At 44.9% G+C, this 144,179-nt stretch overlaps 1 protein-coding gene across 1 annotated transcript; it reads right to left on the bottom strand.

The window, feature by feature from the left end:
* Positions 1-25,592: 25,592 nt before the first annotated feature.
* LOC147109264 (exocyst complex component 3-like) lies at positions 25,593-101,225 on the bottom strand. Its single transcript, XM_086003032.1, has 12 exons — positions 100,809-101,225; positions 82,101-82,555; positions 80,567-81,221; positions 79,166-79,283; positions 74,173-74,301; positions 67,467-67,567; positions 63,060-63,149; positions 49,409-49,532; positions 49,211-49,333; positions 48,957-49,112; positions 34,902-35,020; positions 25,593-29,147 (listed from the first exon to the last, which is right to left on the bottom strand). The coding sequence occupies exons 2-12, from the start codon at positions 82,495-82,497 to the stop codon at positions 28,967-28,969; spliced, it is 2,193 nt and encodes a 730-aa protein (XP_085859158.1). The 5' UTR covers positions 82,498-82,555; positions 100,809-101,225; the 3' UTR covers positions 25,593-28,966.
* Positions 101,226-144,179: the final 42,954 nt, after the last annotated feature.

The following is a 144,179-nucleotide window of genomic DNA, read 5'->3' as shown; positions in this document are numbered from 1 at the left end:
TGGCAGCAGCAGAACCCGGAACAAAGCTGCTGCTCACCCACCTGAAGCTGCACAGGCCAGAAGGCGCCAGTGCATGGAAGCACGTCAGCGCAGGCGATACCCCCAAAACAGGGTCTTTCGATTGGGCACTTTGCAGCCTGCCGGACTCAACATTGAGTTCAACAATTTCAGATAATTATCCCTGCCCCCATTTTTCATGCATTATGATTTTTGCCATTCCCATTTGCAACATTTTATCTTTCCTGCCTCTTACAAAAGTACAGGGTGTTCCTCCTATTCCTTCCTCCCCTCCTAAACCCCCCGCCCCCTGTGGTGTATGTAACCTGTTCCACCTTAAGAGAACTACCTTAAGAGATGTACTACTTTCTCTTGGCTGCTGTATACTGTAATACCGGTGGTGACCACACCGGTATATAAACGTTGTGTAGGGATTTGCTGGGCAGTTTAGCCCTGACCTCCGAATAGTAAAGACCTGTTAAAAGTTATTCTTGTGGTCTGTGTCCAGTGATTTATAATAAGCATAACTGGGACACACAGACTTAACAGTGGCGACGAGTCCGATCTTACCCTGCGGCAGTTTTACATCCAATGCAGCTTCGTCCTCAGAACGGGCGTCGAGAAGAGGCATCCGCCCTCATCATCCTGCTGAGCACCATCGCACGGGAGGCATCGAGAACCCGGGTTAAAAAGAAAAATTCTGACCACGAAGCCCTCCATCAGCGACAGGCAGTGATCATCCCTTCTACCACGGTGGTGGGTAAGCCGATCAGCGACACGAGCAGAAAGTCGGCCGCGTTGACTGTGGAGTGGGGGAGGGAAAACGGAGGAAAAAGGGCGGAGAACTCGACCACGGCCGGTGAAAAGGGCCGGGCTGCAATCGAGGCCGAGAGGAGCAGCGACTGGGGCAGCTTAAGGCACGAGAGCCGCGGAGAATTCAAACGCAGCCGGTGTAAAGGACCGGCCTGCATGCGGGGCTGAGAGGCGCAACAGCAGGGGAAGCGTGAATGCCCACGGGAACCGCGGGGGAGTAAAAGCAGCGTCGGGGAATTGAGAACCGCTGGGGAGGCGAGAACGGCAGCAGCATGGCAATCGCCATTGCAGCCAGCGGGGGAAGAAGACAAGCGCGGGAAGCCGCCATTTTGAGAAAAAGGAAAATTTAAAAACTTGCAAGGATGCCTAAACATGGGAACATTAATACCTTTGATAGCGATATCGAAGATTGGACCACGTATGTAGAACGCATGGAAGTTTATTGTAAAGCAAATAAGGTACCAGATGATGAGAAAGCACTAACCTTATTAAGCTCAATGGGTGCGAAGACATACGGGCTATTGAAGCACCTTCTATCAGCAGATAAACTGGCGGATCAGACTTTCGCGAATATTGTTACTGTCCTGAAAAATCATTTAAACCCCACGCCGCTGATGATAGCGGAACGATTTAAATTTTACAGAAGAACGCAGCTGAAAGACGAAAGCAACGCTGAATTTTTAATGGAACTGCGTAAGCTATCAAAGTACTGTCAGTTTGGAACAGGACTAGCAGATGCGCTGAGAGATAAATTTGTGTGTGGATTGTTAAAAGAAGGAACACAAAAGTGACTGCTTGAGGAGAATGATCTTACGCTTGATAAAGCTGTCACTATTGCAGCATCGCACGAAGCCGCAGCGAGAGGCACTGCGGAAATGCAGCTACGGTCACCGGAACTCAGCACCAATCAAATGGTCTTGGGTACAAGAAAATGTTATTGTTGTGGAAAGACAACGCACGATCAGAACCAGTGCTGGTTCAAAAATCAGGAATGCAGAAAATGTGGCAGGCTTGGTCACATAGCTAAAGTATGCCGGTCAGGAAAGAAGACCAGCAACAAAAAGTCACCGCAGGAAAAGTACAGAAAGGTACACAAGGTGACAGAGAACAGTTCAAACGAACAGAAGTCAAATTCAGACTCCAGCAGTAATGAACTGGGTAGTCTAAGAGTACACAATGTTGGTAATGAAGCAGACCTCCAAACAATCTGGGTCACACTTCAGATAGCAGGAGTCCAAGTGAAGATGGAATTGGACACTGGATCGGCATTGACGGTCATGAATAAGCAAGATTACAAAAGGTTATTCCCACATATTCCCCTACGGGATACGGAGATTGTATTGAAAACATACACGGGGCAAAGAGTATACCCCATCGGGAAGATAGAGGTAAAGGTGGTCCACAAGGGCAAAGAAAGCCGAGGAATGGACTTATATGTGCTACCTGAGGGAGGTCCACCACTACTGGGACGGGAGTGGATTAGGAAAATAAATATGGACTGGCATTCCTTAAAAGCACTAACGGTAGATTCCGGTAAAAAAGATGTCAAACCTAAACGATTGTCCAGAATATTGGACGATGCTAAAGAGGTGTTCCAACAGGGACTGGGAACACTGAGAGGAATTACGGCAAACATCAAGGTTGAAGAACATGCAAACCCGAAATTTTTCAAAGCCAGACCGGTACCTTATGCGATACGACCTGCTGTGGAAGCTGAGCTGGAAGGGCTAGAACGTTCAGGAGTACTGTCTAAGGTAGACTGGAGTGAGTGGGCCACGCCCATTGTTCCCGTCATGAAGCGTTCATCGAGCAACAAGCCGGGGGAACCGGGGAAGGTTCGCATCTGTGGAGATTTCAAGATCACTGTTAATCCGGTGCTTCACACGGTGCAGTATCCGCTTCCACGGATTGAGGATATCTTCGCTTCGTTGTCTGGCGGGAAACACTTCACCAAGATAAACCTGGTGCAGGCGTACTTACAGATGGAAGTTGAGGAAGAGTCACGCCAGTATCTCACGATCAACACGCATAGAGGCTTGTACCGGTATAATAGACTGGTTTTTGGAGTGGCATCGGCTCCAGCAATTTGGCAGAGGGCCATGGAGCAGGTATTACAGGGAATTCCAGGCACACAATGTTACCTGGACGATATTCTGATTACAGGAGATGATGACGAGGAACACCTTGCAAATTTTGAACTGGTGCTCACCAGTTTGAAAGAATATGGACTTCGAGTTAATCGCCAGAAATGTGAGTTCTTTCAGAAGCGGATCTCGTACTGTGGTCATGTCATTGACCAGGAGGGGCTTCATAAGTCTCCTGACAAGATCGAAGCTGTTGTGAAGGCTCCCGCTCCGGATAATGTATCCCAGTTGAGGTCGTTCCTAGGGTTAATTAACTATTACCATAAGTTTCTGCCAAATTTATCCACGGTGCTGCACCCGCTGAACGCTCTTTTGCAGAAGGGAGTACCATGGAAGTGGAGCGAGGACTGTAAGAGGGCCTTTCGCAAAAGCAAGGCATTGATCACCTCAGAGGAAGTGTTGGCTCACTTCAACCCAATGCTGCCTATTCGTTTGGCTTGTGATGCTTCTCCATATGGTATTGGGGCAGTACTCTCACACAAGTTGCCAAATGGCCTGGAGAGGCCAGTTGCGTTCACATCCAGATCATTGACCTCCGCTGAGCGCAACTATGCTCAGATAGATAGGGAGGCTCTCAGCCTTGTGTGGGGAGTAAAGAAGTTCAATCATTACCTGCAGGGCCAAAAGTTTACGCTTCTGACAGAACACCAGCCGTTGGTATCCATTTTTAACCGTAAGAAGGGTGTTTCGGTGATGACAGCACAGAGACTCCAGAGATGGTCCCTTTTCCTAGGGGCACATCAATATCAGATCGAATTCAAAGGTACAAAGCAGCATGGTAATGCTGATGGGCTGTCGCGCCTGCCACTACCTACAGAGGAGGAGGCACCGACGGTTGACCCTGTTGAGTTATTTCACTCGACCATCATCGAATGTTTACCAGTCACCAATGCAAGTATTGAAAGAGAAACCAGGAACGACCCGACACTGTCCCGGGTCTACGAAGTGACAGTGAAGGGATGGCCAGCACATGGTGATCCACTGTTACCGGCATTCTCAGCAAGACGAGACCAGCTGTCCGTCTGTCAAGGAACATTGATGTATGGAACAAGGGTGATTATTCCTCCTAAGTTAAGAGAGAGAGTTCTAAAGGAACTGCATGAAGGTCATCTGGGGGTAGTCAAGATGAAAAGCCTTGCTAGGGCTTATGTGTGGTGGCCGGGTATCGACCAACAGATAGAGGAGCTGACGAAAAGCTGCTCAGGGTGCCAAAAAGTGCAAAATGCACCTCCGATTGCACCGCTGCATCCATGGGAATGGCCTTCAACCCCATGGCAACGTGTACATATTGACTTTGCTGGTCCATTCATGGACTCCATGTTTTTAATTGCAGTGGACGCACATTCTAAATGGCCAGAAGTGATTAAGATGACTACCACTACCTCGGAAAAGACGATCGCGGTGCTAAGAACGATATTTGCAAGAAATGGATTGCCAGAACAAATATGTTCAGACAACGGACCGCAGTTCGTGTCAGAAGAATTCCAGAAATTCATGAAGAAGAATGGGGTGAAACATTATACCTCTGCCCCATATCATCCGGCTACAAACGGGTTGGCCGAGAGATTTGTACAAACGTTCAAAAAAGCAATAAAGGCCATGAGCGAAGATCAGATTCCACTACAACACAAGGTGGACAAATTCCTACTGGCATATCGAAACGCCACTCATGCAGTGACAAACCAAAGTCCTGCCATGATGTTCTATAACAGAAGGTTGCGGTCCAGGTTGGACTTGTTAAAACCAAATGTGCGGAGGGAAGTTGAAAACAAACAGTTCCAGCATATAAATAACAAGACCACTCGGAGTTTCGAAATAGGACAACCAGTGTTAGCCCGGGACTATAAAAACGAGAAATGGCAATCTGGAACAATTCGGGCCAGACAAGGACCCCTGATGTACACGGTAGATATTGGTGAAAATGTAATACGGCGTCATGCTGGCCAACTGGTAGAATCGAGAACAAGGGTCGAACCCAGGGTTACGGCAGAGACAACCGTGGAAGAAGTTAGTGAACCTGAAGCATCTACCTCAGAAGTGAATGTACCTGAGGATGATGTCCAATCCATAAGAGATCAACTAGATGAGTCACCCCAGCAACGAGAATCAGAGACCCCTGAAAGGCGTTATCCAACTCGAATCAGGAGGCCTCCTCAGAGACTGAATCTTTGAACTGTTTTGCATGAAGTTGTATATATATATATCTATATGTTATTATGTTATGTTAAATGGGGATATAACTGTTAAGCTAAAAAGGGAGGATTGTGGTGTATGTGACCTGTTCCACCTTAAGAGAACTACCTTAAGAGATGTACTACTTTCTCTTGGCTGCTGTATACTGTAATACCGGTGGTGACCACACCGGCATATAAACGTTGTGTAGGGACTTGCTGGGCAGTTCAGCCCTGACCTCCGAATAGTAAAGACCTGTTAAAAGTTATTCTTGTGGTCTGTGTCCAGTGATTTATAATAAGCATAACTGGGACACACAGACTTAACACCCCCCATCTCTGCACCTGCTTAATATCTGTTACATCTCCAGCTTTTTCCAGTTCTGATGAAGGGTCCCAGACTTGAAACGTTAACTCTGTTTCTCTCTCCACGGATGCTGCCTGGCCTGCTGAGTATTTCCAGCATTTTCTGTTGTTATTTCTACAGACAGAGGATCAGCTACCTCAACATGACTGAGTGGGAGTGCCAAAGGAGGCTCAGACTTTCACGAGAAGTAGTCACTGACATCTGCGCAATGCTGCACCAACACCTGGAACCCAGAGGATCCAGTGGAAACCCTTTACCAGTGGCCGTTAAAGTCACCACTGCACTCAACCTTTTTTGTTTCAGGCTCATTCCAGGGATCAGCAGCAGACATCAGCGGTGTCTCCCAGGCAGCCGCACACACTTGCATCACGCAGGTAGCCGATGCTCTCTTTGCCATTGCGCACAATTACATCAACTTCTCCGAGGATCAAGCAAGTGTAACCACGCGTGCGGTTGGGTTTGCCAATCTGGCAGACTTTCCAAGGGTGCAGGGCGTCGTTGACTGCACACATGTGGCCCTTAAGGCAACCCATCACAATCCAGGTATTTTTGTCAACCACAAGGGCTTCCGCTCCCTCAACGTACAGCTGGTGTGTGACCACAATAAGGAAATTTTGCATGTCTGCACCAAGTACCCTGGCAGTTCCCATGACTCCTTCATCCTGTGGCAGTCTAGTGTGCCTCCGCTCTTCAGTCCACCAGACCAACTTTTCTGATGGCTACTTGGAGACGAGGGCTATCCCCTGAAGACGTGGCTAATGACGCCATTGAGGAGCCCATCCAACGAAGCTGAGGAGCGCTATAACTCCAGCCACATTTCCACCAGATCCATAATCGAGCAAACCATTGGCTTGCTGAAGATGCGATTCAAATGCCTTGATAGATCAGGTGGAGCCCTGCAGTACTCAGCAGCCAGGGTCTCCAGAATCATCATGGTCTGCTGTGCACTTCACAATATGGCACAGCATCGTTACTTGGAGCTGTCTGAGGTACAAGTGGCTGATCGCATAGCCTCCTCAGATGAGGAGGAGGAGGAGGAGGACACCAACAACGAACAGGTTGCGGATGCGCACCAACCAGCGGCACCAGCACACGAGCACATTGCTGCCCGAGATGCAAGGGACGCACTCATCTTGGCCGATTTGCTTAGCCTGCACAATCAAACATGTTTGCATCGCACCTTCTTACCAGAGCATCGACAATGGACAAGAACCTACGGATTCCTATCACTCTGACCTCCATACTGACATTTGCAAGTCATCCTAAGGCCTCTTAGGGTGTTAACGGGAGGTGCAAAACAACTGAATTTTTCACCCTTGGCCCCTGTGCCTTCCTGAACTGATTTTCAAAATCTGTCATTTCTGGTTAAATCAATGAAGTATATTTTCCATTTTATGGAAAAGACTAAAAGTAGACGTAACAATTAGTTATTTAGAAATTTTTTAGAACATTTTAGGAAATAGTTCTTCTGCTTATATATATTCAGTAACATTACAGTCAGCTGGATGAAATTTATTTCACTGTATATGGAAAAAGAGAAAAAAAACTCATACCAGCCATTCAACTCATTTCTTCAAATTCCTATGTGGGGTTTGCACTAGCACACACTTCCCCTAACATGTTTATTTTACTAAGGGAAATTACCACTGCTAAAATTTTGAAGAGAAGAAACTCTATAAATTTCTCCCCAAGCATCCTGCTGCCCCCCAAATCTTAAATGTCAGTCTGCTGTTACAACCACAGCCCATGCTATCAATCTAATACTACAATTTATATTATTGCATTTCACAAATAAAATTGCTATTGGCCCCAGAATTGAAATGGCTCTTCTCAAAGCCACAAATAACATCCTATTTGACTGTGACCATGGTAAAGTATCCCTCCTCCTCCTTCTCGACCTGCCTGCAGCCTTTGACACGGTTGACTACACCATCCTCCTCCAGCATCTCTCCACCATCGTCCAGCTGGGTACAATGGGGACAATATAATTTAAGTGCAAAATTTAAGATATGTTTTGCTCAGAGCCCATACGAACTGAGCATGTGCAGTGTGCACAATTTCCCAGGAGGCATCAGCAGAATTTAGTCAAGGCAATTACTGGAATGTTTTTCTTCAGCTTCCAACAGTATTGCTTGTTTTTTTTCTCAATTATTTGAAGAAATTATAGAGGACAAATTTTAAAAGCTTTGTTCAAATCAAGCTTATATTGAGTGTTTGTTTTAAACAGGGAGGTTTTGTATGTGTGTGCGAGAGAGAAAAGGAGACTGTGCTGATTACACGTCTGTTAGAACTTTAGTTTATGTTTACATTTTAAACATTATATTATTAAATTTCACAATTGAAAATTCAGCTTGTGGTTTTGTAAATGATCTGTGTATAAACCATATGACAAATTTGACAAAGTATTTAAATAAAAATTAAGCAAATTTATTGTTTCTTTCAGAAAGCAGGCCAAACTGGGAGGGAGAAAGAGAGAGAGAGACTGCAGAGCTGCTTTGTGTATTATAAGTAAAACTTACTGTGCCTCAAGGGAATGTACAGTAAATTTTGTCTTAAAAGAATGTAAATATGTCATCCTAATATATTTACACACGTTTGCAGAAACACACATAGAAAGTGGAACTTGTTTAATTCCACACTGTACTAAGAAGTGACTATTCTGTCAAAGATTATTTTAACATAAGGGAAAATGTTCTGCTGCTATGCACCAATTCTGCTTGCACATGACCTGTGTAGTAGGAGGGCAGTTAGAGAATTCAGGGGAAAACTAATACTGCAACATTATAGGCCGGATTTTGCAACCCCTACGGGTGCGTACGAGGTGCGTACGTGCCCATAGGGGCCGCGCAAGTGCCGGTTTCAGGCATGCGAAGCGCGTACACTGAAAACCGGCACTTGTGATCTGTCAAGAAGATCATCCGCATGCCCAAGAAAAGTGCCTTTGCGGGTGGAGAGTTGCATTTTTCGCACAACTTCCGCCCGCTGAATGACTCAAATTCTTACGCCAGGTAAAAGCCTGCTTTTACCAGATTAAGTGTTTTAAAAAATAGAAAAATGAAATTTGATAACTCATTTATAATTTTAAAATATTCTTCAAAAAGGTAAGTTTATAATTAGCCCTGTAAAAGCATTTAATATCTTTTTCTAAAAAATTAATTAAATTTTTTTTTTTTAATTAAATGTCATTTTAATTGATTTTAAATATGTAATTAAAAAAAATATATATTTAATGTTTTCATGTGTTTTTAAATGTGATCCCCATTCATACTTTTGACAGTTCTGTGTGAACAGAAATGTCAGAAGTATGAAGGGGGATTCCCTTCTTTCATTGGTTCGCCTGGCCCACGTGATCCCAGGGGTACGTGGGCCTCTGCGCATTTCGAAGAGGAGAGGCCCAGGATCGCAAGCCTTGGCATCCACAGAACCAACAAGTAAGTTCGTATATTTTTTCCGATCGGAAATTTATGGCCCATGCAATGAGTCAACTGCCTGGTACCTTCCAGGCCAGGCTGCTCTGGTCCAGGCTCAGAAGCATCTGTAGCTCTTTCAAAGAGCCGGCACAGGCACAACGGGCTGAATGGGCCCCCTTCTGTGCTGTAAGATTCTATGATTCTAAGTAAAATGCAGTTAGTAATTGGTAAGTCAGGCAAGGTGACTCACTGATGTGGGCAAGCATAGCATATTAATTATTCTGTATTGTTACACAAAGAAAAGTTGTACTGATGAAATTTAAGTGACTCTGATCATAACCGTTGCTTTGTTTCTTCAGTTGATCAGGGAGAGCCAGCATGGATTTGTGAAAGGTAGGTCATGCCTGATAAACCTGATTGAATTTTTTGAAGAGGTGACTGAAGTAGTGGATAAAGGAATGTCTATGGATGTTATTTATATGGACTTCCAGAAGGCATTTGATAGAGTTCCACATATGAGACTGTTATCTAAGGTAGAAGCCCACGGAATTGAGGGCAAATTATTGATCTGGCTAAGAAATTGGCTGTGCGGCAGGAAATAGGCAGTAGGGATAATGGGTAGGTATTCAAATTGGCAGGATGTGACTAATGGTGTCCCGCAGGGATCTGTGTTGGGGCCTCATCTATTCACAATATTTATTAATGACTTAGAATATGGCATAGAAAGTCATATATCCAAATTTGCCGATGACACAAAGATAGGCAGCATTGTAGGTAGTATAGATGAAAGCATAAAATTACAAAGGGATATTGGCAGATTAAGTGAATGGGCAAAACTGTGGCAAATGGATTTCAATGTAGAGAAATGCGAAGTCATCCACTTTGGACCTAAAAAGGATAGAACAGGGTACTTTCTAAATGGTAAAAAGCTAAAAACAGTGGATGTCCAAAGAGACTTGGGGGTTCAGGTACATAGTTCATTAACATGTCATGAACAGGTACAGAAAATAATCATAAAGGCTAATGGAATGCTGTCCTTTATATCTAGAGGACTAGAGTACAAAGGCGTAGAAGTTATGCTGCAGCTGTACAAACCCCTGGTTAGACCACACCTGGAGTACTGTGAGCAGTTCTGGGCATCATGATCTTTCAAATGAATATCCAGTTCAGAGCACAAGAAAGTATTATTGTCATACTTTGGATATGTTATCATATAGATCTTGGACAGTATGGGACATCTTTAAAATGTGAGACACTCAGACCACTTGCAGGAGTGACTAGCATTAATGTACGTGAGAGAATACCCAAGGCAAAATCCCCAAATGGTGTCAAGCTGCATTGGAACTGAGTGCGAAGTGTTACTTTTTGTTTCTGCTTTTTGGTTTTACCTGTATTACATTTAGTTTGGTAGATTAATTTTTTCCCTTTTGCACTTAATTTTTGTATTTTTGCGTTGTATTTTCTTTTTTCACCTCCTTCCAGTGAAGAGTTCTAAAATTCATTCAAACATCCAACTCTCGATTGTGCTTTCCTCTGCAAATCCCTCTTGCCCTCTGGAGAATGAGGATGAGTTGCAGGAGAATGGTCAGAGGAATATTCGCTGCACTGGACAAGGATTGCAAAGACTTGCTGTTATTTAAGTAGGTGCGATTCCTCGACACCTGCAGAGCTACTTTGGCATGTTAGAGGTGATGTCCCTTCACTGCCTACACTTCACTAGGATGGCCTTTCTGCAGGTTGTGATTGTGCCCTCTGTGTCATCTTGTACAGGCAAAAGGTAATTGTGAGATGCTGGAAGTTAAAGAAGTGCAGACATAATAAAAGACATGCATAAAAATAAAAGCAAGACTTGCATTTATATGGCGCCTTTCACGAATTCAGGACATCCCAAAGCGGTTTATAGCTAATAAAGTGCAGTCACTGCTGTAATGTAGGAAATGCGGCCGCCAATTTACGCACAGCAAGGTCCCACAAATACCAATGAGATAAATGACCTGAGAGGGCTGATGGGGCCTCAATTTAATGTCTCATCTGAAAGATAGCATCTTTGACAGTGCAGCGCTCCCTCGGTACTGCACTGAAATGCCAGCCTAGAATATGTGCTCAAGTCTCTGGACTGGGACGAGAACCCACAACCTTTATGACCCAGTGTAGAGAGTGTTATCACTGAGTCACGGCAGGCACTCCCGCACAACAACATGCAGCAAGCAGCTCGGTTGTTTTACAATGAATTGAACTGTGATGCCCAAGGCTTTCGATTGCACATTGCATCTAGGAGGTGTGCCTACCTAAGTCTGGGTGTGCATGAGATGCATGTGATCTGTAGGTTTCTGTGGCAGTATGGCATGGGTGAGCAGTAAATACGGAACTGTTTGATGTGCAGCATTTTGTGCCGTGCAGACTTGGGAAAATAAGTTGTGAGGAGGTCACAAAAAGTCTGCAAGGGGATGTAGAGAGGTTAGGTGAGTGGGCAACATAAGAAATAGAAACAGGAGCAGGCTATACAGCCCCTCGAGCCTGCTCCGCCATTCAATAAGGTCACGGCTGATCTTCGACCTCAACTCCACTTTCCCGCCTGAACCCCATATTCCCCATGAGTCCAAAAATCTATCTCAGGCTTGAATAGACTCAACAATTCAGCATCCACAGCCCTTTGGGGTAGATAATTCCAAAGATTCACAACCCTTTGAATGAAGAACTCAATGAGGAAAGATTGAGTAGAATGGGCCAGTACTCTCTGGAGTTTAGAAGAATGAGAGATGATCTCATTGAAACATATAAGATTCTGAGAGGGCTTGACAGGGTAGATGCTGAGAGGCTGTTTTCCCCGGCTGGAGAGTCTAGAACTAGGGGGCACAGTCTCAGGATAAGGGGTCGGCCATTTAGGACTGAGATGAGAAGAAATTTCTTCATTCAGAGGGATGTGAATCTTTGGAATTCTCTACCCGAGCGGGCTGTGGATGCTCAGTCATTGAGTATTTTCAAGGCTGAGATCGATAGATTTTTGGATATTAAGGGAATCAAAGGATAGGGGGATTGAGCGGGAAAGTGGAGTTGATATGGAAGTTTAGCCATGATCGTATTGAATGGCATACTCCTGCTCCTATTTCTTATGTTCCTATGTTCATGGGTTATCTACCCCACATATGGTACTGTTGAATAGCCTTAGCTGGAAAGGTTCCTTAAAATCCGCAGTCTTGTGCGTCTATTCCTAGTTCCCGAGGGTAGTGTACACAGTATTGAATCTGTGATAGCAGGAATAGTGTACTGTTGTCCTTTGGGGATGGTGCACTGAAGTGCCAAACAGGCCATCCACCTCATACAGCTGCACATCCATTTTGCCAGCCATTAAACAGTGGGCTGGGTAGTATACAATTTCATCATTGCCCACAGAATCCATTTTGTGTCTCTACCTTAGGTTTGGTTTTGCTTTATTTTTGTCTGGCATGTCATCCCTCCTACCTCCCTTCCCCTCAAGTTTATCAAATTCTTACCCACAACAGTGCATACCCCTTTAAATTTGTCATGCTGGCCAGATTTTCCACAGCTTCCATCAGGCTGTCTCTCTGTGCAATATCAACGCTGCATAGGCAGCTATAAATAGTTAGTATGAGATGAGCAAGGAAAATTGAGGACAGTCAGCTCATTGTTGATTATCTTTGTGCCAGGAACTAGACAGAAAAGCCTAAACTTAGCATGAAGTAGAAAAACAGCATATAATTCCTTAAGCTGATGCATTTAAAGGTCATAAACACTATCCAATAATTTCAAATTTGAATAAAAATAATTCATGCATCATTATTAAGGATTGAACCACACCTTTCCCTAAATTGATCAAGGAATTCATAATGCTAAAATAGTATTTTTGCATTCAAGCATAAAATAGATTAATAATAATTTGTAAACATTTAAAAATATACTTTTGAATGTATCATGAAGTTATACAACTAACTATATTGTCTTGAAATGTTTAAATGCAAATGGATTTTAACTTTAAAATAACAAAGTCTAGGGGGAGTATTCTTTGTTGAGGTTGTCGCAATACCATTGGTGTAAAAAGGGGCCTCGCATATGTCTGAGTAAACCCACTACCCTCTTATCCGCTAATGGTAGATGACCCACCCCCTTCCTTTACTACCTATGGCTCAAGTCGAGTGAGTTTTGCAGGCTCAATAAACTCAGGCATGTACTTTTTCCAGGGGTGAAGGGTTTTCTCACAGTAATGGTCACTACCAGTTCCTGCCTGCACTTTTGTATTGTTTGCCACACTGGCCTATAACAGCACAATAATTCACATTATAGCACACAGGCTACACTTTGCATAGGTGGAACTTTCCAAGCCCTGCTCTGCTGGTGAGGCCTTGCATGCAGTGATGGACTTATTGGACAATCACAAATGCTTTTCTATCTATTGACTTTAATGGATGGAAAAATCGAGGACAATAAACTCAGGACTTTCCGATAAGCCACCCACTGTGTGTGTGAGGCCTTGTGGGTGGAAAGTTCTGCCCCATATATTTAGTTAAATGTCTGTTATTTTGTGCAAGAAGCTGTCCATTGCCTGTAGTTTATATTGCTCTTTAAAAACCCCCCCCCGATATTTCACAATATAAACTGCATAAAATAGATTAATTGATATAATTAATGGCAAAGACTAATCTAAACAATATTACATTTAACTGGAGCAGGAATTCTCCTGGTCTTTGTAAATGCATTTGTAAATATTTCCTCTGGTATTTGTAGCAAAATAAGTATATTGTGTTTTGCTGAAACACTGAACAAGGAAAATCTTTACGACTGCATTTGATGTTGCTACACAAAGCAACCAGAGGAGTTCTTACCCTTATGTTGTACTTAGCTTGCATATAACTGTTAGATCCGTGATTCTGAGGGTATGCTGTTTTTCAATAACCACGCGGATGCTGTAACTTAACAACAACAGGTATTTACTGGAGGAGGGTAGTCTCAAGACTGGGGGTACAGAGGCATGCGCAAAGCTTATATACAGGTGTGGTCACTGCCGATACTACAGTATACAGGAGCTGTAAAAGTAGTTCTGTCTTAAAGGCACATACACTACAATTCCTCCCCTTTTAGATTAGTAGTACCCCTAATATTCAAATAACAATTAACACTTTAACATGTACATTAAACAACAATAGTCCATTTATAGATTCAGTCTTTGGGGCGGCTTCCTGACCCTTTCGGGATAGCGCCTTTCTGGAGGTTCTTGTTCTTGGTGCAGAGGCGATTCTGACCCCTTTTCATCGGGTAGTTCATCGGGTTCCACTGCTACTGGTTCTGAGGTAGATGCTACCGGTATGTCGGGTTCGTCCCCAGGTACTCGAGACATGGGGTTGACGCGTTCCTGTGACGCTAAGATCTGATCGACGTGGCGTCTCACAATGTTCTCCCCGACATCCACTGTGTACTTTAATGGCCCCTGCCTTGTGCATATCGTTCCGGGTTGCCATTTCTCTGTTCGATAGTCACGGGCCAAGACTGGTTGCCCTACATTGAAGCTCCTTGTCGGCTTCTCATTGATGTGCCGGAATTGTATGTCCTCAACATTTCTTCGCACATTTGGTCTGAGCAAGTCCAGATGAGATCTCAACCTTCGGTTAAAGAACATCATGGCCGGGGTCTGGTTGGTAACTGCATGTGTCGCGTTTCGGTAGGCTAATAAGAAATTGTCCATCTTATGCTGTAGTGGAATTTCATTGTCGCACATGGCCTTTATCGCCTTCTTAAAGGTTTGTACGAACCTCTCAGCCAATCCATTTGTGGCTGGATGATACGGGGCGGATGTGTAATGCCTTACCCCATTCCTTCTCATAAATTTTTGAAACTCTTCGGACACAAACTGTGGTCCATTATCAGAGCAAATCTGCTCTGGTAAACCGTTTCTGGCAAATATGGTCCGTAGGACTGCAATCGTTTTCTCTGTAGTGGTTGAAGACATTTTTATCACCTCAGGCCACTTTGAATGAGCATCCACTGCTATTAAGAACATTGAGTCCATGAATGGACCAGCGAAATCAATATGCACCCGTTGCCATGGAGAGGAGGGCCACTCCCATGGGTGTAGAGGGGCATGTGGTGGTGCATTTTGGACCTTCTGGCACCCTAAGCAGCTCTTAGTTAGGTCTTTGATTTGTTGATCGATTCCCGGCCACCACACATAAGCCCTAGCAAGGCTTTTCATTTTCACTCCCCCCAGATGACCTTCATGTAGCTCATTTAGCACTCTCTCCCTTAACTTGGGTGGAATCACCACTCTGGATCCACACATCACTGTCCCCTGACATACTGATAGCTGTTCTCTTCTGGATGAGAATGCTGGCAACAGTGAGTCACCATGTTTTGGCCATCCCCTCACCGTCAAATCATATACCCGAGACAGCGTCGGATCATTGCGGGTCTCCGTCTCTATATCTGCGTTCGTTACTGGCAATCGTTCAATTATTGACGAATAAAATATCTCGATAGGGTCCACTGCTGGTGCTTCCTCCACAGTAGGCAGTGGCAGGCGCGATAGCCCATCAGCGTTCCCATGCTGTTTCGTGCCTTTATATTCTATTTCATATTGATTCACCCCTAGAAACAGGGGCCATCTTTGTAACCGTTGTGCAGTCATCACTGGAACGCCCTTCTTAGGATTAAAGATGGAGACAAATGGTTGGTGGTCAGTCAGCAAGGTGAACTTCTGCCCATGCAGATAGTGGTTGAATTTTTTTACGCCCCATACTAGGCTGAGGGCCTCCCTGTCAATCTGGGCGTAGTTGCGCTCGGCTGAGGTTAGTGACCGAGACGCAAAGGCTACTGGCCTCTCCAACCCGTCTGGGAATTTGTGCGACAGCACCGCTCCAATACCATAGGGTGATGCATCACATGCCAAACGAATTGGTAGTGCTGGGTTGAAATGGGCCAACACCTCTTTTGATGTGATCAATTCTTTACACTTCTGGAAAGCTCATCTACGTTCGTCATCCCACTTCCATGGTACCCCTGTTTGCAGTAGGGTGTTCAGTGGGTGTAATACCGTGGACAAATTTGGTAAGAACTTGTGGTAGTAGTTTACCAGCCCGAGGAACGACCTCAGTTGTGACACATTTTCCGGTGCTGGAGCCTTGACTACTGCCTCAATCTTGTCAGGGGACTTATGTAACCCCTCTTCATCGATGACGTGGCCACAATACGAGATCTGTTTCTGGAAAAACTCACACTTGTGGCGATTAGCTCGTAGCCCATACTCCTTTAATCTGGTGAGCACCTTCTCCAAGTTGGCGAGGTGATCACCGTCATTTTCGCCCGTGACCAAGATGTCGTCCAAATAACACTGGGTCCCTGGAATCCCTTGCAGGACCTGATCCATCGCCCTTTGCCAGATAGCCAGAGCCGAGGCTACTCCGAACACCAGCCGGTTGTATTGATAGAGACCTTTATGAGTGTTAATCGTAAGGTATTGTTTCGAAGCTTCTTCTACCTCCATTTGCAAGTACGCCTGGGCTAGATCAATTTTGGTGAAGCGTTTACCTCCAGATAGCGAGGCGAAAATATCCTCAATTCATGGAAGCGGATATTGTACCGTGTGAAGGACTGGGTTCACTGGCACCTTAAAATCCCCACAGATGCGGACCTTCTTTGGTTCCCCAGGCGTATTACTCAATGACCTCTTCATTACAGGAACGATGGGTGTAGCCCACTCGCTCCAGTCCACTTTGGACAGTACTCCTGAATGTTCCAACCCTTCCAGCTCTGCTTCAACAGCTGGTCTGATCGCATAAGGCACTGGTCTGGCCTTAAGAAACTTTGGGCTTGCATTTTCCTCTATTTTAATCATTGCTGTTATGCCTTTTAGTGTTCCTAGTCCCTCCTGGAACACTTCTTTTGCGTCAGTTAGCATTTTTGACAGTCGTCCAGGTGTGACGTTGTCATCCTTTTTGGCCTCAACCTTCAGTGCCTGTATGGAATGCCAATCTAATTGTATCTTCCGGATCCATTCACGTCCTAGCAGTGGTGGTCCTCCATCTGGCAATACATATATATATCCATTTTAGGTATTTCCTGGCCTTTATATATCACTTTCACCCTTATTTTTCCTTTGGAGTAGACTTTTTGCCCCGTATACATCATCAAGACAATCTCTGTAGCTTTCAAGGGTATATGTGAAAATAGCCGCTTGTAGTCCCTTTGATTTATGACTGTTAGGGCTGATCCTGTGTCCAATTCCATTTTCACTTGGACTCCGTCTATCTTGAGTGTAACCCAGATAGTCTGGTGATCCTCCATTTCTGTTACCTTATGTAGTTTCAGACAACCCAGCTCCTTGCTTCCGGAGTCCGTGTCACTTTTCTGTTCGTCTGAACCACTGTCCATCACCTGGTGTACCTTTTTGTACTTCTCCTGTGGAGATTTCTTACTGTTGGTTTTCTTCCCAGACCTGCAGACTCTTGCTATGTGTCCTGCTTTCCCACACTGTCTGCATACTTGGTCCTTGAACCAACAGTCCTTCTGGTCATGTGTTGTTCTGCCGCAGCGATAGCACTCCCCTGTTCCATAGGACATTTCATTGGTGCCATATTCTTGCGGTCTCCATTGCATCTCTGCAGTGCCCCTTGCGGCTGCTTCGTGTGATACTGCCATACTGAAAGCTTTGTCCAGCGTAAGATCCTTTTCTGATAGAAGCCGTTTCTGGGTTTCTTCACTTTGTAGCACACACACAAACTTGTCCCTTAACGTATCTGCTAGTCCCGCTCCAAACTGGCAGTGTTTCGATAGCTTGCGCAGTTCCGTTAGGTACTCAGCATTGCTTTCATCTTTGTGTTGGTTCCTTTTATGGAACTTAAATCGTTCTGCTATCAGCAGCGGTGTGGGGTTTAAGTGGTCCTGTAGGATTTCTACTATGCTTTCGAAATTCTTGTTCACCAGCTTCTCTGGGGTTATTAGATTTCGCAGTAACCCATAAGTTTTTGCACCCATGGAATTTAACAAAACCAGTGCTTTATTAGCATCTGGCACTTAATTCGCCCTGCAGTACATCTCAATACGTTCCACATATGTCGCCCAATCTTCGACTTCATTGTCGAACGTAGAGATACTGCCACTCTTCGGCATCCCTGGGTGTGAGTTAACTGTCAAAAATGGCGTCTCCTGCGCTTCCCCTTCTTCTCCGCTGGCACAAAATGGCGTCTCCCGCGCTTCCCTTCCTTCCCGCACTCGCCCTTCTTCTCCGCTGCGGCTTCTAAAAATGGCGTCTCCCGCGCTCTTCCTTCTTCTCCGCGGCTCAATGGCGTCTCCCGCGCTCTCCCTTCTTCTCCCCGCGGACCCTGTTCAGCCCGTGAGCCCTGGCTGTGCTCTGCGCGTTCTTGTTTTTATTATTATTTAAAAAAAAAAAATTTATTCGACTCCGCTCGGTCTTGAACCCGGCTGTTTCTTTACCCTCTCTCTCTCCGGTTTGTTTTCTTTTTCTCGACGCTGCTCGGTGTTCAACCCCCGGCTGCACCCTGCGCGCTTCACCCTCTGTCTTACCCCGTCGATGCTGCTCGGCTTTCTCTCCGCCATCGGTCGGCTCCAGCCACCGCTGCTCGGGAAGGGTCTGCGCTGGACCTGTCGTCAGTCTCTTGCTGATCGTCATGGCTGGGGAACCAAGCCCGGCTCTCCACAGCCTCCCCTGCGATGTTCACTCTCTGCCTGATGACTGGGCGGTTGCTCGTGGTCGACGCCCGTGTTCCTGGCCTCGACTTTTTTTTTTTTTTTCTTTTTCTTTTAGTTGCAGGTAGATTCGAATCGACACTCGTCGTCACTGTTAGATCCGTGATTCTGAGGGTATGCTGTTTTTCAATAACCACACGGATGCTGTAACTTAACAACAACAGGTATTTACTGGAGGAGGGTAGTCTCAAGACTGGGGGTACAGAGGCATGCGCAAAGCTTATATACAGGTGTGGTCACTGCCGATACTACAGTATACAGGAGCTGTAAAAGTAGTTCTGTCTTAAAGGCACATACACTACAATAACAAACAAGATATTCTCTCTACTCCTCACCAAAAGAATGGATTCTCTTCTAAAAAAAATCAAACCCATCATTCTCGACCATCTGCATGCATCACCCAGCAGCCAGTTATGAACTGCACTGTTAGGATCCTAATGGTGAATCAGTTGTCTTTTTGGCCACAGAATAGTGTAGAAATTTGAAGAGGGAATGATTATTAAACAGAGGTTTCCACATCACTTAGCCTGGTCAGAGTTGTCTAAATATTTATTATGTAAGACAGCTGTTATGTTTTTGGATTCTTTGGCTAGATATTTTCCTTGAGTTCAGCATCACCAGCCACTCCCATAATTGGACCTTGCATTCTCCATGAACCAGGGTTTTTTTATTTGTTCCTGGGATGTGGGCGTCATGGCAAGGCCAGCATTTATTGGCCATCCCTAGTTGCCCTCGAGAAGGTGGTGGTGAGCCGCCACCTTGAGCCGCTGCAGTCCGTGTGGTGAAGGTACTCCCACAGTGCTGTTAGGGAGGGAGTTCCAGGATTTTGACCCAGCAACGATGAAGGAACGGCAATATACTTCCAAGTCAGGAAGGTGTGTGACTTGGAGGGGAACTTGCAGGAGGTGGTGTTCCCATGCATCTGCTGCCCTTGTCCTTTTGGGTCGCAGAGGTCGCAGGTTTGGGAGGTGCTGCCGAAGAAGCCTTCACCTGCTCAATATTTGGGTAAATGTCAAATGATCCCGGGATCAAAAAAGAGAATACTGGTCACATGATCTTGCTTTTGTAGCCAAAAGAATGCTAGGCTATAAATTGAGAAATGTATTTAACGTTAAACAGGCAAATGAACAGTATTCCACAAAAACAGTAGATTTACAGTAATTACAAACTTTACCATTTCCTTCAATGTCTAAATAACAGACATTTATACTGGCTAATTCTCACCATAAAATTGATCCATGAAACATGACTGCTCACTTTTTGTGTTAAAATACTACCACTGAGCTACTGATTTTGGCTAGTCTCTCTGCAGGCTTCGGACTGACTGCTGTTTGGGATGGACTCGGCAGCAGATGAACAGAGACCGAGGCAGGGATGGAAGCATTTTTGTTACACAAAGGGTAGTAGAAGTTTGGAACTCTCTCCCCCAAAAGGCTTTAAATGCTGAGTTATTTGAAATTTTCAAGATTGAGATTGTTAGATTTTTATTAGATAATGGTGATATGGAGAAAAGGCAGTTAAATAGATCAGCCATGATTTAATAGAATAATGGAACAGGTTCGAGGGGCTGAATGGCCTACTCCTGTTTTTATGTTTCTATGTTCCTATCTCTAACCTCCACCACAGCTCTACAACTTCCCATTGAATGCTCCATTCCTCTGATTCTGCCCTTTTGTGCATCCTCCCTCTTTTTGCCCCACCTACTCTCTCCCACTTTAAGGCTCTTCTTAAAGCCCATCTCCTGACCAACCATTTATCACCCTGCCTAATATCTCCTTTGTTTCAGCATTCATTCTTGTTTGAGCACACCTCTGTGAAGTGCCTTGGGATATTTTTCTATGTTAAAGAAACTATACAAAGCAAGTTGTTGCTGGTGCATACAGCCACCAGTGTGTCATTCCTTCAGTTGCCATTACAGAAATAAAGAAGTCAGTAATACTGAAGGGATATTTACTAGTCCTAGCCGCTTTAGGGCTACCCCGGATCAGGCGTCTCAGACGTTCACTTACACCTAAAGTTTGAGGTAGTCGAATCCTAAAGACGCTTAATTGGGTCTAAAGGTCCGGGCTATCTCTCCCTAAAGGAAAAGAACAACCCGAGAATGTTACCATCCTCCAGATAGCACTTTTAATAAGCTTAGCTAGACTGTAATGTTCCGGATATTATGAGGGTCCGGAAAACTGGGTCCACAGGCTGGTGTCGGGAGCAGTGAGACCGGAGACCCAGTGAGTATTTAAACTCACTTTCGTAGGCTTTCTTACCAATCTCAGACCGGCGGCGGTGTTCCAGAGCCACGTCATGATTCAAAACTGGGTCCACAGGCTGGTGTCGGGAGCAGTGAGACCAGAGGCCCAGTGAGTATTTAAACTCACTTTCGCGGGCTTTCTTTGCAGAGGCTGGTGTCGGGAGCAGTGAGACCGGAGACCCAGTGAGTATTTAAACTCACTTTCGCGGGCTTTCTTTGCACAGGCTGGTGTCGGGAGCAGTGAGACCGGAGACCCAATGAGTATTTAAACTCACTTTCGCGGGCTTTCTTTGCAGAGGCTGCTGTCGGGTGCAGTGAGCCCGGAGACTCTTGAGTATTTAAACTCACTTTTGCGGGCTTTCTTACCAATCTCAGACCAGCGACGGCGTTCCAGAGCCACGTCATGATTCAAAACGTGACGTGGGCAGGAGGGAGCAGCTGATTGGGTGAGTACGACCAGGGAGTATTTATACTACTCTATAGTTTGACAGTTAAGGTTCATAGTTTATAAAGTTTAGAAAGTCTTAATTTTTTGGTGGTTATAGTTTCTAGTGCTAGTAACCAAGGGCCCTTGAGTATATCATTTAATTGTAGTGTAATTGGTGGTATTGATTTGATTTAAGTTAATTTAAATTAATTGAAGGGTAAGTCATGGCAGGACAGATCGGTGCCGTGGTATGCTCCTCCTGCACTATGTGGGAAATCAGGGACACTTCCAGTGTCTCTGATGACTGTGTGTGCGGGAAGTGTACCCAGCTGCAGCTACTGGCAGACTGCATTGCGGCGCTGGAGCTGCGAATGGATACATACTGGAGCATTCGCGATGCTGAAGACATCGTGGATATCACGTTTAATCAGTTGGTCACACCGCAGGTAAAGGCTGCACAGGCAGGAAGGGAATGGATGACCGCCAGGCAGAGTAGTAGGCGCAGGCAGGTAGTGCAGGGGTCCCCTGTGGCCACGCCCCTCTCAAACAGATATACCGCTTTGGATATTGTTGGGGGGGATGGCTTATCGGGGAAGGCAGCAGCAGCCAACTTCCTGGCACCATGGCTGGTTCTGCTGCACAGGACAGGAGGAAAAAGAGTGGGAGAGCTATAGTAATAGGGGATTCTATTGTAAGGGGAATAGCTAGGCGTTTCTGCGGCTGCAAACGAGACTCCAGGATGGTATGTTGCCTCCCTGGCGCAAGGGTCAAGGATGTCTCGGAGCGGCTGAAGAGCATTCTGGAGGGGGAGGGGGAGCAGCCAGTTGTCGTGGTGTATATAGGTAGCAATGGTATAGGTAAAAACCGGGGTGAGGTCCTAAAAGCTGAATATAGGGAGTTAGGAGGTAAATTAAAAACTAGGATCTCAAAGGTAGTAATCTCAGGATTGCTACCAGTGCCACGTGCTAGTCAGAGTAGAAATAGAAGGATATTTCAGATGAATGCGTGGCTAGAGGAATGGTGCAAGGGGGAGGGATTCAAATTCCTGGGACATTGGCACCAGTTCTGGGGGAGGTGGGTCCAGTACAAACTGGATGGTTTGCACCTGGGCAGGACCGGGACCGATGTCCTAGGGAGCAGTGTTTGCTAGTGCTGTTGGGGAGGGTTTAAACTAAAATGGCAGGGGGTTGGGAAACTGTGCAGGGAGACAGAGGAATGGGGAACAAGGATAGAAGCAAAAGACAGGAAGGAGAAAAGCAAAAGTGGCAGTCAGAGAAATCAAGGGTTTAAATCAAACATGGCCACAGTAAATAATAGTTCTAAAAGGTCTAAGAGTCTTAAAAAAACAAGCCTCAAGGCTTTATGTCTTAATGCGAGGAGCATTCATAATAAGGTGGATGAATTAGCTGCGCAAATAGATGTAAATGGATATGATATGATTGGGATTATGGAAACATGGCTCCAGAGAGACCAAGGCTGGGAACGCAACATCCAGGTGTATTCAATATTTAGGAAAGACAGGCAAAAAGGAAAAGGAGGTGGGGTAGCATTGTTGGTTAAAGAGATTAACACAATAAAAAGGAAGGATATTAGCTCTGATAATGTGGAATCTGTATGGGTAGAGCTGAGAAATACCAAGAGGCAGAAAACGTTAGTGGGAGTTGTATACAGACCCCCAACCAGTAATGCGGAGGTTGGGGATGGCATTAAATGGGAAATTAGAGATGCATGCAATAAGGGCACAGCAGTTATCATGGGTGACTTTAATCTACATATAGATTGGGCTAACCAAATTAGTAACAATACTGTGGAGGATGAATTCCTGGAGTGTATACGGGATGGTTTCCTGGACCAATATGTCGAGGAACCAACTAGGGATCAGGCCATCTTAGACTAGGTATTATGTAATGAGAAAGGATTAATTAGCAATTTTGTTGTGCGAGGCCCCTTGGGGCTGAGTGATCATAATATGATAGAATTCTTCATTAAGATGGAGAGTGAAGTATTTGACTCAGAGACTAGGGTCATGAATTTAAATAAAGGAAACTACGATGGTATAAGGCACGAATTGGGTAGGATGGATTGGGGAATGTTACTTAAAGGGTTGACGGTGGATAGGCAATGGCAAACATTTAAAGATCGCATGGATGAACTACAGAATTTGTTCATCCCGGGTTGGCATAAAAATAAAACAAAAAAGGTGACTCAGCCGTGGCTAACAAGGGAAATTAGGGATAGCATAAGATCAAAGGAGATGACATATAAATTGGCCAGAAAAAGCAGCAAAGCTGAGGATTGGGAGCAGTTTAGGATTCAGCAAAGGAGGACAAAGGGATTAATTAAGAGGGGGAAAATAGGGTATGAGAGTAAGCTTGCAAGGAACATAAAAACTGACTGTAAAAGCTTCTATAGATATGTGAAGAGAAAAAGATTGGTGAAGTCAAGCGTAGGTCCCTTGCAGTCAGGATCAGGGGAATTTATAATGGGGAACAAAAAATGGCAGACCAATTAAATACATACTTTGGTTGTCTTCACAAAGGAGGACACAAACATAGGTTCTAATGAGAGGGAGGAACGGAATGAAATCAGTATTTGTAGGGAAATGGTGTTAAGGAAATTGATGGGATTGAAGGCCGATAAATCCCCAGGGCCTGATAATCTACATCCTAGGGTACTTAAGGAAGTGGCCCTAGAAATAGTAGATGCATTGCTGGTCATCTTCCAGAATCTATAGAATTTTGGAACAGTTCCCATGGATTGGAGGGTAGCTAATGTTACTCCACTATTCAAAAAAGGTGGTAGAGAGAAAACGGGGAATTATAGACCGGTAAGCCTGACATCGGTAGTGGGAAAAATGCTAGAGTCCATTATAGAAGCTGTAATAGCAGAACACTTGGAAAACAGTGACAGGATCGGACAAAGTCAACATGAATTTACAAAAGGTAAATCGTGCTTGACTAATCTGGAATTTTTTGAGAATGTAACTGGTATAATAGATAAGGGAGAACCAGTGGATGTGGTGTATTTGGACTTTCAGAAGGCTTTCGATAAGGTCCCGCATAAGAGATTAGCGTGTAAAGATAAAGCACATGGGATTGGGGGCAAGGTACTGACTTGGATAGAGAACTGGCTGGCAGACAGGAAGCAAAGAGTTGGAATAAATGGCTCTTTTTCCGATTGGCAGGCAGTGACCAGTGGGGTACCGCAGGGATCGGTCCTAGGACCCCAGCTATTCACAATATATATTAATGATCTAGATGAGGGAACTAGATGTAATATCTCCAAGTTTGCAGACGACACAAAGCTGGGTGGGTGTGTGTGCTGTGAGGAGGATGCCGAGAAACTCCAGTATGATTTGGACAGGTTGGGTGATTAGGCAGATGTATGGCAGATGCAGTATAATGTGGATAAATGCGAGGTTATCCACTTTGGTGGCAAAAACAGGAAGGCAGATTATTATCTGAACGGCAATAGATTGGGAGAAGGGGAAGTGCAACGAGACTTGGGTGTCCTTGTGCACTAGTCGCTGAAGGTAAGCATGCAGCTGCAGCAGGCAGTTAAGAAGGCCAATGGTATGTTGGCCTTCGTAGCGAGAGGATTCGAGTACAGGAACAAGGATGTCTTGCTGCAGTTGTACAGGGCCTTGGTGAGACCACACCTTGAGTATTGTGTGCCGTTTTGGTCGCCTTATCTGAGGAAAGATGTTCTTGCCATGGAGGGAGTGCAGCAAAGATTCACTAGACTGATACCTGGGATGGCAGGAATGACGTATGAGGAGAGATTGGGTCGATTGGGCTTATACTCGCTGGAGTTCAGAAGAATGAGAGGGGATCTCATTGAAACTTATAAAATTCTAACAGGACTAGACAGACTAGATGCAGGAAGGATGTTCCCGATGGTGGGGGAGTCCAGAACCAGGGGTCACAGTCTAAAGGTAAGGGGTAAGCCATTTAGGACAGAGATGAGGAGGAATTTCTTCACCCAGAGAGTGGTGAACCTGGGAAATTCACTACCACAGAAGGCAGTTGAGGCCAATTCATTAAATATATTCAAGAAGGAGTTCGATATGTTTCTTAAGGCTAAAGGGATCAAGGGATATTGGGAGAAGGCAGGGACAGGGTACTGAGTTTGGATGATCAGCCATGATCTCATTGAATGGCAGAGCAGGTTCGAGGGGCCGAATGGCCTACTCCTACTCCTATCTTCTATGTTTCTATGTAACTCCCTCAGAATTCTGCAACTCCTCACCAAAGAGTGTACAGAGATTGAGTTCACGAGTTTTTGATACAGAAGTTTTGAGACAATTCTAAAAATATATAGCTTTATTGAAGAACCAACATGCAATTTACAGTTGGTGAATCAGTCAATCGCAACATTGACAATTCTAAAGTGAAAAAATGCTAACTTATTATTAACAGAGAATTTTACGTTTAAATCTTAACTTCACTACAGTATTACAGTTCTTATACAGGATATCCACCAATATCAAATACCTTTGATCCCTGAGGTACAAAGAGTTGGAGACTACAGAGCCGCCTCTGAAGCTGAAAATTGCTTTGCCTGATTAAAGCAAGTCTGTTATCCCATTTGAGAGTTCAATATTTATACCCTTTTCCAGTGGTATTTCCTTTAAGGTTTTCTGCTGATGCAAACTAATTATCTCTAGTAATTTTTCTGCCGACCTCTGCAATTCTTACTGCCACCTCAGCTGGTAGCATTACAGAATCTTGTCTCATCTCTAGGTGTTCTAAGTTTACCATATAAAAATGGTGTGACAGCAGGTGTTCCTTACTTTGTCATCTTTACGAGGGCAGATGTTACTCATCTTATGTACTTCTTTATGAAGTGTAAATTAAAACACCTTATCCAGGGTGAACCACTGTTTCGTTCCCAAAAGTTCAGCCTGTCGGAGCCCTTCACCTTCTGTTTCAATAAGATTATTTATTCAGGGTCAACAACTATCTTAGCTCAATAGCCAGAATGCTTTTATATCTATTTCATAGTTCGGTTTCTAAATTTCCAAACCCAGTTTGTCATGTTTTAGTAAGGCCAGAATTCTTTCATAAGATGGTGTATTTTTCTGAATAGGTTATACGGCTTATTCCTTCACAATAGAATATTTCAGCCAAAAGTGCTTCATTTTTGTCACAACTTCCATTTCAAGTTGGGTGAAAGCAAACTGTAATCTTCAAAAGAAAAGGTCAAACACACTTCTACCTGTTCACTCCTACTGCTTCTCATCAAGTTTGTGCTCCCAATCATAAATGCAAAGTTATGCTTCAGGTGAATTATCCAAGGTCAATCAATCCAATTACAATGTTGTCTTGGATTCTGTTTTGCCACAGATGTACCTGTTTTGCCACAGATGTACCTGTTTTGCCACAGATGTACCTGTTTTGCCACAGATGTACCTGTTTCTCGGCTAGCCCCTTATTTCTCTCAGTAAATGGCTTGATGATATACAATATTGGATCAGATATGGTCCATGACTCCTCTTAAAGGAGGAGGCACCCATTTATTTTCAGCATCCAGAAGGGAAAGCCTGATTAATATAGATTTGAAATGGGGATATGTAGTTACTCCACCTCAAAATAAAACATCTGAAAAAGATTTGAGGCAACTGAATTTTGGGAAGAGGAGTTTCAAGAACCCTTAGAGAACTTGTACAATAACAGAACTTAACCAGTGCATGGCTTTAATTTTGTTTGATTCTTTCTCTGCAGACACTGGAACAGCTTTGCATTTCACTAGGATACTTTCTAATTTGTCTGCTACCTGTCTGAATTCCTTAATCAATATTGATGGAATCTCATGGTCTCAAATATTTAAATCCTGCTTTTTGCCAAAAATGACACCGTCATCAGTATATAGAGATACTCTCAATGCAATAATTAGATACATTGATGAAATCAGGGGTTTAGAAGTGTGCAATGGGCATTACATAGGATATACAGCACAGAAACAGTCCATTTGGTCCAACCAGTCCATGCTGGCGTTTATGCTCCACTCGAGCCTCCTTCGCTCTTTCCTCATCTAAATCTATCAGCATAACTCTCTATTCCCTTCTCCCTCATATGCTTATCTAGCCTCCCCTTAAATGCATCTATACTATTAACTTCAACCACTCCCTGTGGTAGTGAGCTCCACATTCTCACCACTCTTGGGTAAAGAAGTTTCTTCTGAATTCCCTATTGGATTTCTTGGTGACTATCTTATATTGATGACCTCTAGTTTTGCTCTTCCCCACAAGTGGAAACATTCTCTCTCTATCCTCTCTATCAAAACCTTTCATTCGGTCACCTCTAGAGGAAAGAGACCCAGCCTATTCATCCTTTCCAGATACCCTCGCATTTCTGGTATCATCCTTGTAAATCTTCTCTGCACCCTCTCCAGTGCCTCTATATCCTTTTTATAATATGGCAATCAGAACTGCACACAGTACTCTAAGTGTGGTCTAACCAAGATTCAATACAGGTTTAGCATAACTTCCCTACTTTTCAATTCTATCCCTCTAGAAATAAACCCTAGTGCTTGGTTTGCTTTTTTTTTATGGCCTTGCTAACCTGTGTCACAACTTTTAGTGATTTGTGTATTTGTACTCTGAGATCCCTTTGTTCCTCTACCCCACCTAGACTCGCACCCTCCAAGTAATAAGTGACCTCCCTATTCTTCCTACCAAAATGTAATACCTCACATTTATCTGTGTTGAACTTCATTTGCCAATTATTTGCCCATTCTGCAAGTTTCCTCCTGTAATCTGTAGAGATGCCATTATTTTTCCTACCACCAATGTTAAGCTGACTGGTCTATAATTCCTTGGACCTGTTCTATCCCCCTTCTTAAATATAGGTATTACGATAGCTATCCACCAATCTTCTGGCACTACACATTTTTCTAACAAATTATTAAATATGTGTAGTAATGCCTCTGCTATCTCTTCCCTAGATTATTTTAAAATGCATGGATGCAATCCATCCAGACCAGGGGTTTTATCCTCTTTGAGTTTGATTAGTTTATTTAATATATCCCCTTTTTTAATTTTAAATGCACTTATCTCATTACTCTTCATCATCCAATGTCATGTCCACTGCTCTATCTCACTGGTAAATACCGAAGCGAAATAATGATTTAATATTTCTGCCATCTCCTGCTCATTACCTGTGGTATTATCCTGTCTATCCCTTAATGGCCTTATTCCCATCCCAACCTTCATTTTTTTTTTATTGATGTGCTGGTAAAATATTTTACTATTTTGTTTTATATTCACAGAATCACAGAATCACAGAAACCCCACAGTGCAGATAGAGGCCATTTCGGCCCATCGAGCCTGCACCGACACATATCCCACCCGATTTGATAATTTAATTTCATAGTTCTTCTTTGCCTTCCTAATTGTTTTTTGACTCCTCTCCTAATCCCTTCATATTCTCTTTTATCATACACTCCTCTGCTGTCTATGTACTTAGTGTACTTTCCTTACCCTCAATATGAAGAGATTTTCTAAGTTTTAAAAATGAGTCAATTTAAGAATTGTATTACTTTACAATTGTTACAAGTAATTTTTTCATAGCCATTATACATTGAAGATATCTTCTAACAATACTACATTATGCACAAGGATGCTTGAATATTTAAGATACAGCCATTATGTTTGTGGATTATAATTTTGACTTTAAGATCAAGTAAGTGAAGGAATGCAGTTCACTGGTCCAGTGATAATTTCTGCAAAAAGAAAAGGGTGGGCTGTTATTGGGTCTTCTGAATCTTTCGCCAGTTGGTTGAAATGCTTAATTAAGCGGCTTTTCTTTCTCCCTCTTGAGATCCCACGGAAATAAAGAAGGGCTGAAACATGTTCTTCACTGTAAATTAAAGGGAACAGCAAATATTAGAAGAATCTGTACATAAACTATGGCAAACAAGCAAAATTAATTTTAAGAGTTTGGCTAAAGATACATTTAGCGAAGTACAAAGGGTAACTGTTCAATGGGGATTCAAGCCTAGTACAGCAGCAGGAGATAATGAAGCTAAAGCGTAGTGATCAGCTGGGGTAGGGATTGGGTAGAGCGAATACCTGAGATGGGGAGAGCTGAAAGGGGACATAGACGAGTAAGGATAAGGGAGAGCGAGAGGAGACAAAGTCAAAAGAGGCGCTTAAAATAAAGAGAGAGATAGAAGTACTGGGCTCGGGTTCAGAGCAGCCGCCAAAACGCATGTGTGAATAGACACAAAGGAAGTTCGGGCTACATGGCAGAGATTAAGTGATCTGTGTAGTGGTCATAAACAGAGGATAGGGAGGAGACAATATGAATCATTACTGTTATGTATATACCTTTAAGGGGGGAAACTATTTTTTACAGCTCATGTATACTGCAGTACCGGCAGTGACCACACCTGTATATAACACTGAGTAGTAATCTGTACAGATCAGCTCCAGTGTGAGCCACGTTTAGTAAACATCTGTTGCACCGTTTCTCCTGCAGTCTGTGTCTTATTATACACGGACACAACATTGGCGACAAGACAAGTTCGAACCTACCTGCAACTCTGCATCACTTCCCGGGGATTCGTTCCTGGAGATCAGTGGATTGGAGGTCAAGGCCAGAGACTCGAGCGTCGACCACGGGCAACCGTCCAGTCATCCAGCAGAGACTCGAGAATTGCGGGGGAGGCTGTCGAGAGCCAGGCTTGGCTTTCCAGTCGAGGTGGTCCAGCGAAACGGGCTGGCAACAGGTAGTGCGCAGACCTTTCCCGGACAGCGGCGGGCTAGAGCCCGACCGAGCGGCACAGCAAAGGGCCGAGCAGCGTCGAAGGGGGAGAGAGAGAGAGAGGGCAGAGCGCACAGGGCGCAGCCGGTGTTCAGGGGCCGAGCAGCGTCGGAGAGAGGGAGAGAGAGACGCGCAGAAACCCGCGAGGCGCCGCCATTGCCACGAGGACCACCGAGAGCGGCGTTGGCAGCAGCGCAGGAGAAGCGCGCGAAACCTACAGGGTGCCGCCATTGCCACGAGAACCGCCGGGAGCGGCGTTACCAGCAGCGGGGGAGGAAGGAAAGCGCGGGAGACGCCATTTTAAGTCATTGGGCGACGCCATTTTAAACCACACCCAAAATGCCGAAGAGTGGCAGTATCACCGCATTTGACAATGAAGTCGAAGATTGGACTACATATGTGAAACGAATAGAGGTGCACTGCAAGGCAAATGATGTGTCAGATGACAAGAAAGCGTCGGTATTGTTAAATTTAATGGGTGCAAAGACGTATGGTTTATTACGAAATCTAGTAACCTCAATGAAGCCAATGGAAGAGAGTTTTGAAGACATAGTAACGATACTACAGGAACATTTAAACCCCACACCACTGCTGATAGCAGAAAGATTCAAGTTTCACAAATGGAACCAGCATAAGGATGAAAGCAATGCTGATTATTTAACAGAACTGCGCAAACTATCGAAACACTACCAGTTTGGAGCGGGACTGGCAGATACCTTAAGGGACAAGTTTGTGTGTGGGCTTCAAAGTGAAGGAACCCAGAAACGGCTTTTATCTGAAAAGGACCTTACGCTGGAAAAGGCTTTCAGCATTGCGGTATCATATGAAGCAGCAGCACGGGGCGCTGCAGAGATACAACAGAGACCGCAAGAATATGGCACAAACAAAATGTCATATGGAACAGAGAAGTGCTATCGCTGCGGCAGAACAACACATGACCAGAATGATTGCTGGTTCAAAGACAAAGTGTGCAGACAGTGTGGAAAAGTAGGACACATAGCACGAGTCTGCAGGTCGGGAAAGAAAACCAGCAATAAGAAACCTACCAAAGGAAAGTACAAGAAGGTACATAAGATGACGGAGAATAGTTCAGACGAACAAAAGAGAACGACTCCGAAAGCAGGGAACTGAGTTGTCTGAAACTACATAACGTGATCACAACGGAGGATCACCGAACCATTTGGGTCACTCTCAAGATAGCAGGAGTCCAGGTAAAGATGGAATTGGACACAGGATCAGCCCTAACAGTCATAAACCGACAGGACTACGAGTGGCTATTCTCACACATACCCTTGAGAGACACAAAAATTATTTTGAAGACGTACACGGGGCAAAAAGTCTACCACAAAGGAAAAATAAGGGTGACCGTTATATATAACGGTAAGGAAACACCAAAACTAGACCTGTATGTATTGCAAGATGGAGGACCACCATTACTGGGACGTGAATGGATCCGGAAAATACAACTGGATTGGCATTCCATACAGGCACTGACTGTGGCTGACAAAAAGGATGACGACGTCACACCTGGGCGACTGTCAAAGATCCTAACTGACGCGAAAGAAGTGTTCCAGCAAGGACTCAGAACACTAAAAGGCATGACAGCGATGATTAAAATTGAAGAAAATGCAAGCCCAAACTTTTTAAAGGCCAGACCGGTACCTTATGCGATCCGCCCAGCCGTCGAAGCAGAGCTGGAGAGTCTGGAACGTTCAGGTGTACTGTCCAAGGTAGACTGGAGCGAGTGGGCTACACCTATCGTCCCTGTGATGAAAAAGTCGTTGAGCAGCACGCCTGGGGAACCAAGGAAGGTTCGCATCTGTGGGGACTTTAAGGTAACAGTGAACCCGGTCCTTCACACCGTACAATATCCACTTCCGCGGATTGAAGATATTTTCGCCTCGCTATCTGGAGGGAAACGCTTCACTAAGATTGATCTGGCCCAGGCGTATCTGCAAATGGAGGTAGAAGAAGCATCAAAAAAATACCTCACAATCAACACCCATAAAGGTCTCTACCAATACAACCGGCTGGTATTCGGGGTAGCATCAGCTCCGGCTATTTGGCAGAGGGCAATGGAACAAGTCCTGCAAGGGATCCCAGGGACCCAGTGTTATTTGGACGACATCCTGGTCACGGGCGAAAATGACAGTGATCACCTTGCCAACCTGGAACAGGTGCTCACTAGATTGCAGGAATATGGGCTCCGATCTAACCGCCCCAAATGCGAATTGTTTAGAAAACAGATCTCGTATTGTGGCCACGTTATCGATAAAGAGGGGTTACATAAGTTCCCAGAGAAGATTGAGGCAGTAGTCAAGGCTCCAGCACCGGAAAATGTGTCACAACTGAGGTCGTTCCTCGGGCTGGTAAACTACTACCATAAGTTCTTGCCAAATTTGTCTACAATACTACACCCACTGAACACCCTACTGCAAACTGGGGTGCCATGGAAGTGGAGTGACGAATGTAGACGAGCTTTCCAGAAGAGCAAAACACTAATCACATCGAAAGAGGTATTGGCCCATTACAACCCAGCATTACCAATTCGGTTGGCATGTGATGCGTCACCCTACGGCATTGGAGCGGTGCTGTCGCACAAATTCTCGGACGGCTCAGAGAGGCCAATAGCTTTTGTGTCACGATCACTAACCTCAGCCGAGCGTAACTACGCCCAGATTGACATGGAGGCCCTCAGCCTAGTGTGGGGAGTGAAAAAGTTCAATCACTATCTGCACGGGCAGAAATTCACCTTGCTGACTGATCACCTGCCTCTTGTCTCCATTTTTAATTCGAAGAAGGGCGTTCCGGTGATGACTGCGCAACGACTACAAAGATGGTCACTTTTTCTAGGGGCGCACCACTATGAGATTGAATATAAGGGCACGAAACAGCATGGAAATGCTGATGGGCTATCACGCCTGCCACTGCCTACTGCGGAGGAAGCACCAGCAGTGGATCCTGTCGAAATATTCCATTCGACTATAGTTGAATACCTACCGGTAACTAACGCTTGTATCGAAAAGGAAACCCGAAATGACCCGACACTGTCTCGGGTATATGATTTGACGGTGAAGGGATGGCCAGCACATGGCGACTCACTGTTGCCAGCATTCTCAACAAGGAGAGAACAGCTGTCAGTGTGCCGGGGGACCTTGATGTGTGGATCCCAAGTGGTAATTCCACCCAAGTTAAGGGATAGAGTGCTCAATGAGCTTCATGAGGGTCATCTGGGAGGGGTAAAAATGAAAAGCTTAGCCAGGACTTGTTTGGTGGCCGGGAATCGATAAACAAATCGAGGACCTGACCAAGAGCTGCTCAGGATGCCAGAAAGTCCAAAATGCACCACCACAGGCCCCTCTACACCCATGGGAGTGGCCCTCATCTCCATGTCAACGGGTGCATATTGATTTTGCTGGTCCATTCATGGACTCAATGTTTTTAATAGCCGTGGATGCGCACTCGAAATGGCCTGAGGTCATCAAAATGTCCTCCACCACCACGGAGAAAACTATTGCAGTCCTACGGACCATTTTTGCCAGGAATGGCTTGCCAGAACAGATTTGCTCCGACAACGGACCACAGTTTGTGTCCGAAGAGTTCCGGAGGTTCTTGAAAAAGAATGGGGTAAGGCATTACACATCCGCCCCGTATCATCCAGCCACAAATGGATTGGCTGAGATGTTCGTACAAACCTTTAAGAAGGCAATAAAGGCTATGTACAATGACAACATTCCGCTGCAGCACAAGGTGGACAATTTCCTGTTCGCCTACCGGAATGCGACACATGCAGTCACCAACCAGGCCCCGGCCATGATGTTCTTTAACCGAAGGTTAAGATCTCGCCTGGATTTGCTCAAACCAAACGTACGAAGAGATGTTGAGAGTAAGCAATTTCAGCACATCCATGAGAAGCCAACAAGGAGCTTCAATGTAGGGCAACCAGTCTTGGCCCGCGACTACCGAACAAAAAAATGGCAGCCAGGAACGATATGCACATGGCAGGGCCCATTAATGTACACAGTGGACGTTGGGGAGAGCATCGTGAGATGCCATGCTGACCAGATCCTAGAGTCACAGGAACAAGTCAACTCCATGCCTCGCCCTTACGTACCTGGTGATGAACCCGACGTACAGGTCGCATCTACCCCAGAAACAGTAGCATCGGAAGCTGATGAACCAACCGACGACAGGGGGCCAGAATCGCCTCCGCACCAAGAGCAAGACACTTGGCAAAGGCGCTATCCAGAAAGGATCAGGAAGCCTCCCCAAAGACTGAATATATAAATAGACTATTTTCAGCTAATGTTGCATGTTAAAAGTGTTAATTGTAATTAGTTTGATATTTAATTGTTAAATGAGTGTTATGGCACTGTTAATCTAAAAGGGGAGGAATTGTAATGTATATACCTTTAAGGGGGGGAACTATTTTTTACAACTCATGTATACTGCAGTACCGGCAGTGACCACACCTGTATATAGCACTGAGTAGTAATCTGTACAGATCAATTCCAGTGTGAGCCACATTTAGTAAACACCTGTTGTACCGTTCTCCTGCAGTCTGTGTCTTATTATACACGGACACAACAATTACCTCTTTACATGTGCTTATTTATGATCATTTTTGCTAATAAATAATTAATTTAAACAAACTCTATGGTTTAAAATTAATGGAGGGACAATCCAAGGCCCAGGAATCAAATGTATGCCCAAATTCTCAAAATGCACTTCCAGCACACAAATCTATGTTGGGAGAGCGAAAGACAAAAAAATTAACATAAAATGCCCTTAGCAAGAGTTAAAAGTATATCTCGATCCATGGTTTAGTACTAAGCAAAACCAATTTACCCGATATCTGGATAGTCCTGATACAATGCGTTCAGTTTTGCCTCAAGTTCATCTTTGCTTGTACCAATAAAATCAGATAAATGTTGAGGGGCTGGTAAAAGCCACAATGCAGTACTGCCCTAGAAAACAAAAGATTTACTTCATACATCTACAAATTAAAAATCCATTACTTGTACTGATGCATTTAATAAGCAAGTTTTTATTTTCCTTCGATCACCAAGCTACTGATGATACTAACATTTACAAGCTAGTAATTTATACATTTTTGAGTCAACATGATGACCAACTATATTTATAGAACTAAGTTTTACCAGTAATTGGTAGTTGATTACTATGCTTTATAGCCTAAAGAAACCATTTTCAAAACATGCTGTTTTACTCTGAAGTCATGGCAAGTCTCCCAAGTTGCTGTTTTAATTAAAATAGTACTACTGTCAGTATCTTAAAGATGAGAAGACAGATTAAATAAACATATCCACATAAATTGCCCCTTAAATAGACTTGTTACATATAAACCTTACTTAACCTTCTATATCACATACCACTGGTTTACCCCATTCTTCATCCACAAATCAATCTGAGCCTGCTTGTAGCAGCCATTTCGATGCACCTAGAATAACTGATAGTAAAGCTTTTACCTTTGTGCCCCAAATCATTCTTCATCATGAAAATGAGTCTCAAAAGGATCTGGACCACGATGGCAAGGCCAGAATAATTGTGAGATGTAAAAGACAAGAGGGGATAGCACTGGTGGTGTGGGGGGGGGGGGTTAAAAACACTGCAGAGCATGGAACAAAAGGAAGGGAAAGCTACAAGAAGAAATGGGTGGAGAGTGAAGAGACAAGAAAGAAATAAAGGTTCGGAGAGTATAGTTGGTTCAAGGCAAAACCGAGAGAAAACAGTTTAAATTAAAAAAGTCATGAGAAAATGCAAATTCTAGAGACTAAGCAAACTGAAAAGTGGAGCGATAAAACTGAAATGAGTCATCTAAAGCACCATATATAAAAGAATGAGAGATCATGGAAGCAAAATATTTTCGTTGCATATTAGCACATTATTCCGAGCTTAAATCAGTTTTACGATCTTAAAAAAATACAAAATAAGATCCTCTTCTAGAGCTTGCAGTGCTGATGTTTAAATTATTTAAATTGCTTTATTACAAAATGTTAAAGCCATCATTATTTCCAGTAATTCTGATTCGAGCAGCAACTCCAGGCACTTGAATTAGTTTATGGAATCTGATAAGTAAATACAAATGCGGTAAGGAGCAATGGTGTAATAAATGGTGTATAATGCAGAAGTTATAAAGCGCATCTTGTGCCCCTTTAAAACAGCACAACCATGTGGTTGCACACTACTTGGCTTATGCAGCATTTACACAGTGTGAAAAGAACTCCGGTGGTCTACCGAGCAGCTTTAAGTTTCTTTAAGATAGGAAAGAACCAGCTATCCTGTGGGTGCTCTTCTATCCTTTTTAGAAACTTGGTCTGACATTTAAAATCGATGAACAGAGCTCTGTGCATGGATTTATGTATTTGAAGTGCTGTGCTTTTACTGATTTCAGAACTGTGCGAGCGTGCAGTACAGCTCCACACAGTCTGCCTATATCAAAACACGGTACAAGTACTGCCCCTACCACTCGTAGCAGGCGCTTGGATGTCAGCGCAATTTGCCCGCTACATGGGGTGGCTGGTACAACCTGACTTTTATGTATTGTGTGTTCTATTGTGTGTTCTCCTCCCACCTGTGGTGGCGCTGTCACAGGAGATAAATGGTTGGGTATTCTCTCGGTTAAGTTTAGCTCTCTTTGTTCGGAACTTGCCAGAACTTCCTTTCCTTCCAATAAAGCACTTCATGTTTGAATCTCTGAGTTCGGAGTCCTTAATTGTGTCTAGGTAGAAAGGTACCGACACAAGAAGTGGCAACGAGGAGCGGATGAATCTGCGTACGTTACGGGTGCAGTGAGTAAACAGAAAATTTAATTTGAAACGTGAGATGGCTACTATATTAGGAAACATCGGTGATTTTGATGAAAATGTGGAGCAATGGAGCGCATATACGGAACGTTTTGACTATTTTGTATTGGCGAATGCGGTGGCAAATGAAAAGGTCGTGCCTACCTTTTTGAGTGTAATCGGGCCGAAGACTTTCAATTTACTTCGCAGCCTCGTGTAGCCAGATAAGCCAGGAACTAAAACATATAAGCAACTAGTGGAAATTCTTGGAGCACATTTTTCACCAAAACCTCTGGTTATTGCTGAGAGATTTAGATTTCACAAATGGAATCAAGAGGAGGGGGAATCAGTGACGATGTTTATTGCTGCTTTAAAAAGGTTGTCGGAACACTGCCAGTTCAAGGAGGTGCTGAATGACACCATTAGAGACAGACTCGTGTGTGGTCTGCAAAATGCAGCCACACTGAAGCGCCTTCTTACTGAGGACAACCTTACTCTTGAAAAGGCCATTGAAGTTAGTGTCTCCATGGAGATGGCAGAAAAGGAGGCTCACCAGTTGAGTTCAACAGGGAGAGTTCACAAGGTGTTGTCTGAGCCTAAAGGTGCGCGGAACGGCACATGTTACCGTTGTGGGAAAACGGGCCATCACGCTAATGACTGCTGGTGTACGGAGCTGGAATGCCGAAATTGTGGCAAAAAGGGTCACATTGAACGCGCCTGTAGAGGTAAAAAAAGAACAGACAGAGCTGGGAAGCATGGAAGCAAAATGTCTGTATTTGGACAAGAGAGGAAAAAGAGTGTTCATTCAGTGCAGTATGATGGAACAAGCAAAACAGAGGGGAGCGACACCTCTGAGGAGGAAGAGGTGCATATACTGACGGTTACAGGTGGTTCAAATGGCTACTGGGTGTCACCACTGGTGGAGGGACAATCAGTGCGGATGGAGGTGGACACAGGCGCGGCTGTGTCCCTTGTTTCAGACACCGTCTACAACAAAATGCTAAAGCATCTTACCCTTCAGCCAACAAACATTGTGCTAAAGACGTATACCGGCGAACCTGTGGCCATGAGAGGCGTCATTGAGGTGACAGTTAAATTGAACGGACAGACTGCAAAACTGCCACTGTATGTGGTAAAGGGAAATTACCCATCGCTACTGGGACGTGCGTGGCTAGAGAAAATCACGCTGGACTGGCCTGCAGTCCGCATGATGTCAAAAGGGGAGTCAGGTCTGACTGCAGTGTTAAACAAACATGCAGAACTCTTCAATGGTGAACTTGGGAGCATGAAAAAGATCAGCGTGAGACTGGACATTAAACCTGACAGCAAGCCGAAGTTTCACAAAGCCCGACCTGTACCCTATGCAATTAGGCCAAAAGTTGAGGCTAACTTGGAGGCCTTAGTCGAGAATGGAGTCCTGGAGCCTGTGAGCGTGAGCAAATGGGCCACACCCATTGTTCCTGTCCTGAAAAAGGATGGATCTGTTCGAATCTGCGGGGATTTTAAAGTGACTATTAACCCGGTGCTGTCTGTGGAACAGTACCCTCTTCCCCTCATTGATGATCTTTTTACGGGCCTGGCCGGAGGGCAAAAGTTCAGCAAAATAGACTTATGCCAGGCTTATCTACAAATGCATGTCGATGACAAATCAAAGGAGCTGCTGACAATTGTGACACACAAGGGGCTATACAGGTACTGCTGCCTTCCGTTTGGAATTACGTCGGCCCCTGCTCTATTCCAAAGGGCAATGGATCAGATTTTGAGTGGACTGCCAGGAGTCCAGTGCTACCTGGACGACATCCTTGTCACTGGGACAAATGAGGAGGATCATCTTCTGAACTTGGATGCGACACTACAATGACTGAAAGAGTACGGACTCAGAGTTCGTAAAGACAAATGTGAATTATTTCAGTCTTCAGTTGAGTACCTGGGGCATGTGATTGATGCTACTGGCCTGCATAAGGCGCCGCCAAAGGTCAAGGCGATCGTGGAGGCCCCAGCACCCCAGAATGTGAGCCAGTTACGTTCATTTCTGGGGCTACTTAACTACTATGGGAAGTTTATTCCAGACTTAGCAACATTGCTGAAGCCGTTACATCAGTTGCTATGTCAAGGAAAAACATGGAAATGGACTGAACTGTGCAACGAAGCTTTCGCCCAAGCAAAGAAAGCATTGCTGAATTCGGAGGTCCTGACACACTTTGACCCAAAGCTACCCGTGCAGCTAGCATGTGATGCATCACCATATGGTGTGGGAGCAGTCATATCCCACATCATGCCTTCGGGTGAAGAGAAACCTATCGCCTTTGCATCACGCACCTTGAACAAGGCCAAGAGTAACTATGCGCCGATCGAGCGCGAGGCCTTGGGAATCATTTTTGGAATTTGAAAATTTCATCAGTACCTGTTTGGGAGAAGGTTCACACTCCTGACGGACCACCGTCCATTGACTTCAATCTTCAGGCCCCACACCGGAATTCCGTCTCTCGCTGCAAGCAGGATGCAAAGGTGGGCTCTACTGTTGTCAGGACACACATACGACATCAAATATCGCAAATCAGACTTGCACGGCAACACAGACAGTCTCTCGAGGCTACCCTTGCCTGTTACTCCCCCAGAGCCTCGTCAGATAGACATCTTCTACTTTAGACAAGTGGAGGGAGCACCTGTCACTGCAGTTCAGGTGCGAAGGTACACCCGCAACGATCCAGTCCTGTCTGAGGTAATGGACGATGTCATTCGAGGGAGAGCTATAGGAGATTCTCCTAGTTTGAAACCTTACATTTCAAAAAGAAATGAGCTCTCCGTCCAGGCAGGTTGTCTTCTTTGGGGACGCCGTGTCATCATTCCGCCACCTCTGAGGGAACCTATACTGCAACAACTTCATACAGGCCACAGTGGGATGGTTCGGATGAAGGAAATGGCAAGAAGCTACTTCTGGTGGCCAGGTCTCGATGGGAATATTGAGGAGAAAGCCAAAACATGTTCCCCATGTCAAAGGGTCTGGAATGTTCCACAGCTGGCAACCCTACACCCCTGGGATTGGCCTGCAGAAGTGTGGCAGCGAGTACATGTGGACTTCGCCGGTCCTTTCGAAGGGAAGATGTTTATGGTGGTTGTGGATGCTCGTAGCAAGTGGCCGGAGGTCGCTGTGATGAGGTCTACCACGACAGAGAAAACAATTGAGAAACTTGGTGAGATGTTCAGCCGTTATGGCTCACCGGAACAACTCGTAAGTGACAATGGTCCACAATTTGTATCACAGGAGTTTGCAACCTTCCTGCATGTGAATGGTGTCCAACACATCAGGTCTGCACCCTATCATCCCTCTACTAACGGCCAGGCAGAAACGTTCGTGCAAACTTTGAAGCACACCTTGAAGGCATCGCAAGGCCAGGGCTCAATCCACCAACGTCTGAACAGCTTCCTGTTGTCCTACAGGAACGAGCCGCATGCCACAACCAAAACTTCCCCCGCTTCGCTCATGATGAAGAGGCAGTTGCGGACAAGTTTTGACTTACTCAAACCTCCAAGGGCAGAGCAGGTTGTCCATCGTCAACAACAAGCTCAAGTTGAAAAGAGAGAGAAAAGAGCCAAGGAGAGACGGTTTCATCCGGGAGAGCACGTCCTAGCTCGAAACTACAACACTGGACCGAAATGGGTTCCTGCTACGGTGGTCGCGCAGACGGGCCCTGTGTCTTACACGGTTGAGACTGCTGAGGACGTCGTCTGGAGAAGACACACAGATCAACTGTTGCTAGGAGCAGAGACAGCCACAGAGGCTCCAATGGCTGGTTGGCCTGAACTGTTTCCGAATGATACCGCAAACCAGCATCCTTTGCCACAGTGCTCTTCTCCAACACAGGAAGTCAAAGAGACTGTTCCACCTGTGCAAACACCTGACTTTCAACTGACACAGGCACCTTCTCCATCCAGGCCTGTGTCAATGCCTACTGCTGTGGAAGCCAGCGATGACCGCCGGTATCCTGTCAGAGAGCGGCGGCCTCCAAGACGCTTGGATCTGTAGGCTTAGTGACTTACCCACAAGACTGGGGCAGAATAAACCCCAGGGTAAAGTCAGGGTTTGAGGCAGTCTACCTCTACCCTAGGTTAGTTGAGTGTATTGAAAGTAACTTACCTATTGAGGAATAATGTGGACCTTCCATTTAAGAGGGGAGGAAATGTTATGTATTGTGTGTTCTATTGTGTGTTCTCCTCCCACCTGTGGTGGCGCTGTCACAGGAGATAAATAGTTGGGTATTCTCTCGGTTAAGTTTAGCTCTCTTTGTTCGGAACTTGCCAGAACTTCCTTTCCTTCCAATAAAGCACTTCACGTTTGAATCTCTGAGTTTGGAGTCCTAAATTGTGTCTAGGTAGAAAGGTACCGACACAACACTGACGGCCAAGATGCTGGAGGTGGCGGGGAGCACGGCGTGGGAGAGAATGGGATCTATTGAGAGGAGCGTGAAATGTCGCCACGCATTAATTCCACAGATTCCCAAGGTGTAGAACCATTTTAAAAGTAGAGACAGTGCGATTACAATGATCTACCAAAGCCAATATTGTCTCTCTCCACCCTGCGGAGTGTGCCTAAACAGCGAGACAGTAGCCTTGACTATTATTAGAGGTCAGGATGTGTTCGTGGAGATGAAACCTACTGAAGGACAGCGCGAGTCCTGTTTCTTTCAAAGCAGTGCTGTGTTATGAAGGTAATCCCACTTTAACAAGGTGTCAACAGCTGCTTGAACTCCCTGATATAGGCGACATGCCTAATACGGTTTAAGCGGTGCCTTTGTAATTGACGTCTGTGGTAATGGAAAACGATTAGTGCTATTGGCCCAAAACAGGTGGCTGTCCGGGATAAGCGGCCACGATGTATGTGGCGAGGACTGTATTAGTATAAAAAAAACAGCAGAAGTAAAATGTAAAAGGGTAGTCAAAGAACTGAAAACCATAAAAGATGCAAGATTGAAACCAAGGATGAGCTCAAAATAGTAAGTATTTTGAAAAATTATTTCCTTCAGGGAAGACATGTGTAACATGGCTCCTCCAAACAGAACTACCCAAAGGCAAGATTGATGACTTATTAATCCGGTCTGCAGCAGCTTTCCTCACTGCTGCTGCAGACTGCATTCAGCAAGTGATCCACCAATATTAAAGCTGAAAATAGGTTACAATCTGAAGATTCTGAATGATAACTTTCCTCAAATATTCACAAGGAAAGACATGAGCAACATGCCCTCTCCAGAGATAATCTAGATAAAATTAACCACATTGATATCATGGAGATGGAAGCCGTAGACTGGTTAAAAAGGCTTAAAACAAATTCCCCATGAAATAAATAGTATTTATCCTAGAGTGCTGAGAGGGCTGAGGGAGGAGATTTGCGAGGCATTGACTATCAATGTGAAGGAGTCACTAGAGAAGTAGCAGTAGTTTGGAAACTGCCTCGTGCCTATATTCAAATATGGTGACGAAACAGATGGGATCAACTACAAGCTCATTTAGTCTTACTTCAATTCCATGTAATATAATGGAATTGATTGCCAGGAGTAAACTTGAGAACTATTTGTACAACAATGACATAGAAAACAACAGTGAATATATCAGAAGGGGAAGATTCTGAAAGGAGTCAGCAGCACCGGAGAAGGCAGAGGATAAATCAGAGCAGCTGAAGGCAGTTAATTAGGGAAACTAGGCCTATAAAAACAGGCTTCGCAGTGCCATCTGCACTGAGTGCGGTTTGCACAGAGTGCTGAGAGTTGGGTGAGTGAGGGATTTAGGTGGGTGAGGAGTGGAAGGAGGAGCTCCCTTGCTTCACTTTTGCTTCCTCTAACTTTTCACTCTGTAGGATTTGGTTCTTACTTTACACCCAGGAAAGAGTCTGAGAGCGGGAGGAGTCAAATAACAACAACAACTGCAAAACCGCTAAAGTGACGTCACAACCAGGGAAGGAGCTGATTGGTAAGTAGGACCTGGTGAGTATTTCTACAATCCAGTCGTTAAAGTAAAAGTAAGGCCTCTAGTTTAGAGTAAGGAGTGTGTAAAGTGAAGTAAGGTCCCGAGCGTATTTAATATTCTTTAATTTAGAGGAAGTAAAGGGAGTAAATTAAGGGTAGGACATGGCAGGGCAGCTCGGCAGCGTGGAGTGCTCCTCCTGTGCTATGTGGGAAGTCAGGGACACTTTCGGTGTCCAGGGTGAACACGTGTGCAGGAAGCGTCTCCAGCTACAGCTACTCGAAATCCGCATTTCGGAGCTGGAGCTGCGGCTGGAGTCACTGTGGAGCATCCACGAGGCTGAAATCTTCGTGGATAGCATGTTTAATGAGGTGGTCACACTGCAGGTAAAGAGCGCACAGGCAGACAGGAGATGGGTGACCACCATACAGAGTAAAAGAACTAGGAAGGTAGCGCAGGAGTCCCCTGGGTCCACCTCCCACTCCAACAGATTTTCCATTTTGGATACTGCTGGGGGAGATGGTTTCTCAGGGGAATGCAGCAAGAGCCAAGTCCATGGCACTACAAGTGGCTCAGCCACACAGGAAGGGAGGAAAAAAAGTGGGAGAGCAATAGTGATAGGGGATTCTATCGTAAGGGGAACAGGTAGACGTGACTCCAGGATGGTATGTTGCCTCCCTGGTGCCAGGGTCAAGGCTGTTACTGAGCGGCTGCAGGACATTCTGAAGGGGGAGGGTGAACAGCCAGAGGTTGTGGTCCATATTAGTACCAACAACATAGGTAGAAAGAGGGACGAGGTCCTGCAAACAGAATATAGGGAGCTAGGAAATAAATTAAAAAGCAGGACCTCAAAGTTAGTAATCTCAAGATTACTCCCAGTGCCACGTGCTAGCAAGAGCAGAAATAGGAGAATAGACCAGATGAATGCGTGGCTGGAGAAATGGTGTAGGAGGGAGAGATTTAAATTCCTGAGGCATTGGGACCGATTCTGGGGAAGGTGGGACCTGTCCAAGCTGGACGCGTTACACCTCGGCAGAACCGGGACCAATATCCTCGCAGGGGGGTTTGCTGGTGCTGTTGGGAAGGGTGTAAACTAGTTTGTCAGGGGGCTGGGAAACTAAGTGTGGGCCCAGAACGGAGAGAAACAAAGCTGGAAGTGCAAGTTAGAAAAGTAGTCAGCAAAACTAATAGGGAGCAGAAATAAAGGCCAACAGTAAAGAGGGTCAAAGTGCAGAAAAATATTAAACAGGCAAAGTTGAAGGCACTTTATCTAAAGGCACGTAGCATTTGCAACAAGGTGGATGAATTAATGGCACTAATAGAAGTAAATGGGTATGATGTAATTGCCATTACAGAGACATGGTTGCAGGGTAACCAAAGCTGGGAACTGAATGTTCCAGGGTACTCAACATTTAGGAAGGACAGGCAAAAAGGAAAAGGAGGTGGCGTAGCACTGTTAATAAGGGATGAGATTGGTACGGTAGAGATAAAAGATTTTGGCTTGGCAGATCGTGATGTAGAACTGGAATCAGTTTGGGTGGAGCTAAGAAACAGCAAAGGGCGGAAAATATTGGTGGGAGTTGTATATAGGCCACCAAAAAATAATGGTAATGTAGGGCACAGTATCAATCAAGAGATTAGAAGTGCATGTAACAAGGGCAATATGGTAATCATGGGGGACTTTAATCTACATATTGACTGGGCAAATCAAATTACCACTAATAGTGTGGAGGACAAATTCTTGGAATGCATGCAAGATAGTTTCCTGGATCGGTATGTGGAGGAACCAACCAGGGAACAGACTATTCTGGATCTGGTACTGTGTAATGAGAAAGGGCTAATCAAGAATCTTGTGGTAAAAGGGCCTTTAGGGACAAGTGACCATAATATGATTGAATTTTATATTAAGTTTGAAGTACTGCAAGATATTAAAAATTGGATATAATAGGGCAAGACAAACCAGGATTCACTTGCAACAGCAATATACAAAGTGGAGGGAATGGGTTAATTCATGCTCTGAGTTGAACAATAGAGATCTGTAAAATTGTATAAACCCAGCTAAGTTTTAAACATGATTAAGGGACTTCAACTGCTGAGAGATTTAACCTGCAAGAACAACTCGTGGAAAGATTGAGAGATGTGTGGGTTCGGCCAAGCGAGTCGACACCTATGCACTTAAGAGTCTGTTTAGTGTAAAGCACAACAGGGTTCTATTCTTCAAAGTATACTGAGGATTAACTAAAGTGTTTTTGCTTTGTAGAAATGACCCAAAAGTGAGACAGAAAGTCTGCGGTTTGCCCGCTTTAAAAAGAATGATATCTTAAGAAAACACTTAAACAGACCGAACCATCTGACCACGGACAAATGGATGGTTGTAAAGTAATTAAGATGAGGCCCATGTTCACAAGAGGTGACAGGACCAATTGATAACGAAATGTGGGAATGGAGGTCGGCAAGAAGATGAACTGTCACGGGTTTATAATTACAATTTAGCTATAACTCTGTATATGCTAATAAGCTTATCCCCGCCTCTAGGGCAGGGCCTTAATTTTTGTATAACTGTGTGGACTTTGAGAGGCTTGTTGGAGTTGGATTCAGACGTGATCTGAAAGGCTCTCCTCAGGCCTGAGTAAACCGTTTTGACTTCAATTAGTTGGTCTGTCTTTCTTTCAACAAGCCAGTGACGTCGACCTTGTATATCACTTGGTACGCACTTTGCGGGCTTACATCAAGTTTGAGAGTGATGTAGTCCAATCTGAAACTAAGGTCTTCAATCTAAACAGAGAAAAGTACAAGGGTATGAGGGACAAGTTGACCATGGTAGATTGGGAGACTACACTAAAAGGTGGACATACAATGGCTAACATTCAAGGAAATAATGCATAATTTGTGACAAACATATATTCCTCTAGGGCATAAAAACCCAAAAGGAAAAGTGATCCAGCCATAGCTAACAAAAGAAATTAAAGCTAGTATTAAGTCAAAGGAGGAAGCTTATAAATTTGCCAGAAAAAGCAGTCGGCCTGAGGATTGGGATCTTTTTAGAAATCAGCAAAGGGGGACCAAGAAATTGATAAAGGGGAAATGGAATATGAGCACAAACTAGCGAAAAATATAAAAACGGATTGTAAAAGCTTCTATAGGTATGTGAAAAGGGAAAGACTGGCGAAGGTAAATGTAGGTCCTTTACAGTCAGAGACGGGAGAATTTATAATGGGGAATGAGGAAATGGCAGCGAAATTAAATAAATACTTTGTTTCTGTCTTCACTTAGGAAGACACAAAAAACCTCCTAGAAATATGAGAAAACCAAAGGTGTGGTGAGAATGAGGAACTTTAAAGAAAATTATTAGTAAAAAAACCAGTACTAGCAAAATTAATGGGACTAAAAGTCGATAAATCCCAAGGACCGGATGACCTACATCCTAGGGTTTTGAAAGAGGTGGCCATTGGGATGGAGAATGCATTGGTTGTCATCTTCCAAAATTCTATAGATTCTGGAACGGTTCCTGCAGATTGGAGGATAGCAAAGTTAACCCAGCTATTTAAGAAAGGAGGGACAGAGAAAACGGGGAACTACAGACCTGTTAGCCTCATATCAGTAGTTGGGAAAATGCTGGAATCTATTATAAAGGATGCAATAACTGGGCACTTAGAAACTAATAGTAAGATTGGGCAGAGTCAACATGGATTTATGAAAGGGAAGTCCTGTTTGAGAAACCTATTGGAGTTCTTTGAGGATGTAACTAGTGGAGTAGACAAAGGGGAACCGGTAGATGTGGTGTATTTGGATTTTCAGAAGGCCTTCGATAAGGTCCCACACAAGAGGTTGGTGAACAAAATTAGGGCACATGGAATTGGGGGTAATATACTAGCATGGATTGAGAATTGTTTAGCAGACAGAAAACAAAGAGTAGGGATAAACAGGTATTTTTCAGGATGGCAGGCTGTGACTAGTGGGGTACCGCAAGGATCGGTGCTTGGGCCCCAGCTATTCACAATCTATATCAATGATTTGGATGAGGGGACTACATGTAACATTTCCAAATTTGCTGATGACACAAAGCTGGCAGTGTCAGTTGCGAAGAGGATGTGAAGAGGCTTCAAGGGGATCTCGACAAGCTCAGTGAGTGGGCGAGAACATGGCAGATAGATTATAATGTGGATAAATGTGAAGTTATCCACTTTGGTAGAAAAAACAGAAAGGCAGAGTATTTCCTAAATGGTGAAAGATTGGGGAATGCAGATGCTCAAAAGGGACCTGGGTGTCCTTGTACATGAGTCACTGAAAGTGAATGTGCAGGTGCAGCAAGCCATTAGGAAGGCAAATGTTATGCTGGCCTTCATTACAAGAGGATTTGAGTACAGGAGTAAAGAAGTTTTACTCCAATTATATAGGGCCTTGGTAAGACCACACCTGGAGTACTGTGTACAATTTTGGTCTCCTTACCTAAGGAAGGATATACTTGCCATAGAGGGAGTGCAACGAAGGTTCACGAGATTGATTCCTGGGATGGCGGGACTGTCGTATGAGAAGAGATTGAGTAAACCAGGCCTGTATTCTCTTGAATTCAGAAGAATGAGGGGATCTCATTGAAGCATACAAAATTATTACAGGGCTTGATAGGGTGGATGCTGGGAGAATGTTTCCCTTGGCTGGGGAATCTAGAACCAGGGGCCACAGCCTTAGGATAAAGAGTCTGCCATTCAGGACTGAGATGAGAAGAAATTTCTTCACAGAGGGTGGTGAATCTTTGGAATTCTCTACCCCAGAGGGCTGTAGAGGCTCAGTCATTGGGTATATTCAAAACAGAAGTCGATAGATTTCTGACTAGTAAGGGCATCAAGGGATATGGCGATAGGGCTGGTGAATGGAGTTGAGGCAGATGATCAGCCATGATCTCATTGAATGGTGGAGCAGGCTCGAAGGGCCAAATGGCCTACTCCTGCTCCTATTTCTTATGTTATGAAGAAGAATATCCTTATAACCGCACTGGGAAAGTCACTAAAATACTCTTTACATCAGGAATTTTCAAACTGGAGTCTCTGGCCCTTAGGGAATCCATGAAGAGATCTCTGAGGTCATAAGATTTCTATCAGTCCATCATCAGATTCCTGTACATTTCTATACTTGTTTACTTCCCAACATCTTATTTCTGTTACTGTATTCCAATAATAAAAAATCTGCAATGATATCCGTGTTTTCCTTTAGTTGTCGGACACTGGCTTTCGGAATATCAGACAGGTGCCTTTGGGAGTGTCAACATTTGCAGGGGATTCCCCAAACAAAAATGTTCATAAACCATTGCCTTTCATCAGGATTTAGCTAAATTTAGGGCCCCATTAATATCATGAATTAAAGGAACAATCAGAAATACAAAATTAGCAAATCTCAAATAAGGCTAGAGATTAGAATGAATAGTAGATATATGAACTAGATATAGGCTAGGTTTTTTAATGCAGTGTTTATTAATTACTTCATAATGGAGCTAGCTGAATATCTATGCCCATCATTCCTATTTTTGCTAAAAAACCTGAGAAAGAGCCTGTTTTTCAAATGAATGAAACGGTGTGGAGGACACAGACATGACTTTCAAATGTACAGTTTGAGAGAATGTGATTTCATTAGCAGCAAAAATATTAGCATCATGATGCACCTTCAATAACGGTCCATTTATGCTTCTCAAGTGACTAATGAAGCACTTGACCACTACAAATGTCAAACTTTGGTAATCAAGCGGTGTAGTGAGCCATTGCTTAAGAATGCTGGATGCTGAAATCTGAATGCTGGAAGAGAAAGGAGATTTTGCTGCTTTTAAGCACATTAATGGAACAATGCAAGGACATTTTAGATAAGGAAGGAGGCTTTCAGTACGCAAAGAAGATGCAAAGCACATCAATATATGACAGACCGGGTCACAGCTATCTTTATGACTGGCTGGAGGTCTGGAGGAAGGTGCAATTTTTAAATAAAACACAAAGATGAGACATGAACTAGGCTGCACGTGGTGGAGGAGTAGTGTTTGAAGAGGCTTTGGCACATCAGGGGAAGTTAGGACTGAGGTGTGCCAAGTGGTGCATAAAAACTTGCAGGGAATGCTTTTAAAAACAAATACAAACATAAAATATTTTATATTACTTACAAGTTCTTTATACAGATTATTTATTTTTTCCAATTCTTCTCTTATCTTATTTGCAGCTTTGTCACGCTTTCCAGATGATTTGCAGTTAATGTGCTGTTTCATGATTTGTGTAATGTACTCTCTAACAAACTGATAGTGGACATCAGATGCCAGGACCTTTTATTTAAACAGAGATAATTAATTTAGTTATTTATAATCATTCTTTTTACAATATTTAATTGAACGGTTTGATATTTGAACTATAAGCAGTGTACCTGGCAATTGGCTTGTTTCATTTTCTTCAACTCTTCACAATACTTTTCAGCTGTGCTTATTATCTGAACAAAATCTTCACTATTGGACAGCCATTTCTTTGTCATGAGCTTCTTAAAACAAGGCTAGAAAATAAAATTTCCAGTACAGTAGAATATCATTGATGTATAAATTATTTGAGAGCAGTACTCCCAACATACCTTCAGTTGAAGCAGAAGGTCGCGAGAGATAATTTTATTGAGTTCTTGTACAACGTCACTCAATGTCTTATCTACTTTGTTGGCGTGTACAGCATTGTCCTGCTTAAGAGTCTCTATGTATTCCCTGTGGTGGGGAGGAAGGGAGATAAAGATAATAAGCATTTCATGCCTAAATTAATGACCATAAATGGGAGAACAGTTGTTGGATATGGAGAATGAAATGTAGAATGCAAGACAGTTTTAACTGTCAAGCTATGTTATAGAGTGCCACCTGGTGTACATATTATGTTGGAACCACAGTACATGGATACAGTGGGTAGGATTTTCCTCAGTCTTTCTGCCAGTTTTGCCAGCATCCACAGTAGTTTGCTTTTGTTTGAGATTAAGGGGTGATTTGATGGAGGTTTTTAAAATTGTGAAGGGATGGGACATGGTAGATAGAAACAGATTACTTTCAGTGATTGAGTGAACTAGAACAAGGGGGCACAGATATCATATTAAATGTAAGAGATTTAGGACAGAAAGCAGGAGAAACATTTTTAGAGAGAGGGTTGTGAAGCTGTGGAATGTATTACCAGAATTAGCAACTGAAGCAAAGACCATGTCACAATTTAAGAATAGGTTAGATAGGTGGTTGAAGAAAAGGGATTTGGGAACATGGGATTCCAACTGCTGCTTATGTGGAGGATAAAGACCAACACAAGCTGCTAGACCAAAGGGCCTGCAGCTTTTTCTGGTGTAAATGGGGTGGTAACAAGACAAAACTTTCCCCAGAAACATCCAAGACCTGAATTCAGTCCAGGGAAGAACTACAACACTGATCCTAGTGTCAGACAACTGAGAAATGAGGGAAGGTTAGTAAAACATGGACTCTTCTACCTTAAAAGGAGGCAAGGAGGGAACCCCTTAAAAACATATAAGTACTAAGTGGAATAAATTAGGTTACTTTGAACAATTCCAAAACTGTTCAAGGTACACCACGACTGCAGGACTTGGGGATAAGAACATAAGAAATAGGAGCAGGAGTAGGCTATTCGGCCCTTCGAGCCTGCTCCGCCATTCAATAAGATCATGGCTGATCTTCGACCTCAACTCCATCTTTCCATACAATCACCATATCCCTCGATTCCCATAATATCTAAAAATGTATTAATCCCTGTCTTGAGTATACTGAGCATCCACAGCCCTCTGGGGTAGAGAATTCCAAAGATTCACAACCCATTGAGTGAAGAAATTTCCCCTCATCTCACTCCTAAATGGCCGACCCCTTATCCTGAGACTGTGACCCCTAGTTCTAGACTCCCCAGCCAGGGGAAACATCCTCCCAGCATCTACCTCGTCAAGCCCTGTAAGAATTTTGTATGTTTCAATGAGATCACCTCTCATTCTTCTAAACTCTAGAGAATGTAGGCCTAGTCTCCCCAATCTCTCCTCACAGGACAATCCACCCCATCCCAGGAATCAGTCTGATGAACCTTCTTTGCACTCTCTCTAAGGCAAGTAGACCAAGGTAAGGTAAGGAGACCCAAGACTGTACACAATACTCCCAGGTGTGGTCTCACCAAGGCCCTATATAATTGCCGTAAGACTTCTTTACTCTTATACCCCAATCCTTTTGTAATAAAGGCCAACATACCATGTGATTTCCTAATTGCTTGCTGTACCTGCATGCTAACTTTCAGTGATTTGTGTACGAGACACCCAGGTCCCTCTGAATACCATTTCCCAATCGCTCGCTATTTAAAAATATGCTGCTTTTCTATTTTTCCTATCAACGTGGATAACTTCACATTTCTTCCCACATTACAACAGTGACTCCACTTCAAAAAAAAAAGTACTTATTTGGCTGTAAAGCACTTTGGGACGTCCGGTGGTCGTGTAAGGTGCTATATAAATGCAAGTCTTTCTTTCTTTCTCCCCATTATAGTCCATCTGCCATGTTCTTGCCCACTCACTTAACCTGTCTATATCCCTTTGCAGCCTCTTTGCATCCTCCACACAACATACTTTCCTACCCAGCTTTGTATCATCAGCAAATTTGGATACATTACACTCAGTCCCCTCATCTAAGTCACTGATATGGATTGTAAATACCCGAGGCCCAAGCATTGATCCTTGCGGTACCCCACTAGTTACAGCCTGCCAACCCGATAATGAACCGTTTATTCTACTCTGGTTTCTGTTCGTTAACCAATCCTCAATCCATGCTAATGTATTACCCCCAATCCCATGATCCCCAATTTAGTGTAATAACCTCTTGTGTGGCATTTTATCGAATGCCTTCTGAAAATCCAAATACACTATATCCACTGGTTCCCCCTCATCAGTTACAACCTCAAAAATCTCAGATTTGTCAAACACGATTTCCCTTTCATAAATCATAATGGCCCAGAAATTCGGGTCCCAACGCGTGAGTACGCACGGGGTACTCACGCGTGGACCCGATGGAAGTGCCGGTTTCTTGGATGCACTGCGCATGCGCGGGAAACCGTCACTTCCGTTCCTCTGAACGAAGGGGTTCAGAGGTCGAACACGTGCGCGCGGGAGTCTGCGCGTGCACTTTGAACTTACATGTTTTTTTTTTAAACAGGTTTTTCCGTGAGGGTAAGTCTTTAGATTTTAGAAATGTAAAAACCAGGCGTAAGGCCTGCATTTTAAAAGGTAAGTAGTCAATTAATTAAAATTAAAACATTTTTTCCACAGGCTTATTATTTTTAAATACTTTAAAGCAAGGTAAGTTTATTTTTAGCCCCTTCTTTTATAAAATTATTTTTTTCAAAAATTAAATTGTTTAAAATAGTTATTTAATGTAATTTATCATTTATTTAAAAAGTGTGATGATTTTTAAAAATTTATTTGAAGGTTTACTACTATTTTGGGGCCGGAGTATTCATAAGTTTAGACAGGTCTTCCTGTCAATCTTATGAATGGGCTTTTCCCTCCTCCGATTGGCTGCCCATGGCTCACGTGATCGCAGGGGACACATCGCACTAACTACGCCCCGGGACACGCAAGCACAGCGCGCCGGCAACTGGGCCAGGCCCCGGAGCGGAATTCCACGGGGCCCTACAGCTCAACTGCCGGCGCGCAAGGTAAGTGCAGGTCGGGGGCTTGCACCCGCGGGAAGCCCCTGACCCGAATTTCTGGGCCATCATGATTTTCTAAGTGCCCAGTTACCATGTCCCTAATAATAGATTCTAGTATTTTCCCTAATCCTGATGTCAGGCTAACTGGTCTATAGTTCTATATGTTTTCTGTCTCCCTCCTTTCTTGAATAGGGCGGTTACATTTGCTACCTTCCAATCCGCGGGGACCGTTTTTGATCTTCCAGAATCCCCTAGATTCTAAACCGATGCATCCACTATTTCTGTGGCCACCTCTTTTAAAACCCTAGGACGTAAGCCATCAGGCCCAGGGGATTTGTTGGCTTTTAGTCCCATTAATTTCACTACTACTATTTCTTTACTAATACGAATATCTTTAAGTTCCTCAATCTCACTAGACCCTTGGTTCCCCACTATTTCCGGAATGTTTTTTGTGTCTTCTTCCGTGAAGACAAATATAAAGTATTTGTTTAATGTCTCTGCCATTTCCTTATTCCCTTATATAATTTCTCCTGTCTCTGCCTGTAAGGGACCCACATTTACTCTCGCTACTCTCTTCCTTTTTACATGCCTACAGAAGCTTTTACAATCTGTTTTTATGTGTCTTGCTGGTTTACTCTCATATTCTATTTTCTCTATCAATTTCTTGGGTGTCCTTTGCTGAATTCTAAAATCCTCCCAATCCTCAGGCTTACTATTCTTTTTGGCAACATTATCAGCCTCTTCCTTGAATCTAAATATTATTTTTAACTTCTCTTGTTAGCTACGGTTGGACCATTTTTCCCATGAGGTTTTTATTCCTTAAGGGAATGTAGATTTGTTGTGAATTATTTGTTTAAATGTTTGCCATTATCTATCTACCATCATATCTTTTAATCTGGTTTCCCAACCCACCTTAGCCAACTCGCCCCTCATACCTACGAAGTTTTCTTTTTTGTTCAGATTTAAGACCCTAGCTGCGGACTTAACTAAATCACTTTCAAACTAAATATAAAATTTTATTATATTATGATCACTCTTCACCAGAGGCTCCTTTACTACAAGGCTATTAATTACCCTGTCTCATTGCACAATACTAGATCTAAAATAGTCTGTTCCCTAGTTGGTTCCTCGACATATTGATCTAGAAAACTATCTTGAATGCATTCCATGAACTCGTCCTTTGCATTATTACTGCAAATTTGGTTCGCCCAGTCTATATGAAAATTAAAGTCCTCCATGATTACTGCACTACCCTTGTTACATGCACCTCTAATTTCCTGATTTTTTACAGTGCCCTACACTACAACTACTGTTAGGGGGCCTATAAACTACTCCCACCAGTGTTTTCTGCCCCATGTTGTTTCTGAGCACCACCCAAAGTGATTCAACATCTTGTTTTTCTGACCTAAGATCCTTTCTCTCTACTGTCTTTATCCCATCCTTTATCAGGGCTACTCCTCCTCCTTTTCCATTTTGCCTATCTCTTCTAAAAGTCAAGTATCCTGGAATATTTAGTTCCCAACCTTGGACACTTTGCAACCACGTCTCTGTAATGGCTATTAAATCAAACCCATTTATTTCTATCCGTGTTATTAATTCATCTATTTTGTTGCGAATGCTTTGCGCATTCAGATATAGTACTTTTAGCTTGAACTTTTTTCTATTTTTCCCTGGTGTCACCGTAGTCACTGATGCCCTATTACCATTGTTACACTTTATGTTCCTTCCTGACCAACTCTGCTTACTTTTACCCAAATCACTACTCTGCTCTCCAGCCTTGACATTTCTCTTACTGCTTTTGAATTTTTTCCTGAATTAATTTGTTTAAAGCTCTAACTACCGCCCTAGTTATTTGATTCGCCAGGACACTGGTCCCAGCCTGGTTTAAGTGGCACCCGTCCCAACGGAACAGCTCCCTCTTTCCCCAGTACTGGTGCCAGTGCCCCATGAATTGAAACCCCTGCCTTCCACACCACTCTTTCAGCCACACATTTAAACCTCTAATCTGTTTCTCCCTATGCCAATTTGTGCATATCTCAGGTAGCAATCCAGAGATTATTACCTTTGAGGTTCTGCATTTTAATTTTGACCGTAGATCCTCAAACTCTCTCAGCAGAACCTCATTCCTAGTTCTACCTATGTCGTTGGTTCCTACGTGAACCACGACAACTGGATCCTCCCCCTCCCAGTTCTTTTCTTAACTCCGGCACCAGGCAGGTAACAGCTTTCAGAACTCCCAGTTGTGGCTGCTGAGAACAGTATCTATCCGCCTGACTATACTGTCCCCTACCACAACTACATTTCCTTTCACTCCCCCCACTTGAATGGCCTCCTGGCCATGGTCAGTTTGCTCATCTACCCTGCAGATTTTTCCCTCATCCACACTGGCAGCAAGAACCTCATACCTGTTGCAAAAAGACAAAGGCCGAGGCTCCTCCAGCACTGCACCCGGGGTCCCCTTACCTGTCTGATTTGCAGTCACACCCTCCTGTCCCTGATCACTAATCAGACCTGTACCACTATCTAACCTAAGGGGTGTGACTGCCTCCTCAATCAAAGTGTCCAGGTAACTCTCCCCCTCCCGGATGCCCCACAATGGTTGCACTTTGGACTCCAGCTCAACACCTCTGAGCTGAAGTTCGAGATGCAGACACTTACTGCAGATGTGGTTGTCCAGGATCGTGATGCTCTCCTCAAACTCCCACATGCTGCAATTATGGCACACCACTTGCACTGCCATCCCTGTATAACCTTGTTTTAGTTATTTAATTCATTAAACTTTATGGGGAAGAAATTGAGTATAGCCCGGTTTGGGGCGCCAGCCTCGCCAGGGCGCTAAAAGTAGCGCCCCGGAAGCATTCGCGGCCGCCCGCCGGAAATTGAGTGGTAGCGCCCCAAAGGGAAGCGCGCCGCTACTGGAGGCGCCCCACATCCCTCTTGGGGCGCTGCGACTGAATATCGTGGCGCAACGTGCCGCAGCACCACACGCTGCGGCACGTCGCACTGCGGTATTGCAGGCCTTCCTCGCCTTAAAGGGGAGGGGCCTTGTGCAGCACGATCTGGGGCCCAGCTGGGTCCCCGAGGATCGCGAGTGCAGGCAAAAGAGCCCGGCACCGAGGAGAAGTGCCGGGCTTTTGGAACGCAGCCGGCACTCCGCGGAGGGGGGGGGGGGGTTCAGGAGGCCGGGGACGGGAGCGCAAGCAGGTGCTGGCAGGCAGCCAACAACAAAAATGGCCGCCCCGCACCTCTCCTTTAATTTGCGCCTCCCCGGCCGCAGGTAGGCCCCCCTGAACCGGTCGGACATAGCGTCCGGTGGTAAATCAGGGGGCGCTTCCAAATATCGTGGCCGGGGCGTCAGCGGGGCGCTGCGCACACCGATGACGTCATCGGTAGCGGCGCAGCGCTAACGACTAGCGCCACCACTAGCGTCCCGCGGAATTTAGCGGGAGGCGTGGACAGTGCCACGCCCGGGCGCCAGGTGGCTTGCGACCCACTTAGCGCCCTCTTAAGGTGCTAACGGGTGGCGCAGCCAACTGAATTTCACCCATGTATTTAATTAACTTAGCTTATAGTTTTGTTTTTCTAACTAATTAATTGATTTAGTTTAAGTTATATGTAGATTAAATTAAATATTGACCTGTAACACAAGGCACTGCAAGTATTGGAGGCAAAAAGCAGCACCTCCTTCCCCCTCTGCACTGAATTCCCACTCTGTCCAAATTCCCAACTTTTACACGCTGTTTAAATGCACTGACTCTTCATATGGCAATTGGCAATTAAGTCAACCATGGGCCCCCTTTTTAATAGGGGCACAAACAATAAAGACTAACTTAAAACAAATAAAAAGGAACCTTAACAAATCAAATTAAAATTCCATTTCCAGTGGAGATGATCCACTCCAGTCCCTCCGGTGCCCATTGGTCACGGAAGGCCTCGAGCGTGCCGGTGGACACCACGTGCTCCATCTCCAGGGCCAGCCGGGCGCGAACGTGGCCACGGAAGCGAGGCAGGCAGGACGGCCGAACGACTCCCTGCTGCCTGGACCTGTTTATGGCCACCTTGGCCAGGCCCAGGAGCAGTCCTACAAGGAGGCTCTCCAACTTGCCCACTCCCTCATGCACTGGGTGAACAAAGATCAGGAGCGTGGGACTGAAGTGCAACCAAAAATCAAGGAGGGGCTGCAACCTCTCACACTCTGCGTATATGTAGAACACGGACTCCTCCAGGCCACAGCAAAGGAAGGCGGCCTGGGAGTCCATGAACCGACTTAAAACATTATTGCACGGGACTGCCCAATGCAACACCCTCTAGGCCAAGTCCCCAATAAATAAAGGGAGGACACCTGCATAAAGAGCCCTCCATTGGCAACCCTAGTCTCCTCCAGACGGCAAGATGGTGCGCCAAGGCGTGTCCGGACGGCAGACGAGGATGACAAAGTGGAGGGTGTGCAAGGGCAGCCTGTACAGGAATCCCATCCGTGCAGAATGAAAAGGCAGGGAGGGGATTTCCCAGAGACATAAGAACATAAGAAATAGGAGCAGGAGTGGGCCACTTGGCCCCTCGAGCCTGCTCCGCCATTCAATACAATCATGGCTGATCTTGGGCTCAAAGCCACTTCCCTGCTCCCCAAAACCCTTCACTCCCTTATCTTGCAAAAATCGGTCCATCTCCACCTTAAATGTATTTACTGACCCAGCCTCCACGGCTTTCTGGGGCAGAGAATTCCACAGATTTACGCTCAAGTAGTGAGGCGCCGGCTCCAGAGAAGGATTTTGGGGCCTGGCGCCGATGAGAAATTCCGTCCGAACGGGGGTCAGTTCGGATGGGATCGCCCCATATGCTCGAGCCTCCTCGATACACCTAGTGGTGTCAGGGCCCAGTGCCACTTTTAGCGGCTCGATGGCTTTGGCCGCAAGCCGGACGTCGGCTCAGGAGAGGCGCTGCATCAGCTCCTCTGCCATCCAGTAGGTCCCTGACTCTGGTCACCTTGGCAGACCGAGCCCTGCTCTCAATCAGCCACATGAACCCGCGGTCGAGGATTTCTGAGCAGGGGCTCCTGAACGATAGCCGCCACTCCTGACGGGGGAGAACTCCGCCTGCAGGCAACCTTGTTCCAGACCCTGATCAGTTCCTGGTAGAATTCAGGCAACTCCCGCAAGGAAGCACAGGCATCCCCCAGGTTTACAAACAGGAGCTGTGAGTTGTAATTGAGGCTGTGCAGCTGGCAGAAGAAATGCGTCGTCAGCACACACCATCGAGAAGGATCCTCGACGTACAGGTATCTCTGCAGGGTCCGAAGACGGAAAGTCGCAGCCTGGGTGCGAAGGCACACCAGTGCCTGACCGCCCTCCCAAGCGGGAGACTCACAACCATGGCAGAGACCCAGTGCTTCCCTTTGTCCCAGAAGAAGTCGATGAGCTTCTTCTGCATCTTGGTGACAAATGCATGGGGAAAGATCAAAGTGACCAACCGGTACCACAGCATAGCAGCCACCAGCTGGTTTATGACCAGTGCTCGACGCCTGTAGGACAGCACTCAGAGCAGCCATGTCCAGCGCCCTAGGTGAGCAGCGACTTTGGCCTCCAAGCTCTTGCCAGTTCGCCGGCCAGGCTTCCTCAGCAGGGCTAAGGTAGACTCCCAGGTAGAGGAAATGCCTGGTGCTCCAGGCAAAAGGCCCGAGCTCCTCCTGTACGAGCCCACCCGCCACTGATCCACCAGGAGTCCGGAACTTTTCTCCCAGTTGATTCTGGTGGAAGACACGTCCGAGTAGACCTGCTGGCACTCGCACATCCTCCGCAGATCAACAGGATCTGTGACCACGAAGGGCATGTCATCGACGTAAGCCGAGAGGATGATCTCCACGCCCGGCCCGTGCAGAGCCAGTCTGGTCAATCTCTTCCGCAAGAGGCGCAGGAAAGGCTCTACAAAGATGGCATATAACTGGCCGGAAATGGGGCATCCCTGACGCACCCCTCTCCCGAAGTGAAGGGGCGCCATCAAAGACCCATTAACCTTAATCAGACACTCCGCAGCAGCATACAGGTTCAGATCCAGGCGACGAAGTGCATCCCGAACCTGAATGCTTACAGAGTTCCGAAGAGGTATTCGTGATCCACCCCGTTGAATGCCTTCTCCTGGTCTAGGGAAAGGAAGGCGAACGACAGACCAGCCCTCTGGGAATGGTGGACCAGGTCCCAGACCAGATGGATGTTACCGTGGATGGTCCAGCCCGGGACCATGTAGGATTGGTCGGGGTGGATCATGTGGGCCAACACGGTACCAAGGCATGCAGGCATGGCCCTGGCAAAGATTTTGTAATCCATGCGGAGGAGGGAGACCGGGCGCCAGTTCTTAAGTAGGCGGAGATTACCCCTTTTTGGCAGCAGGACAGTGACTGCCCTGCGCCAAGAGAGGGACATCTCCCCGGACGCCAGTCTTTTCCCCAAGACCCGCGTGTAGTCGCCTCCCAGGACGTCCCACAACGCCCTGTGGAACCCCATGGTCAGCCCGTACAGCCCTGGGGACTTTCCCCTAGAGAGCTGGCCGAGGGCACCGGTCAGCTCCGCCAAGCTCAGCGGAGCATCCAGCTGTTCGGTGCCCTCTGGCCCGCCTTCGGCAGTTCCTCCCACAAATATCTGCACGCATCATCGCTGGAAGGATCCGGAGAGAACAGAGCCCCGTAATAGGTCCGGGCCCCGGAACTGATGCCCTCCAGATCTGAGACCAGAGATCCGTCGTCGGCCAGCAGCCCCAAGAGCTGTTTACGGATCCTGTCTTTTTTCCAGCGATTAGAAGGGAGAGCCGCAGTCCAGGTCCTGGAGGAACCAGATCTGCGACCTCACGTACGCGTCTCAGGACCAGGCGAGCTGCGGGTCCTTCAGCATGCCCTTCTTCTCTTTGTACACCTTCCGCAGGGCCGGGTCTTCGATGACTTGACCAAAACAGGACTCTGGGTCGAGCACCTCCTTCTCCAACCGCCCAACCCAGGCCTCCCGCCTCTTGGTCGACCCCTTCACACACTCCTGACAGAAGAGACTAACGTGAGCCTTGCCCACGTCCTACTGTAGCCTCAATGAGGGGAAGCCCCCCTGCTTGCTTCTCCAGTCCGCCGGTAACCGACGGAACGAATCCTGGAACCGTTCGTCCTCCAGCAGCAGGTTGTTAAAATGCCAGTGCGTGGATCCCCCCACCCCCACCAAATCGTCTCCAGTGCCCTCCACCGAGCCCCCATCCTCCTCCAGGAGGTAGTCGCCAGTGGCCGATCTGTCCACCGCACAGGGTACAGCAAACGGCTCGCCTGCACCAGCCGGCCCTACCTCTGTTCCGATCCCACCCCTAGGATCGACGGCAGAGGCGTCCTCCCTGGGCTCCTCCTGGGGTACTGGGCCAGAAGACAGCGGCGGCAGTTCGGGGTCCCCTTCCGCCTCAGGTGCCGGGTTGTATAGAAAAACTGGGGAGAAAACCATTCCCAGTTCCTCCAACACACCCAGCGCTAACGACAGAGATAGGGAGGCCTCCCCCTCGCCGCCACCACCCACCGACCCAGCGGACGGTGTTTTTGTTAAAATCATCTACCAGGTCAAGCAGATCCTGGGAGATGTCTGGGTGTGACTGGATGAGCTCAGCCTCCTCGGCCTCGCCCGCCTCAGCCCCCAGGACGCTTGAATCGGCGATGAGTGATGGCTGTGGTGTGATAATAGGGGCACAACCTGTTGCTGCCACACCCAAGTTACAAGTTGTTGGGGTAAAAGAGAAGTCTTCCTTCCTCTCAAGTGGACCCCCTGAGATAAGGAGTCGCGTTTGCCCTATAGCAACCACGAATTCACCAGACGGACACCTTGGATAAGTTTCACGATCTTTATTCAAGCATATGCAGGGGGAAAATCTCAGTCTCATCCCAGAGAAAGGATTCTTCCACCGAGTATCAAATACGTACAGCAATTATACCCTAACTTGAGGCGTGCACCCCCCTTCTACGATCATTGATTGGTCTACAAAATAGGTGAAGGGCTGTGTCCATTCATTGCCCCTTATCAGGGAGGTTGCTGAATGGTTCACAGGAACCCATCTTTACAGCATTCGCAGGCTAAATTATCTGTTCCTACTCTGGCCAGGTGGTGCTTACCTCATGCTTTGAGAATCTGTATGTCCTGCCTTATCTTAAGACCAGCTTGTTAGCCTACAGTGCCTGTTTTATCTAGGTCCTACATTCCTAAGCAAGGATAGGAGACAAACCTATCAGCCTTCTAGGTTCCACTCATTTTAATTCTAAGAAGTTATAGTTTCTTCTAACTTTTTTAATTCTAAGAAGTCTTTTTTGTCCCCTTACACAAGTGATGACTCAGCTTCCTGCTCACTTTAATTAGCGTCCATTCAGGCAAACACTTACAGCTGATTGACAGTTAACTGCCACTGACAGGCAGTTTCTGTTACCTGTTTACTACAGTTTATTTTACAGTTTTTAAAGTTCTAAGTTAAATTCAAAATGTTAAACTAAATTTCAGTTTTTACACCCAGTACTTACCAGAGACTTCCATTCTTTCCAAATTCCCAACTTTTACACTGTTTAAGTGAACTCCATTTAAAACCACAGTGCAGACAACTGTGTGTCAGCAGATATTGTTATATGTGCAAACTGGTAAAAGACAAATTCAGGACTAATGTCTGGAAGTTCTTTTTTATTTCTTCACACAAAAAATGATTAATAACTGGAATGGCCTTTCAGGTAGAGTAATGGAAGGAAAATGTTTGTGTCAATAAAAAGGCAGTTAGATGCTGTAATGGGGAATCATAGGTTTCTCAGTAAGAATGAGCTAGATGGGCTGAATAGTATCACTTATCTGTACCTATCTTTGAGGGCTTTATCTTTGTAATACATGATATATATTAAGCCCCACTCCAAAGACTTGAGCACATAATCTAGGTTGACAATTCAGTGCCGGACTAGCAGAGTGCTGCACTGTTGGAGGCCCAGTCTGCTCTCTGTTAGACATAAAGGATCCCATGGTACAACTTGAAGAGCAAGGGAATGTTACCAGTGTCCTGGCTAACACTTAAAGGTCAGGAACTTGTTGAGGTGGGAAGGATAGGAACCCAAGGGGGGGTGGAGAAAGTCAGGATCCCGGGGGAGCGAAGGAGAGGAAGGTCAGGAACTTGGGCTGGGGGAGAAGGCCAGTATCCCGGTGGGTGAGGAACTGGGGCAGTGCGAGGAGGTCAGGAACTTGTGTGGCTGGTTGGGGGGGTGGGGAGGGGGGGAAAGAATGGTCAGGAACTATTTTGAATTTAACTACATGGACGAGTTTCACACAATTCGTGAAACCCAGCAGTTAAAGTGAGGCAGGGACTGCTGGATCCAGGAAGTAAGTGCCTTTTTATACCTACCTCCTGGATCCAGGTTTCCAGCCCGCCTTGGAGGCCCCCCGACCCCAATCCACCTTCCTCCGTAAAATCCCGGCCTGTATCTTTTGGCTAAAACTGTCCCCTTTTTATAACAACACTTGTGTCAAGTGTCAAATTTTGTCTGATAAACATTCCAAGGCGTGTCACAGGAGCGTTAACGATGTTAAAAGCGCTATATATATGCAAGTTGTTGTTGTCAATGATGTTAACAAGACTATAAAAAAATGCAAACAAAGCACGGGGTTAATTTCTAGAGGGACAGAATTGAAAAGCAGGAAAATGTCAAACTTCTACAGAACCTTCACTAGACCATATTTAGAGTACTGTGTACAGTTCTGGTCTCCATATTATAAAAAGGATATAGAAGCACTGGAGAAGGTTCAGAAAAGATTTACAAAGATGATACCAAAACGGAGAGGTTATAATGATCGGGAAAGACTGAACAGGCTCGGCTGTTTTCTCTAGGGCTGGGGGAGAAGGCCAGTATCCCGGTGGGTGAGGAACTTGGGCAGTGCGAGGAGGTCAGGAACTTGTGTGGCTGGGGGGGGTGGTGGCGGAAGTGGTCAGGAAATTGGGCAGGGGGAGGTCAAGAACCCGGAGGGGTGGGTGGAAGAGAGAGAGGAAGGTCAGGAACTTGTTGGAGAGGGAAAAGATCAGAAACTCGGTGGGGTGGGAAGGTTAGAAACTTGTTTTGGGGGGGTGGGGCAAGCACTTGTGGGGAGGGGGTGTGAGGGAAGAAGGGTGAGCTATGTCTGTTCTCTGAACTCTGTCTGGAGCCTGGCATTCAGAATGAATGGCTCGAATTGCGCATTGCAAAGTACTTGATTATTTAGGCAGGCAGGATCTAATTACACATTCCAGAAAAACTGCTGGATGTGTCTTGTCCTCCAAGGGGACCAATCATAAATCTGGTGTTGCAAATAGACACGACCAATCAATAGTACCAAAAACAAATGATCTGGTCATTTATCTCATTGCTGTTTGTTGGACCTGCCTATACCAAATTGGCTGTTGTGTTTTCCTACATTGCAACAGTGATTACATTTCAAAAGTACTTAATTGGCCATGACATGCTGAGGTCTTTCTTTCTTTAAAAGTGCAACTAACATGAATATATAATAATATTATTGTTTATGCTGTTTATATCAATGATTAAAAAGACTTGCCTTAAATTAATACAGTTGTTGATGCTTACTATCAAAAGTGGCAGTGAGTTTGAAGTACTCATTTTTATGACCTTCAAGTCCTGTTGGTAGCTTGAAAAAAAATTCAAAATTAGCCATTGTTTAATTTTAATAGAAATATATTGGCCCAGAAATTCGAGTCGGGGGCTTGCCGCGCGTGTAAGCCCCCGATCTGCACTTACCCGACGCGCCGGCCGTTGAGCTTCAGGGACGCCTGGAATTGCTGTTTTAAAATGTTGACTCCCGGGCAGCATCTGACGTCACGCCGCCCAGGAGTGCAGCCAGCGCGAAGCCTGTAGCGCGCTGTGCAACTGAGACACGCCCCTTGAGGTCTCAGTTTAACAGGACACGCCCCCAATGTTTCTGCCAAGCTGCTAAGCATTTTTACATGCAAAGCAGCAGTTTAAATAGGTTTTTGGAAGTTTTTTGAAGCTTTTGGTAACTTTTATAAACTTTTAAAAACGTTTAAAACTACTTCAGATTCTTCAAAATAATGTAAACAGAATTAAAGCAATTTAAAGACTTTTAAAAGCCCTAAAAGATTTTTTTTAATTCCATTTATTTATTTAGCAATGTCGTCATCATACGTGTCTTCACACTGTTCCCTTTGGGGAACTGTATGAAGTGGTGGAAGGATTTATGGCCATGATTAACGCTCATTCCGTGACCGTAACCATCTTTGAACCAGCCATTAGGGCGGTTAGTCCTATGGCGGGAGGGTTTTACGGGCTCCCACAAGCTATACAAGGAGGGGGGGCCACCCACACCCACGGACGCAAATATCCCACTGGATGTCAACCCAGAATTTAGAGCCAGAGCTCCGACTCCACTTGCCGGGATTGTCTGGAGCGGGGTTCGAAACCCTACCCTGATCTGGCCCAGCGGCGGGGATCCTACCGCTATGCCAAAGGCCCAATCCGATTAGCAACGTGAAATGGCTGGAATGAGCACAATTCACGGCATTAAAAGAACTCACAATTGAACTGATGATGACCTCAGCAATCTCCTCAAGGAGGTGGAGGCGCAGCGCCTGCTCATCATTGGTAATGAGAAGTCAAAGGCGCCGCAAAAAGGGCAGATGATAGCTTGGTCTTTCAAGTGGCAGCATAGGGCTCCAGTCACGGGGAGGGAAAAGGCGCAGGAAACATATGGGTGTCACCTTTTGTGCGGAGTGGGCCTTTTGCGTAGCAGTAAGCATCCCCGCCGCTGGGCCAGAAGGAGTAGGGTTTCGAACCCCACTCCAGACAGTCCCGGCAAGTGGAGTCGGAGCTCCAACTATAAATTCTGGGTGGACATCCAGCGGGATACTTGCGTCCGTGGGTGTGGGTGGCACCCCCCCCCCTCAGATGGGTTGTGGGAGCCCGTAAAACCTTCACGCCATAGGACTAACCACCCTAATGGCTGGTTCAAAAATGGTTACGGTCACGGAATGAGCGTTAATCACGGCCATAAATCCTTCCACCACTTCATACAGTTCCCGAAAGGGAACAGTGTGAGGATACGTACGACGATGACCTCTTGCGCAATGCACCTCCTTGGACCCTCAGTCGCAGATGCGAGGGGGCAAATCGTGCAATTGTTAAATTTTTCATTTTATTGACATGTAAAATGTTGGCCCAGTAATTCTCTTCCAAATGCGCGAGTACGGTCGGGGTACTTACGCGTCTGGCTGGAGGAAATGCCGGTTTTCAGCATGCACAGCGCATGTGGGGAAAACCGGCATTTCCTGTCCTCTGAACGAAGGGGTTCAGAGGCAGAACGCGTGCGCAGTAAAATTCGCCGCTTTCATTCATGCTTTCAGTGAGGTCAAGTCCTTACAACTTACACATGAACAAAGCATGGGTACAGTTGCTCCAGAGGCCGCGGAGGAAGATATTTCTTATCGTGGAGCTTCTGAAAGTATGTATGTCTGTATATATTCCTTTGCGTGTTATGTATATATTCCTTTACTTATGTGTATGAATGTATTATTTAATTATGACTTTCAGAGAAAGTAACTTATTGGAAAATCATAATTAAAAACATACATTCATACACATAAGTAAAGGAATATAAAACATACATATACGTAAAGGAATATATGCGGACATACATACATAATTACTTATTACTGATGAAAAGTTTCTTTCTTAAAAGTGCTGCAAATGTTACATTACTCATTTTAGAACACTCATTTTCACATTCAATTCACACAGCCACAATTGCTCCTTCTACCTACCGTTCTGAAAACCCGTTTAAAAAAAAAAATTTAAACTTTAAATCTTACTTAAAATTTCTTAAAATAACTTCCCTCCCTTTCCCAAACAAAAATATTGCCTTTCAGAAGCTCCACGATAAAATATATCTTCCTCCGCAGCCTTGGAACAACTTTACACATGCTTTTTTCAAGTGTAACTTGTAAGGACTTACCCTCACTGAATCCATGAATGAAATCGACGAAGTTCACTGCGCTGTGCCTATGAACCCCTTCGTTCAGAGGACTGGAAATGCCGGCGTTCCCCGCATGCGCTGTGCATGCTGAACGCCGGCATTTCCAACGGCCAGATGCGTGAGTACCCAGACCGTACTCACGCATTTGGTCACGAATTTCTGGCCCATTAAGTGTATGTTAGAAGCAATAATCATATAAAAGCAAAATTTGACAAAAGTATGTTTATGCATTAATATACTTAACCCTTATAATGACTAAATAAATTACTTCAAAGTAAAAAATGATCCAACAGAATACTTCTAATATTCTGATAGCTGGAATCACTTATTTAATTCAAATATAGAAAAGTTAAAAATCCTGAATCTATGGCCTGAATTTTAACCTAAAAAAAGGGTGGGTTTGGAGCGTGGGGGCAGTTAAATTGTTAAAATGGGATTCCCAGCCTGATCCCTCGTCCAACCCGCCCACTTCCAGTTTTAATGGAGGCGGGACGGGGGCAGGAGGCGACCAACCTGCTCCCAGGGGGCGTAATGCCAATTAAAATATTATAATGAGTCTGGAAGCCTCTCTTTTCACCTCCATTTTGAATTTAACTGCATGTGGAGGAGTTTTGTGAAACCCAGCAGTTAAAGTGAGGCAGGGACTGCTGGATTCAGGAGGTAAGTGCCTTTTTATACCTACCTCCTGGATCCAGGTCTCCCAGGTTTCCAGCTCGCTTCGGAGGCCCCCTGCCCCCAACCCGCCTTCCTCCACAAAATCCCGGCCTATATCTTTTGGCCAAAACTGTCCCCTTTTTATAACAACACTTGTGTCAAATTTTGTCTGATAACGCTCCTGTGACACGCCTTGGGATGTTTAACTATGTTAAAAGCGCTATTTAAATGCAAGTTGTTGTTGTTAATGTTAAGACTATAAAAAATGCAAACAAAACACTGGGGTTCATTTCTAGAGCAACAGAATTGAAAAGCAGGAAAATAATGTCAAACTTCTACAGAACCTTCTCTAGACCATATTTAACCTTCTCTAGACCATATTTAGAGTACTGTGTACAGTTCTGGTCTCCATATTATAAAAAGGATATAGAAGCACTGGAGAAGGTGCAAAAAAGATTTACAAATATGATACCAAAACGGAGAGGTTATAACGATCAGGAAAGACTGAACAGATAAGCATGACCTAATTATGAAGGAGTTTGAAGGTGTTACCACTTGTGGATCAGTCCAAAACTAGGAGTCATAAATACAAGGTAGTCACTAATAAATCCAATAGGGAATTCAGGAGAAATGTATTTACCCAGAGAGTGGTTAGAATGTGGAACTTGAGGCAAATAGCATAGATGCCTTCAAGGGGAAGCTGGAGAAGTATATGAGGGAGAAAGGAATAGAAGGCTATGCAGATAGGGCGAGATGAAGTAGGGTGGGAGGAGGCTCGTGTGGAACGTAAACACTAGCACAGGCCAGTTGGGCAGAATGGCCTGTTTCTGTGCTGTAAATTCTATGTCAAGGCACTCAACTGTGATTCTATTATTTTATGAAGAAGTTAAGACCCTCGCCACAAAACAGAGAATAAGGGGAGTACATAAAAATGATAATAAAATTGAAAGCATGCATTCATGATTTAAAACCTTGCAATAAGGATAATTCAGATTTCCTGTGCTACCCGCAGGGAAGCCACACTCAAAGGGAGCATGGATCGGCGATAGGGCTACAGCATTTTAGCCCCGATTCTTTTCTCTTCCTGTGCAGGAGTACAACATCTTTCTATCCTTTAGTATAAAACAGACACTGAAACTGGACCCCTGGGTGAACTTTCATATTGGTTTAGTAGCAGCATACTCTAATCATTATGTTTGCATTAGCACCTTGGGGAAAACCTATTGTAGTTATACTGGTACAAAATCTCACAGTGCAAGTGAGACTGTAAATGTATGACTATAAAGCAGGCTACAATGGAATTACCAGTTTATTAAATTTGTTAATTCATCCAGGCAGACACATAAAGCTTTGTCCTTCAGTTCATTGCTGATGTTGCCAGATTCATTCAGATATGCATGAATCATCTGCAAAATAAAATCACTAGAGAATTATATTAGTCATTATTGGGGAACCATACTTTATGCATCTTAATAGAGCTGACCAAAAAATACAAACAATACATACTTTGCAATTTTGCAGATCATCAAACTTATCACTTTTGACTACTATACAAGAAACCAGACCCACTGTCACTATGCTGCCACTAAATTGCATTAACAGCATCTTCTGTATTGAATTCTATTTGTATAATGTGAAAGAATCAGTCTCATGTGGCACAGATAATGTTAGTCATGAAGCAACAGAAAAAAAGACGGAAAAACACACAAAAGACATTGGTAGCTCTTGGTGGAACTGTTCGGTCTGTAAGTTTTAAGTTAAAATCCTCCTTTTGCTCAATTGTGCTACTTTTATCCTACCCCTAGATGGCACTATGGTGTTGTAGACTTCAGCCAGTTTGACCAAAAATGAATAAATTTACACTGACAATGTCTTAGGTGCTGTCTTAGGATCGTCTCTGCTTCCTACATGCTGCACATCACAAACATGAGAGAAAGGAGAAAGGTGTTTAAAATAGGATACATTTAAAATATAAAAAACAGAAAATGCTAAAAAATACTCAACAGATCAAGTAGCATCTGTGAAGAGAGAAACAGCATTAACATTCCAGGTCAATGACCTTTCATCAGAGCTGGAAGATGTTGGCAATTTAGGGGGAGAAATTGGCCTCCTTTGCTCCTCCCGTTAGCGACTCTGTAGGGCGATAACGGGGAGCTAAGGGCTTACGGACCGGGCGCGGCGAAATTACCGACGCCCGCGAAATTCCATGGCGGGTTAGCACTGGCGTTAAAACTTACCGCCTCGATCTCCTGCGCCCCGGAGATCATGACGTCATCCGGAGCGCAGCGCTCCATTATCACCCTGGATGTAAAATTCGCTTCCGCCCCCTACAGCAACGCCGGGCATCAACAATGGCAGTTGCAGGAGGTGTAGTCACCTCAGCTGGCTGCTTGGGGAGCGCTAATTAAAGACAGTAGTGGTCAGGTGGCCAAAATTTAATAATGTCCCCAGTGTGCCGTATTTTGATTTTTTTTAAAGCCCACGATTGATCAGCGCTGCACTCTCTTGGTATGCTTGGGGCTGCTATGCGCATATCGCAGGTGCCGTCGATGACCACGCTCAGCCTTAGCCTTCAAAGACTGCAGCATTGGTCCTTCCCTTTAAGGGAGGGAAGGAGTCTGTAAAACCGGCAGCGCTGCACAGAACATTGCTCAACGCTCTGCCGCTACTGCCCCTCTTGCTCCCTTTAGTGCTCTAAGGGAAATGCAGCGCTTGATTTAGCGCTTCACTTCCCTCTTGGAGCACTAAAAGTGAATTTCGCGGGAGGCAGAACGATTAGCGCCCGGTGCTAATTTTTCAACTTTCAAAGTTTTAGCGCCCCAAATGGGATTATATCGATTTTCTCCCCCTAACAGTTTTTAAGCAGGTACAGTGCCAAGGAAAAGAGGGGGGGGGTGGTGGTGAAGAAAGAACAAGGGCAGGAGTGATTAAATAACAAAAGGGATGATGGTGCAAGGCAAAAGAGGTTGGTAATGGGACTAGTAAAGAAACAAAAGATGGGTTCAGGGGCAGTGTAAATGGTTACAGCAGAATAGCAGAGGGGGAGGGAAACATGGAAAATCTGGCAATCAGTTCGAATGAAAGGTCATCGACCTGAAAGGTTAAAGGATTCTCTCTCCACAGATGCTGCCAGACCTGCTATGTGTTTTCCAGCATTTTCTATTTTTATTTCAGATTTCCAGCATCTGCAGTATTTTGCTTTTGTTTACATTTAAATATAAGTTATTTCCTCTGGTGGGGAATCCAGAACAAAGCGAGTAGGACACTGCCATTATGCCTCCTCGTTCTGCATTCCCCCACCAAAAGACAAGGTTCCTATTCATCTACGCTGTTGAATCGCTATCATTTTAAACTCTGACCAGGGATGGGGCAAAGATACAGAGTTAATGGTGGGGGTCGAGGACATAGGCTTCAGTCTTCCCAATGTTTAACTGGAGAAAATTGCAGCTCATCCAAGACTGAACATTGTTGCCTCTGGGACACCTGCTTCTCGATGATGAAAGTCATCTCAGTCCTCGGAGACTCCAGGGGAACCATTCCAGCCACCAACCTCTCAATCTCATGTCATTCAGGGAGCACCTCATTGTAGTAGTAGATTAGGAGTATGAATAAGTAAGTCAACTGGCATAAAGGGTAGAAAGAGTTTTCAGGAGTAGTTGTAGATAGGGCGATTATGATTTTTGGCACTTGTTGAGATAATGTGTGAAGTTGACATAGCTTGTGCACAGAGTTCTAAGCTCATTTCTGTGTATTTTTTCAGCTGTTGGGTGTTGGGATTACATAAAATATACAGCACAGAAACAGGCCATTTGGCCCAACTAGTCCATACTGTATGCTCCACACGAGCCTCCTCCCGTCTTTCTTCATCTAACTATCTGCATAACCATCTATTCCCTTCTCCCTCATATGCTTATCTAGCCTCCCCTTAAATGCATCTATACTATTCGCTTCAACCACTCCCTGTGGTAGCGAGTTCCACATTCTCAGCACTCTCTGGGTAAAGAAGTTTCTTCTGAATTCCCTATTTGATATCTTGGTTACTATCTTATTCTGATGGCCTTTAGTTTTGCTCTTCCCCACAAGTGGAAACATTCTTTCTGTACCTACACTATCAAAACCTTTCATAATTTTAAAAACCTCTATTAGGTCACCCCTCAGCCTTCTTTTTTCAAGAGAAAACAGACCCAGCCTGTTCATCCTTTCCCGATAGGTATAATGTCACATTTCTGGTATCATCCTTGTAAATCTTTTTTGAACCCTCTCCAATGCCTCTATAACCTTTTTAGAATATGGTGACCAGAATTGTACACAGTACTCAAAGTGTGGTCTAACCAAGGCTCGATACAAGTTTAGCATAACTTCTCTACTTTTCAATTCTATCCCTCTAGAAATAAACCCTAGTGCTTGATTTGCTTTTTTTTTATGGCCTTATTAACCTGCGTTGCTACTTTTAGTGATTTGTGCATTTGTACTCGGAGATCCCTTTGCTCTTCTATCCCATTTAGATTCTTATTTTCCAAGTAATGTGACCTCCTTGTTTTTCTTATCACATCAATTCAATTCAATTTTATTTGCCTTATGTACTAGTACAATGGAATGCTTACTCCCCGCACATTTATCTGTATTGAAATTAATTTGCCAATTATATGCCCATTCTGCAAGTTTATTAATGTCTTCTTGTAATTTGTTGCAGTCCTCCTCAATATTGACAATTTGGTGTCATCCGTAAATTTAGAAATTGTGTTTTTGATTCCAAAGTGTAAATTGTTAATCTAATTTGTGAACAACATTGGTCCCAGCGCCGATCGTTGTAGAACTGCACTTCCCATCTTCTGCCACTCTGAACAGCTACCCTTTACCCCTACTCTCTGCTTTCTGTCTTGAAGCCAGCGAGCTATCCATTTTGCTACTTGTCCCCTGACTCCACATTCTCTGACCTTGTTCATTAGTCTATTATGGGGTATCATATCGAAGGCCTTTTGAAAATCTAGATAAATTACATCTACTGCATTATTATTGTCTACTCTCTCCGTTACCTCTTCAAAAAATTCAATGAGGTTGATCAAGCAAGACTTTCCCTTTTGAAATCCATGCTGACTATTCATTATTATATTTTTGGTTTCTAGACCTTCTTCTATTTTCTCCTTTAGTAGGGATTCCATTATCTTTCCTACCACTGATGTTAAGCTGACTGGTCTATTGTTCCCTGGACATGTTCTATCTCCCTTCTTAATTAAGGTATTACATTAGTCCTCTGGCACTACATCTTTTTCTAACAAATTATTAAATACGTGTAATAGTACCTCTGCTATCACTTCCCTAGATTCTTTAAAAATGCGTGGATGTAATCCATCCGGACCAGGGGTTTTATCCTGTGAGTTTAATGGCAGAGAAAATGTAGACTTCTGTATTATGAAGTAAGTTGGCAGAAACCTTTGTCACTGAAGAATTTTATGAGGGTGTGACAGTGGTGGGGAAGCAAAAGAATAGGCAGGTGTGAATTGTTTTATTTGGTGACTGAATCTTTAGTTATTGAACACATTGTGCTATCTGTTGCGCCCTCCTTTCTCTGGCTACTAGTAGTCCTGTCCTGCATCTTCTCCTTTTTGTGCATCCTCCTCATGGTGAATCAGCAGAAAAAGCCTTGAATGAACTTCCAAAGAAGTTCAGCCAAAATAACATCAACCTTCAGTAGTAGCATAGAAAATGGCCTCCTCAATGTGGTATTCACCTCAGGGGTACCTTCCTGCTGCTCCTATTGTCATTTATATACTGGCAGTAATTATGTGGGGCGTAAGTTGAGAGAAATGGATCGGAGGGGTTGGCCACACCCTGGGTGGTGATTCAGAAGAAAATTCAGGCTTGCATCTTTGCTTTGAGGATTTAAAGTATTAGTAATACCTGAACATAGCTGAAATTTGAAAAATGAGAGATGAAAATAAGGAAGTGGCAGACTTTTTGAATAATTACTTTGTGTCAGTCTTCACAGTAGAGGGAGAGGATAATATACCTGACATTCCATGGAAATTAATAATGAATCAAGGACTGGAACTCACTAAAGTTAACGTAAACAAGAAAACAGCATTGGAAAAAATAATGGCACTAAAGACTGACAAATCCCCAGGACTTGATGGTTTCCACCCCAGGGTTTTAAAGGAAGTAGATGATGAAATTGGAGATGCGTTAGCCATAATCTGCCAAAGCGTTCTGGATTCAGGGATTGTCCCTTTAGATTGGAAAATTGCAAATGTAACTCCATTATTTAAGAAAGGTGCAAGAGAAACCAGGAAATTATACACCTGTTACTCTAACATCTGTTGTGGGCAAGTTATTGGAATCTATAATTAAGGACAGAGTGACTGAGCACTTAGAGAAATTTGAGCTGATTAGAGAGAGAGCCAACATGGATTTGTAAAGGGAAGGTCATGTCCAACAATTGAATATTTTGAGGAAGTAACTGAAGTAGTAGACAGGGAAATGTCTATGGATATAGTTTATATGGACTTCCAGAAGGTATTCATTAAGGTTAACTAAAATTAAAGATTATGGAATTGAAGGCAAATTATTATCTGTTTAGGAGATTAGGGATAATGGGTATGCACTAGTCACTTCCTTCCAATTTAAGTAGTGTCCCACAAGGGTCTGTGCTGGGGCCTCAACTATTCACTATCACAGAAATCACAGAAACCCCACAGTGCAGATAGAGGCCATCTCGGCCCATCGAGCCTGCACCGACACATATCCCACCCGATCCCCGTAACCCCTACACCAACACATATCCCACCCTATCCCCGTAACCCCACATAATAAATCCCCCTAACACTAAGGGTCAATTTATCATAGCCAATCAACCTAACCCGCACATCTTTGGACTGTGGGAGGAAACCGGAGCACCCGGAGGAAACCCACGCAAACACGGGGAGAATGTGCAAACTCCACACAGACAGTCGCCCGAGGCCGGATTCGAACCCGGGTCCCTGGTGCTGTGAGGCAACAGTGCTAACCACTATGCCACCGTGTCTATATTTATTAATGACTTAGATAACACAATAGAGAGCCATATATCCAAGTTTTCTGATGACACAAAGATTGGTGGCACAATAAGTAGCGTAGACGGGAGCATAAAATTACAAAGCGACATTGATAGATTTAGTGAGTGGGCAAAACTGCAGCAGATTGATTTAAACGCAGTTAAGTGCGATGTCATCCATTTTGGACCAAAAATGAATAGATCCGAGTATTATTTAAATGGTGAAAAGCTAGGAACAGTAGAGGTTTAAAAGAGATTTTGGGGTCCATGTACACAGATCACTAAATGTAGTAGTCAGGTACAAAACATAATCAAAAAGGCTAATGGAATATTAACCTTTATAACTAGAGGGCTAGAATATAAAGGGGAAGAAGTTTGCTAAAATGATACAAAGCACTGGTTAGACCACATCTGGAGTTCTGGGTAACACATCTTAGAAAGGATATATTGGCCTTGGAAGGAGTGCAGCCCAGATTCACCAGAATGCTACCAGGGCTCGAAGTGTTAAGATTATGGGGAGAGATTAAATAAACTAACTTGTGTTCCATGGAATATAGAAGGTTAAGGCGTGATTTGATTGAGCTTTTTTTTTTATATAAAAGATTTTGAATGGAATTGATAGGGTAGATACAGGGAAACTTTTTCCACTAGTGGGGGAGTCTAGGACAAGAGGACATAACCTTAAAATCAGAGCCAGGCCATTCAGGAGAGAAGTTACGAAACACTTATTCACGCAAGGAGTGGTAGAAGTATGGAACTCTCTCCCACAAAAAGCAGTAGATGCTGGGGCTCAATTAATAATTTTAAATCGGAGAGCGACAGATTTTTGCCAGCCAAGAGCATAAAAGGGATATGGAAATAAGACGAGTGGGCGGAGTTAGGATACAGATCTCTTGAATGGCGGCGGAACAAGTTAGAGGGGCTGAATGGCCTACCTCCGTTCCTGTGTGCAGAAATATACCAGAACATTGAGTCATTTACCTGGCTTATATGAAAGGCCATATCAGAATAGTAGCAACCCATCATTAAATCTGGTTCTTGGGCTTCACGTTCAGACCATTTTTCCTTCTCTTCCTTCAAAGTATTTTTCATCCATTTTGCAATTGTTAACTAGAAGTTCAAAAAGGATAGAAGTTATCTCACTTGAAAATCTTGCAATTATTTCATGGTTTTTGTGAGTGAAAAACTGCATATTCAGTAATTTCAGATGAGTTTTGTCATTTATTTGATAATCTTTTTTAAACTAGGTTGTTGAACTTTGTTGTGGTAGATGGTGTATCAGTGCAAAAAAGTATGAAATTTGCCATTTTGTATCATAGCCTGCATACATCTCTTACTAGCTTCACAAGAGCATATCTTATGCTCCTCACTGGAATACCCCAGTACCAGAGCAGTTGAGCAGCAATGGCAGCCTATTATTATATCTACTAGCTGGAGTGCCCGGCGGTGCCGAGGGAACTCAAGAACCCTGTGCCATGTTTATAAAACTGTTGGGATTGAAGAACTCTTCCTAAGCACCAAGGAGTGATATTACATTATTCACAAAGTTTCAGTGTATATGAGTTGAATAGGGAAATAAAAGATACTATCTCAGGCATTTAGAAGTCAGAATATGCCCCGCCCACGACCCGGAGCCCCCGTGCGCCGCCGCTAGGCCCCGCCCATGACCCAGAGCCCCCGTGAGCCGCCGCTCACCTGCTCACTGGGCGGGGAGGAAGGAGGGAATGGCGCCGAGTCTCTCGGTCGGGCTGACCCGATTGCCGCGAGGGTGTATCAGTCCCGCACTCATGGCAGGCTGCAGGAATAGGCCCCGCCCACGACCCGGAGCCCCTGGTGCACCGTCGCTCACCTGCTTGCTGGGCGGGGAGGAAGGAGGGAATGGCGCCGAGTCTCGGTCGGGCTGACCCCTGATGGCCGCGAGAGAGAGAGTGAGAGAGAGAGAGAGAGAGAGAAATTCCTGAATCAATACTAATGAATCAACAATTTCCTCACCTCCATTACCATTTTTTTTAGCTTCAGGCCCGGCCGGTCTTTAATGGCTGCCACTCACCTCAGCTCAGCTCCCGCACTAACGGCAGTTTGAAGGATTAGGCCCCGCCCACAAATGCCATGAAACGCCCCCCGTGACGCAGCGCTCTTCCCCCGTAGGATTGGTCAACCATCACGTCACTCAACGCTAATGAGCGGTAGGATTGGTCAACCGCTAATGAGCGGATTTTGTCCGTTTTGTGAACGTTTTTTGTATACTGTCCGAACAATTTTTGTCTAACCAAAAAGTAAATACGCCTATGACACTCCCCTAATCATAAGCTTTCTTTTGATATAACATATGTGTAGGTACGCTCTATAACTTTTGAGTTAAGTCCAGACAGACAGACGGATCCTTTTATATATATTTTATTAAAAAATAGATTATATAATTGTTCAGCACTCTTACAACATGAGATATCTGTGCAAATGAAGGGATAATTACTAGTCCTAGCCCTTTTCGGGCTACCCCAGATCAGGCGTATTCCCCAGACGTTCACCTTCAACTAAAGTTAAAGATAACCGAATTCGATAAGATGCTTAATTGGGTCTAAAGGTTCAGACTATCTCTCCCTAAAGGAAAGGAACGAGGTGAAGATGTTACCGTCCTCCGGATAGCACTTTTAATAAGTTTAACTAGACTGTAACCTTCCGGATATTATGAGGGTCCGGAAACCCCCCACCCTGCCAGAATTCTGCAACTCCTTACAAAAGAGTGTACAGAAATTGAGTTCGCGAGTTTGATACAGAAATACTACTGGAGACAATATATAGATTTATTTAAGAGCCGACATATAGTTAACAGCTTGCGGGTCAATCGCAACTTTAACAGTTCAAAAACAAATAGCTTACATTTCTTATCCTCAGAGATTACATAAGAACATAAGAAATAGGAGCAGGAGTAGGCCAATCGGCCCCTCGAGCCTGCTCCGCCATTCAATAAGATCATGGCTGATCTGATCCTAACCGCCAATCTACTATCACAGAACCATCTCCTGAATCTAACAGAATTAGACACATGAAATAGGAGCAGGATCAGGCTACACGGCCCCTGGGCCTGCTCCGCTACCCACAGGGCCATGTCCGATCCGAACCTAGACTCATGTCCAAATTCCTGCCCGCTCCCCATAACCCTTAATTCCCTTTACTTCTAGGAAACTGTCTATTTCTGTTTTAAATTTATGTAATGATGTAGCTTCTACTGCTTTTTGGGGCAGCATATTCCATGGACCTACCACCCTCTGAGTGAAGTAGTTCCTCCTCATCTCAGTTTTGAAAGAGCAGCCCCTTATTCTAAGACTATGCCTCCTAGTTCTAGTTTCACCCATCATCGGGAACATCCTCCCCGCATCCACCCGATCCAACCCCTTCACAATCCTATATGTTTCAATAAGATCGCCTCTCATTCTTCTGAACTCCAATGAGTAGAGTCCCAATCTACTCAACCTCTCCTCATATGCCCATCCCCTCATCCCCGGGATTAACCGAGTGAACCTTCTTTGTACTGACTTGAGAGCAAGTATGTCTTTTCTTATTCTCAAATCTTAACTTTGTACATTTTTACATTTCTTATTCTTAATTCTAATCCAGAATATCCACCAAAATCAAATTAAAAGTACCTTGATCCCTGAGACTCAGTTAAAAACTTAGAGCGTGCCTCTGAAGTTGAGAGAATCGCTTTGCCCCTTTCCAGCAACTTCTGACTGTCTATCTGAAAAGCTCTATATTTAGTGGTTTATCCTTTGAAGTTTTCTGCTGATGTAAGCTAATTATCTCTAGTCATCTTCCTGTTGACTTTTCTCTATACTTACTGCCAATTCAACTGTTAGCTTGCAGACTTCTGTCTGTTGTTTAGGTGTTCCAAAAACTTATCATAAAATGGCTACAACAGATTTATCTCTTTGATGTCATTCTTATCGAAGGTCTTCCATTCAATTCTTAATATTGGCTTAATGGTTTGAAAGCAGATGTAGTGTCTACTAACTTCTATTTTCAATGCAAAAACCATGTGATTGCTTGGTGTCATCTATTGAAGTCATATCTTCAAAGTGTTCTGTTGGTATCATATTTACAACATGTAAATTAAAGACACTTCAACTAGGGTGTTTGTTTTCCTAGCCATCTTAGTTGGTTATATTATAATCGTGTTTCCTGTTTCATTTGATGTTACTTCTCCAAAGGCACATGGTTTTTTAATATTCTGTGTTCCTGTTCAAAGTGTTAGTTTTTAACACTTTACTTGGGTCATTCCATTGTGTTGCTCCCAAACTCCAGACTTTCTGGAAACGCCAAACTGCTATTTCAATAGGGCCATTGTTTTAGTACTTTTAACCAATTCCCATTTCAAAAGCTTGTGTGTTAACACTTCATCTTATCTCAGAAGCCTGTATTGACACAGCCTGTGTCGCCGAGGCTTTCCAGACTTTTACACCCAGTATGTCATGTTTTAATATCAGAAATCTGTTCATAGAATGGTGTATCTCTTGGAATATGGCTTTTTCCTTTACACAAACACGATAAGCATTCTTTCTCCTTTTATGTATTCATTTATGTAGCTTGACTGAAATGCTGAAGATACAACCATCATGGTGCTATAGATGCGGTTAATTGATTCCTCCAACAGTGCCACCATCTCTGGCACATTCTGGGGCACTATCTTCAGTTGTCTGTAGGTATATTTAATGTTTTACAAGCATCTTACTTTTAAATACAAATCCCCTAAGATTTGGGCAAGTGTCGTCAGCCTAGGGTAGGCATCTCCTTACACTTTGGTCAACGAGTGCCACCTCATTTTCCACCTCCAGCAGTTAAGCGACTCATGCTCTGTGCATCACCTTGTGCACTTCCCTCATTTTTACCAACTATACTAACTGGGTGTCTCTGAGATAGTACTTGGGCACGGGAGTAAATAGCATGTGTGAAGAGGGGGATGGGCAGCCCTGAAGCTGAGGGAACAATTGGATGTAAAGCACTTTACTGAGGTTGTGAACATAAGAACATAGGAACATAAATAGGAGCAGGAGTAAGCCATTTGGCCCTTCGAGCCTGCTCCACCATTCAATAAGATCATGGCTAATCTTCTACCTCAACTCCACTTTCCTGCACTATCCCCATATCCCTTGATTCCCTTAGTATCCAAAAATCTATCGATCTCTGTCTTGAATATACTTAATAACTGAGCCTCCACAGCCCTCTGGGGTAGAGAATACCAAAGATTCACCCCCCACCCTCCGAGTGAAGAAATTTCTCCTCATCTCAGTCCTAAATGGCTGACCCCTTATTCTGAGACTGTGACCCCTGGTTCTAGACTCCCCAGCCAGGGGAAACATCCTCCCTGCAGCTACCCTGTCAAGCTCACTATATAAATGCAAGTCTTTATTTCAGGCACTTTTCAAAATCCTTGCTCCCTAAATTAATAGAGGCAGTCTGCCCTTTTAAGCTGTTGCAGAATTAAATTATGCAGCTGTGCTGGTTTCCTAACCCCCGCTCCCAATGGAGAGCATTAATAGTTCTGAGAGCTATACTAGAATGACCTTGATCAAAGAAAATATGGGGTCAGAGTTGGGATTGCATTGGTTGGCAGACATCCCACTCAAAAACTCTGCAAGATCCCTCATCCCCTACATGCCTTAAAGTAAATGCCATGCTTTTAGCTAGAAATCTAGCTTTAAGTCTAAATTCAGTCAAGCTGAGCCCAAACCATCCTTGCTCCACACTAGCAAGCAAAAGGAAATTGTGTCCTGCCTAGTGTATGAGGGATCAGGTTTGGGAACAAAAAGTACATTAATCTTGTTATGCAAAGGATTGTGTTCGAAAAGAGGAAGACATTTTGCACAATATGTGAGGAATTCAATTTAAAATGTATTGTACTTGTGTCAATGATTACAGCTTGTTATTAACCTTCATTAAATCAGCTGAATGATACCATTCGTCGTTTAATTCATACCTTCAATGCTTCAACATATTTGTCCATGATATTTTCTATAATCTTTTGGTCTAACACAGGACCAAGTTCTTGTATGTTCACCTCTGGTGAAAGATCAGGATGACTCATAACATCTTCACTGCAAACAAAATGGCACAATTTAGGCACTAGATTTTCAGAAATTTACACTCAATCGGGTATACTAGTGAATTACTTTGATCTATGTGAATAACTAGAGCTCAATTAATTAAGGCAAGAAATTCAAGATGTTGGTTTCTGCTCACAATTTCCTGCAAAAAATTTCAAATATGTCAGTTAAGTCTCTTGTGGCGTAAACAAGGTTTGTTCCCATGGTTAGGAGAGAAATATTAAAAGGACAAGTCAACCTGGGCGTACCATAACTAAAATAATAAAAGAATTAAAAGATGCATCTTTGGAGGTGATAATATAAATAAAGATCGCGTAGACTAGGCCTATATTCCCTAGAGTTTAGAAGAATGAGAGGTGATCTCACTGAAACATATAAAATTCTTAAGGGGCTTGACAGGGTAGATGCTGGGAGGATGTTTTCCCTGGCTGGGGAGTCCAGAACTAGGTGGTCACAGACTCAGAATAAAGGGGTTGGTCATTTAGGACTGAGATGGAGAGAAATTTCTTCACTTAGACGGTGATGAATCTTTGAAATTCTCTACCCTAGAGGGCTGTGGATGCTCAGTCAGTGAGTATTTTCAAGACAGAGATCATAAGATCTTTGGATACTAAGGGAATCAAGGGATATGGGGATTGTGCGGGAAGGTGGAGCCGAGGTAAAAGATCAGCCGTGATCTTATTGAATGGCGGAGCAGGCTCGAAGGGCTGAATGGCCTCCTGCTGCTCCTACTTCTTATCTTATGTTCTTATAAAAGATATACTTTTGATTACCCGCCTCTAACCAGATTAGGTCCAAGCTGCATTTTGCGTAAACTATAATACAATGCCTGTTTTTCCATTAAGAATATCGAGCATGAATTTAGTTTTGGACGGTCGCGCAAAACTGGCAATAGCGAAGTCAATGGAAAAGAAATTCAGGCGGAGTGTGGTCATCCACAGGAAAAAAATCTTATAACGAGCAGAATAGACAAGAAACGTTGTACACATGACAGCTAAAAATAATTTTGAATAAACAGATCAATATCATATCCTCAAGCATATTTGCTGAACCTACATGTATGCAAGTTTAACTTTTTATAGCAGTGAGACTGGTTACATTGATGTACAAATTCAGTGCTGTCCCCTAGTGGGATACTGTATAATAACTAGCAGTTTTGTTGTGGTTATAATAAAATTATTATTCATGAGTTCATAAGCGTGCTATAATGCTCACAAAAATTGTTTCTCTTCATATTAAATAAACAAATACAAAAAATTTAGAACTTAATATACCTTTTGTAGGTGTGAATAATCCACTTGAGAAAGGAATAAAGATCATTCAATTCCAAGGGTTTCTGTTGGATGCATTCCAGGTGAGAAGATACAGTCTTGTGATAGCATTTTACATACATGTTAAAAATACTGTATTTTTCTGGGTAACATTTCTGCACAAAATTCTTCACAGTTTTCAAGTCTTCTAATATAGTTTGTTGAAGATGTGATAAGTGTAATGCAAGCCACGATGTTGTCTGCTCCTTTGTAATGAAAGGCACATTAGCTATCCTTCCTTCCACACTTTTTGTAACTGTTTCTTGCCACAAATCTCGCCACTTCCGGGGTCTTCTGAAACAGTTAGCGTCAGGATGGTTCGTCCTTTCTTGCCATTTTTTATCAGCTGCTTCTGCCAGTTCAATAACTTTCACTGCCAAACACAAAATGCTACTGTTTTCTTTAGCTACAGTGAGTGAATTGGTGATTATGGACATTACTTGTTCAGCAAGTGCATCACAGAGTAGATTGAAATCTCGAACTTTTGCTGTGTATTCGTGGTACTCCTCTTCATCTTTTTCAGGCTTTCTCTCACTGAGCAACTCTTCTTCCAATTTATTTATATTTTCATTTGCCTCCAGCAACAATTTATTGGCGATTAACTGGTTTATTTCCATTACTGAAAACAAATGAAATACAATAAATCAGAATAAGTAGTTTAAAAGCATGACATTCCATGCATTGTTTGTATCAACTTTTCTTTTTCTAATTTTTATCTTTCTGTTGGGTTCCAGGAATATATCGCTAACAAAAGATGCTACTGGAATGAAGGTCATAAAACACATTTTCAAATTATACTAATACTTCTACTGAATTAGAAACTCTTTTACATAAATATAGGTTTTGATATGTAAATGTGTTGAATATGAACGCATAACACAATAGTACCAAAGTCATGAGTGAGCTCGTTTATGGGTGAAATTAGCAGGTTACATACATGTTAAAATATACTGTATTTTTCTGGGTAACATTTTTTGTACAGAAGCTCCTGAACAAGGGAAACACACCAGCGCTTGGGGCAGTGCAAAGACGAGCCACAAGACCGGTCCCTAGGGGTGGAAATCGGTTAAGGCCAGTTTTGGGGTCCATAACCAGCAGCACGCTGACAGTGCGCGCCCCAACCAGGAGGACCGAGGCCAGCCAAATTAACATTTCTGTGCACATTTTACATCGCAAATGTGGTCGCGAGGACTGTGGCGTTGGGGGAGCACTCCTGTCCCACAGGAATACTTATCAAGTAAGAAATAATTAAACTAATCTTTTGTTGGTTGCCGCTGCTTTGAATTGGTTTGAAAATAGACTTTTCAGATATTATAGCTCACTATAGAATTTATGTAATCAAAGAGATGAAAGATGATTTTTTAAAAAGTCTAATGTAAGAGGTTAAATAGGTCACCCCTGATACAAATCATATGCAATACTTCAGTGTGTGTGATCCTGTAATTAATTTCTACAAATATAAATCCATACTGTATTCTTTAACATTTCTGTCTCTTACCTGACAGTGGCGACTTTGCATTCCCAATTGTGGTGTTAGCATCTTGGTTTTCTATTGCAATGCACTGATCTTCCTGTTCTTTGATGTCTACTTTCAAGTTGTTTACTGTTTTTCCATCTGACACAGTCATTGTTTTATCCTTGACAAGATCTTTTGAAGGTGAGAATCTTTTACTTAATCGGAACACAGTTCTCATGAAATTGCTTGGATTTGCATCAGGCACCTTAACTTCCATATTGCCGGTTTCTTGTGATAACCTCTTACTTTTTCTGAAGCTTTGTTTCTTTTTAGATATCCCAGTTTCAATATCTGCAATATTACAGGCAACCTGGCTTCCATCAGCTGAATCTTTGTCGCTCTGTAATTCATCATTTAACACTATTTTTGTATTTGACATCTTTTGTTGTTGTTTTTCTGCAGTACTTCTGAATGCGAACAAAAGTGCAGTATCGCTTCTGTACAAGAGAATAAAATTAAACACTTATGAGAATGTATATAGTTGTCTATTAAAACTGATTTAATATTTATCAGTCATACAAGAACATTAAATGACAATACTGTAGGCTTGAACAAGTGCCTTAATTCAAATGAAATAGAAAAAAGATGTTTAATGGATAAAATGTTTACATTTAAAAAGATGGATTTAAAAACACTATGGAATTGTAGTTCAGTAGTATTGCAAGTTCAATCCAACATGATTCCTCTGGCAGACCGTACAGTAACCACAAGCAAATTGTACATCCAACCATTGCTATATTATTTTAAATTAGAATCGGGTGGTTATCAATTATGTTCCATATATTTTTTCACCCGTTTTTGTCCAAATCAAAAAGTGTTAATATTTTAAATAGTTAGAACTATATGTGATGACTCCGACCAATCTTTGCGCTTATGGAGAAAAGTGAAAAACAGCTAAATCAACAGGTTGATAAACGAGTAGAGACAATTTGAAGACTATTTATTTTACACCAAAGAATGATCAACATTTATGGATTCAAAACAACAGTGACGGCTGATAAATTTTTCACTGACTTCTAGAGGCGAGGTGAGAGTGACTGCCCTTGACATCAAGGCAGCATTTGACCGAGTGTGGCATCATGGAGCCCTAGTAAATTTGTAATCAATGGGAATCAGGGGGATAACTCTCCACTGGCTGAAGTCATACCTAACACAAAGGAAGATGGTTGTGATTGTTGGAGGCCAATCATCTCAGCCCCAGGACATTGTTGCAGGAGTACCTCAGGACAGTATCATGGCCTAACCATCTTCAGCTGCTTCATCAATGACCCTCAATCATAAGGTGAGAAGTGGGGATGTTTGCAGTGTTCAGTTCCATTTGCAACTCCTCAGACAATGAAGCAGTCCATGCCCACATGTAGCAAGACCTGGACAACATTCAGACTTGGGCTGATAAGTGGTAAGTAACATTCGCACCACACAAGTGGCAGGCAATGACCATCTCCAACAAGAGAGAGTCTACCCACCTCCCACTGACATTCAAAAGCATTACCATTGTTGAATCCTCCACCATCAACATCCTGGGGGTCACCAGTGACCAGAAACTTAACTGGACCAGCCAAATAAATAAATACTGTGGCTTCAAAAGCAGGTCAGAGGCTGGGCATTCTGCGGTGAGTGACTCACCTCCCGACTCCCCAAAGCCTTTCCACCATCTACAAGGCACAAAGTCAGGAGCGTGATGGAATACTCTCCACTTGCCTAGATGAGTGCAGCTCCAATAACACTCAAGAAGCTCGACACTATCCAAGAAAAAACAGCCCGCTTGATTGGCACCCCATCCACCACTTCAAACATTCACTCCCTCCAATACCAGTACATCATAGCTGCAGTGTCTACCATCTACAAGATGCACTGCAGCAACTCGACAAGGCTTCTTCGATTGCACCTCCCAAACCCATGACCTCTACCACCTAGAAGGACAAAGGCAGCAGGCGCATGGGAACATCACCACCTCCAAGTTCCCCTTCAAGTCACACACCATCCTGACTTGGAAAAATATCGCTGTTCCTTCATCGTCGCTGAGTCAAAATCCTGGAACTCCCTCCCTAACTGTGGGAGTACCTTCACTACCCAGAATGCAGCAGTTCAAGAAGGTGGCTCACCACCTCCTTCTCAATGGGAATTAGGGATGGGCAATAAATGCTGGCCTTGCCACATCCCGTGAATAAATAATAAAAAAAATTGGGCTTCTATGCTCATTATTGACATTGCACTATATTTGCATCGCAAATTGCTGGAACATCGATCCGATGACAGTGCAGCAATTTCAGTGTCACATCTGGGATCTGGTGAACATCGTGCCTAATGGCTTATCTCATTGACCAATGAAAGAAAAGGATAAAGAAACACAGCGAACGATGGAGAAGGAAATGGGTGAATTAGTGTCAAATGAAATATAGAGACAGAAAGAGGAATAAAGAGAGGAAACAAAAGAGAATGGATTACGAAAGAAAAAAAAGACAAAATAGAAAAATAAAAGATATAAATTTAAAAGAATAAGCAAAAGTAAAAGGACATTGTAACCTAGTTGTGTTTAGGGATTGTTGTATTGGTCCTTGAGAAGATAATGAGTGAATGCAGGGTAGGTGTGCAAAATGGTCCCTAGTATATTTAATATTCTTTTATTTAGAGGAAGTAAAGGGAGTAAATTAAGGGTAGAACATGGCAGGGCAGCTCCGCAGCATGGAGTGCTCCTCCTGTGCTATGTGGGAAGTCAGGGACACTTTCAGTGTCCAGGGCGAACACGTGTGCAGGAAGTGTCTCCAGCTACAGCTACTTGAAATCCATGTTTCAGAGCTGGAGCTGCGGCTGGAGTCACTGTGGAGCATCCGTGAGGCTGAGATCTACATGGATAGCACGTTAAACGAGGTGGTCACACCGCAGGTAAAGAGTGCACTGCCAGACAGAGTAAAAGAACTAGGAAAGTAGTGCAGAAGTCCCCTGGGTCCATCTCCCTCTCCAACAGATTTTCCATTTTGGATACTGCTGGGGGAAATGGCTTCTCAGGGGAATGCAGCAAGAGCCAAGTCCATGGCACTACGAGTGGCTCAGCTGCACAGGAGGGGAGGAAAAAGAGTGGGAGAGCAAAAGTGATAGGGGATTCTATCGTAAAGGGAACAGATAGACGTTTCTGTAGCCGCAGACGTGACTCCAGGATGGTATGTTGCCTCCCTGATGCCAGGATCAAGGATGTCACTGAGCGGCTGCAGGACATTCTGAAGGTGGAGTGTGAACAGCCAGAGGTTGTGGTCCATATCGGTACCAACGACATAGGTAGAAAGAGGGACAAGGTCCTGCAAGCAGAATATAAGGAGCTAGAAAATAAATTAAAAAGCAGGACCTCAAAAGGTAGTAAGAGAGCAGCGGTGGCAGGCAGGTGGACCTGCAAGGGAACAAGGCGGCTGAGCGGCGGTGGATAAAAGCAGCTCCGAGACCAGGTAGGCTTACTAATCTGCAGTCTCCAAGCTCAGAGGGAGGGAGAGAAGTAAAAAGTAATTGAAGTGTGACGTCTCCAGAAAGCAGGTAAGTGATTGGTTGGTGAGTATTTCTCTCTTTTTAAACTTTAACTCTGTGGTTTACAGTTTCTAAGGTCTCTCTGGTGTAGCGGGGACTGTTGGTAAGCCATTTAACTGTAGTGTAATTGGTGGGATTGATTTGATTTAATTTAATTTCAATTAATTAAAGGGTAAGTCATGGCAGGACAGCCCGGCCATGTGGTATGCTCCTCCTGCGCTATGTGGGAACTCAGGGAGACTTCCTGTGTCCCTGACAACTACGTGTGCAGGAAGTGTATCCAGCTGCAGCTACTGACAGACCGCATTGCGGCGCTGGAGCTGCGATTGGATGCATACTGGCACGTTCACGATGCTGAGGACGTCGTGAATAGCACGTTTAGCGAGTTGCACACCGCAGGTAGAGGTTGGACAGGCAGGAAGGGAATGGGTAACCAACAGGCAGAGTACTAGGCGCAGGCAGGTGGTGCAGGGGTCCCCTGTGGACATCTCCCTCTCAAACAGATACACCACTTTGAGTACTGTTGGGGGGGATGGCTTATCAGAGGAAGGCAGCAGCAGCCAACTTCCAGGCACCAGGAGTGGCTCTGCTGCACAGGACGGGAGGAAAAAGACGGGTAGAGCTATAGTAATAGGGGATTCTATTGTAAGGGGGATAGGCGTTTCTGCGGCCACGAAAGAGACTCCAGGATGGTGTGTTGCCCCCCTGGTGCAAGGGTCAAGGATGTCTCAGAGCGGCTGCAGAACATTTTGGAAGGGGAGGGTGAACAGCCAGTTGTCATGGTGCATTTGGGTACCAACGATATAGGTAAAAACCGTGATGAGGTCCTAAAAGCTGAATATAGGGAGTTAGGAGGTAAATTAAAAAATAGGACCTCAAAGGTAGTAATCTCAGGATTGCTACCAGTGCCACGTGCTAGTCAGAGTAGAAATAGAAGGATATTTCAGATGAATACGTGGCTAGAGGAATGCTGCCAGGGGGAGGGATTCAAGTTCCTGGGACATTGGAACCGGTTCTGGGGGAGGTGGGACCAGTTCAAACCGGATGGTTTACACCTGGGCAGGGCTGGAACTGATGTCCTAGGGGGTGTGTTTGCTAGTGCTCTGGGGGAGGGTTTAAACTAAGATGGCAGGGGGTTGGGAACCTGAGCAGGGGGACAGAGGAAAGGGAAACAAAGATAAAAGCAAAAGAAAGGAAGGAGAAAAACAAAAGTGGCAGTCAGAGAAATCAACGGTTTAAATCAAACATGGCCACAGTAAATAATAATTCTAATAGGTCTAAGAGCATTAAAAAAATAAGCCTGAAGGCTTTTTGTCTTAATGCGAGGAGTATTCGTAATAAGGTGGATGAATTGGCTGTGCAAATAGAGGTAAACAAATATGATTTGGTTGGGATTACAGAAACGTGGCTCAAGGATGGTCAAGGCTGGGAACTCAACATCCAGGGGTATTCGATATTCAGGAAAGATAGGCAAAAAAGGAAAGGGAGGTGGGGTAGCATTACTGGTTAAAGAAGGGATTAACACAATTGTAAGGAAGGATATTAGCTCTGATGATGTGGAATCTGTATGGGTAGAATTGAGAAATACCAAGGGGCAGAAAACATTAGTGGGAGTGGTATATAGACCTCCAAACAGTAAGGCGGAGGTTGGGGATGGCATTAAAAGGGAAATTAAAGAAGCATGCAATAAGGGCACAGCAGTCATCATGGGTGACTTTAACCTACATATAGATTGGGCTAACCAAATTAGTAACAATACTGTGGAGGAGGAATTCCTGGAGTGTTTACGGGATGGTTTCCTGGACCAATATGTCGAGGAACCAACCAGAGATCAGGCCATCTTAGACTGGGTATTATGGAACGAGAAAGGATTAATTAGCAATCTTGTTGTACGAGGCCCCTTGGGTCGGAGAGATCATAATATGATCGAATTCTTCATGAAGATGGAGCATGAAGTAGTTGACTCAGAGGCTAGGGTCCTAAATTTAAATAAAGGAAACTACGATGGTCTGAGGAGCGAGTTGGGTAAGATTGATTGGGGAATGTCACTCTAGGTTGACGGTGGATAGGCAATGGCAAACATTCAAAGACCGCATGGATGAACTACAGAATTTGTTCATCCCAGTTTGGCACAAGAATAAAACAAAAAAGGTGACTCAACCGTGGCTAACAAGGGAAATTAGGGATAGCATAAGATCCAAGGAGAGGACATATAAATTGGCCAGAAAAAGCAATAATCCTGAGGATTTTGAGCAATTTAGGATTCAACAAAGAAGGACAAAGGGATTAATTAAGAAGGGGAAAATAGAATACGAGAGTAAGCTTGCAGGGAACATAAAAACTGACTGTAAAAGCTTTTATAGATATGTGAAGAGAAAAAGATTGGTGAAGTCAAGCGTAGGTCCCTTCCAGTCAGAATCAGGGGAATTTATAATGGGGAACAAAGAAATGGCAGACCAACTAAATACATATTTTGGTTCTGTCTTCACAAAGGAGGACACAAATAACCTCCCAGAGATGCCGGGAAACATAGGGTCTGATGAAAGGGAGGAACTGAAAGAAATCAGTATTTGTAGGGAAATGGTGTTAGGGAAATTGATGGGATTGAAGGCCGATAAATCCCCAGGGTCTGATAATCTACATCCTAGGGTACTTAAGGAAGTGGCCCTAGAAATAGTAGATGCATTCACAGCATTGCTGATCATCTTCCAACATTTGATGGAATCTGGAACAGTACCCATGGATTGGAGGGTAGCTAATGTTACCCCACTATTCAAAAAAGGTGGTAGAGAGAAAACGGGGAATTACAGACCGGTAAGCCTGACATCGGTAGTGAGGAAAATGCTAGAGTCCATTACAAAGGATGTAATAGCAGAGCACTTGGAAAACAGTGACAGGATCGGACAAAGTCAACATGGATTCACAAAAGGTAAATCGTGCTTCACTAATCTACTGGAATTTTTTGAGGATGTAACTGGTAAAATAGATAAGGGAGAACCAGTGGATGTGGTGTATTTAGACTTTCAGAAGGCCTCCGATAAGGTCCCGCATAAGAGATTAGCGTGTAAAGTTAAGGCACATGGGATTGGGGGCAAGGTATTGACTTGGATAGAGAACTGGTTGGCAGACGGAAAGCAAAGAGTTGGAATAAACGGGTCCTTTTCCGAGTGGCAGACAGTGACTAGTGGGGTACCGCAGGGATCGGTCCTTGGACCCCAGCAATTCACAATATATATTAATGATCTAGACAAGGGAACTCGATGTAATATCTCCAAATTTGCAAATGACACAAAGCTGGGTGGGCGTGTGTGCTGTGAGGAGGATGTCAAGAAACTCCAGGATGATTTGGACATGTTGGGTGATTGGGCAGAAACATGGCAGATGCAATATAACGTGGATAAATGTGAGGTTGTCCACTTTGGTGGCAAAAACAGGAAGGCAGATTATTATCTAAATGGCAATAGATTGAGAGAAGGGGAAGTGCAACGAGACCTGGGTGTCCTTGTGCACCAGTCGCTGAAGGTAATCATGCAGGTGCAGCAGGCGGTTAAGAAGGCAAATGGTATGTTGGCCTTCGTAGCGAGAGGGTTTGAGTACAGGAACAAGGATGTCTTGCTGCAGTTGTACAGGGCCTTGGTGAGACCACATCTGGAGTATTGTGTGCAGTTTTGGTCGCCTTATCTGAGGAAGGATGTACTTGCCATGGAAGGAGTGCAGCGAAGATTCACCAGGCTGATACCTGGGATGGCAGGAATGACGTATGAGGAGAGATTGGTTCGGTTGGGCTTGTACTCGCTGGAGTTTAGAAAAATGAGAGGTGATCTCATTGAAACTTATAAAATTCTGACAGGACTGGACAGACTAGATGCAGGAAGGATGTTCCTGATGGTTGGGGAGACAAGAACCAGGGGACACAGTCTAAGGATAAAGGGTAGGCCATTTAGGACAGAAATTAGGAGAAATTTCTTCACCCAGAGAGTGGTGAACCTGTGGAACTCTCTACCACAGAAGGCGGTGGAGGCCTGTTCATTAAATATATTCAAGAAGGAGTTAGATATATTTTTTAAGGCTAAAGGGATCAAAGGATATGGGGAGAAAGGAGGGACCGGGTACTGAATTTGGATGATCAGCCATGAGCACATTGAATGGCGGAGCAGGCTCGAGGGGCCGAATGGCCTACTCCTGCTCCTATCATCTATGTTTCTATGTAATCTCAGGATTACTCCCAGTGCCACGTGCTAGCGAGAACAGAAATAGGAGAATAGACCAGATGAATGCATGGCTGGAGAGATGGTGTAGGAGGGAGAAATTTAAATTCCTGAGGCATTGGGACTGATTCTGGGGAAGGTGGGACCTGTACAAGCTGGACGGATTACACCTCGGCAGAACCAGGACCAATATCCTCGCAGGGGGGTTCCTTAGTGCTGTTGGGAAGGATTTAAACTAGTTTGTCAGGGGGCTGGGAACCTAAGTGTGGGCCCAGAATGGAGAGAAACAAAGCTGGAAGTGCAAGTTAGAAAAGTAGTCAGCAAAACTAGTAGGGAGCAGAAACAAAGGCCAACAGTAAAGAGGGTCAAAGTGCAGAAAAATATTAAACAGGCAAAGTTGAAGGCACTTTATCTAAATGCACGTAGCAATCGCAACAAGGTGGATGAATTAATGGCACTAATAGAAGTAAATGGGTATGATGCAATTGCCATGACAGAGATATGGTTGCAGGGTAACCAAAGCTGGGATCTGAATGTTCCAGGGTACTCAACATTTAGGAAGGACAGACAAAAAGGAAAAAGGAGGTGGCGTAGCACTGTTAATAAGGGATGAGATCGGTACGGTAGAGATAAATGATCTTGGCTCGGCAGATCGTGATGCAGAACTAGATCAGTTTGGGTGGAGCTAAGAAACAGCAAAGGGCGGAAAACATTGGTGGGTGTTGTGCATAGGCAAAAAACCTCCCAGAAATATGAGAAAACTAAGGGTGTGGCGAGATTGAGGAACTTAAAGAAATTATTATTAGTTAAAAAAAACAGTACTAGCAAAATTAATGGGACTAAAAGTCGATAAATCCCAAGGACCGGTTGACCTACATCCTAGGGTTTTGAAAGAGGTGGCCATTGGGATAGTGGACGCATTGGTTGTCATCTTCCAAAATTCTATAGATTCTGGAATGGTTCCTGCAGATTGGAGGATAGCAAATGTAAACCCGCTATTTAAGAAAGGAGGGAGAGAGAAAACGGGGAACTATAGACCCATTAGCCTCACATCAGTAGTTGGGAAAATGCTGGAATCTATTATAAAGATGCAATAACTGGGCACTTACATAAGAACATAAGAAATAGGAGCAGGAGTAGGCCAATCGGCCCCTCGAGCCTGCTCTGCCATTTAATAAGATCATGGCTGATCTGATCCTAACCGCCAATCTACTATCACAGAACCACCTCCTGAATCTAACAGAATTAGACACACGAAATAGGAGCAGGATCAGGCTACACGACCCCTGGGCCCGCTCCGCTACCCACAGGGCCATGTCCGATCCGAACCTAGACTCATGTCCAAATTCCTGCCCGCTCCCCGTAACCCTTAATTCCCTTTACTTCTAGGAAACTGTCTATTTCTGTTTCAAATTTATGTAATGATGTAGCTTCTACAGCTTTTTGGGGCAGCATATTCCATGGACCTACCACCCTCTGAGTGAAGTAGTTCCTCCTCATCTCAGTTTTGAAAGAGCAGCCCCTTATTCTAAGACTATGCCCCCTAGTTCTAGTTTCACCCATCATCGGGAACATCCTCCCCGCATCCACCTGATCCAACCCCTTCACAATCTTATATGTTTCAATAAGATTGCCTCTCATTCTTCTGAACTCCAATGAGTAGAGTCCCAATCTACTCAACCTCTCCTCATATGTCCATCCCCTCATCCCCGGGATTAACCGAGTGAACCTTCTTTGTACTGACTCGAGAGCAAGTATGTCTTTTCTTAAGTATGGACACCAAAACTGGATGCAGTATTCCAGGTGCGGTCTCACCAATACCTTGTACAACTGAAGCAATACATCCCTATTTTTATATTCTATCCCCATAGCAATGAAAGCCAACATTCCATTGGCCTTCTTAATCACTTGCTGCACCTGCATACTAACCTTTTGAGTTTCGTGCACCAGGACCCCCAGATCCCTTTGTACTTCAGTACTTTCCAGTTTCTTGCCATTAAGATAATAGCTTGCTCTACGATTTTTCCTGCCAAAGTGCATAACCTCACACTTTCCAGTATTGTATTCCATCTGCCAAATCTCTGCCCACTTACTTAGCCTGTCTATGTCCTCTTGCAGGTTTTTTATGTCCTCCTCACTCACTACTTTCCCTCCCATCTTAGTATCATCTGCAAACTTTGATATGTTACACTCGGTCCCCTCCTCCAAATCGTTAATATAGATTGTAAAAAGTTGGGGGCCCAGCACCGACCCCTGCGGAACACCACTAGTTACTAGGGTTGCAAAGGGGTGGAAAGTTTCCGGTAAATTTCCGGAAATTTTCCACGGGAAGTTTAGCTTGGGAATTTTGCCCAAAAAAGCACATGCTAGCATAATATTGTTTTTTTTGTATTTCTTTCTTTTTTTTTTCCCCCACAGGTCCTCTCTTAAAATTACTAACAGAGATGGAATCTTAATTATTAAGGAATTTCTTAATCAATATATGTTTATCTTCTTACTTGGCTTGTTTTAATAATTACAAGTTTTGTGTGTGACTGTGAACAATTGTGTCCTGATTGGTTGGATGAGTGGATGAGCGATTAGCTCCCTCTATTTGTAATATTTGCATATCGAATTGTGATTGGCCTGCAGGCATCTGTAAGACTGCTATAGTTTTTTTAAGATCCAGGTTAGGGGTCCTGAGGGAAGTCATTTTGTTTTCTGCTGATGTTGTGATGATGCAGTAAGTAAATCAGACTTTATACCAAATAAACCAGTTACTTGTTGAACTCTGTTGTCCTTCAATTTAAAATATACAAAATAATACACTATTGGTGATGTAGCGTCGTGTGTGTACAGGTCATGCTTCCATCACATGGAGCATCAGCAAAAATGTACTCACCCTGTTGCAATCGTGCTGATCGACCGCAGTTCGACACAGAGATGAATGCCCTTTATTTCTCTGCATAGAACAATGCCACGTTTACCGTCGGATGTGTGGAAGCATTTTACCCCAGGCATTAAAGATGGAAAGACTGTGTACATGTGCAAACACTGTAGAAAGCCATATGTAAAGAATGCCACAAAGATGCAGCAGCATTTATCCAAATGCAACCACTTCACTCAAAGCTCACAACAGTCAGCCCAGAGTTCCTCTGCTTCCATTCAAGAAGATGATGGTTCTCATTCAGCATCAGGCTCTTTATCATCAGCAACTCCTGGCCCACTTGGAAGGTTCTTTGATACAATGGATAACCATAGCCAGAAGAATGCAGATGAGTGCCTTGCTCGAGCTGTATATGCAACAGGCTCACCCCTCATGCTCACAGCCAATGTGTACTGGAAGAGATTTTTCAATGTTATTCGCCCTGCATACTGTCCTCCCACCAGACATGCTTTGTCTACTTATTTGCTGGAGGCTGAGTATAACAGAGTCCAAGGAAAGCTCAAAGACACGAAGGACAACAGACACACAGGCACATACATTGCTGATGAGCTGAAAGCGGTCATCAACGATCTTGGATCACAAAAGGTCTTTGCAGTAGTTACTGACAATGCTGCGAATATGAAGGCTGCTTGGGCTCAAGTGGAGGAGGCCTACCCTCATATTACGTCTATTGGGTGCGCAGCTCATGGGCTTAACCTGCTCCTCAAGGACATCATGGGTTTGAGAACCATGGAAGCACTGTACAAGAGAGCCAAGCAAGTTGTTAAGTATGTCAGGGGAAAACAGGTAGTTGCAGCAACCTACAACTCCAAGCAAATGACAAAGAACAAGAACACCACACTGAAGCTGCCCAACAACACTAGATGGGGTGGTGTTGTCTTAATGTACAACAGCCTTCTGGAGGGTAAGGAGTCGCTGGAAGAAATGGCAATATCCCAGTCTGGGGATATGGAAACCACCATCAAGAAAATACTGCTGGATGATATGTTTTGGGAGAGAGTGGTTAGCAGCCTTAAACTACTCTCACCAGTAGCATCTGCAATTGCTCAGATTGAAGGAGATGACGCTGTCTTGTCAGATGTTCTCAGGCTTTTTACTGATTTAAAAGAACAAATCAGCATTGCCCTACCCACACCCCTGCTGCTCAAAGCAGAGGAGAAGGCAATTGTTCAATTCATACAGACGCGTCAAGAATTTTGTGTCAAGCCGATTCATGCTGCAGCATACATGCTGGACCCAAAGCATGTTGGGAGACCAATACTTTCTGGAGAACAGATCAACAGCGCTTACAGTGTGATTTCTACCCTCTCACACCATCTCAATCTGGATGTGGGCAAAGTTCTGGGAAGTCTGGCAAAGTTCTCTACCAAGCAAGGTCTTTGGAATGGGGATGGGATATGGGAATCATGCAAGCATATCAGTGCACATACCTGGTGGAAGGGACTTTGTGCATCTGAGGCCCTGTCACCTATTGCATCGGTGATACTCCAAATCCCACCTTCATCAGCGGCCTCTGAACGAAACTGGTCACTTTTTGGGAATACGCATACAAAGGTGCGCAACAGGCTGACTAACAAGAGAGTGGAGAAACTGGTGGCTATCCGGGCGAACCTACAACTTATTGAGCCAGATACAGAAGTGTTCACCACACAGCTAGACACTGACACAGAGGAGGAAATGGACATGTCAGAGCCAGAGAATCAGGAGGAGCAATGAGGAGTAGAAGACTCAGAAGACTCATGAGTAGAAGACTCAAAGGGACAAAATAAGGACAAATTACAGGCTAAATAAGCTGACGCTCTTTTTATTTTATTTTAGATGGGTCTTTTTTGTGGGGGTTCAATAAAGTTCAAAATTATAACCTAAATAAAGTTTTGAAAGCCTGTTTTTATTTGTATGGAACAGTATGTCTATTTTGACGACAAAGATAATATAAGGGTCAGAGACAAAAACCATCAGTGTGCAAAAAAACTCTAAATTCCCATAAATTCCCAAAATTCTCTTGGAAAGTTTCCTCTTTTAAAACTTCCCAGAATTTTGCAACCCTACTAGTAACTGATTGCCATTCTGAGAATGAACCATTTATCCCAACTCTCTGCCTTCTGTTAGATAGCCAATCCTCTATCCATGCCAGAATATTACCCCCAATCCCGTGATTTTTTATCTTAAGCAATAATCTTGTGTGGCACCTTGTCAAATGCCTTTTGGAAGTCTAAATACACTATGTCCACTGGTTCCCCTTTATCCACCCTATATGTTACTTCCTCAAAGAACTCCAGCAAATTTGTCAAACATGACTTCCCCTTCATAAAACCATGCTGACTTTGTCCTATTAAATTATGATTATCCAAATGTCCTGTTACTGTCTCCTTAATAATGGACTCCAAAATTTTACCTACCACAGATGTTAGGCTAACCGGTCTATAGTTTCCAGCCTTCTGTCTACTGCCCTTTTTAAATAAGGGTGTTACATTAGCAGTTTTCCAGTCTGCCGGGACCTTTGCGGAGTCCAGGGAGTTTTGGAAAATTATTACCAATGCAACCACAATCCCTACCGCCACTTCCCTCAAGACCCTAGGATGTAAGCCATCAGGTCCAGGTGATTTATCCGCCTTGAGTCCCATTATTTTACCGAGTACCACTTCCTTAGTGACTTTGATCGTGTTTAGCTCCTCCCCCCTATAGCCCCCTGTTTGTCCAGTGTTGGGATATTCTTAGTGTCTTCCACTGTAAAGACTGATACAAAATATTCATTCAGTGTTTTTGCCATCTCCATATTTCCCACCATTAATTTCCCGGTCTCATCCTCTAAGGGACCAACATTTACTTTAGCCACCCTTTTTCTTTTTATATAACTATAAAAACTCTTACTATCTGTTTCTATATTTTTTGCTAATTTACTTTCATAATCTATCTTCCCTTTCTTAATCAATCTTTTTGTTATTTTTTGCTGTCTTTTAAAGTTTTCCCAATCCTCTATCCTCCCACTAGATTTGGCTACCTTATATGCCCTTGTTTTTAGTCGAATACTATCCTTAATTTCTTTACTTAGCCACGCATGGCTGTCTTTTCTTTTACACCCTTTTCTTCTCAGTGGAATATATTTTTTTTGGAAGTTGTCAAATAACTCCTTAAATGTACACCACTGATCATGTATCGTCTTACCCTTTAATCTATTTTCCCAATCCACTCTACTCAATTCCGCTCTCATACCTTCATAGTCTCCTTTATTCAAGCTTAGCACGCTTGTTTGAGATCCAACCTTCTCACCCTCTAATTGAATATGGAATTCAACCATGTTATGGTCACTCATTCCAAGGGGATCCTTTACTAGGACATTTTTAATTAATCCTGTCTCGTTACACAGGACCAGATCTAAGGTTGCTTGCCCCCTGGTCGGTTCAGTTACATACTGCTGAAGAAACCCATCCCTAATACACTCAATGAACTCATCCTCAAGGCAGCCCTGCCCAATTTGATTTGTCCAATTAATATGATAGTTAAAATCCCCCATAATTATAGATGTTCCCTTATTACAAGCCTCAACTATTTCCTGATTGATACTCCGTCCAACATAGTTGCAACTGTTCAGAGGCCTATAGACTACGCCCACTAGTGTTTTTTTCCCCTTATTATTCCTTATCTCCACCCAAACTGTTTCATTATCCTGATCTTTTGACCCAATATCATTTCTCTGTATTAGTGATTCCTTCCTTTATTAACATAGCCACCCCACCTCCCCTTCCTTCCTGCCTGTCCTTCCTGATCGTTAAATAACCTGGTATGTTTAATTCCCAGGCATTGTCACCCTGCAGCCATGTTTCTGTAATGGCCACAAGATCATACCCATATGTAGTTATTTGTGCCATTAACTCGTCTATTTTGTTACGAATGCTACGTGCATTCAGACAGAGAACTTTCAAATATGTTTTGTGACACTTAGTTCCTGCTTTTGCCCTTTTTATTACTTTACCTTTTACTCCATACCTTCTGCCCCTTCACTTAAAAACTATTAGTTAGATTGGGCAGTCAACATGGATTTATGAAAGGGAAATCCTGTTTGAGAAACCTATTGGAGCTCTTTGAGGATGTAACTAGTGGAGTAGACAAAGGGGAACCGATAGATGTGGTGTATTTGGATTTTCAGAAGGCCTTCGATAAGGTCCCACACAAGGGGTTGGTGAACAAAATTAGGGCACATGGAATTGGGGGTAATACACTAGCATGGATTGCGAATTGGTTAACAGACAGAAAACAAAGAGTAGGGATAAACGGGTCTTTTTCAGGATGGCAGGCTGTGACTAGTGGGGTACCGCAAGGATCGGTGCTTGGGCCCCAGCTAATCGCAATCTATATTGTGATAATATAAAGAATCTACAATTCTTAAGGCTAAAGGGATCAAGGGGTATGGGGAGAAAGCAGGGACAGGGTACTGAATTTGGATAATCAGCCATGATCGCATTAAATGGTGGAGCAGGCTCGAGGGGCCGAATGGCCTATGCCTGCTCCTATCTTCTATGTTTCTATATCAATGATTTGGAGGAGGGGACTAAATGTAACATTTCCAAATTTGCTGATGATACAAAGGTAGGTGGCAACGTCAGTTGTGAAGAGGACGTGAAGAGGCTTCAAGGGGATCTCGACAGGCTCAGTGAGTGGGCGAGAACATGGCAGATGGAATATAAATGTAAAGTTATCCACTTGGGTAGAAAGATCAGAAAGGCAGAGTATTTCCTAAATGGTGAAAGATTGGGGAATGCAGATGCTCAAAGGGACCTGGGTGTCCTTGTACATGAGTCACTGAAAGTGAATGTGCAGGTGCAGCAAGCCATTAGGAAGGGAAATGGTATGCTGGCCTTCATTACAACAGGATTCGAGTACAGGAGTAAAGAAGTCTTACTCCAATTATATAGGGCCTTGGTGAGACCACACCTGGAGTGCGTTGTACAATTTTGGTCTCCTTACCTAAGGAAGGATATACTTGCCATAGAGGGAGTGCAACGAAGGTTAACAAGATTGATTCCTGGGATGGCGGGACTGTCGTATGAGAAGAGATTGAGTAAACTAGGCCTATATTCTCTTGAATTCAGAAGGATGAGAGGGGATCTCATTGAAGCACACAAAATTATTACAGGGCTTGATAGGGTGGATGCTGGGAGAATGTTTCCTTTGGCTGGGGAGTCTAGAACCAGCAGCCACAGACTCAGGATAAAGGGTACGCCATTCAGGACTGAGATGAGAGTCTTTGGAATTCTCTACCCCAGAGGGCTGTGGAGGCTCAGTCATTGGGTATATTCAAAACAGAAGTCGATAGATTTTTGACTACTAAAGTCTTCAAGGGGTATGGCGATAGGGCTGGTGAATGGGGTTGAGGCAGAAGATCAGCCATGATCTCATTGAATGGCGGAGCATCCTCGAAGGGCCGAATGGCCTACTCCTGCTCCTATTTCTTATGTTCTGATGTATAAACATTTTTGACTCATGAAGTATAAAACCAGAAGACCCGTCTATCATGATCAGAAACAGTGGAACACTCAGTGGGTACGCCATTGCACTGCTTTCATAGGAATTGCTAGACGAGAAGAGACCAAGGTCCATCTAGTTTGCCTTCTACCATACTGGTAGCCCCATGGCGCAACAATAAAAGAGCTAGTGACTAATCATAGCAATCAATCTCGATCAATTAGTTTACAACAGACCCAGAAATGACACAAGGAAAACCCCAGTGGTGAAGAGCCAAAAAGGTACAAAGTCACCTTTTTACTCCGAAGCATGCTACACTTTGGTGCTCATGTCTCAAATTACTCATATACTGTATCACAAAATTTTATTTTCTGAAAGAAATGTATCTAATTTGCATTTGATTGAATGGCACTCGTGTCAAAGGAACTTTGCATCCTTAAAATTATTGCCTCCGACACTAACAGGAGTGTGGATGGCTAGACTGGCACACAAAAAAGGCTGCCAAGACAGATAAAAAGAATTTAAAAACCTCTAGGAACAACTCACTACCTGCTGGACTGAGACTACAGTTTCATTGGTCTCTTTATTGGCCTCCAAGATGTGTCATGTCAGGACCATAACTCACATCATTACCAGGGTTCTCTGACATTAATTACCTGCCCTAAGTGGCTGCGGCTGGAAAATTTTGTAATAATGTAAAAAACCCAGCAATTTCATCTCCGACTCTTCCCTTCCCTTCCTCGACTTCTCTGTCTCCATCTCTGGGGATAGGCTATTGACAAACATTCACTATAAGCCCACCGACTCCCACAGCTACTTGGACTACACTTCCTCCCACCCCACTTCCTGCAAGAACTCTATTCCATTCTCCCAGTTTGTCCATCTCCATCGCATCTGCTCTGACGATGCCACCTTCTATACTAGTGCTTCCGACATGTCTTCCTTTTTCGTCAACCGAGGATTCCCCTCTACTGTGGTTGACACGGCCCTTGACCGTTCTATTTCCCGCACTTCTGCTCCCACCCCTTCCCCTCCCTCCCGGAGCTACGATAGGGTTCCCCTTGTCCTCACTTTTCACCCCACCAGCCTCCACATTCAACAAATCATCCTCCGCCATTTCCGCCACCTCCAGCGTGATCCCACCACCAAACACATCTTCCCCTCACCTCCCCTTTCAGCATTCTGAAGGGACCGCTCCCTCCGCGACACCCTGGTCCACTCCTCTATTGCCCCCAACTCCCCTTTGTCCGGCACCTTCCCATGCAAGCGCAGGAGATGCAACACATGCCCTTTTACCTCCTCCCTTCCCACTGTCCAGGTCCCCAAACACTCCTTCCAGGTGAAACAGCGATTTACTTGTACTTCTTGCAATTTAGTATACTGTATTCGCTGTGGTCTCCTCTACATTAGGGAGAGCAAATGCAGATTGGGTGACCGCTTTGCGGAACACCTCCGTTCAGTCCGTAAGGGAGACCGCGAACTTCTGGTCGCCTGTCACTTTAATTCACCGCTCCATTCTGACCTCTCTGTCCTTCGGCCTCTTACACTGTTCCAATGAAGCTCAACGTAAGCTTGAGGAACAGCACCTCATCTTTCGATTAGGCACTTTACAGCCTTCGGGACTCAACATCAAGTTCAACCATTTCAGACCATAATCATTTTTTTTCCTCTCTCTCACATGGCAACTGTTGATGATTCTGCCAGTGCCATTTACAGTTCACCTAGAGTCATCTTTTGTTTCTTAACTTGTCCTATTACCATCTCCTTTTGCCCTGCACCATCATCCCTTTTGTCTCTTAATCTCTCCTGCCTTCCATCCTATCACAGACCTTCCCTTTTGTTCTTTCCTCCCCCCACTGTTTCCCAGCCCCTACACTTACTTAGAAACCTGTTACATCTCCAACTTTTTCCAATTCTGACGAAGGGTCATCGACCTGAAACGTTAACTCTGTTTCTCTCTCCACAGATGCTGCTTGACCTGAGTATTTCCAGCATTTTCTGTTTTTATTCCTGCAATTTCATGATTGACATTAAGTTCAATGGGGAGCCTCAGTGAGAACAACTCTTAAATCAGCTTTGGCTTGGCTATCGGCAGTGCGGCGCAAATTGTCCAGTAATTTATGGAGCATCATGGCATATGATATTTTACTAATTAATAATGACATGCGACCTTAATGCATCATTCTAATGGCGCAACTTCACAGCAATTTCTGACGCATCAAAAATATTAAAACAACCAAGCAACGTCACACTAATTTGCAATGCAGTACCTAGTAACCCTCATTAAAAAAAGCCAGCAAATTTCAAACAATCACAAGTTTTCTTCTTAATCGATACAAGAAATGTATTTGTAACAGCACTTGTAAAATATACGAGTGCATTCATTTGCCAAAAATGCAATTAAATCTTTAAAAAAACATAAATAATGAAAAAGAACAGAAAACGAGGAAGTAAACAGAGAATGTTGGTCTTTTTACTTTCAGGTTGGAGATACAACAGAGAGAAGGAAAATATAAACCCACATCAGGTGGGAACGTTTGGTTTGGAGAGTGAGGAGTTGAACTGTACCCTACTTACTGTGTTAGTGTGAACCGGGCAAGGTCAACACCATTCGGGCAAACGTCACGACTCCACTAACCGGGCCCGCGCTCGCGGCTTCTGCTGACCGCCCAGGTGTTTATCAGGGTTCACTCGCGGCTTCTGCTGACCGCCCAGGTGTTTATCAGGGTTCGCTCCGGGTGGACTACACTTGCGAGAGAATCGAGGAATAAGATCTTTGCACTGACGAGGCTTTTTCGGTAAAATGCATGTTTCCCCTAACTTCAACACGACAGAAAATAATCCCCCAAATACATTTCACTTTCGTACCTATCATAACGAGGCTAAGCAAAAAAAATTAGAGGCGTGCACCGCCCAACTATTGACATTACTGAGCATGCGGGCTATAACTGGTCTCTAATCACAACATCAAACATAAACATGACTTTCCTTTGAATTTATACACTGTTACATCGCCTGTGCAAGAGCGACAGAGGTGCATACACTTGCATGAACTAAACAGGGAATGGGGAATCAATGCCATGTTTTAAGTCTGTGAAGTTCCCGACTGATGTAAAAACGATTAAGATTATTTCACTCTGGAAGTGTACCTCTTGTACACTTGAAAATTGACCACAGGCCCTAAAATTAGAGACACGGGTAAAATCAGGAATACTTTATTTCACTAAGCAATAACTCCATGAATATTCAAGTCGCTTAATATTGTCACTTTTTATCGTGTTATTTATGCAATTTAGTGCACTATTATAGTGCCCACAAGTTCAAATGTGAATTAAGAGAATTTTATTTACTTATTTTGTATATCCCACTTCTCGAGCAGAGGGATTAATGCCTATAGACCATCAATCTACAATCAGGTGCTAACTCACTTGGCAGGAGGGTGGGCAACCAGAGGACACACATTTAAGATAATTGGCAAAAGAGCCAGTAGGGAGATAAGGAGAAATGTTTTACACACAGCAAGTTGTTATGATCTGGAATGCAGTACCTGAAAGGGTGGTGGAAGCAGATTCAATAGTACTATTGCCGAACTAGGCAGATACCCACTGATAATAAACATCCAAAAACGAGCACTAAACTTCCTAAATCACCTCAAATCTAGCTCCCCAGACACCCTTCATTTCAAAGCCTTTCAGACCCAAGAGCTAAACCCAGAAAAGAGTCCCCTGAGTCAGCTGCTACGGAAACTAAGTACTCAGCCGGACCCTGACCAGCCCCAGACCAACACAGCCGTCCAAACACCAATCCGAGTGAACCAAATCATTAAAAAATGCAAAGAAACCTACCTGGAACATTGGAACAAAATAACCGAAAGCCAAAGCAGATTAGAATGTTACCGGGCCCTAAAAAGAGAATATAAACTGGCAGACTACCTCACGACCATCAGAGACACAAAACAGAGACAGACCCTCACCAGGTACAGACTAAGCGACCACCAACTGGAAATTGAAAAAGGCAGATACAAGAAATCCTGGCAGCCTAGAGAGAATAGAATATGCGATCAATGTCTGGCCGGCGAGGTTGAAACAGAGATGCATTTCCTCCTAAAATGCGAAAAATTCAACACATCAAGAAACATATTATTCAACAAGCTAAGCCAAACAACCCCAGATTTCAAGGAATTGGATGATCTGTCAAAATTGAGATTAGTCCTAGGAGAAGGAGACAGACCATACCTTGGGGCCAAATATGTAACAACATGTCACAACCTGAGGACTGTTTAAAATTAAGACTGTTTAAAATTAATATTGAACGTACCAAATGAAGTACAAAGACTGTTTAAAATTAATATTGTTTAAAAGTAATATTGTATGTACCCAACAAATGTCAAATCGATTGACACCTACAGAATGTTGGAAAACTGTACCTTTTTGCTATGTACGCTTTGGCAATATGGTTCTCTGTAAACTTTCATGCCAATAAAGCATTTTAATTGGAATTAGTAACTTTCAAAAGGGAATTGGGTATATAGTTGAAAAGGAAAACAAAATTGCAGGGCTATAGGGAAATGTTAAGTCCGTGAATGATTGAGACACGGACTAGCAGGAGTGAAAACAAACAGATCTTTACTGGTGGAAGTCCATAACGAAACTAAACAGAGGCTCTCTAGCGCCTTTTATACAGGGGTGGTCACTGCCGGTACTGCAGTCTGAGACCAGTTATTCTCTTAAAGGTACATACACAACAATTCCTCCCCTTTTAGATAAACAGTACATAACATTCATTTAACAACTAAATGATAACGAATTACAATCACAATTACTGTTACTAGATACAGTGGTTAAGTTTAAGCAATTATAAGTTCAGTCTTTGAGGAGGCTTCCTGATTCTGTCTGGATAACGCCTCTTTGGGGTAACAGGTTCTTCTGGCAATGTTGAGTCGGAATCAATGTCGTTGTTTGGTTCATCTGCTTCCAATATTACCGGTTCTGCGGTAGCTGCAATTGGAACGTCGATTTCATTACCAGGTGTATCAGATCGTGGTGTGGAGTTGACGTTTTCCAGTGACTCTAGAATCTGGTCAGCATGGCGCCTTACAATGCTCTCCCCAACGTCCACGGTATACATGAGAGGTCCTTGTCGTATACAAATCGTTCCTGGCTGCCATTTCTCACTGCGGTAGTCCCGGGCCAAAACTGGTTGACCTATCTTAAAACTCCTGGTCGGCCTTTCATTCATATTCTGAAACTGCCTGTTCTCCACATCTCTTCAGACGTTTGGCTTAACCAAATCCAAGCGGCATCGTAGTCTTCGATTGAATAACATCATGGCTGGAGTTTGGTTGGTAACCGCATGTGTCGCATTCCGGTAGGCAAACAAGAAGTTGTCCACCTTGTGTTGTAGGGGTATATCTTCATTACACATTGCCTTGATAGCCTTCTTGAATGTTTGGACAAACCTCTCGGCCAATCCATTAGTGGCTGGATGATATGGGGCAGATGTGTAATGCTTAACACCATTGTTCTTTAAGAACCTCCGGAACTCTTCAGACACAAACTGTGGTCCATTGTCAGAGCAAATCTGTTCAGGCAGCCCATTCCTGGCGAATATGGTTCGTAAAACTGTGATCGTTTTTTCCGTGGTGGTTGAGGACATTTTTATTACCTCTGGCCACTTTGAATGTGCATCCACCGCAATTAAAAACATCGAGTCCATGAAGGGACCAGCAAAATCAATGTGCACCCTTTGCCATGGAGATGAGGGCCACTCCCATGGATGCAGAGGAGCTTGTGGTGGGGCGTTTTGGACCTTCTGGCATCCTGCACAGCTCTTGGTCATCTCTTCGATTTCTCTATCGATTCCCGGCCACCACACAAACGCTCTGGCTAAGCTCTTCATTTTTACCCCACCTAGATGACCCTCATGAAGCTCATTGAGCACTCTATCCATCAACTTAGGTGGAATTACTACTCTGGATCCACACATCAAGGTCCCTCTGCACACTGACAGCTGTTCTCTTCTCGGCGAGAATGCTGGCAGCAGTGGTTCGCCATGTGCTGGCCATCCCTTCACCGTTAAATCATAGACCCGTGATAGTGTCGGGTCATTCCGTGTTTCCTTTTCTATGTTTGCATTCGTCACAGGGAGACATTCGACTATGGTCGAGTGGAATAACTCCATTGGATCCACTGCAAGGTCTTCTTCTTCCACCGTCGGCAACGGTAGACGTGACAATCCATCAGCATTTCCATGCTGTTTAGTTCCTTTGTACTCAATGTCATATTGGTGTGCCCCTAGGAAAAGGGACCATCTCTGCAGCCGTTGTGCTGTCATTGTCGGTATGCCCTTCTGCGGGTTGAAAATGGAGACAAGAGGTTGATGATCGGTTAGTAGAGTAAATTTTTGACCGTGCAGATAGTGATTGAACTTCTTCACCCCCCACACTAGGCTGAGGGCCTCTCTGTCAATCTGGGCGTAGTTACGCTCGGCAGAAGTTAACGAGCGTGACGCAAAAGCTATCGGCCTCTCCAAACCATCAAGGAATTTATGTGACAGTACCGCCCCAATGCCGTAGGGAGATGCATCACACGCCAGCCTGATTGGCAGTGCTGGGTTGTAATGAGCCAATACTTCCTTCGAAGTGATTAAGTCCTTACTCTTCTGAAAAGCACGTTTACAATCATCGCTCCATTTCCATGCTACCCCCGTTCGTAGCAGGGCGTTCAGTGGGTGCAGAATTGTCGACAAATTCGGCAAAAACTTATGATAGTAATTCACCAACCCGAGGAATGACCTCAGTTGCGACACATTTTCAGGCGCTGGGGCCTTAATAACCGCTTCAATTTTGTCAGGGGACTTATGTAACCCCTCTTCATCAATCACGTGGCCACAATACGATATCTGTTTCTTAAAAAATTTGCACTTGGGGCGGTTGGCTCGCAGCCCATGTTCCCGTAGTCGAGTGAGCACCTGTTCTAGGTTGTTAAGGTGTTCACTGTCATCTTCACCTGTTACAAGGATGTCGTCCCAAGTAACACTGAGTCCCCGGAATCCCTTGCAGGACTTGTTCCATTGCTCTTTGCCATATCGCCGGAGCCGATGCTACTCCGAATACCAATTGATGATACTGGTAAAGACCTTTGTGAGTGTTTATCGTGAGATACTTCCTAGAGGACTCTTCAACCTCCATCTGCAAATATGCTTGTGCTAGGTCAATTTTTGTAAAACGCTTCCCTCCAGACAGTGAGGCGAAGATGTCTTCTATCCTTGGAAGAGGATATTGTACTGTGTGAAGGACAAGGTTCACCGTCACCTTGAAATCCCCACAGATGCGAATCTTCCTTGGCTCTCCAGACTTATTGCTTAACGTTTTCTTCATGACAGGAACGATGGGTGTCGCCCACTCGCTCCAGTCGACCTTAGACAACACGCCCGCCTTCTCCAGATTCTCCAGCTCTGCCTCGACGGCTGGGCGAATTGCATATGGTACCGGTCTCACTTTGAAAAACTTGGGAACTGCATTCTCTTCTATTTTTAGCGAGGCGCTTACGCCTTTAAGCCTGCCCAGTTCTTGTTGAAATACCTCTTTGGCGTTAGCTAAGATTGTTGACAATCGTCCAGGAGTGACGTCGTCATCTTTTTTACCGTCCACCGTCATTGCATGAATGGAATGCCAATCTAAGTTTACCTTCCTGATCCATTCCCGTCCCAATAACGGTGGTCCACCATTTGGCAGTATGTAGAGAAACCATTTCCGTATTTTCTTGCCATTGTATTTGACAGGCACCCTTATTTTTCCTCTGGGGTATACTTTTTGCCCCGTATACGTCGTCAAGACGATGGATGTCTCTCTCAAGGGTATGTGTGAAAATAGCCGCTCGTAGCCTCGTCGATTCATGACGGTTAGCGCTGATCCTGTATCCAATTCCATTTTAACTTGGGACCCTGCTATCGTGAGTGTGACCCAAATGGTTCGGTGATCCTCTTTTGCGATTACATTGTGAAGTTTGAGACAGCTTAGTCTCCTGTTTCCGGATTCGCTATCGCTCATCTGGTCTTCGGAACTACTGTCCGTCATCTTTTGCACTTTCTTGTACGGTTCCTTAGTAGCCTTTTTGTTGTCGCTGGTCTTCTTCCCAGACCTACAAACTCATGCAATGTGTCCAATCTTCCCGCATTGTCTGCATATTTTGTCTTTGGACCAGCAGTCCTTCTGGTCATGGTTAGTTCTGCCGCAGCGATAACATTTTGCAAATCCCCATGTCATTTCGTGGGTGCCGTATTCCTGTGGTTTTTGTTGAATTTCTGCAGCTCCCCTGGCTGCTGCTTCATACGATACTGCCACGCTGAAAGCCTTATCTAGCGTCAGCTCTTTTTCTGAGAGTAACTTCTTCTGTGTTCCTTCACTCAGGAGTCCACAGACAAATTTGTCCCGTAGGGTATCTGCCAGTCCTGCTCCGAACTGGCAGTGTTTTGATAGCTTGCGTAGTTCCGTAAGATACTCAGCATTGCTCTCATCTTTGTGCTGAGTTCTCCTGTGGAATTTAAATCTTTCTGCTATCAACAGCGGTGCAGGGTTTAAGTGTTCCTGGAGGACAGCAACAATTTCGTTAAAACTCTTCGCCTTCGGTTTGGCTGGAGTAATCAGGTCCTGCAATAGGCCATACGTTCTAGCGCTCATTAAGTTTAGCAATATCGATGCCTGTTTCCCCTCCGCTATTTCGTTTGCCTCGAAATATACCTCGACTCTTTCCACATACGTGGTCCAGTCCTCTAATGTATTATCAAAAGCAGTGATACAGCCAGACTTCGGCATCTTGCAAATCTAAAATGGCGCCTCCCGTGCTTTGCCTTCTTCCCCGATTTAACAAAATGGCGCCTCCCGCGCTTTGCCTTCTTCCCCGCTGTTGTTAGCGCTGCTTTCCACGGTTTCTTGCGCGTATCCTTTTTCTTTTATTATTTTCCCGTCATGGAGCGGACCCTCTGGGACACTTCCCTCCCTCTTCTTAGGTCCGAACGCTGCCCGGCTTCGAAGCACCGGCCGCGCCCTGTGTGCTCCACCCTCTCTCTCTCTCTTTGCTTCCCGACTCGCTGCCCGGCCCCGTTGAAAGCCCGCTGCAGCCCAGGAAGGATCAGAGTACTACCTGCCACCAGCCCGATTAGCTGGGAAACCACGGACCGAGGAACCAAGCCTGGCTCTGGAAAGTCGCTCCTGCAAGTTTTTAAATCGATGATTGACGGTCGACGCCCGTTTCTCGAGTTTCAAAGGCCTCTTTTTTTTTCTCTCTTCTGGCTCCGACCTTCAACAACATCGTCGGAGCTGCTGCTGAGTTGCAGGTAAGTTCGTTTCTTACTCGTCGCCAGTGTTAAGTCCGTTAATGATTGAGACACGGACTAGCAGGAGTGAAAACAAACAGATCTTTACTGGTGGAAGTCCATAACGAAACTAAACAACAGAGGCTCTCTAGCGCCTTTTATACAGGGGTGGTCACTGCCGGTACTGCAGTCTGAGACCAGTTATTCTCTTAAAGGTACATACACAACAGGAAAGAATAGGGGAGTGGGAGTAATTGGATAGCTCTTTTGAAAGAGATGGCACAGCATGATGGGCTGAATGGCCTTCTGTGCTGTATGATCCCTTGATAATCCCACTATTGATAAGTGTAGGGAAAACCAAATGAATCCTTTTAGACTAGCTTTATCCTTCAATAATTGTAACTGAAAAAAGACATTTTAGCATTTGACAATAGTAATCTGGATTTGAGACAGTAGGATAGGATTTAAGACTATCCTCAAAATTGAGACATCCTAATTAAATTGAGACAATTGAGAGGTATGCCTGCAAGATTCACTGCAATCATGCCAAGATGTATTTGTTTGGGGATAAATTTTAAGCTTTTCGTCTGCATTTATATAGTATTTTATAAAAAATTGTTCTTTTGTCTAGTCTTATTGTAACTATGCTCAGATAACTCAGAAGTGTATGTAATGCACTCCAATTCACTGGTCATTTAAACACTGGTAATTACCCTATTTTTCAATCGTTCTTTTTTTTTTAAGTTTTATTTTCTATTTTGATCCCTAGATAACTATTAAACTCTAGGTTTTGACAACATCTATTAACTTCTCTGCTGCAAATATTTAGGTTTCTCCAATATTTGCTGAAGACGTTTTGGCCTAGAAATTCAGTATAGCCACTTTTGGGGCGGTAAAGTCGGGCGGCCGCTAAAGTTTGCGCCCGCCGGAAAGTGGAGGCCACTTCGCCGATATTCAGTAGCTTTGGCCAAGGAGTTTGCTCGAGCGCTAAAACTGGCGTTGCACGGCTATCTTTAGGCGCTAAGCCGGCGGTGCAGACTGATACCGCCGAGGCCGGGCGCAGCGCAGGTGCGGTCATGTTTTGATTGACAGCAGACACCCTGGCGCCGGCCAGCTCTTAAAGGGGGAAGGGTCGACTTGGTCTGCTGCCACGCCCTGGATACTGCAGCCCTCCAGCTAGGCCTAAACACTGCTGCTGGAGAGAAATAGTGCCAGGAAGGATGCAGAGGGCCCGTGAGCGAGCGCAGCGCTTCTCTGCCCATGATTTAAAGGTGCTGGTTAGGGCTTTGGAGAAGAGAAGCCATATCTTGTTCCCGGACAGTGGCAAGAAGCCTCCCAAGAGGGTGTACAGGAGAGCCTGGAGGGAAATCGCCCAGAGGGTCACAGCCAACAGCGATGTCCCCAGGACTGGTGTCCAATGCCGGAAAAAGTTTAACGACCTCACTCGGATTGTCAAGGTGAGTACCCTTTCCAGTGTCCTCCTCATCCTTGCATGTGCACCTCACATTATGGGCAAAGGGACCTCAAAGGCCTAATGGCCAGCCCTCATCCAGCAGCTATGGCACTGGCATGAACATCAATTGCACTTTCTGCACTTTACACACTGGCCAAGCTATTCGACCATGGGAGGCAGTGCACACAACAACAGGGCACCACACTGGCCAAGCTATTCGACCATGGGAGGCAGTGCACACAACAACAGGGCACCACACTGTACTTAGAGGCCGTCCTTTCTCTTGCAGGCCAAGCTGGCCCAGAATCTGAAGAGCCGGACTGTCACTGGGGGAGGCCGTGCCCAGTTCCAGCAGCTCAGTGACCTGGAGGAGCGCGTGGGTCGAGTCATGGGTGCCCGGGTGATTGGCCCCGTTGCAATTGGAGATGCCGACCCTGTGCTGGGCCCCAATGGTAAGGACATGACCGTTTGGACCTCTCTCGTTCCCCTTGTGCTTCAGATCTACATCCTTTGCCACTGTCCGACCAATGTGCAGAATGCCACCACTCATGCCTCCCTCGCTGACGCCCTGTCCTCACTCTAAAGCTACTCTTGTGCCTTCCTGCTTTCAGCTGGTGAGGAGGAGGTCCCTGAAGCTGCGAGTGTCAGTCCCTCGGAAGAGGAGGACGAGGAGGAGCAAGAGGAAGGCGGCACATCGGGGGAACCCTCATCCGCGCCAGGGGATGGCAATGGAGGGGACACGTCTTCCCTGGAGGAGAGCCAGGGGGAAGTGTTGCAGGGGGGTGTAGCTCCTGTGCCCAGTGGCGTCCAGCCACGCAGGAAGGGTCGGGCAGCTCGGCTGCCTTCTCCCCAGAGGGGGGAAGTGTTGCAGGGGAGTGTAGCTCCTGTGCCCAGTGGCGTCCAGCCACGCGGGAAGGGTCGGGCAGCTCGGCTGCCTTCTCCCCAGAGGGGGGAAGTGTTGCAGGGGAGTGTAGCTCCTGTGCCCAGTGGCGTGCAGCCACGCGGGAAGGGTCGGGCCTTCTCCCCAGAGGGAGAGCCCGGCCTCCAGTCCGGAGACGGTCCTCGCCCAGGAGGTGCGCCTCCTTGATCAAATGTCCGCGGACTCGGATCGTCGGCACACCGAGTTCATGGGGGTTGTGGCACGGTTGCCTGAGGCCATTGAGTCCCTGGCTCATAGTGTGTCCGATTTCGGGGCCTCACAGGCCAGGGGTTTCGAACAACTCGCGGCAGCACAGGCCAGGGGTCTCAAACAATTCGGGGCATCACAGGACGCGAGTCGGGCACAATTCGGGTCATCACAGGACGCGAGTCGGGCCGAATTCGGGGCATCACAGGACGTGAGTCGGGCCGAATTCAGGGCAGCACAGGACGCGAGTCGGGACGACTTCAGGGCAGCACAGGCAGCGAGTGGACAGTTGATCAGTGGTGCCGTGCAGTCACTGGCTGGTCTGATGCGGGCACAGACCAGGGCAGTACGGGCACTCACTGCTGCCACACTCGCTGTGTCACGCATGCATCGCCAGGGCACCCGCCGCGCTGCTGCAGCACAGCGGTCTGGCCTTCAGCAGATTGCTGCGCTTGCTGCAGTGCCAGCCCGGCCGAGTGCCAGTGTCTCTGGCGACCAGCGAGCGCCTGCCATCAGCCAGCTTGCCCCCATTGCTGCAGCCGCCACTGCCACTCCCCCAGCAAAGCTGTGACGAGCTGCTGGAGAGACTGATGCTGCCCAGCCACAGCTGCAGCAGTCAGCAGCCGGCCCCTCGAGGGCCAGAGCTCGTCTAGGCCGACCCCCAAGGGCATCTGCCGTCACGCAATGTGCCCCTCAGGAGCCTTCCCCCAGCCTTGCAACACCCACAGGGCCCAGGTTGAGGCGGAGCAGCAGGTCGGCCAGGGGCCGCACAAGGCTGCACAAGGACTCGCCCTCTCGGCACACAAAGTAGAGTGTGTTGGCAAATGTTTTTTTATATGGGGGTGCTTGTGCTGTCTATGGGGGGGGTTCTTTTGGTAAGGCCGAGGATGAAGGCAAATGTTTTTTTATATGGGGGTGCTTGTGCTGTCTATGGGGGGGGTTCTTTTGGTAAGGCCGAGGATGAAGGCCATTTGGATGGACAAGTTTTGTTATTCCTCCCCAAGTTGTGGGAGTGAGATATGTTTTTTGGGGGTGTTGTGTGTTTTTGGGTTTCATGTGGGAAGGGCCCTGAGTTTGTTCAATAAAGCTTTTTCTTTATTCAGCTTGTCCATGTGTGATGTTTCAAGTGGTTGTTGCGTTAACCGGTTGAGGGCTTGCGGAGCGGCTGCATTCATGTGCCTTCATTGCCACAAGCCATTCCCTGACAGGGGGCCTAGAAGTGTCGTTCAATAAGCCGCCGACGGACGGCCCTTGGACCTTGTGGCTCCCTCCTGGGCTGGTACTCCTCCTCCTCCTCCTCCTCATGGTCCTCCTGCTCGTCCTCCTGAGGTGGTGGTCCAACGTGAGGTGGCAGCGCCTGAGTCCTGTGGATAGCCAGGTTGTGCAGCATGCAGCAAACGACGACGAACTGGGAGACTCTATCCGGCGAATACTGCAGAGATCCGCCGGAGCAATCCAGGCAGTGGAACCGTTGCTTGAGGACGCCAATCGTTTGCTCTATGATGTTCCTTGTGGCTTGATGGCTTTCGTTGTATGCCTCCTCAGCAGGGGTCCTGGGCGCGCGGAGCGGGGTCATGAGCCATGTACACAAAGGATAGCCTTTGTCCCCGATAAGCCATCCTCTTGGGGGAGGCTGTGCCTGGAACATGTCAGCCACAGTAGTCTGGCGCAGGATAAATGCATCGTGGCTGCTGCCTGGAAAGCGGGCATTGACAGCTAGGATGCGCTGCCTGTGGTCACACACCAGCTGTACATTGAGGGAATGGTAGCCCTTCCGGTTGCGGTAATCCTCGGCATTGTCGATAGGTGCCCGCAAAGCCACATGCGTGCAGTCAATGGCGCCCTGCACCATGGGGAAGTCGGCGATCCTCGCAAATCCGACTGCACGCTGCTCCTGCCTCTCTAGGGTCATGGGGAAGGAGATGAATTGGTGTCTCCTTGTGAAAAGGGCATCGGTGACCTGCCGGATGCAGCGATGCACGGCGAACTGGGAGATGTTAGCTATGTCCCCAGCAGCGGCTTGGAAGGAGCCGCTTGCATAAAAGTTCAGAGCCACCGTGACCTTCACTTCCACCGACAGAGACGTCCTGCACATCAGCTGTGGACGCAGATCTCTGTGAAGCAGCTGGCAGATCTCTGCAACCACCTCCCTTCTGAAGCGCAGCCTCTTAACACACTGCGCGGCAGTCATGGTGAGATAGGACACCTGCTGGCGGTATTCCCTGAGTGGGTAAGGCCTACGTTGCCGACGCCTGATGGCCCCTCTGCGTCTAGGCATGGCTGCCCCTCTCACACAGCGCCTGCGAGCCCTTTGCACATAATGCTGGAACTGAGGGTTGGAACCCCATGCAGCCCCCATAATATACTTGCAAACAGTGAAATCACAATGAGTCAAATTTCCAAGCTCTGGCCAGAAGCCAAAAATACCTTTCCTATGTTGGCCCAAATCAGTAAGGTCTCTTCCTTGGTCTCTGTCCAGAAATCCGTTGCACTAAAGTCATTGCAGCAAAATGGCTGGCCTTTATAGTTCAGTCTAAGTGCCCTTTAATTAGCGCTCCCCGAGGCCCGCAGGGCCTCTGCTGCGTTCCACTTCACAGTTCTTAACAGCGCCACGCCCACATTGGGCGGGCGCCACTGAAGTTCCGGTTTGGGGCGCACAAACGGCGTTGCACGACGAAATGACGTCATAAGTTGCGCGCGCAGCTGAGCGCGCGCAAACACTTTGCGCCGGCGCTAAATGTCTACTGAAGTTGGGCGTAGGCGCAGATCGTTCTGCGCCCGGCCGCTAAGTGCCTAGCGCTCGAGATCTACTCCTCTTATGGCGCTAACGGCTGGCGAACGCAACTGAATTTCTAGGCCTTTATCTTTGGTTGGCTATTATTCCTCGTATGATATTTTTATTTCCTAATTAATCTTCCCTATTTTGCTCATTATCCCACCATTTCTACAAATTTACCCTTCAATGACAGACTCACTGCAGCTGTCTCTTCAGACAAGGTTGATAGCTAAACTTAGTTTATATCATTCTTTTGTTGAACAATGAAATTGTTGGCTACTATCCCCTAATGTATTCTCAGTATGCAAAAAAAGTTAAAAACATAACTGTCAATATGCAGAATCTGTAGGGAAAAATAAAGTGCTTTAAACAATCCACTGTTTATTGAGACTCAAAAGATTTCAATGAGCATTTCATAAAGATTTTTGCTCTATCATTGTCACAAAGATAGGATAAATGTCCTAAAATTGCCTTCAGTGTGTTTTCAAAATGATGTCAGTAGTCAGACTGAATGCTGGGAAAGGAAAGGGCTGATGCTAATTTAACCGTGAAAACTTAAACAAACAAAACATTCCTTACCAGGGAAAGAAGACAAATCTTCAAGACCACAGTCCCAGAGATGACTGGTTAAGGGAGACATAGAAATATTCTGCCTTATTTGGACCTTTGCTAGCGAAGACTTGAGAAGCTAGGGAGTAAAAGAATGACTTAGCGTGTCTAGGTGCTAGTGCTTCATTAATTTGAAGGTCAGCAGCGTTATCAACAGGGCTGTGTGAGGTGATTGACACCAAAAGGGCTGAACTCTTCTAACACAAATGCTACTCAGATTTGTCAATAGAATTAAGGAGGTTTCTTTGGAAATTAAGGATATATAAGATGGTGTTTTTTCACGTAAGCTCAGTCTTCAGTTTTCATCTTTAGTTCTTAGTTTAGTTGTACTTCTTTTGTTAGTTCTTGTAGTAGACTTTGTAATGGAAGGTGTAGGAGCTCTTTGTCTAGTATATTGAGAAGGGTGTCTCTAAATTCGGAAAGTACATCTCTGACAGAGAGAGAGGCTACAGAAGTTAAAATAGTACCAGCTAAATACAGGCAGATATAAGTGATCAAGGGAGGTAGAATTTAAGCCAGGTAGTCCAGATACAGTTACTAGCATGGAAGATGAATTTACCCAGGAGCAGAGAATCCAGAAAGAATGGATAGCACCTCATGGATGGATGTTTGTCACTCTGATGGGTAACGCCATCATCCCAGAGGAAGGCAAGTAAACAAATTCATCCATGTCAGCTCATAAGCACGAGGTCACATGAGTTCAGGAAATATTGCTAACTATAAGCATATATAGACTTTAGTCTAATCAATAGACTGGCTATCTAATGCTGTTAACCTGTTAGGTATGTAAGGAATCTAATCCTAAATTAATCTCACCAATTTATATCAATCTCAGACTCTGATCTCAACTGTAAATTTATAATCAGTTAATGCTGAAGCACTGTGACATAACTAAACTGAATTTGTAATCTCTGTTACTAATGTCATCAATTAATCCTTTCTGTTAATCATCTGCATACTCAATGTTTATGCTGCTAACTATGATTCTAAGTTAATAAAGAATTGTTATATTATAACTTTGTCTGACTTCTTTACTAATTTGCAAGAAGGTGTTAGTTCATTCACTTAGTAGCTTGTGCAGGTCCTGATGTGAGGTTGGTAGTGTAAATGCTAATATAGTTTGAACTAGTTGATGTAAGATAGTTCGGCAAACCAAATTAAGACATGATTAACTCCTAGGCATAGATTGGGTAGTAAAGCATAGATGGTTCCTTGACGAGGAGTTAAGACTGCGTCTGGTGTTCTTGATCAATATCCTCGGCAGGGGTATCAATCCCCGTTTTCTTACACACATAAAATAATTTCTTCATCAAACTGAGTGCACAAACTAGAAATAGACAGTTAACACATCATTCCGCAACTCCAGGTTTAATTTTGACTTTGGCTGATAGTGTAAAACAGGCGATATCGGATCAGCTGTTGCCCGTCTTACACTATCACCCAAGGGCAAAATTACCCCCTCTACGTTTGAACCTCCCTAATCCGGTTTCTACCACTGCTACAACACTGAAACGGCCTTAATCAAAGTCACAAATGATATTCTCTGTCACTATGACCGTGGTGCATTATCCCTCCTCATCCATCTCAAACCTCTCTGCAGCCTTTGATATGGTTGACCACACCATCCTTCTCCAACGCCTCTCTCCTGTTGTCCAGCTGAGTACGACTGCCCTCACCTGGTTCTACTCTTACCTATTGAAATAAAGAATAGATTTGCCTTCCAAAACTAGGCTTTATTAACTTTAAAATCTGCAGCACATCTTTCCACATCCAGTCCCAACCAAAGCTGGAAAAGAACTGAATTTAAGGTGGCCACCACACATCATGTGACATCAACTACCAATGAGATTACAACATATATCCCAAGGCAGTTAACAAACAACCAATCACAATACTTTTACTAAACAAGGAATAATCACCACACCTATCTAGTCGTAGCCAGAGAATCTCCTGCAATGGTGTCTCTTCCTGCCCCCACATAATTACCTCTGAAGTCCCCCAAGGATCTATTCTTGGCTCCCTCCTATTTCCCTTCTGTCGCTCCTGAGCGACATCATCTGAAGACACAATGTCAGGTTCCACTTGTATGATGACAATGGCTAACTACCTCACCATCACCTCTCTCGACCGCTCCACTCCCTATGTGTTGTCAGACTGATTGTCCGACATCCAGTCCTGGATGAACCACAATTTTCTCCAATTAAATATTGGAAAGACAGAAGCCATTGTCGTTGGTCCTCGCTACCAATTCTATCCTCTTCCCTGGCTACTGTCTCAGGCTGAACCAGACTGTTCGCAACCTTAATGTCCTATTAGACCCTGAGCTAAGCTTCTGACTCCATATCCTCTCCATCACAAAGACCACTCGTGTCCACCTTCGCCCCTGCCTCAGCTCATCTATGTGTTTGTTACCTCCAGACTCGACTACTCCAATGCTCTCCTGGTCGGCCTCTCATCTTTAACCTAAAATATGAGCTAAACTCTGCTGCTCATATCCTAACTTGATTCTAAGTTAATAAATAATTGCTAGTTCACGACTTTATCTGATTTCTTTGATAATTGGCAAGAAGTGGTTAATTAATTCACTCGGTAGCTTTTGCAAATCCCGATGAGAGGTTGGTAGTGTAAATGCTAATATAGTTTCAACTAGCTGAAGTAAAACAGTTCAGCGAGCCAAATTAAGGTATGATTAATACCTAGGCATTGATTGCATAGTAAACCCTAGATGGTTCCTTGATGAGGAGTCAAGTGTATCTTAACTCGCACCAAGTCCCATTTATCCATCACCCCTGTGCTCGCTGACCTACATTGGTTTCCGGTCCAACAATGCCTCGATTTTAAAATTCTCATCCCTCCACAGCCTCACCCCTCAGTATCTCTATCCTCCTCCAGCCCTCCAACTCTCCGAGAACTCTATGTTCCTCCAACTCTGGCCTCTTGCATATCCCCCACTTCCTTCACCCCATTATTGGCAGCCATGCCTTCAGCCGTCTAGGCCCTAAGCTCAGGAGTTCTTTAAGATGCTTCTTAAAGCCTACCACTTTCTGCCATAATATCTCAACAACAACAACTTGCATTTATATAGCGCCATTAATGTAGTAAAACATCCCAAGGCGTTATCAAATCAAATTTGACACTGAGCCACATAAGGAGATATTAGGATATGTAGAGGTTGGTTTTAAAGAGCGTCTTAAAAGAGGAAAGAGAGGCAGAGTGTTTTAGGGAGGGAATGCCAGAGTTTTAGGGCCTTGGCAGCTGAGGGCACGTCTGCCAATGGTGGTACGATTAAAATCAGGGATACGGAAGAGGCCAAAATTGGAGGACCGTAGAGATCTTGGCGGATTGTATGGCTGGAGGAGAGATAGAGAGAGGCGTGGCTGTGGAGGGATTTGAAAACAAGGAAGACAATTTTAAAGTCGAGGCATGGACCAATGTAGGTCAGCAAGCACGGGTGATGGGTGAACAGGACTTGGTGCGAGTTAGGATACATGCAGCAGAGTTTTGGATGAGCTCAAGTTTACGGAGGGTGCAAGATGGGAGACTGGGCAATAGAGCATTGGAATAATCAAGTCTAGAGTTAACAAAGGCATGGATGAGATTTTCAGCAGCAGGTGAGCTGAGGAAGGGGTGGAGACGAGCGATATTATGGAGGTGGAAGTCGGCGGTCTTAGCGATGGAGCAGATATGGGGTCGGAAGGTCACCTCGGGGTGAAATAGGAAGCCAAGGTTGCGAATGGTCTGGTTCAGTCTCAGACAGTGATCAGGAATCAGTGGCTAGGGAACAGAGTTTGTGGCAAGGACCGAAGCCAATGGCTTCAGTCTTCCCAATATTTAGTTGGAAAAATGTATGCTCATGTTGGACAAGCAGCAGGACAAATCAGAGGCAGTGGAGGGGCCGAGACCTACTTTTGCTCGGTGTCAACTATTGGCTGATTACACTCCTGTGAAGTGCCTTCAGACGTTTTACTATGTTAAAGATACTATATAATTGCAACTTATTGTTGTTGCTAACTCATGTTCAAAAGGTAGTAGGATCTCATGCAGCTGAATCCAAAGTGACATAATGGAACTCTCAACTACTCAGTTGGATAACACACCTTTCAGGAGTTTACTTTTTTTTCAACTTCTTATACAATCCCATGTTCTACCTTGGATTTCCATCACTTTTATTTTTTAGCTTTGTTGGTATTCTGTCACTTGTGACTTGGTCAAAGACTTTCTGAAAGCCACAATAAACTATAACCTCAGGAGATGCACTTCATTTATCACTCCCATACCATAAGAGGTCAAAGAGGTTTGATGAAATCCATGCTAGCTGTTTCTTATTAAGCTATTGCTACATAGGTTCTTTCTCTTTCTGAGAATTGTTTCTATTATTTTTCTTGCTATTGATGTTACACTATTGGGTCTCTGTTGCCTGGGTTAGGTTTCAAAGAAGCATTATCACCTGGTAGTGTGCCTTATGAGGCATTTAACTAGGATTACAAACTGAGGCAGGTAATGATTTGAATGGTGATCAATAATATAATTGCACTCTGATCACATTTACTCCAATAAATTTCTATTTTAGTTATAAAAATAGAGAGATAAAAACACATTTGTAAACATTTGAAGTTCAGATCAATAAATCGACATTCTCGCATTTGGGTTAAAAAGTGTGTCTTCAAGCCCCGCATCAGGGCTTTTCTTTATTCTTTCATGGGATGTGGGCATCACTGGCAAGGCCAGCATTTATTGCCCATCCCTAATTGTCCTTGAGAAGGTGGTGGTGAGCCGCCTTCTTGAACCGCTGCAGTCCGTGTGGTGAAGGTACTCCCACAGTGCTTTTAGGGAGGGAGTTCCAGGATTTTGACCCAGCAATGATGACGGAACGGCGATATACTTCCAAGTCAGGATGGTGTGTAACTTGGAGGGGGATTTGGAGGTGGTGGTGTTCCCATGCGCCTGCTGCCCTTGTCCTACTAGGTGGAAGAGGTTGCGGGTTTGGGAGGTGCTGCCAAAGAAGCCTTGGCGAGTTGCTGCAGTGCATCTTGTAGATGGTAACCACTGCAGCCACGGTACGCCGGTGGTGGAGGGAATGAATGTTTAAGGTAGTGGATGGGGTGCCAATCAAGCAGGCTGCTTTGTCCTGGATGGTGTCGTGCTTCTTGACTGTTGTTGGAGCTGCACTCATCCAGGCAAGTGGAGAGTATTCCACCACACTCCTTACTTGTGCCTTATAGAAGGTGGAAAGGCTTTGGGGAGTCAGGAGGTGAGACATTCGCCGCAGAATACCTAGCCTCTGACCTGCTCTTGTTGCCACAGTATTTATGTGGCTGGTTTAGTTAAGTTTTTGGTCAATGGTGACCCAAAGGATGTTGATGGTGGGGGATCCGGCGATGCTAATGCCGCTGAATGTCAAGGGGCGGTGGTTAGACTCTCACTTGTTGCAGATAGTCATTGCCTTGTGTGGCGCGAATGTTACCTGCCACTTATCAGCCCAAGTCTGAACGTCGTCCAGGGAATGGTAGCATAGTGGTAATGTTACTGGGCTAGTGATCCAGAGGCCTGGACTAATGATCCAGAGACGTGAGCTCAAATCCCACCACGATAGCTGGGGAATTTAAATTGAGTTAATTAAATTGGAATAAAAAGCTAGTATCAGTAATGGTAACCATGAAACTATCGGATTGTTGTAAAAACCCATCTGGTTCACTAATGTCCTTTAGGGAAGGAAATCTGCCGTCCTTACCTGGTCTGGCCTATATGTGACTCCAGACCCACAGCAATGTGGTTGACTCTTAACTGCCCTCTGAAATGGCTTAACAAGCCACTCAGTTGTAACAAACTGCTATGCAACACAATAATAAGAATAAAACCGGACAGACCACCCAGCATCGACAATGGCACGTCAACCCTGCAAAGTCCTCTTCACCAACATCTGGGGACTTGTGCCAAAATTGGGAGAGCTGTCCCACATACTAAGCAAGCAACACAAAAACACTCATAGAACCATACCTTTCAGCCAAAACTCCTCCATCACCATCCCTGGGTATGTCCTGTCCCACCGGCAGGGGTGGTGGCACACTGGTATACAGTCGGGAAGGAGTGGGAGTCCTCAACATTGACTCCGGAACACATGAAGTCTTATGGCTGCAGGTCAAACATGAGCAAGGAAACCTCCTGCTGATTACCACCTACCGCCCTCCCTCAGCTGATGAATCAGTACTCCTCCATGTTGAACACCACTTGGAAGAAGCACTGAGAGTAGCAAAGGCACATAATGTACTCTGGGTGGGGAACTTCAATGTCCAGCACCAAGAGTGGCTCGGTAGCACCACTACTGACCGAGCTCTGAAGGACATAACTGCCAGTCTGGGCCTGTAACAAGTGGTGAGAGAACTAACATGAGGGAAAAACCTACTTGACCTCGTCCTCACCAATCTACCTGTCGCAGATGCATCTGTCCATGACAGTATTGGTAGCAGTGACCACCGCACAGTCATTGTGGAGACAAAGTTCCATTTTCAGACTGAGGACACCCTCCGTCGTGTTGTGTGGCACTACCACTGTGCTAAATGGGATAGATTCAGAACAGATCTAGAAGGTCTAAACTGGGCATCCATGAGGTGCTGTGGGCCATCAGCAGCAGCAGAATTGTATTCCACCACAATCTGTAATCTCATGGCCCGGCATATCCCTCACTCTACCATTACCATCAAGCCAGGGGACCAACCCTGGTTCAATATTGAGTGTAGAAGAGCATGCCAGGAGCAGCACCAGGCGTACCTAAAAATGAGGTGCCAACCTGGGGAAGCTGCAACACAGGACTACATGCATGCTAAAAAGTGGAAGCAGCATGCTATAGACAGGGCTAAGCGATCCCACAATCAAATTCTTCACCATCTGCTGATGCTCACTTGTACGCTGTGATAGACCAGGTGGCAACACTACACTAACTTGCGAGGGCCCCACTGAGGTGTGTGTTTCTGCGCTGGTGCTGGGTGCGCTGAGTCCTGATGACGCTGCTCTCTCAGAGGCTTCAGGTTCCTCTGAGGAGTCGTCTGGCTCTTCGTCCTGGAGGGGGGAGCGCTCGATGGCCCTGTGGGAGAGTAAAGGCATGATTTAGACATCTGATATTGATGTAGCACACACATCCTTTTGTGCAGATGATACAACGCGATTCTCTATGAACATCATATGCCATTGCAGTCAATCACTAAATGTCAATGAGAGGATGAAACTCTATTATGTCACCAGCTTCCTCTAGTGTGCCCGTCTCTCAATCACCCACTTCCAGATCCTCGCCACCTCCAACAATTTTGTGTGCAGCCTCCTCAGCACTTGTCAAGGTTGCTAGGGTTGGTGTACCTCCTCCAGTCAGTGCTCTCTCCCTCTTATTGTGAGCTATCTTTTCCTGCAAGGAGGGACACAAAAGGAGTTTCAACACAGTGATGCAGTGAGTATGAAGAATCCCTACCATAGAAGCTTTGAGGGAGACGAATATGAGGTGAGGTGCCAAGAGGAAGCTAGCTCCCTGTGTGGTGTTAGTTGTTGTCACTGCATAACAGTGAGAGCGAATCTAAGGGGTGTATAGGCAGGATGCTGAAGTGATTCAGTACAGAGACAGAGGTGGATAGGTAAGGATGCAAGGAAAGTAAGGGTACGGTGGTATGTGGAGGAGCAGGCTTACAATTCAGAGTGCTGGTGATGAAAAGAGAAGGGAAGCAGATTGAAGGTAAGTGTGATGGGATACATAGAAGATAGGAGCAGGAGTGCGCCATTCGGCCCCTCGAGCCTGCTCCGCCATTCAATGAGATCATGGCTGATCATCCAAATTCAGTACCCTGTCTCTGCCTTCTCCCCATATCCCTTGATCCCTTTAGCCTTAACAAATATATCTAATTCCTTCTTGAATATATTTAATGAATTGGCCTCCACTGCCTTCTGTGGTAGAGAATTCCACAGGCTCACCACTTTCTGGGTGAAGAGATTCCTCCTCATCTCTGTCCTAAATGGCTTACCCCTTATCCTTAGACTGTGACCCCTGGTTCTGGACTCCCCCGCCATCGGGAACATCCTTCCAGCATCTAGTCTGTCTAGTCCTGTTAGAATTTTATAAGTTTCAATGAGATCCCCTCTCATTCTTCTAAACTCCAGCGCGTATAAGCCCAATCGACCCAATCTCTCCTCATACGTCATTCCTGCCATCCCAGGTATCAGTCTGGTGAATCTTCGCTGCACTCCCTCCATGGCAAGAACATCCTTCCTCAGATAAGGCGACCAAAACTGCACACAATACTCAAAGTGTGGTCTCACCAAGGCCCTGTACAACTGCAGCAAGACATCCTTGTTCCTGTACTCGAACCCTCTCGCTACGAATTTGCCTTCTTAACCGCCTGCTGCACCTGCATGCTTACCTTCAGCGACTGGTGCACAAGGACACCCAGGTCTCGTTGCACTTCCCCTTCTCCCAATCTATTGCTGTTCAGATAATAATCTGCCTTCCTGTTTTTGCCACCAAAGTGGATAACCTCGCATTTATCCACATTATACAGCATCTGCCATACTTCTGCCCAATCACCCAACCTGCCCAAATCATACTGGAGTTTCTCGGCATCCTCCTCACAGCACACACGCCCACCCAGCTTTGTGTCGTCTGCAAACTTGGAGATATTACATCTAGTTCCCTCGTCTAGATCATTTATATATATTGTGAATAGCTGGGGTCCCAGGACCGATCCCTGCGGTACCCCACTAGTCACTGCCTGCCACTCGGAAAAAGAGACGTTTATTCCAACTCTTTGCTTCCTGTCTGCCAACCAGTTCTTTATCCAAGTCAATACCTTGCCCCCAATCCCATGTGTCTTAACTTTACATGCTAATCGCTTATGCGGGACCTTATCGAAAGCCTTCTGAAAGTCCAAATACACCACATCCACTGTTTCTCCCTTATCTATTCTACCAGTTACATCCTCAAAAAATTCCAGTAGATTAGTCAAGCACGATTTACCTTTTGTAAATCCATGTTGACTTTGTCCAATCCTGTCACTGTTTTCCAAGTGCTCTGCTATTACATCTTTTATAATGGACTCTAGCATTTTCCCCACTACTGATGTCAGGCTTACCGATCTATAATTCCCCGTTTTCTCTCTACCACCTTTTTTGAATAGTGGGGTAACATTAGCTACCCTCCAATCCATGGGAACTGTTCCAGAGTCTATCGAATTTTGGAAGATGACCAGCAATGCATCTACTATTTCTAGGGCCACTTCCTTAAGTACTCTAGGATGTAGATTATCAAGCCCTGGGGATTTATCGGCCTTCAATCCCGTCAATTTCCCTACAAATACTGATTTCTTTCAGTTCCTCCCTCTCATTACACCCTATGTTCACCGACATCTCTGGGAGGTTATTTGTGTCCTCCTTTGTGAAGACCGAACCAAAGTATGTATTTAATTGGTCTGCCATTTCTTTGTACTCACTTTTGATGTTCACACAAGATCATTAAACCGTTTCCCGCAATGGATCCAGGAGCGTGAATAAATGAACCTTGCGCTGACCTCCTCAGCAATGCGCAACCAGGCTGCCTTGGTCTTCTGAGGAGGCTTCCTCCAGCCATCCGGAGGGAAGAGAATCTCCCTGCACCCTCTTACAGCATCGACAAGAGCATGGAGGGACTCATCATTAAAGTGTGGAGCTGCCTTGCCTCTGGAAGAACTCATTGTGGTTGTAGCAAAATCACACACTATCAGAATGCAGAAGAGAAAGGCTTAGGCTGAATGGGAGCTTTAAAACCAGCTGCTATGATGACGTCATCAGAGGCTTCCAGCCGACCCGATCGCACTCATTGGACCGGCCAGCGTGCCCCAATGAACTCAACAAGCTGATTTAATTAAAATCGGACATCAACAGCTGATCCCGCCGGAAACGGCCCCAGAACCCGCCCACCACGCAACCCAACTCCAACCCGCCTCAGGAATTAAAATCGAGCCCTTGGTTTTTACGTAAAAAAACTGATAAATATTGCCAGTCAGGTTAAAACGACTGGTAATCAGAATTAACAACAGAAAATGCTGGAAAAACTCAGCAGGTCAGGCAACATCCGTGGAGAGAAATTTGAGTTGACGTTTCGGGTTGGACCCTTCTTCAAAACTGGAAAGAAAAGAAACTAGATCGGAGGCAGGGCTGCGATCGGACAAAAGAATAAAAGAAACAAAAGAAGTAAAAGAGATTAGAAGCTAGACGAGATAGTAATAGGCTGGGATTAGGTGTAAAGTGTACTGGCAGGGCAAAAGATAGCTGCCAGGTGTGAGAGAGAAACAAAAGGAAAGGGTGGGGGGGGGGAAAAGGAGTGGAACATGATGTGCCTCAATTATTCCGAGACTCGAAGTTAGCAGAACAAAAGTAAGGCTTTTATTAACTCAGAACATAACATGTAAAATAGAGAGATGTCTACCTTCAGGAGGCTGAACCCGACTGAAGTTAGATTACAAAGGAGCCAGGTATGGGCGGAGCCCTGCACACAACCAGTTCCAGCACATTCCAATACATAATACATGAGGACTGGGGGAAGGGAAAAGACACAGGAAGCAGGCAGTTACAAGACACAGAAAACAGGCAGTGATGAATGGAATATATTTCATCACATTCGCCCCTTCTATAGATTTAGTCTGTTCGGGGGTTTGATAGTCCTCTGCGACCGACGTGGCTGTTGTGGTGCCGCGGGTGTCGGCTGGGTGTCCCCGGTAGCCTCCTGGGTCTCTGCCGGGGGTGCCACCGGGGTTGTTGAAGGGGTAGTTGGTGGGGGTGCCGTTGGTCGATGTTCTTCCGGGGGTGATGAAAGAATAGTGGGTGGGTAAGGGTTGCTGTGATCGTCGTCGCTGCTATTGCCGTGGTTGTTGTCGATGCCGGCTGGGGCGACGTCTTTTATGGACACGGTGTCCTCCCTTCCGTCGGCGTGCCGGACATATGCGTATTGGGGGTTGGCGTGGAGTAGGTGTACTGGCTCCACGAGAGGGTCCGTCTTGTGGCCCCTCACATGCCTTCGCACGAGTACCGGACCTGGGGTGGAGAGCCATGACGGCATGGATACGCCTGAGGTGGATTTCCGAGGAAAGGCAAACATTCGTTCATGAGGCGTGGCATTAGTGGCCGTACACAATAGCGACCGTATCGAATGGAGCACATCCGAGAGGACTTCCTGCCAGCGGGAGATAGGGAGGCCCTTGGTCCTTAGAGCTAGAGTGACTGCTTTCCACACTGTCCCGTTCTCTCGCTCCACCTGGCCGTTACCCCGGGGGTTGTAGCTGGTGGTACGGCTCGTGGCGATCCCCTTGGACAGCATGTACTGGCGTAGCTCTTCACTCATGAAGGACGCCCCCCTATCCGTGTGGATATAGCTCGGCATACCGAACAGGCAGAACAGGCTGTTGAGGCATTTAATGACCGTGGCGCTGGTCATGTCTGGGCAGGGGAAGGCGAATGGGAAACGGGAGTATTCGTCCACAATGTTCAGGAAGTAAACATTGCGGTCGACGGACGGGAGGGGGCCCTTGAAATCTAAGCTGAGCCGCTCGAAGGGCCGTGTAGCTTTGATTAAGTGGGCTCTATCTGGGCGGTAGAACCGAGGCTTGCACTCAGCGCAAGTGCGGCAGTTCCTGGTCAGAGACCGAACTTCCTCAATCGAGTAGGGTAAGTTACGGGACTTTATGAAGTGGAACAGCCGCGTGACCCCTGGGTGGCAGAGGTCGTTGTGGAGGGTCTGTAGCCGATCCTCGGTGGCGCTGGCACACATCCCTCGTGAGAGGGCGTCAGGGGATTCGTTAAGGGCCCCTGGCCGGTAAATGATGTCGTACTCGAAAGTGGAGAGCTCGATCCGCCACCTAAGAATCTTATCATTTTTAATCTTCCCCCTCTGTTTATTGTTGAACATAAACGCTACCGATCGCTGGTCGGTAAGTAGGGTGAAGCGTTTGCCGGCTAGGTAGTGGCGCCAGTGGCGCACTGCCTCCACGATGGCTTGGGCCTCCTTTTCCACGGAGGAGTGTCTGATCTCGGGGCCTTGGAGGGTCCTCGAGAAGAAAGCTACGGGCCGCCCCGCCTGGTTGAGGGTGGCCGCCAAGGCGAAGTCGGACGCATCACTTTCCACTTGAAATGGAGTGTTCTCGTCCACTGCCTGTAGCGTGGCCCGCTCAATATCCTGCTTAATGCTTTTGAAGGCGGCGTGGGCCTCAGCAGAGAGCGGAAAAGAGGATGCTTGCAAGAGGGGGCGGGCTTTGTCGGAGTAGTTGGGGACCCATTGGGAATAGTAAGAAAATAACCCCAGGCACCTTTTCAGGGCTTTGGGAGTGTTGGGCAGGGGCAGCTCCCGTAGGGGGCGCAATCGGTCGGGGTCTGGTCCGATTTCCCCATTCTCCACCACGCTGCCCAGTATGCAGAGGCGCGTGGTGTTGAAAACGCACTTGTCCTCGTTATAGGTGAGGTTGAGTTTTTGTGCGGTTTTCAGGAACCTCTCGAGGTTCGAGTTGTGATCCTGCTGGTTGTGACCGCAGATGGTGACGTTGTCGAGGTAGGGGAAGGTTGCCTGCAGGTGGTGGTCATCAACCATGCGATCCATCTCCCTCTGAAAGACCGAGACCCCGTTCGTCACCCCAAAGGGGACTCTGAGGAATTGGTAGAGGCGTCCGTTCGCCTCGAAGGCGGTGTACGGGCGGTCCTCTGGTCTGATAGGGAGCTGGTGGTACGCTGACTTGAGGTCGATGGTGGAGAACACCCGGTATTGGGCGATTTGGTTCACCATTTCTGATATGCGGGGTAGCGGGTAGGCATCTAGTAGGGTGTACCTGTTGATCGTTTGACTATAGTCGATCACCATCCGTTTCTTCTCGCTACCCCTTACCACTACCACTTGGGCGCGCCACGGGCTGTTGCTGTGTTCAATAATGCGCTCTTTCAGGAGCCTGTCTACCTCGGTCGCGATAAACCGCCTGTCCTCCCAGCTGTACCTCCTGCTTTTGGTCGCTATTGGCCGGCAGTTAGGGGTAAGGTTCGCGAATAGCGAAGGCGGCTTTACCTTCAGGGTAGCCAGACCGCACACTGTGAGGGGCGGCTGGGACCCACCGTACTTGAGCGTGATGCTTTGGTGGTTGCACTGGAAATCCAAACCCAAGATCACGCTCGCACATAGATTCTTCATGATTAATACTTTAAAATTATCATACACAGTTCCGTTAACGCACAATTGTACCGTGCAGTAACCCAGAATGGTCGATGTCTGGGTTTTATCGGCCATAGAGATGGTACCCTGAGCAGGGACCACCTTTAGGGAGAGTTGTTGTGCCAGTTCAGGGTGGATAAAACTCTCCGTGCTTCCACTGTCAATTAAGCATTTAACCCGGCACCCGTTTACCTCGATGTCCACCATTGATTTGGATAACGGATGCGGCCTGGTCTGGTCCACTGTGACCGATGCCACTGTAGGGCCCTGATCGAGACAAGATGGCGTCCACGCTGTCTGCTCATAAGATGGCGGACCCCACGAGGTCGGGCAAGATGGCGTCCAAGATGGCCGCTCCAACGGCGCACACGCGGCGGTGGCGGGTTTTCCGGCGGTTGGTTTTCCGGCGGGGTTCCCTCTGCACACCTTCCCGAAGTGCCCCTTCTTACCGCACTTAAAGCAGGTGGTGCCTTTCGCCGGGCACAGGTTTCTGGTGTGCTTTGGCTGCCCGCAGAAGTAGCAGTTGGGTCCTTGACGCGTCGCGGCTGTCGTAGGGCTTCTGGGGGGAGAGCTGGGCCCCGCCGGTGTCGGGCTGCCGGGCGGGGAAGATGCCTTCCAAGATGGCGGCGCCCTCGGCGCACACGTGGCGGTGTGGGCGGCGCGGGCTGAAGAGTAGGCGTCCGAGTTTCTCTGGGCCATCTCCAGGGACCGCACGGTGTCCGCAGCCTGTTTCAGGTCCAACTCCGTTTTTTCCAGCAGTCTTTGCCGGATGTGTGTGGAGCTGAGGCCTGTGATAAAGGCATCGCGAACAAGCTCGTCGGTGTACACTGCGGCTTTTACATCTCGGCACTTACAGTCCTTGCCAAGCTTTTTCAGGATGCTTAGGAACTCCTCCACCGATTCCCCAGGTCGCTGTGCGCGAGTAGCGAGTAGATGCCTAGCATACACCTCATTCGTAGGCTGCTGGTAATGTGCCTTTAAGGTGTTGCAGGCGGCCAGGTACGTATCGGCGTCTTGGATGAGGGGGTAAACCCGGTGGCTTACCCAATTCCGTAGCATTCCGAGTCTCATCTTCGCAGTGTCCGTAGCGTCTTTGACGGCTGCGGAATTGTCCAGGAAGAATTCCATACAGTCAAACCAGTGTCCGAAGCGTGCTGATGCGTCCGGAGCATGTTGATCCAAATCCAAACGTTCGGGTTTCAGGAGTTGATCCATAGTGTTGAAAATTGAGTTAATAAAATTGATGTGCCTCAATTATTCCGAGACTCGAAGTTAGCAGAACAAAAGTAAGGCTTTTATTAACTCAGAACATAACATGTAAAATAGAGAGATGTCTACCTTCAGGAGGCTGAACCCGACTGAAGTTAGATTACAAAGGAGCCAGGTATGGGCGGAGCCCTGCACACAACCAGTTCCAGCACATTCCAATACATAATACATGAGGACTGGGGGAAGGGAAAAGACACAGGAAGCAGGCAGTTACAAGACACAGAAAACAGGCAGTGATGAATGGAATATATTTCATCACAGAACAATTACAAGAGAAAATGAAATGGGGGCCGAGCTTATGATCTGACTACGTCAACTCAAATTTCTCTCCACGGATGTTGCCTGACCTGCTGAGTTTTTCCAGCATTTTCTGTCGTTATTTCGGATTTCCAACATCTGCAGTATTTTGCTATCGTACTGGTAATCAGAATGGCCTGATGGTGGTGCTGTTGTTACCTTGTACAGAGACTGTACAGTCAGTTTTAAAGTGATAAGATAATAGTTCATGCTATATAATCTCAGGAAATGGAGCAGGCTAAATGTTTTAGTTCTTTAACATTTGATACTCAACAGTGTTTTGTAAGGAGTTTGCACTAAGGTTTCTTTGTATTCATTTAGTCTGCATTGGTTCTTATCAGCTGGCACCACCTGCTGAAACCTTTCACTGTTGTGAGGAGCTAGTATTCCCCTGCAATCACCATTTTTGATTTTAAAGCAAAAATAGCATCTGCAAAACATAATTGTTCAATAGGAAGCTTAACCTACAAATGACCTTAAAATAAAAACATTGAAAAAAATTAAACCGCAAAGGCAAATCTCAAGCATTTCAGTTTGGTAATATTAAGTATGGCCAAAGGCAACATTATTTTTCAATACAATAATGATTGTTTTAGACTATTGTATAGAGCGAGGTAAAATAATGCAAGCACTGTACAATTAACAGTTTGATATTGCACTTATTTAATGAGTTTGAAAGCTGTCATTTTTTGTTTGTATTTCCTCAGTCTAGCCCTCCTTCCTGCAGTTTTAGGTTGCCCCATTGCTACTGCTGCTTTGACAGGAGGGTATAACAATATGCACCACGCATGGCAAAATGAGTAATTTGATGAAAGTGTTTGTGTTGAAGGTTGTGCTTTTAGCCCAAACAATGTAGCAGATTTCGTTCCCCATTATAATCAGAACTGGCAATGCAGCTGCTAAGGTTAATTCTCAGCACCGTGGTGTTAAAATACATTTTATTCAATAGCTCAGAATGTTGCATCTCCAACAATTGTTATGACTGAGCTTGAGGCATCCAAAAGTGAATGTTGTAGTTTGAGTGTTATTATTTCATACAATGCATAGAAAATCAATGACTCTTCTGAACGCCTTGTATAGGATTAGTTGTGATGTGTAAATTTGAGGGCATAACAGCTAAAATAATTAAGAGTCGGCAGTTGAAAAGAAATGTAGAACTCGTATTTCTGAAAAATAACTTCTTAAAAAAATGTTGCATCACCGATTAAAACTGCCGTTATTGATCCCAGATGCATTGCTGAGGGGTTGTGAATGAAGTTGATATTGTCTGAAGACTGGTGCTTCCATTAAAACAAAACGATGCTAAACCTAACCTTCCTCCAAAGAGAAAGTATCAAGTTTATACTATTTCCGTTGATGACCAATGAACCATTTGCCAAATATTCTGCAATTATGTAAGGATTAGGAACACTTATCCTACCATTACATTCGGAATAGCGACACTGCTATTCTAAGTCTTCACAATTGTGCATCCAGTAAAGAAAAATTGCTACGCAGTCATGATTTTGCTGTCACCAAGGAAAGCTATGCTATAGGTATATTCATAGATAAAGATTCTGCTGTTTCCCTTCACCGATAGAATGGATATTTTAATTACTTTAAGGATTCTATATTGATTGTCCTACATGTTTTGGATTGTCTATTATAAATGTGAAGTAACAAAACAATGCTCATGAACTTTTACATGCTGAACTGAATACTGGATCATAACTCCTAGATTTGGTGGAAGTTATCTTCCTAGGCTGGTCACCTTTTAAGAACGAACTTGCATTTATATAATGTCTTATCACATCCTCAGGACATCCCAAAGCGCTTTATGACCATTGGATTACTTTTGAAGTGCAGTCACTGTTGCTTTGTAGGCAATTGCAGATGCCTATTTGTGCACAGAAAATCCCATGAACAACAACTGAATGAATGCGAGATAATGAATTTTTGCTGGTGTTGGTTAAGGGAGGAATGTTAGCTAGGATGCTAGGAGAAGTCCATGCTCATCTTTAAATAGTATCATGGGATCTTTTACATCCTGATCAAACAGATGGGGCCTTGCTTTAATGGTTCATTTGAAAGACGGCACGTCTGACAATGCAGCACTCCCTCAGTACTGCACTGAATTGTCGGGCTAGATTGTAGGGACATAGGACATAGGAACAGGAGTAGTCCATTTAGCCCCTCGAGCCTGTTCCACCATTCAGTGAGATCATGGCTGATCTGCGACCTAACTCCATATACCCGCCTTTGCCCTTAATACCTTTGGTTAACAAAAATCTATCAATCTCCGATTTAAAATTAACAATTGATCTAGCATCAATTGCTGTTTGCGGAAGAGAGATCCAAACTTCCACCACCCCTTGTGTGTAGAAGTGTTTCCTAATTTCACTTCTGTAAGGTCTGGCTCTAATTTTTCGACTATGCCCCCAAGTCCTACATTCCCCATGTGCTCAAGTCCTGGAGTGGGGCTTAAATCTACAACTTTTTGACTTGGGGGAGAGCACCACCAACTGAGACAAGCTGACAGTTTTATCTTTTTGGCTGTCACGGGTATTGAGCTAAATGAAGCACTAATAGAGTAGTGAAGCTGTCCTGTGAAGGAATAAACTATATAACCTTTTTAGAAAAATACACTATCTTGTGAAAGAATTCTGGCCTTGTTGAGATAAGACAGTTGTTGACTCTGATTAAATAACCTTATTAAAACAAAATAATGGGTGGCTCCGATTGGGTGGCCTTGTTGGAACAGAAAAATGGTCAACCCTGGATAAATGATCTTGATTAAACCTCTTAAAGATGACACATGAGATGAGGGACATCTGTCCTTCACACCTATATGGTAAACTCCCAATAACTATTGCTGATGTGACAGTAGGAATTGCAGAAGTCAGTAGGAAGATGAATAGAGATAATTAACTTGGATCAACAGAAACCTTATGGGATACAACTGAAAAAGGATATAAATATTGAAGTCTTAAATGGGATATCAGAATCGCATTAATCAGGCAAGGCGATTTTCGACTGCAGAGGCAGCTCTGTAGCCTTTCACTCTTTGTACCTCGGGAATCGAAGGTAATTTGATATTGATGGATATCCTGTATAGAAAATTTTAAGAACTGTAATACTGTAGCAAAGTTAAGATTTAAAAGTAAGATTCTCTGTTAAAAATAAGATCGTATTTTTTCTCTTTTTAGAGCTGTTAACGTTGCGATTGACTGATTCACCAACTGTAAATTGCATGTCGGTTCTTTTAATAAATCTCTATATATTTTTAGAATTGTCTCACATAAGTCTTCTGTATCAATAACTCGCAAACCCAATCTCTGTACACTTATTGGTGAAGAGGTACATTTCTGAGGGGAGATCTCCGGACCCTCATAATATCCGGGACGTTACAGTCTGGCTAAACTTATTAAAAGTGCTATCTGGAGGACGGTAACATTCTTGGGTTGCTCCTTTCCTTTAGGGAGGGATAGCCCGGGCCGTTAGACCCAGTTAAGCATTTTTAGGATTCGGCTACCTCAACCTTTAGTTGAAAGTGAACATCTGAGAAATACACTTGATCCGGGATAGCCCCAATGGGGCTAGGACTAGTAAATATCCTTTCAGTCCAAGTGTCAAGAGTAGTTTTATTGCTGTGATACTAACCTTAAACAAATAAAACAAAGACTAAAAGGGGCTTACATTCAGATTTGCCCATTTTTTGACATTGGGCTTTGGATCTCATTACAATAAGGATGGTGCTGCGAGAGGAACCAGTAGGTGCTTCACATTAGGGTAGCTGCTAGCAGGATCGGGGCCTCAGAGTCAGGAATGGGAGTTGAGTTGGAGTCGGGGTCTCAGTGTGAGGATCGGGATCGGAGGCCAGGGGGAGGGAGCCATGGTAAGGGAACAGGGCCTGGAGGTCTGGGTTGGGTGGGAGGGACTGGGGGTTGGGGGGCCTGGAGGTAGGGGTAGGGGTAGGGGCCGGGGTGGAGGGATCAGCAGTTGTGTGGCCTGAATCTCAGGATTGGGAGCAGCAGCGATCAGGGTGATGCTTGTGCTATGTACTTATCTTTTTAAAATTTATACATTGCTTAGGATTGGTTTTTCCCAAGGCAGCTAGTGCTGGGGATGGCGCTGGCTGCCTCAGGGCAAACCAATATTGCAGCAGGGAGCTGAAGCAGGCATTAAGGCCCTTTATTTGCATATGCAAAGGGTCCAATGCCTGCTTCAGGCATGGGTAAAGGAAGACTCTTGTCAACCATATTGGGTAAGGACAAACGGCGCACTTCTGGTTGGAAGTCGGTGTACACTTCCTGCCCACCATTTTGGGGCATTAGGATGCCGCGTAGTGCCTGAAAATGGGCGATTCATGGCCCAATTTAACCTCCAAGGTGTTTAAATAAAAAAAACTTAGTTCTGCTTTCTCTAGATCTCTTTGGCCGCGATTTTTTGATTCAAGGTGGCTTGGGTCAGGTGGCTTCCGAGTTCCAGTCCCGCCCCCAACAATATCCGGCTCACAGACATGATTTTGCATCAATTGGCCTTGTTAAGCCCACCCTGCGGGCTTGTTGGCCAATTAGGAAGAAGCTGGTGTCAGATGACTTCATTTGGTGACGCATCACCTGTAGGTTTTCTTAAAGGGGCCACGCACATTTTTTTGACAGCTGATTTCTCAGTGTTTGACAGCATTGAGGTGCTGCAAACACTGACAATCACTGTACAAAGGTGAGCTCTTGCACCCAGGCTCTTCAGTGACTCCCTCCTTAGGCTAGAACAGATGGGAGCTGCAGGTGAAGTTGTAAAAGTGATCTGTCACTGGTGAGAGAGGTTCTCCCAATGAGGTGGAATTACACATACAACTCAAAACTTGTTGCCTACAGAAAAGTGTAAATGCATTAAAAATTAATTTCCCAACATTTTCTTACCTCTGAAACTCACCAGTGCACCATTGGACCCTTCACACCATTTCTGCAGCTGTTATCAATGCATAAACATTACAGCAGACTCACAACATGCCACACTTACCTGGCATGGTGTCCAAATGTCGGGAAGCCCGCAGTAGAAGTGTCAAAATTGGAAAAAGCCTGTTAACTGCCTGTTAACAACCTGTTAACAAGCAGTTAAGTGGCTATAATCCCCTTCCCACCGCTAGGTGTCGGGTCCATGTGCAAATCGGGGACCCGACACTTGGGAAGATTGGAGGTGGGTTGACAGCAGGTTTCTGACCGCTGTCAATCTTTGCAATTTTGCCGGATGTCCCGCCTCCAACCCCGTCCCCTGAGTGCCGGCAAAATTCCGGCCTTTGTTTTTTCTTTCTTTTACTTATTACCATTATAGCCATATTTATTATTTTAATTAATTATATCTTGATAATTACAGATAAAGAAGGGCATTCAGCTCATTTTAATTCATCCATCCATTCATCCCCACTGTTTACTCTCCCTCCCCACTTTAGCATTTAATTGTTTCTTAAATGATTTCAGGGTTTTCGCCCCTACCATTCTATCTGGAAACCAATTTCATGTGGTAATCACTCTTTTGTGTGAAGAACTTCCTGATATCAGACTTAAATTGACCTTTTACGGGTTTGAATCTGTGACTCCTTGTCCTACTGGAACATATTGCTGGTTCGGGCAGTGAATGCTGACCCTCTGTAAACTTCCAAAAGAAAGCTGGACCCATTCCTGGCTGGGGCGGAGATCACTTCTTACAAAAGTTGGTAAAGTATCAGGTAATATAAGCATAGTCATTGTGGCCTCCTGGATTCGTTTTCAACTACCTAAGAGGGTTGGAGAGCAATTTTCCAGAATTTTTTCTCCCCTAATTGGCCATGGATTTTTATCTTTTTTTTTGCCTCTCCCAGCTGTTGGTAGGCTCCAGTTTTTTCATTGTTCCAGATTCCCTTCACTCCACTATTGTTCATCCACTATGCTTCTGCCCAGTGGAACTCCCTAAAATTCTCCTTTTTGTTCTCATTTTCAAATCCCTCCATGGACTAATCCCACCCTCTGATCTATGGTTGTAGAAAGTTGACCTTGTGCCCATTAATGGTGCAAAAAGGGCAAAATGAGGGCCAATTTCAGGGGCAAATGCCTTTCACCCCAAGGATGCCTGAAAAACATCTGACCCAATATTCATTTTTCAGGGGTCTAGGGCAATCACCTATAGCAGGTGTCAGGCCCCTTGCTATTGAGGGACCTGGTGTGGAGATGCCGGTGTTGGACTGGGGTGGACAAATGTAAGAAGTCACACAACACCAGGTTATAGTCCAACAGTTTTATTTGAAATCACAAGCTTTCGGAGCGCTGCTCCTTCATCAGGTGAAGTGGAGAAATGCATAAAGACACAGCTTCTATAGTCAGAGAATAATGCCAGATGATTACAGGTAATCTTTCTAACTGCCATTTATCACACCTCGGCAGAGAGATAATCACAGCAATCAAAGGTGTGAATGGTGTCCAAACAGGTCAGTCAGGAAAACATTACATCAAAGAACAATGAGGTGGGGTCACAAGGGGTTAAATGTTGCAGATGCTGGGGTCTGTATGAAAAACAAAAAACAGACAAAAAAACATTTTTTTTGCTGGAAATCACAGCAGGTCCGGCCGCATCTGTGTAGAGAGAACAAGCCAATGATGACTTGAGTCTGGATGATCCTACATCAGGTGGGGTTACATGTAGCATGACATGAACCCATGATCCCGGTTGAGGCCATCCTCATGAGTGCGGAACTTGGCTATCAGTTTCTGCTCTACGATTTTGCGTTGCTGTGTGTCTCGAAGGCCGCCTTGGAGAATGCTTACCCGAAGATCAGAGGCTGAATGTCCTTGACTGCTGAAGTGTTCCCCGAGGGACCTGATTTAGAACCCCTCTGGGAAATTGGTCTGCCCTGAGTGAAGCAGGCAATGGGCCTGCTCTGCTCACGTTTTCTAGACATGGATACTGCCTAGCCAGTGCCCACCACCAAAAAAGTAAGTGTAATTATATATTTTTTAATTGATGTAGAACCAGGAGGAGCAGCATACCACTAACCTCTGTAACTTATTTTTATATTCGTTCATGGAATCTGGGCGTCGCTGGCAACGCCAGCATTTATTGCCCATCCCTAATTGCCGTTGAGAAGGTGGTGGTGAGCCATCTTCTTGAACCGCTGCAGTCCGTGTGGTGAAGGTACTCCCACAGTGCTGTTAGGGAGGGAGTTCCAGGATTTTGACCCAGCGACGATGAAGGAACGGCGATATACTTCCAAGTCAGGATGGTGTGTGACTTGGAGGTGGTGGTGTTCCCATGTGCCTGCTGCCCATGTCCTTCTAGGTGGTAGAGGTCACAGGTTTGGGAGGTGCTGCCCTTTGCTTTCAAAGGCCTCCTTAAAGCCTCTCCCTATGTCTGTGCTTTCACTCTTCTCCCCACACCCACACATTTTTTTTCTACTTCTTTAATACTTACTCTTTCCAACATTATGTCTGCCTTTTTCTTCCTTTCATGTTGTAAAGCATGCTGAGACATACTTAATGTAAGGAGTGCTGTAGAAATGCAAGTTATTGTATTTGGCAGTTAATTTCTCCATGATCAATCTATGGATGTCATTGAAGTGCTTCGGGCAGTCTATCCTTCAACTCAGAGATATAGTTTAATTTGTCTACTCTAATTCAATGCCTCATCTTTCTTGCCACAGGAGTAAGAGAGGGAGGTTAGCTTACAAATTATATTTTTTTTCTTGAGGGTTTCAGCCAGAAGGTCCACCTCATGATCTTTAAAACACTCTTTGCATAATCTAACAGCTTCTGTTCATTTTCAAAGTACAATCTATGCTGGTTTCTTTCCTATTCATTTTCACAACATTATTAGTACAATTTCCTTTTTTGCTTTAGATTTTTTTTTTTACAGATTTTGTTTTACTAATTTAAAGAAAAAAATACCCATCAGGTTTACACAAAGATTAATGCTACTGTCAAGGAAGGATATATAAAGTGCTTTGTACTTTTGACTGTGTCTGCCAGGTTTTTATGAACAGCAATGGCTATTTATAGTAGTAGGAATAGGGTTTTTGTTGATTTGAAATCAAAATCAAATAATCCATGCACATCACTGTTTCAATTTTGAGCAAAATACCAACTGTGAGAAAAATGGAGGAAAAGATGATTTACAATGTGATGCACTGACATGGTACAGAAGATGTTACTATGGTAATCTGACAAAAATCATGGGTATGATTATGTGACATCTGACTTGAACTCAGTAGCTTTAGATTCATTTGAAACATTGACAAAGACTTGTAACTTTAGTTTAGCTGCCTTACTTAGAAATGCAATTGCAGACAATTACATTCATTGTGCAAAGCTGATTTCTACAGTGTCGAGATGATAACTGTTATGTCACCTTCCAATCGATCAATGTTTGGTTTAATTAACAATTTAGTGAGTAGCCCAGATAACGTAGGTGTTTTCCGTATTGCACTAAGAATCCTAGACTAAAAATTGTGCTTTTTTTCGGGGGTGGAGGGGCAGTGGGCAGGAAGCTGGTGTGCTTTTCCGTTCACCCTCCTCTGTCCTGATGTCTTTTAGAGCCAGGACTGGTGGGATGCCAGTTATACCTCCTGTATGTCCTGCAGTAATTTCGCTTGCATGAATCAGACACACTTGCCATACAGAGCTGTATGTGGGCGCCGCAATGCAAAGCGGTGAGATGATGTTCTGAAATCCCACTGGACCTGTAGGGTTGATGCTCCAGTATCTGCCATGTGGATCCAGCGGGATTTTGGGACTGTCATCTTATCACTATGGGGTTGAGGCAAAGGACAAAAGGGTAGGCAGAAGTCCTGCCCTACTGCACTTCCAGGGTGAAGTGGGGCTTCTGGATTTTGTAGGCTCTTATCCTCAAAAAAAGGAAAAGCAGAATCAAAAGTATAACAGAAAGTTACAGTTGGCACATGATTGGAGTCTTTTCACAAAGAACATGACTCCGAATTGTGAGAGGGCTCAGAAAGCATAAATAGGACTGCTTTAGTAGAGACAATGCAGGCACATCATCAAATTGCTACCAGTCCCAGAGAAAGAGAAACATTGGCAGCAAGGTCACAGCTCTGTTTTATTCCACAGCCAAGTTACAAATTGAGATGCTGCTTTCAACATTGATGCTGTTGTTTATTCCCAGCAATAAAATCCAATCCATGATGTTCTCAACGCACCTACTAAGCATGCAAATTGATTGTATTGTTAGTAACTTCTTGTACTACAGTGAAGGTTTGTACTCATTAACATGTAATGATGGCTCATAATGCTTTGTCATCCATTCATTTGTATATCCCTGATTTTTAGAACTAAGGTTATAGAATCAAGCACATTTTACTGTGCATAGTAATTCATTTCAGCCATGAAGCTTAAGATGTAGACTGAGGCTACCATATCCCAAAATTCAGAACCTTATAATGGAAGTGTTTTCAGGAGTGAACTGTTGTTTACACCATCACAGATAAAATGTGATGTCTTGAAATGACAGGCTTATTGCAGAAAAAGCAAAATGAAATGGCAAAGTATGATCTAATACTGTACTTAATAATTACGGAATATATGTTGGGAAACTACAGTACTATATTTGTGATTATTTTAACTGTTCTCTGGTTAAATATAACGTTTATTAGACATGTCAGTTTCAATGTACAGTATTTGGGGAAACGAATCCATGCAGTTTATAATACTGAGCCAAATAGGCTCAAGCCCTAACCTATGCTGACCCATTCTCTAACTTTCCTTGAGAGAAACCTGTGCTCAGTGCCTCTCCAGACAGTCCCAACATAAATCAGGAACTCATCATATGGAGAATTATAGGCCTTCACGCATTATATGAGCCTACCATTAGCTCTGAAAAATTGTCAATAAACAAAACATCCACATCAAGATTGAATTCCATTCTTAAAGAAAAATGAAGTTGAGAGTAAGGGTCACTACTGGAGAGAGTGGGCCTTTGGCGTAGCAGTAGCATCCCCGCCGCTGGGCCAGAAGGTGTAGGGTTTCGAACCCCGCTCCAGACAGTCCCGGCAAGTGGAGTCGGAGCTCCGGCTCTAAATTCTGGGTTGACATCCAGCGGGATACTTGCGTCCGTGGGTGTGGGTGGCCCCCCCCCCTCGTATGGGTTGTGGGAGCCCGTAAAACCCTCCCGCCATAGGACTAACCACCCTAATGGCTGGTATGTAGATGGTTACGGTCATGGAAGGAGCGTTAACGCGGCCAGAAATCCTTCCACCACTTCACACAGTTCCCCAAAGGGAACAGTGTGAAGACACGTACGATGACGACTACTGGAGAGTGCTGGTGTTACTAATCTCAGCCAAGGCATCAGGGGAGGCCAATTCCAACACATATTCCTACTGAACTAAAAGTTGGCAAATAAGCAGTAATCAAATAGTCTAAAACAAATATAAGAACAAATCCTTAAAAATATTTGAAACTTGTTTTTCTGCAAATAAAAATTAGAATGGAAGCAGGAATATTGTAAAAACAAACCTTGAATGCTGCTCTTGCTGATGTTCCTCTTTGGCTAAAAGGTGCTAAGCACAAAATGGTGAGCATCAGAAAAGATGGACATTCCTGACTGTGATGCCTGCTCTGGATGCTCCAGCTTCTTGGAAAAGTGGTCATTTCAATTGGGAACAAACCAAAGATGAGAATTTTATTAATTTAAAAAATATTATTTTTTCCAGGTCCAGATCTTTTTTTTAAAAAATATCCTTTTAAAATGTTATTAGACAATAATCACATTAAGTAGCTCGACCTGTATTTGTCAATTTTGACATCTGATAATTTGAAAATTGGAAAGCTAATTTTAATTTGTTTTCCTCTTTGGGGCTGTTGTCCTTGGATAGTAGTAGATATATTTGGGATATAAGTTGAAATTGGAGCTTTTGCAGTAGTCTAATTGTGGGCAACAACAACTTGCATTTATGTAGCACCTTTTATCATAGCAAAACGTACCAAGGTGCTTAAACAAGAGCCTTATTGTAAAGTCTGTGTGTTATATTGTAAATTAATACACAGACCACAAGAGTAAACTTTAACAGGACTTTACTATTCGAAGGTCAGGACGAATCTGCCCAATAAATCCGTACACAGCACTTATATACCAGTGTGGTCACCGCTGGTATTACAGTATACAGCAGCCAAGATAAAGTAGTGCAACCCCTAAAATAGTTCTCTTAAAGGTGGACGGTTACATACAATAGTTCTCTTAAAGGTAGAGCAGTTACATACACTACAATCCTCCCTTTTTAGCTTACAATATATATATTCCCCATTAAACATAACATCATAACATAGATACACAACTTCATGTAAAACAGTTCACAGATTCAGTCTCTGCGGAAAGCAGTTCACAGATTCAGTCTCTGCGGAGGCGCCTCCTGCGCTTCCTGACTCGGTCCGGATAACGCCTTGGTGGTGTACTAGTTCTTGGTGGTGTAGTAGGTTCACGTTGCTGGGGTGACTCATCTAATAATCCTTCACTGGACTTAACAGCTTGAACTTTCGTAACTTCAGAACCAGCCTTGCTGACTTCTAAAGGCTCGAGTACCTTGGGAAGTTTTTCTTCTTCCAAACTGATTTGACTCAGTTCGGAGGGACCACGTGCGTGACCTGGTAGAGGTGATAATGGTTCAGATGGGTCATCATCTTCTGTTTCGTCTTTTCCTTTTCTGCTTCTTGGAGACTCTCTGGGCTGCATGCACAGTTCCTCCTCCTCTTCCTCCTGTTGCCGTATTAGCGCCACCATCTCCTGGCGTTTCTTGGACTTTTTGTGATTCTTCATGGTTTTTGCACTTTGGAAAATTTCCCCACAAGCTGGGCAGAACAGGTCATCGTTATATTCGGTGTCATCCCACAGGTCATGGTAATATTCGGTGTCGTCCTGAGCTAGGCCAGCGAGAGGGTCTTCTACTTCCTCCATGCCCAGCTGGACGTTAGCCAGCTTTCGTTCCAAATCCAGACATCTCTCCTGAAGAGACTTCTTCATGTGTTCAGCTTCATCCAGCTTTTTCTGGGCTTCCTGCAAGTCTTTTACTAATGACCTCATTCTTGATTTCAATACTTCAACTTCATTCGGAGATTGATTGATCGTACTATTCAATCCCTCTACTGGAGCAGCTGTTTCAGCATTCTGTTGTTCTACATTGACGTGAGTCAGCGTACTTTTGGCATCCAAGGGCTGCTCTGCTGCAATCTTCTCAGTCTGTGTTGCAACCTCAGCTATTTCTATAACTTTTGAGAGCACCGAACCCCTTTCCTTTGAAGATTGAAGCTCGTGTTCAAGTTTTTCCCATTTCAGAGTCTTGTCCCTCAGCATATGAAGGAGTTGGCTGACCGTTAACTCTTCTGACATCAGACATTTCCCAGTATCGTCGTCATGTGTTTTTGACGTATAGGCTGCAGGGCTGTTTGTAACCTTGCACTGGGGCCCCTTTGCTGCTTTTAATTCTCCATCATCCGCAGCCTCCACCATTCGAATTTCAACAAATAAATCGTCCGGTGATGCTGCACCCAACTTCAGTAGGAGCTCGGAATTCATGGCAACCAAATCAGCCTTTTCTGCCTGCAACCTGCTAACAAGCGCCTTCAGTTGCTGAACATCTTGCTCCACCAGATTAGAGCACGCACCTTCAGAAACCGAATCAGCTTTGATTCGTTTGGCCTCCTCGCGCAGACGGTTTGTGTGCTCCTGCTCCATTTTCTCCATCAGCTGCTTCTGTTGTCTTTCCAGATTCTCCCACTCTGTGTCAAAGAACTTTTTCGTTGCATTCATCTCTTGCTCAAGACGGCGAATCATTTGTTCTAATTGCTGTTGTAGTTTGAAATGGAGTTGAGTTCGAGCCCGGTGTTCCTCAGAAATGTGCATGTCTGTAGACTGGACAGACTCAGAATTCTCTGTCAAACTATGTTGTTGTTGTCCAGTGGAATTCTGTTCTGAAACTTTGTTCTCCTCTGAAGCATAAGCATTTATGCACTCCTTCGTTTTTCCAACATTAGTCTGCAAGTCCATTTTAGACTTGTCTTTTGCACATGGGCTGGTCTTACCATCATCAGTTCCAGAGTCTGAGCTGATTGTCTTCACCGAGTTCTCACTCTTTATGGCTTTTAGGAAGTGCCAGTCCATATTTATTTTCCTGATCCACTCCCATCCCAGAAGTGGTGGACCTCCCTCAGGTAGTACATATAAGTCCATTCCTTGGTGTTCTTTGCCCTTGTGTCTCACCTTGACTTTTATCTTTCCGATGGGGTATACTCTTCGCCCCGTGTATGTCTGCAATACAATCTTGGTATCCCTCAAGGGAATATGTGAGAATAGCCGCTTGTAGTCCCTTCGGTTTATGACTGTTAGGGCTGATCCTGTGTCCAATTCCATTTTCACTTGGACTCCGGCTATTTTGAGCGTGACCCAGATAGTTTGTAGGTTAGCTTCCTTACTCCCATTGTGAATTCTCAGACTACCCAGTTCCTGGCTGTTGGAGTCTGAATCCGAATTCTGTTCATCCGAACTCTTCTCAGCCACCTTGTGTACCTTGCTGCACTTTTCCTGCGGTGACTTTTTTTTGTTGCTGGTCTTCTTTCCGGACCGGCATACTTTAGCTATGTGACCAAGCTTGCCACATTTTCTACATTCCTGGTTTTTAAACCAGCATTGGTTCTGATCGTGTGTTGTCTTCCCACAACGATAACATTTCGTTGTACCCGAAGCCATTTGATCCACGCTGAGTACCGCTGCCTTCAGCTGCATTTCCGCAGTGCCTCTCACTGCGGCTTCGTGCGATGCTGCAATAAGGACAGCCTTATCAAGTGTAAGATCGTTCTCTTCGAGTAGTCGCTTTTGTGTTCCTTCCTTCGACAACCCGCACACGAACTTGTCTCTCAGTGCCTCTGTCAGATTTTCCCCAAACTGACAGTATTTCGCTAGTCTACGCAGTTCAACCAAGTACTCCGCATTGCTTTCCTCTTTCAGTTGCGTTCTCGCATAAAAATGTAAATCGTTCCGCTAACATCAGCGGTGTGGGGTTCAAATGATCCTTCAGGACAGCAACAATATTAGCGAAAGTCTGATCCGCCGGTTTAGCTGGTGATAGAAGATGCTTCAATAGCCCGTATGTCTTCGCACCCATTGAGTTTAGTAAGGTTAGAGCTTTATCATCATTTGCTATTTTATTGGCCTTACAATATATCTCGATGCGTTCTACATACGTGGCCCAATCTTCCACATCGGAATCGAAATCGTTGATGTTACCACGCTTAGGCATCTTCACAATCTTTCTGAGAAACAACAACGAAATTTTTCTTTAACTTTTTTTTTCAAAAATGGCGGTTTCCCGCGCTTATCTTCTTCCCCGCCTCCGAGAATGGCGGTTTCCCGCGCTTGTCTTCTTCCTCGCCTAACTGGCGGCTTCCCACGTTTCTTCCTCTGGCGGGAGGGGTAAGCTTTGCCCTCGGGCGACGACCGCTGGCTTTCGGGGTTCGCAGCCTGCGCGCCGGCTTCAGTGTATTCTGAAGCGCGAGAACAGTTGATTGCATTCTTTGTTCCCTTTCTCGACAGGGGCAACCGGGCGCTGGGGACAACCAGTTGGCGGCGGACAGTTCCAGCTCTTGGTCCTTTACGGAAAGCTGCTGTAAGCCGCTGGGCGGAAATCTCGCTCGGTCCCGTTCCCCCCTCGCTCGGGCTCTGTCTCTCCCGCTCGCTCGGTCTCCCTCGCTCTCCCGCTCGCTCGGGCTCTGTCTCTCTCGCTCGCTCGGGCTCTGTCTCTCCCTCAGCAGTTTTCAATCTTGCCTCCCAGCCCTCTCGCAGTCCGGTCCTTTCCTCCCCCGGCTGCGGCTGAGTTCTCCGCGGTTTTATTTATTTATTATTTTTTTTTATTACCTCCCGCGCCTTACGATCCCGGTCGCAGCGCCTCGCGGCCTCGGTAGCTGCCCGGCCTTTTTCACCGGTCGCGGTCGAGCTGTCTGACGACGCTGTTGCGTCTCCCAGCCCGCTTGTAGCCCGGTCTCTCACACCGGCTGCATTCCCGCTTGTAGCCCGGTCTCTCACACCGGCTGCGTTCCCGCTTGTACCGCGGCTTCCGTGCCCTACGCTGCCCCAGTCTCAGCGCCTCTGGCCCCGACTTCTGTCCGGCTCCTTTCCCCCGGCCGTGGTCAAGTTCACCGCCCTTATATCCTCCGTTTCTTTTTATTTTCTCCCCTACTCACAGTCAACGTGGCCGACTTGCTTCTCGTGGCTGATCGGCTCACTCACCACCGTGATAGAAGGGACGATCACTGCCTGTTGCTGATGGAAGGCTTCGTGTCAGAATTCTTCCTCCTTCCTTGCTCTGCAGACTCGAGTCTTCACTCAGCAGAATGACGAGGGCGGATGCCTCTTCTCGACGCTCGTTAACTGCTTCAGATGTATCTCTGCCACAGGGTAAGATCGAACTCATCGCCACTGTAAAGTCTGTGTGTTATATTGTAAATTAATACACAGACCACAAGAGTAAACTTTAACAGGACTTTACTATTCGAAGGTCAGGGCGAATCTGCCCAATAAATCCGTACACAGCACTTATATACCAGTGTGGTCACCGCTGGTATTACAGTATACAGCAGCCAAGATAAAGTAGTGCAACCCCTAAAATAGTCCTCTTAAAGGTGGACGGTTACATACAATAGTTCTCTTAAAGGTAGAACAGTTACATACACTACACTTATCAAAAAAAAAAATTTGAAACCGAGCCACAGAAGGAGATATCAGGACAGGTGACCAAAAGTTTGGTCAAAGAGGTAGGTTTTAAGGAACATCTTAGAGGCAGAGAGATTTAGGGAGGGAATTCCAGAGCTTGGGCCAAGGCAGCTGAAAGCATTGCTACCAACGGTGGAGCGATTAAAAACAGGGATGTGCAAGATGCCAGAGTTGGAGAAGCGCAG

The sequence above is a fragment of the Somniosus microcephalus genome, chromosome 12 (genome assembly GCF_052327205.1).
Source record: "Somniosus microcephalus isolate GS21.2 chromosome 12, FLI_Smic_1.0, whole genome shotgun sequence".
NCBI classification, from domain to species: Eukaryota; Metazoa; Chordata; class Chondrichthyes; order Squaliformes; family Somniosidae; genus Somniosus; species Somniosus microcephalus.
This window is presented reverse-complemented; position numbering and strand designations above follow the sequence as displayed.

What these genes read in the sequence shown, in the direction of transcription:
- LOC147109264 (XM_086003032.1), bottom strand. Translation starts at nt 82,497, where the DNA reads ATGTCAAATACAAAAATAGTGTTAAATGATGAATTACAGAGCGACAAA. An exon ending in ATTATTCACACCTACAAAAG is followed by an intron (nt 79,284 to 80,566) that starts GTATATTAAGTT and finishes TTTTGTTTGCAG; the next exon opens with TGAAGATGTTATGAGTCATC. An exon ending in AACAACTGTATTAATTTAAG is followed by an intron (nt 49,533 to 63,059) that starts GCAAGTCTTTTT and finishes TCCCCACCACAG; the next exon opens with GGAATACATAGAGACTCTTA.